This window comes from Elaeis guineensis, chromosome 3, assembly GCF_000442705.2.
Source record: "Elaeis guineensis isolate ETL-2024a chromosome 3, EG11, whole genome shotgun sequence".
NCBI classification, from domain to species: Eukaryota; Viridiplantae; Streptophyta; class Magnoliopsida; order Arecales; family Arecaceae; genus Elaeis; species Elaeis guineensis.
Genome location: NC_025995.2, coordinates 120,668,134 through 120,780,436, shown reverse-complemented (window position 1 = coordinate 120,780,436; position 112,303 = coordinate 120,668,134). Strand labels below are relative to the sequence as shown.

Genomic DNA, 112,303 nt, shown 5'->3' with positions numbered 1-112,303 from the left:
CTATTTATTTGTTACAAAATGAAATTTTAAAACTCTTATTTGAGAACATTCTTTAGTGAATAAAATCTTCTAGAGTTAAACAGACTGTACATATACATAATATCAAGAGTCTAAAAGTATCTATCTATAGAATTGAGCTACAAATCTTTTTAATAGGATTTGAGCCCAAATCCTTGTATCTAAACTACATGATGGGCCATCAACATTGAGAGTTCAAATTGTTTGTAAATATGATGGTTGTTTACAGACATAGAGTTTCGTGGTGTTGAACTTTTATACAATCCAGCACCTTTCCATCTCTTGCCAATTTATTGTTGACTTTTATTGAACAGGACATAAAAAATCTATGGATGGAAGAATTGGTTTGTTATCCATGCACACTAAGTGAAGATGATTTGCATAGCCATTTTTGTTGACATGATATGTTTTAGGGGAATTGTGATTAAACCGTTCACCCCTTTCTTTTGGGCAACTTATTGCTTGGTACACTAACAGATAAACTCCATGATCAGGTCCAACATTATATGGAATCTTCCCTTATTCTGGTCTTAAGTTCTACTTCTATGAGGAGATGAAGAACCATGTACCTGAACAGCACAAAAAGGACATCACTGTGAAGCTTGCATGTGGATCTGTTGCTGGTTTATTGGGTCAGACAATAACCTATCCTCTTGATGTTGTTAGGCGACAAATGCAGGTATCTTGCCCTTGCTATGTTGATTGCTAATTGCAGAAAAAAAAAATTGGAACAAGAAGGGTATAAAGAGAAGCACTTTCGTTAGGTACAAGCACTCTCAACATCTAACCATGGAATGGATAAGGGAACGCTTGAAAGCCTTGTTACAATCGTTCAAAATCAAGGCTGGAGGCAACTTTTTTCGGGACTAAGTATAAATTATTTGAAGGTGAGTCATCCTTAACTATTTCACTTAAATAAGGTATACATTCTCTATGACTGTCAGGTTTTTCAAATCGCTCGCTTTATTGTCGTTTTAAGACTTCCACTCTTAAACCATTAAGTTTTGACTCCATCATGGTCAGCACAAGTAATACAACATTTAGACCATCGCTATTGTCCCCTCTTGGTGCTCTTACTGTTGTCAAATCCCTCTTGGATGGGCAGAAGAATGACTACCCTGTCAATTTTAGTTATCCTAGTTATCCAATTTTTCGGCAGCTTATCAACAAGTTTGCCTTCACATAACTGTCATTGTAGTAGCATATGGCCTAGTATAGGATGGGCCCGGGCCTATCTAAACCATGCCCAATCCAACTTAGGGCCTGGTTGGATGGTTGGCCCAAAATCCTACGGGATTCGTGGCCCAAGCATAAAAAAAAAAATAAACTACAAGCAGGTCAGGCCATTTGTTTATAAGTATCCAAATCTACTTTTTGAATGGGCTAGCCCGAATCCTATAAGGAGAAAAAAATAGCCTTAGCAGGTCATTTTTTCCTTCCTATGGGATCTGGGCTAGCCCACTCAAAAATGATCCTAGATATTTATAAATATAGAGCCTAGCCTACTTATAATCTAATATTTTTTATGGTTGGGTCATAAATTTTATAGAATTTTGGGTCCAATTATCTAAACAGGCCCTCAGGGATTTTCTTTTTAGACTGAGCTGGGCACAAATTGGGCCAGCATTCATTTTCCCAGGCAGAGATTGTCTGCGATTGCTCAGATTGTACTTTTGGGCTGAAAATGCCACCCATTTTTCCAGTTGGGTCTGGGCCTCTTGGGTCCGGCTCATTCCATTAACTTCCCTAATGGTGAGAAAAGTCACTCAACTTCCCTAATGGAAAGTCACTAGATACTTTCTTCTACCGTTTGTCCTCAAGTGCTACCATATTTATTATAGGATCATCTAAAAATGTAGGGCCTATTTGGGAAATCCAATAGGATTGGGCTGATTTTCCATTGGATTCATGGAGTGGATAATCTATTTGAGTAGTCTCATATTAATTCCATACCTCTCCAGCCCAAATCTTGCGCGAGGAAAAAAAAAGACCCATAGATCTCTCTTCCTTTTTTAAAACAAAATTTACTATAGGCCAACAGGCCCACAGATAGGACTTAGGCTAAGATTAGGACAGGCCCTTAGAAGAATATAGGCTGGACATGCCAACAGATCAGATTTTCGTAGGAAATCCAATCCAATCCAATCTTACTGGATTTCCTGCTTGGATAATTCTGTGCAATCCAATAAGATTCACAAAAATACAAGCCAGGCAAGACCCATTTCATAGTATTCACAAGAATTTTTTCAGAGTGGGATGGCTTGAATCCCATAGGGAGAAAAAATTATCTCACTAGGTCTTTTTTTTCCATCCTATGGGAATAGAGTGAAGGAGGTCCGGTTGACATGGTTTGGACTAGACCTCATTCTATAATATTCATAATCTATGCAATAGTTTAGACGATATGTGGTGGATATGTCATGCCCGAATTTTCAGCTCAATTTTATAGGAATATCCAAACATGTCTTAAGGGCATGTTTGGACAATCCGGCAAAATTGGACTGAATTTCTTACTGGATTTGTAGATCAGGCCATTCATTTAAATGTGGGATTTGGATAGGCTCTTAAAAATACAGTTGGCATGGGCCAGCAGACCCAATTCATGCAGGAATATTCAAACATGCATGCCTTTATACGAACAGCGGGATTTTTTTATGATTATATGTATAGAATCCATTCTATCTTATGCCTTTTCTTCCGGTCTTTACGTTCGTTGTTCTAGCAGCATAAGGATACATATGTGTGTGTGTGTGTGTGTGTGTTATTTTTTATTTTTATTTTTTTTCTCCAGGTCGTCCCATCTGTGGCAATTGGGTTTACAGTTTATGATGTGATGAAGTCCTGGCTTAAAGTTCCATCCCGAGATGAAGCAGCCATTCCGGTGGTGACAGAAGAAAGCAGCCGCCATCCAGCGTCCCTTCGCTCTGGATGATCAATTTTTTGACGCATTTGTCCCCGACTCTTATCCAACTTCTGCTTTTAGGGCAGTTTACCATTCATTCTATATGTACAGATTGTTTTCGTATTCTGTCTCTAATATTTGTTGGGTGCTCTTTTTCAACCAGAGCATGCATCCTGTACTAATAGCTGATAATAATCCAATAATAAGCTCAACCAGCTGAAATGGTGGGCAGCGGCAATTTTCAGATGTTACTGGAAGAGTGACAGTTGATGCATTAGGGCTCCTGGTTCATATAATTGGCCAGGATAAGCTAATATCTCATCAATTAAAATTAAATTATACTGAATCACAGTCACATATGTATTCTTATCTTATCTTTTCTTTTCTTCTTTCAAGTAATTGATGGATGTACGGCAAGTAGATAAATGAGCAAGTGAAAAAAAAAAAAGTACAGGAAAAAAGAACAGGAAGTAGATAATGCAATCAGAACATTCAATTTTCAAATTAATTCAATTTGAACTCGATCTGACTATGAATTTCATCCGGCTGTCACGATGGAATTGTCATGTAATATCTCGTGTGTGGCAGAAGGGGATAATACTTATTATCACATGATAATTTCATCGTTGGCAATCGACAGAATTCATAGCTCGCATTCGGATTGAATCAGCCATTAATCTCCGTTGGGAGTACGAGGAGACGGAGATCTCCATCTTTAGCTCGAGCTCTTCACCTTCATCCTTGTGTGGGAGCAGAGCTCAGAAGAGCACCGCCCCAAGCGGCCTTGATTTTCTTGTTGGTGATCTTGGACACAAACTTAACCTTCACAACAGTAGGTAACGTCTCCTAGTTGAGCACTTTGAAGTACTCGGATTTGGTGTTGTCGATCATTGGGGTAGAGTTTATGCTGGCAACGATGGTGGCTTCTTTGACATCATCTGTGACGGGCGATCAAGGGCAGTTGATGCTGATGGTGGGACAATTGAACTTGTTGCGGAGGAAGGCAGTGAAAATAGCACATGCCAACCTTGCCGAGTGTACCCAGAATGGCATTTATGTGGAAGTTGATATATTGGATGTTGGTGCATTTTTCCCCAGCATTACTGTGGTGCTTTCGATGCATGCCAATCTAGGGGCTTCTCACACTGAAGCACCAGTTGATCCCTCCCCATAGCAGGTACTAAACCTTGGGAACACCTCCAGGAGGATGAGGGTCTTATGGGGGATGCAGTCAATCGAGAAAGGGGAGAGGGATGGAGAAAAGATGGCAATGACAAGAATTCTGGCAACGGTGGAGGGTTCCCGAGGAAAGCCGGTGGCGGGAGGATTTGCTCTTTGAGTTCTATCATGGAGTTGGACTAGATTTGAGGGGTAGAGTTGCTAGTGATCTCCACCACAGATTCTTAGAACATTCCTTACCTACACTTGTGGGAGACTAACTTCATGGTCACCTTGGCTTGGGATTTCAGTAGGATCCTGCTCCTATGGACTATTGCCTGGAGCGCGTTGGTGCCTCGAGGGGCACGTCGAGGCACGTGCGTCGGATCCCCAGCCATCTTCGTGGGCGGGATCGACCACTCGGGCTTGGGCCGCGTTATGTCCACCAAGCCGAGGAGCTGCTGGTCCCAAAGTCGGAAAAATTATTGCTTGGACCACGCCCTGGTAGACCAGTGCGCATCTCAGAGCATGTGCACGGTGGATAACGTGCAATCGAGACTTTGTGAAATACAAGAGTTAATATGGTGTGTTAACCATCATGGGATTTGGGTGGTCTACTTAGGCGTGGTCCAGATAATAATTTCTGTGAAGTCTGTAGGAGAAGAGGTAGGGCCAACTTCTAGCTCACGAAGATCGGTCACGTCAGCATTTTTGATCTTGTAATTGCAGGAGAGGCAGGAGGTGCCCATAACGGTAACCATCAGGAGCACAACGGTGGTGGGACAAACAACGATGATAAAGGTAATATCTTTCTTCTCATTGGATAAGAGAAGAGGGTGAGGGGGCCAAACTAGGAGAAGATTTTAGAATTTTAGGGATCTTAGAATTTCTTAGGGCCAATTAAGAGATTTTGGAGATTTTAGGCCCTTATGTGATGGTCACATTGGTTTTTTATTGAAGCTCGGTTGACATGTATTGATGGATGGACTAGTTCAAGAGAAAAATATAACTTGGAGGACAGGTCTAGTAAAGCGGAGGCTGTCCATGTATAACTTGGGCAAAATTTAGATGGAAACAATATTTTTTTCTCGAAACACGTGATAAGAAAATACAATATCATCCATAAATTGTAAAACTATGTATACCTTAATTGGCAAGGCCCTCTACGAGAATTTTGCTCCAAAATTCGAGATTAATTCTTGACCATGCATAGCATGTGTATTATATGTATTCTGCAATTTCCGTGCTCAATGGATTGCCGATTTTATTCTCATTGATCTTTCTTTTGCATTGTCATCTGAACTTCACAGCTCTAAAAGGCTGCATAAAGTCACCAATTTCATTATCATGTCCCATACAAAATGCCGATATCTTTCCCTACCAATATTCTTTTATTGTGTTTTCTCTCCCCTTCATTCTCTATTTGTCTCATCAACTGCATTAATATTCCTTGCATCCATGTCAGCTTCGGTGCTGGGGAGCACTGTTTGTATTTGTCTTTTAACTGTTGGAACTTGGCCTTGCGAGGAAGAGGAACCAATTAAGTAGTTATTGTCGCTAACAACAAATGGAGGTTTTCTTTTTTGTTTTTTCCCCTGATCAATTTGCAGGTATCGGTAAAGCTCTCTTCACTTATTCCTTGTGCTCTTATGCTTAATGACATGCTTTGCTCCAACGTCGAACATTACGCTGCATCAAAAAAGAAATAATTAATTTTACACTCGAACAAACAAAAGCAATGAATCTTGTAACCATAAATTCATATAAAAGGTGCACTTGCTTGTGCAATTCGTATAACACATTGTGAATCAATACTACTGAATATTTAGTCAACTCAGAAAATGTTCATCTTTAGGTGTTCGAGCATATGCAAGTCAGTAGTCATTTAAATTGTATTTTTATGTTTCGATCAACATTTGATCATCTTTGATTTTATGTTAATTTGCTGGTTACTTTCATTTGCTTGCGTCTGTCCCATGTTTCAACTTTTTATTTTGCAAGGGAAACACAGTCTATAATACGTAAAATTCTACGTTACACCTACAATTTCATTACATATATATCCGTGAGAAAAGTCTCTAATATGTGCATTGTTTTCATTGCTACAAGCGTTATTTGATCCTCATAGTTTGAGACAACCCAACCACTGATTATAGAATGTGTTGATATTTTTAATATTTTAAAATTTTCTCAAGATTTGCTTAAGCCAAAAAAAAATGTTAGTTCCATAGCAGCGTTACCTTCTCTCTCTCACACACACATCCAAACTCAAGCTATGTCATGTGCATGCGAGCCGCAGTTTTCCAAAGCATATGTGGTTTCTACTTCACTCACCTACCGCTTCTAAAAGTTCATGATCTTCTCAACAATTCTATTAGGTAGCACTGTAGCACTCACTGTATTGAGCATTGCCCAATTTTTTTCTTGAAAAAAAAAAAAAGAAAGAAATCAGGTAGCAGTTCACTAACGCGGGGTGTGATCCCCTGGAGCCTTACTTTTGGAAGGAGGCCTGGTGCAGGGAAGAGGTAACCTCTTGTGGAGATGCAGTGCATGTGATACCATGCAGTCGAGTACAGACCTGAGCGCTCTCAGATGGTAACTCAGGAAGGCAGGCCCAGCTTTTTCTTCCTTTTCCCAGAACTCTCCAGTTTTGGAGTATTGCCTTCAATGCAGTATTCCCTACTTCACTTTCCATTTGCATTTGTCTACTGTATTATAAACTCTATGGTGATGCATTAGTGGCTAAAGCATAGGAGAGAGACTATCTTATGGATACTTTGAGAGCTCCTAGGATCAAAGAAAGAGTCAGAAAAGAGCTCCAGTTTGGCTGAACTCTTTGGTCTGGAGTCTGAGCACCAGGCCTTCTCATGGACCCAAAGTCATTGAAGTCGAGCAGTGGTGTTGGATGGCCTTATGCATGTAAATAAGCAACTCCTTGTCTCCGACCGACCCCATTAAATCTGCCAGAGATCTCCCAACTAGATTTTGCTGACATCATCTTGTCCTCCCTTTCTTTCCCAATATTGCATTCCTTCCACTGTAGCCAAAAGAAAAAGCTTGGGAGCCTCTCTCTCTCTAGTAATTCTTTTCTTCTTTAAGGTAAAAGGGTAAGCTTAAAAGCAGGGTGCTCGTTGTGTGAGGTGTAGCTGAGAACAGCTGCCAAGAACAGGTGGCCTGCATAGAGATCTCAGCTGTTTTTGTTGCCACTATCATTGCAGAGAGTAGCAGATGGAGATCGGGAAGGCAAATGAGAGAGAGAGAGAGAGAGAGAGAGAGAGAGAGAGGATGGGGGGAAGATGGGCCCCCAAAAGCCTGTACAAAGGGGTAAGGCTTCCTCCTCCCCCAGCTCTTTTGTCCTTTTACCTTCATGTGGCTCTCCTTCTCCCATCTCTTCCCTCTCCCCTTCCTTTTCTTTTATTTCACCTTCCTCAATTGCATGGCCTCGATTGATGGGCCTTGTACGCCCTCTTTTTAAAGTGTTTTTGGATCCATCCCATTTTTTTTAATTTTTTTGGTACATTTGGATCCATCCATTGAAATGCTATGTTTTCCCCCTGTTTTCAGTTTCTACCACTGTTTAGAAATTCGGGGATCCAAAATCAACAGTTCAATCAAAAGTCCAACGATTCAACTAGTTTAACCAGGACAACTTTTGAACGGGTTGGTGATCCAACTCAATAAAATTTTTAAAATTATTCTTCGATTTATGTTACATGCATTAAATTTATATAATTATTATCTAATATTTTATATTCATATTCTTACTTACTTCTTCTTGATTTGACACTTACATTTAATAAGCATATATTAACATATATCTATCATTTACATGCACATATGTAGATTATTTAGATATTATATTATATGTTGTATTAATTATTTTGTATTAGCCCGCTAGTTAACTCGGATTTTTGGAAATCCAGGCGACTTACCGCGTTTCGACCACCGAAAACAGAGCTTATTTTGGTTGGATTTTGTGGGCTGGGGTGGAAAAAGGTGGAACAAGCTCATATAAGTCTGGCCTCGTCATCTTCTGAGTCAAAAGGAAGTCGGACAACCAATTTAATCCCTTCCCGTGGCTCCTGTTACCATGGTAAAGGAATGGGAGGAAGAATGATTGCCATTGTGTAGAGCTTTGAATCCCATCCTAGGGACAATTATGGGCAGACTGAGACCCCATGACTTCCGTTGATGGGCTGTGAGTCTACCGCTCTGGCTTCTGGTAAAACGCATTTTATTATATATACTATATATATATATATATATATACACACACATATATGAATCCTTTTGGCTTGTTTTCTCAGGTGTTGATCAATGGTAGGGAGGGGAAAATCCATGGGTATTTAGGTGGTTTTGTCCTTTGGGTTTGTAACATGAAGGCAGATAACCCCACTTCTCCGATCAGTCTGAGAGAATCCCACTCAGTTTAGCTGTAGCCTTTGGCATTATTCTCTTAGAACAGGGGAAGGGCATAATTCTCCTTTAGCTTTGGGGCCCATTCTTTTGGTTCTGGTGCTGAGTGAAAACCCAATTCCCTGATCACTCGCGAACAAACACATACTTCTAGTGTAAGTTTTGAAAATGATGGATGCCTGGCAAACTCTGTAGTCTGTACCCCATTTGTTTTCTTGCTTCCTCTTGGATGGTGAGAAATCCTTGTAGTCAGCTTGTAAGGAAATGAAACGCTTTCCTTTTTTGGATATAGAAGAGGAGATTTCTCTTTGCAATTTTGGAAAAGGTGGTGGGGAGATGTCAATCCTTCGTTCTGATTCTGAGATCCATTGTTCTGGTTTTGGTTCAGGTTCTGGAGAGGAGGCCGCATGGGGCTGCTTCTTTGGTGCCTGATGGTTTCAGTTCCATGCACTCTACCCCCCTAGGGAGGTTGGTTTCTGAGAAGCTCTGTCTGTTCGCTTGTAATTGCATTCTCATCCCTTCTTGTAGTATCTGTTAGTGTTCTTGAAATGGGTTGGAGTTTCTGAGAGTTTCTGAATTGCATGAAGGGAGAAGCTTTCGGTCTAGTTTGTGATAGTTTCTACTGTAAATGAAGTTTTTTCTTCTTCATTGTCACCCTATTAACATCTGCTATACATTCTGTTTATGTATCTAGTTGTTGTTTTCCCTTGTCCTTTCTTCTCCTTCACCCTCCTAGAAGTAAATTTGGAGTTGAATGATAAGGCTTTGGGATCAAATGCCAAGTACTGCCATGATTCTTCCACCGCCTTTTATTTCATCTTCGATACATAATTTGCTTGCGGACATTGTGCATTTTCATTCTTATTTCTTGTTATCTAAAAAATGTGAATGTTGATGCCTGGAACTGATCTAATAATCTTCTTTGTTTTCCTTCTTATCCTGTCTCCCATGCAGGGACAGTGGCTAGAAATTTGGTTGTATATATTTCATTGCGCTACCTTATGCAAATAACTTTGAGATTTAATTATGACAAACATTTTGACATGACACTTTTACAGCAAGTTCAAGCTGATTGACTACATTTTCGATGCATTTCAAAAGCTATGGATATGTTCTTCTTTTCTTTTTGTTTTCCTTCAACGTCACAATTCTCCTCTGTTGCTGAGGAAGATGGTATTTATGTTATTGTGTCTGAGCTCGTATAAGTGAAGCTCATGACACTTACAACATCACTGTCAATTTGAGGCTAACAAAGTCATGCCGCAAATGACTTCTAGTGGATGTATGCATTTGGAGAATGTATATTGCAAGATAGTTGACCTTGGTCCTGATGTAATTTATGGGCTTATTACATCAAAAAAAAAAAAAAAAAAAAGAAAGATGTACTTTATGGGCTTACTCCTTGCCAAACCACAAGTCCCTACATGAATGTGCAGGAAGGATTAGTGCAGTGATGTTCCGTGTAAGTGCAAGATTGACAAAACACGGTGAAGAATGATGTCTAAACCTGACTCCAAGCAATTGGTATTAGGTGTGATGGCCTTTATTATATTTTTTACTGATTTCCTTCCTTTTTGGCCTATCAATTTGGGCTAATTTTATTTTCCATGCAGTTTTTCGTCGAATAATACTATGTGAGTCTTGTTTTGGTTTAATCAATTTTGATCATGACCCTACTTTATATTCCAGATTTAAGCATCCATATCAGCTCAAATATTATGACTGAAGCACTAAGTTAACCTTAATTAACCTGCTCGGCCCCTGAAGATATGAAGTCAGCTTTATAGTCAATGTAAGAACATCCTCTGCCAAATGTGTCTGCAAAAAAGATGTCATGGAAGCCATCGCTTCTATTAGTTTCTTTGAGTTGACAAAATCAATATGTAGAGGAGGAAATCTTCTTACTTGCCAAACCACATTCGGGAAGCGAATTTAACAAATATTTTAACCATACAAAATAATAATCAAGGTTATCTCCATCTAGAGAATTACATTTATTTTCATTTTATTCTTGCTTTCATTAATTATGTTTTTTTTATATATATAGTTAATTTTTCCTGTTCTGTTATTTTTTTGTCCTGAATTCTTTTCATAATCAATTTTTTATTGATGATAACAGATATATTTATATTTCTTGTTATTCTATATCAGCTTATTTCTTCTTAGTTACTTTTGATTTCCATTCATTGGTCTGAACAGCTTGAGCTTTTGATATCTCAGCTCTGTCTACATGTTAATGGAATTTCAAAGGATACAAAGCTAGTCAGAATTTTCATATTGTTTGTGAATCCATATAATCTTCTAGTGAAGTCAATTATCTCCAAGTGCATTAAGGATGTGGATGGAGATTGTCCATGCGTCACATGACTTGCTTGAATTGTTTCCCATGAGAGAAGTTGGTGACTCCTACCAAGCCTTATGTAAGACGCAGATGCTATATCATGTTTCTTTTATTTGAAGTCAAGCTCCCTGTTTTGCTGCTTCTGGCTCTCCTTTTGGAAGACTGCAGGAAAGTAACCTTGCTCTGCTGCTAGTTTCCTTCAAAGACATCTAAAAATTTGGCAGTTATGTGAATAGGATACTAGTAGGAACTACTCAAAAATGATTGATAAGTGATACTGCTGAAGTTTATTTGGATATTGACAATGAACCAGTAAAATCGGTTGTTGATTAATTAAATCTTCCCCAGAGATGAAGAGGCGTTTGAACTGTCCTCTAGTAGTTGCATGACTTGCTTCAACTTTTGACAGCCTGCTGTGATGGAGCATGATCTATTTAATGCCTCTCTGTCATTACCAACTCATAATGAACTGGCCATTGAATCAGCTTCCCTGCATATGCTTTCAGATCCACTCACACAGTCAAGCTTACCAGGTAACAACAACCATAGACAAACAATGGCTGGTTATCCATTGCTTTCCACATTTCAAGAAGAAGCACTGAACAGTCTTTATGCAGCGAATAATGGTGATATGTTCAATGGCAATCTGTCATATTCCAGAAATATGCCTCACGTTGGAAATACTTCATATGATGGATCCAATGGAAACACTGACTTGAGGGAACATTTCATGGGAACTTGCTTGTCTGCCACTTCACTTGCCAACCTTTTGTCTGCCAGCACATGTTTACACGAAAATCTTATCAATATCAATACTGTGTCAGCTTCCTCATTGCCACCTGAAGAGACGCGAACTTCTGTTTCCTGTGATAGTTGCAATACTATAGATTCATCAGTTACAACTTCAGTAAATTGTGCAATTGTGCCACAAGGCGATGGAGGCCTTTTGACATCCAAAAAGGGTGCTTGTCTTAATGGGCAATTTAATTATTCATGGAATTATGAGGAAGTTCTAGGTTGTGAGATGCCTTCAGGTAAAACATTTACCTCAATTCATCCATCTTATCATGTATTAGGAAGCTCAGAGACTGGCTGGAGTTATGATAAGGCTAGTTTGAAATTTTCCCATCCATTCAATAACTATATGCCAAGTAATGAGCTTTCTCTGAGTCTTGGCGCCAGCCAGCCTTCCATTATCAGCATGCCTCATGTTCCAGACCAGGGCTCCGAAGCAAGCTGCTCTGGCATAACTCTAGTTACGTCGAATGATAGTGGATACCCTGTTCCTACCGAATTGCCAGCCTGCTCTCATGCTTTCCGAAATTCTCCCTGTGATGTCGTCGGTTGGGGAATGGGAGTAAGGTCGGGGCAGCCGCTTCCTAACAATGAGAAGTTTTCTCTGTACCATATGACTTCTAGTCTGTTTCGGCTTTCTCATGTGCTATCAGGATCAAGATATCTCCATGTGGCCCAACAAATACTTGCCGAAGTTATTTCCTATGCCGTTCCAGATTGGCATGAGATGAACAGTGACTCTGTTGCTGGGATTGAGGGTGAGGACAAGATGTCTTTTTCTTCAAGTTGGTCTAATATACAAGAACTTGCAATATCAGGCTCTGATGAGTATCCACTTTCTTCTGGAGAGATTAAATCTCAAGGCCTTGTTGATGGCCAAAGATGTCTGGAAGCTTTTACAAAGAAAACTGAGCTAGTAACAATGCTTCAGTTGGTAAGTGAAACTTCTTTGCCATGCTTTCCATGGTTATACACAATTTAGATATAGTACTGCTCAAAATTGTTCACTTTGCAATTTGCGCAAGTTTGTGACCCCTAATAATTTGTCAAGTGATAAAGAGCTTGAATTATCAGTAGATTCCCGTTCCTATTTTTCGTATCATATGCTGGATTTGTTAGCTCTATATCATAAGGTGCTATCATTTTCTTTCTTATGTAGGCGAAATTCTTGCCTCCAAACCAATATTGATTCATATCATTAAGTACATTTTGCTCTTTTTAATTCGAGTTCGGGGGGTTTTAATTTTGTAAAAATATTCTATATATGTGATTTATCACTAGCCAAGATCAGTGCTTGCTTAGACCATCTGGCAAACGTTAAAATAAGAAAAACTTATAACCAGCTGATTATTCAAGGAGTTTACAACTCAGTAGTTATATTTGCTTTTCTGGTGGTCATATTTGTCGAGAAAGATAGGCGAGAAGCACCAACATTCAGGTGATAAAAACAGACTGTCATGGCATTTGCCGTTTTCATTTACGGTAATTTATGACCAGTTGCTGTCTGATGTCAACCCTCTTAGTCGATGCTGCATTCTAATTCGAAGGCATCTTTAGGCCACAGGGGATCCTGCCATGTAAACCAGAAACAAATTGGCGGGTAGAGAGACCATCTTCTTTTTCTTTTTTCGGTTGTGCAGTTAAGTTGATGCAATTAGGAAGAAGCCTTCTTTGTTCTGTAGACCAGAAAAAAGAGTATATGAGGTGTGGTTTTATGCGAGTAATTGCTTCCATCTTTGGGTCATGAAAAGCCAAAGTAAAGCATAATCCTGGCTTTTTAACATAGCATGCGCAACTGAGAAATGAGAAGAAACAATGGAGGTCATAAAACATTCATTTGCTAGATAACACTGAAGCATTTTATTGTGTACCTATTCCTTATTATTTCAACCTAGGTAATCTTATTAAATTTTTCTTTCCCTTAATTAATTTTTTTCATGGTCTGCATCTTGGATTATAGGTTGACCAAAGATATAACCAGTGCATAGACCAGATCCATGATGTCATATCTGCATTCTGCAATGCAACTGGGTCAGGCACTGCTCACATGCATGCATGGTTTGCTCTTCGTACAATTTCTTCTCTTTATAAAAATTTGAGGAAGAGAATTACCAGTCGGCTTCTCTTGATGACCCAACGACCTAGCACCGAATGCATGAGAGAGAAGGAGAAAAGCCTTGAATCTTCATTAATCCAGAAACAATGGGCACTGCAGCAGCTTAGGAGGAGAGATCAGCATTCTTGGAGACCTCAAAGGGGCTTGCCTGAAAAATCTGTCTCAGTTCTACGGGCATGGATGTTCCAGAACTTTCTGCACCCGTGAGTTGCATGTCCCTTGGTAGTCTTGAACAAAAGGCTTTTCATGACAAAATACAATTTAGTTGATTTCTGAATCTCTTCTGATAATGATTTCAGGTACCCAAAAGACAATGAGAAGCATTTGCTTGCCATCAAAAGTGGTTTGACAAGGAGCCAGGTACGTGAAATATTTGTTCATATCATCATATTTTAGGTTGGTCATCTTGTTCCTCTCCTAATACTGCACACTGGATGATGTGATTTCATTTGTAGCAACTCTGATGGGAAATCCAGCGGTGCTGGGTGGATAAAAATGCAACTCTAATATATTCATGTCTACTAATTATATCATTCCATTTTGCAATATCAGGTATCCAATTGGTTTATAAATGCACGAGTTCGTCTGTGGAAACCGATGATAGAGGAAATGCACTCCGAACTTACTAAGAAGAACCAAACCGATGGATCAGGTGGTGAAAGTAGGAGCCATGGAAACATTCGTGGTCAAAGGTTGCAAACGACTTGAGGTGCAAGAAAAAAAAAAGGGTTGTGAAGGACTTAGGTGCCTAAATCTTGTCTTCATTTAGTAGTAATACACTAATCAGGCCAATGTTCTATGGCAACTCATGATCTGATCCCAAATTTAAGCATATCACTAATTTACTTTTATTTTTGTTTCATTAGAACAATGCAATCGCTTGAGATTGGTCTGCATTATGATCCTTAAAATTAGATAATTTGGTCGACCATCTGAATTTGGTCATGAAACAGTCTGCGACGATATGTATAATGAGCTAAAGGCCAGACAATTGGTCCTTGGTGCAACCTGAATGTTAGCATAGGCAGGCAACTTTAATTTGAAGAATCCCACTAGAAAATGAGGTATTGATGATTAACATATTCGCCATGTGATCCAATGTCCAATGTTTTCTCATAAACTGTTAAAAAAAGGTTTATTTGGCTATGCATGCACAAGCTTTCGGCCTTCGGCTTGGTATCCAAGTTGGCCTTTAACTTGGGTAACATTGCCCTTCCATGGTACGCGTATATGAGCTTCCATGTTGGAAAGGATGCTTGAAGGTTGCCGAGATGGTCTATTGTGACCCAATGTGAGAAAAGCCTTTTGTTTCACTCTCACCTGTTAAGCTAAGCCATGCAGAGCTGCGCCCATCTACGTTATATAAAATTGTACGTTATTATGGGGAAGCCTAGTCGATTTTCTTTGCCCTTACGTGAATGCAGAATGCATCATGTAAAGGAGATACTGCAGCTAATTGCTTGGCCAACAACATGGAGAGATCTCAGCAGCGTCATGTAGATTGGTTCTCTTCTTTTCCAGCAAATGCACTTCTATTGATATATAACGACAGCATGTGCGTAATGTGCAACCATTTTTCGTTAATAATAAAAACCAAGAAACATTTGAATATTTTGTAGATTGTATAAGGATCAGAGTGTAATTTTCTCTCGCAGCATAGATCGGATGAGATATAAAATAGATCAAAAATATATCAATTAATATCTCATTTATTTATTAAATTGATCAAAAATAAGATATGACAATGAGTTGGATGTGGGTCGGATTTATTGCTATCCATATCCTCTTTGCAATTAAAGATCCTATGTTTGTATCCACTCTATACTCGTTTTGGATCGGATCAAATAGAGGTATGGATTGAATCGAATCATATATATATATATATATATATATATATATATATATATATATATATATATATATATATAAACAAAAATGAATTGGATCGAAAAAAATATTTATTATATAAATATTATAAAATAATTATAATATTAAAAAAAATTAAATTAAAATTACATTAGATCGGATTTAGAACCACGCATACTAATACTTATATCTAATCCAAATTTATTTCAAATATTTTTATTTTAAAATTTATATCTATTTTGAGTTTTGATTTGATTGAGTGAGATCGAATATCGATGGATCAATTAAAATTATCATTCCTATCAAAAATCTATACATGGTAATTTTATTAAACAGATAATTTAAGTTGATTTATAATGGTTCGAGTGGGTTAAAGAGTTAAGTATTGCCACCTTTAAATTTATAGATTTGTTAGATTCCATACGGAAATGCAAAACGAGGAATGCGGGAGGGAGGGTCTTGGATATAATGTTCTTTCTTTGAAGTCTGTCCTGGTCCCGGCGATTCTTCCCAGTCCTCGCTTCCTCGTTCTTTTTCTTTCCATGGCGATCTCCACGGCTCTCTGGAAGGCACGGTTCTCCGTCCCTTTCCCGAAACCCTGACCATAAAGCCCTCATTTTTACCCTTCGAATCCTCGTCCGTGGGCCTTCCATCGTGACCCAGACCCGAACAACGGAGCGTCCGAGAGACGACGACCGGGCGGTCGTCGATTGCCGACCACCCACCATGCCGTCGATCTTGGTGCGGACTGCAAGGAAGGGAATGTCAGAGATTCTGTCAAGCTCATGAACCTAAGCACTCTCCGATTCCCGGGCCTTCTTCTCTTTGAGTGCTTGAGGAAATCCAAGTGCTTTGGACGCCTGCTCGATGGTTGATCAAATGGCTGAATGAAGGACGGGATCTTGGTTTGATTCCAACGGTCCCGGAGGTGTTTGAGCTGATGAGAGAGTTTTAGTTGTGATCCGGTGCCCTGAGAGAGCTGGAGCTGTCAGAGATTGGAATCCATGCTTAAAGACTGGATAATCAGATCAGGCGTGAAGGGTGATATTTGGAAGGTTGAAGCTTTTGGAAAATTTTGGGCATCTCGATAGATTGGTGGAGTTCATCAAGGAGACGCCATTTGAGCCAGTAGCAGCAATCTAGGAGTCAGTGGTTGACGCAATGCAATTAAGATCAAATCTATGATCAGCTGGAGGGATCTCACCAGGAGGAACAACCATTCTTCCCAGGATCCTTCCAAGGAAGGGTCCTGTCGATATAACTGGTGAAGATGTGGCATCTGCTATGGGTATGTGGTCTAAATTTCTTAATGTCTGAAATAACTATTTTCAAAGAGAGAGTTGGAATAACATTATTGCTAGAATAAGACCATCTTTTAATCATACGTGCTCTTTTAAGAAACAACAACATTCTCACCCTAGCTGTTATTCCAGAATTTTTAGCCAAACAGAAACAGAAATAACTTGTGTAATAATTGTTTCGAAATGATTAATTATTTCTATGCCAATTTTTGTTTTCCTGAACTGAAGGCAGCCAAAGCTCTCTTCATGATAATAAGATTTTATATTTAAACATGGTTAATCATCTTAATTTGTTTGCAAATATACTTTATGAGCGTAAAAACTTATTATTATTTTTTTCCCTCAAAAGATAACAGTGACAGAGCCACCTCATCGAGTCAAACTCTAAAGTTCTTCCTAATGTGAGGGAAGGTGCAAACCAATGGACCCAAATCATCAAGGCTATTTTGAGGTATCGTCCTATTCCAAAGACAAGCCCTATGTGATTTAGTTGTGATGGATATCAAATTTCTTATTATGTGCATGCATGAAATTAGACTGGAAATTCAGGTCAAAACTTTTTTTTTTTTTTTGATGAAAGTTGGAGGGCGTTAGGGCCACCAGAAAAATATATTAAAGGGAAACAGGGCAAAGGTTACAGACTCGGGTAAGTACAAACTCTCAACAGAGTGGAAGAGAAAACTACTGGGAGACAAAGAGGGTACAACAACAATAAGAACAGAGCAGGAGAGTGAGACAGTGGGAATTAGGTGTCGGGCAAGAAGAAGGCTACTCACTTTATCTTTGACCAGATTGCACCTAAGTCTTTGAGTTGGTTGGAGTTGCAGAGGACTGACCAATCTTTGAAGAGAGACAAAACATTGCCTGTAACCACCTGCATCGAGGAAGCTCTCTGTAAGAAGAGCCTGGAGTTACGTTCCCTGTAGCATCTCCAGACGAAGGCAGTGAAGAACATTAGTATTATAGGTTGGGCAGACTTAGGAAACTTTGTTGCATCCAATCCATGCACGTGTACCTGAAGGTCGACTGAGGGGGGAGGATGCCCAAAGCCACACAATGGATTTCCAAATCATGGAGAAGAGGAGGCAGTAGGAGAAGAGATGATCCACCATTTCTGGTGATGAGCCACATATAGCACAATCACCAAAGGATTTGCCAAGCTTCTTTCCTATAACATCCCTGGTATTCAATTTATGCTTCCAATATAGCTGCAGAAAACATCGAATTTTCAGAGGAATGGATAGACTCCGCAAGGTGGAAGCAAACCTACAAACAGTCCTAGAGGAGTTGAGGAATTGATAGAAGGTGGTGGAGAACTCGCCATTGCAAGTAGCCTTCCAAACAAACCGGTTCTCATTGCTGCAAAGCGTGATAGAGTTCAAAAGACTGGAGATGCAATCAAGTTGGGTGCGTACGTCAGAGAAAGGATTTGGAGGCAGTTTGAGATGCCAAGTTCTTGATCTATGGTTTAAGTAACTTGGTATTATGCCATTCTTGTTCCTGCAGAGCTTAATACATCAGGGAATAGAGTTTGGAGCAGGGCATCAGCGATCTAATTGTCCTTCCAGAAGAGGGTGCGAAGACTGTTGCGACAGTTGAAATGAGTGTGATTCCAAAAAGCAGGTAAGCTTTGGATTACGTCTTGCCATAAGGAGGAGCACCTCCTAGGTAGTCTCCAGATATTAGCAAACCTGACTTTCTTGTGGCATGCCCACTGGACTTGCTTCTTCCACAGACCAGAGTCATTTGAGAGCAGTCTCCACCCCCACTTGGCAAGAAGAGAGGTGTTGAGTTGGTGAATGTCCTTGACCTCGAGGCTACTCTCCTCTTTCTTCAAGCAAACGGTGCTCCAACTCAAGTCAAAACATATATGGATTTTGATGCCTTATAGTTTATAGATGAATTTTGAAAGCTAGTATTATAGATGTAAAGTGGTGCACTGAAGAATGGAAAAGGTAAACACCATGCTTAAAAGTTGTATAATGCTATAGTCTCTTTTTTTTTTTGAGAGAGAGAGATAGAGAGAGAGAGAGAGAGAATATACTTTAATAATTCTTGTTCCTGTATAATTATATGCCCATTTGAGTGAACCTTTATGATTTTTTTTTTTTTTGTTGACTAACTGTACATGTAATGACAACCAATATAATGATTATAATTTAATTTCTAATGATGGAATTAGTAAAATCTTCAGATTGACCTCTAAAGTTATCCCTTTTTATCTCTGTTCCCATGCTATGCTGCCTTTGTTGGGTCAAAGATTTAAATAGTGAGGAAATGATGAATGAACTGGTGAACCAATCACAGCTGCGAAGTTACTTCAACGGATAGTGATTGATAGGTGCCACATGCCATGATTGAGTGGAGCACTTGCAAGCAAGTGGCCAATTGATAACTCTAGAATATTTGGACGAATTAGAACAATTGATCTTGGATTTTTCTAATATCCTATGATGAATGGTGTAAGGTACACCCATCATTTCCAAGAGAATCCTCAAGCTGGCTTTGTGCTGCAAAATATTTGTATTTATTAATGTTGGTATCTGAGAGCACCCAATTGCAGTAACTCGTCCTGTTTAAATATCTTAAGTTCATAGGTCAACCATTACTGAAAAATTTTTTAAAAATCATATGTCAATCTAAGAATGTGATATCATCGGTGTCTACTTAGATTATTGAGTTCAATTATTAGGTCTGTCAAGTGGGTAATTAGTTGTTATACACTGTAATCTTATGATTCATATCATTGTCTGCATTTGTGGCAATCAGATCTTCCTATAATTTTCTAATTGTTGTTATATACATTAAGGTTGAAAGAACATGCAAATAACAGTCATTATATTATTTATAGATGGTTATTAAGGCTGACATTCATTCATTGGGGCCAACACCTTCCTCGACCTTTATCACAGAACCTTAAGATTTGGAGCCACTGATCCGAGTGCCACTTCCAAAAGTATCAATTGGGCTGTTAAGCTAGCCGTTTTGGCATTTTGTGACAAGTACACTTTCTGCACTTAAAATAGAAAAAACTGCCCTGGCTGCAATGTCAAGCAGTTAGTCTTTAAACAGTACAAGTATGACCTTTTGAATATAATACCCTGCCATAAATAAGATCAACATCTCACAAAATTCTTTCATGATCCATGATTTTTTTTATTACTAGCATTCACTTATTTTGTAGAGAGAATGAATGATGAAGCATGGAGACTTCTCTGGATCAAACTATACTCTTCAGTTGGCGAATTTTCAAAGGTTGGACCACCATATCATAATGGGACCTGTTTGTTTTATTCCCCTCTTAGGTCTCCGAAGATGGATGTGAGGGTATTGCTGGAGTTTCGCTTACAGTTGGACCAGTACTCTGCCACAAGCTTAGAAAAGGCTGAATTTTGGGTTTCCATTAGTTTAGAAGGCTTGTCATATTCTACAAGCTTTCCTGCAAACAGTAAAGGCATTAGTGGTGTAAGGATTGTGATCATCAAATGGAGCATTTCACCATACATAACATTCAAAATAATTTCATCTCCTATCTTGTCTTCAGATATATACTCTTGCAAGGCTAATGCATACCAACAACTTTACTTTTAATCTTTCTGAGAGAAATTTACTTTTTGTTCATCCATACTGATTACAAAGTAATTGTTGTTGACCCATCTTATATAATGTGTGAATAACAAATTCTTGTTGTTCACCTGCCTTAAGAAATTGTGCTTACAAAATGATAACTGCTTAAAGTTTTGTTTATAATTCAAGTATGGTGATTACTAGTAATGTGTCTCTTAATCTTAAGGTTTCAAATATATTTATGATGATTTGCAAGGGAGCCTGCTGATCGACTTGTCGCGGCTTGATGTGATGTATTATTTGAAAACTTCTCTTTATTTAATACAAAGCCAAGTCCATCTGTCAATGTTCTGTTTCTCTTTCCTAATTTTAGTATGTATGCATGAAACTCTTGATTATTTTTATCCCTAAAATATTTCATACATTTCATGTGGTTTGTCTTTTTGAGGAAACTTTTTTTTTTGAGGAAAGATTTTATGGTTTGTCATATCTTCCATTTGCAACCACTTTGTTTTGCTTCCAAATTCTTATATCTATCAATGTGGTCTATATCACCTCAGCTGCATTTTCTGATCGTGAATGGTTATCTTTACTTTGACTGTATGCAGCAGTATGGCATTTTGAGGCAGATTTCCAGTTTGTTCATTAGCAGTTAAATTTTGTTGGTGAACAACTTCATAGCAAATTGGCTGAGATAGACTTTTGGTTCTCAAATATAGCCAGTTAATTCTTCATGAACAACTATAGCATTTTTTACTGGGATTTGCAGAACTGCTAAATCAGCATTATTATTAATGGCCTACATATTTAGACAAGAGATTAATATTCTGTTTGAATTGGACTAGCTGGCGTGATATGTCCATGCCATGACATTTTGCAAATTTTGACCATAAAATAATGACCCTACAATTATCTGACAAATATTTGTTGACATTTGCACAAGGCTTTCTGAAAAAAATGTAGACAAAGGTGCTCAGACATACCATAAGAGAGGACCATGACCATGTCACTGTCCATAACAGTTGGGACTCTGTGCGCTACTGTAATCACTGTGCAGCTTGAAAATTCCTGCCTGATGACTCTCTGAAGTATCGCATCAGTTGCAGAATCAATGGAGGCAGTGGCTTCATCTAGAACAAGAACTCTGTTCTTACGAAGGAGCACGCGACCAAGACAGAAGAGTTGGCGCTGTCCAGTGCTCCAGTTTTCACCATCATCACTCACTGCCCAATTAGAAGACCATATGAACATTGGAGTGCCGCTTAAAAGAATAAAGAGCTTAGTATCTATGGATGAATTAATTCACCTGATGAATCAAGAAGAGCAGGTAGACTGCTAATAGTAGCCTTTAGTTGGCACTTCTCTAATGCCTGTGATAAACAAGTCGCATCAGATGATTGATATGACATTGGGAGTTCTCAAAAAAGACATCACAGTGAAAAGCAGAATTCAGCTTTAGACTGGAAAGAGTATAGCAATTATATGAGTTGGCATTTTTAGCATGTTACAGAAATTTACTGACCAATAAGATCTAGAAAATTATAGTATTTATGTGACCTAGTAGCAGTAGTTGTGATTATATTGACCTAAACTTTTGAGAAAGAAATTAAAGCACATACAAAATTTAGTAAAATTGCTGGTATACAACATTTCTTGAAAATAAATATTGGCAGCAATGGAACATGAATGTTTTCTGTGGTAAAATCTTATGTTCCTTGGTCATGATTCACCCTCTTATTTTAATCATAACATTGTGGAAGTATGTTAGCTACCCCTAACTAATTTGACAATATCATTTAAGTTGCTAACCTCCCATATTTCATGATCATTATGCAGACGAGGGGATCCATGTTACTCCGGACACTACCCCTGAAAAGAGTTGGCTCTTGAGGAATAATACTAAGTTTCATTCTCAGGTCTTTCAGGCCAATGGAACATATGTCAAGATCATCGATAAGAATTCTGCCACCTGCTGGATCTACAAGGCGAAATAGTGCACTTATTAGAGTTGTTTTCCCACTTCCAGTCCTTCCAACAACCCCAACCTTGTTTCCAGCCGCAAAAGTGCAATTGATTCCTTTTAGTACCAAAGGAGCAGTCGGGCGATATTTTATCTGTCCATAAAGATGGTATTGTGAGTATATATCAGTTGGAATTGCTTTCTGACAGTACCTAAATCCAAATATTATTTCAGGCCCTCACTTTCAGTTCTTGCAAATCTATCCTTCCTTCATGGGGCCATGAAAGTGGAGGCCTTCTTTCACTGATTACTGCAGGAGGTTCAGATGGAATGTGCATATATTGCTTGATTCGTTCCACAGAGATGATGTAGTTTTCTAAGTAGGAGTAGAACCGTGTTAAAAACGCTTGGGTAGAAGAAAGTGTCAAAGCGTAGGAAAGACAGAGACCCGAGAATCCTGAAACACATTCAAGTAAATTTGGTGATCGACTTTAAAGGATTATGTTTCAACTCACGACTTGAAGAAACATAGAAGTTGAAGGAACGCTACCAAACAAAAAAGGGTAAAGGAACAGCACTTGAAACCCAGAACTCATTATCACAGTACCTGGAGCGATAACTCCTCGAGGAATGAAAACAAGGAGAAGGGTTGAAGTAAACACAGTCAAGTTTTGGAGTGCTTCGACTCGTAGAAGCACCCATTCGAGTGCAGCAATGGTATGAAAGAACAGTGTTGCATCAGTGTCGATGAGCTGTAGATTTGTATGGATGAACTTCTCTGTCATTGCGAATGCCCGTATTGTTACCACACCGAGAGATGATTCTGATGCGTAATTCATAACTGGTGCTTTTGTTGTTCCGTTGATTCTTACCAGCTCCCTTGCTGAGGCTAGATAGTACCTCTTTGACATTTAAATATGTTTAAAGCCATATTAAATGATATATGAAATCCATGTATCCCAGTTTTCTGGATACTAGAGATAAATATAAACTTATATTACCTGTACATATATTGTTGCTATGATTACTGGAATTGCTACAATTAATACTTGCCATGTCACGGCAACCATAATTGTTATGGTTGATGCAATCTCAATCACAGCAGCCACTTCAAAAGCAAAGGAGAAAGGTATATCGAAGTCCAGAATACTCATATCCGAGGATGCCTGCATACCACAAACTTCAAAATGACTCCTCAACTAAACCAGAAGCTAAAATTTTTTGAGCAAATGAACCAGAAGTAAAACTTAAAAGATGTGTTCATGCACATTCTTAAAGTTTATTACCATGCCAAATACAAAGGTGATCCAATCAGAGAAAAGGATAGAAAATTTTTTTAACTTGCTGAACTTGATTTTCTGAATAAAATAGTAGAAAACAAGGCTATAAGCTTTGTATTTTCATTAATTTTCTGCTATTCATAGATTATGATATATATTATGGATAAAAAGTGGAGTCTATGCTCTTTGCTTTTACTCCTATGTCTCTCTCCAAGACTATAATGTACGTCATCCATTTATGCTAGTGATGTCCTCTTTATTTTAGTCAGATTCTTCTTATGCTAAAAAAGAAGCAGCAAGTTTTCTATTATTCTTTAGAAATCCACTTTTTTATTTGAATCTGATTTTCTTTCTGGTTAGAAGATGACGAAAACTTTCCACTTTTATGCGAGTGAAATCCAGTCTAAATCAAAATGGATTTCCCTCCAAATGATCAAAAATAATAAAATTATTTTATTTAAATTTGGACAGAAATTGGTTCTTCACTTCTATATCAATTTTATTCTCGGTCACATCATTGAAACTTTTTTCAGATTATTAGTTATAGCTTCACAAAATTTCAGTACTTGACTGAGTTCTAGATATAATGGATTTTTTCTTGAAACTTATTCAGATCTATCTCCAGTGATCATGTTAGTTCACTACAAATCGGATGATCCTCCTAGACCAAAAGATGTGTTTATATTATTTCTGGATGTTATGCAATGTTGTATTGAGATCTAGGTAATGTAATGCCTATAAAACTTAGCTCTCTAATAGCTGCAGAATTCAGATAGTTATATTACATATGAAAGAATGTTAGCCTCTGCTCTTCCTAGTACGCATACGAAAAAATGAAATATCTACTATTATGATATAGTGCACTCATATAACATGCAAGGGCCAGATAAAATCTTATAAAATTTTCCAGAATAAACTGTTCTGCATTAACAGTGTATTTCTAAAGGTTAGCAGGAAATGTATCATAGGGTATTACACTGGTGATGAGACATGAAGAATCTTACCCGTGTTAAAATTCTACCAACAGGCGTTGAATCAAAGAACAACATGGGTGCCTTAACCACTGAATCAAGGAAACCAGAGAAGAATGCCTTTGATGCCCTCAGTCCAAGATGGGCTGCTACCCAAGTCCTTACATATGCAAAGAGACAGCTGATGATTGAAATTGCTGCATAAACTCCAACTAAAATTCCACTGCCTATGTTGTGTATTTGAACAGCTACCGCCAACCAATAGGTTGAGAGGCTTTGAAGCACTACAAAAGTAGTCTGAGCAAAAATAACTGAAGCAAGAAGTAAATGACCCTTTGAAACATGAAAATAATCTATGTATGGCTTCCATCCAAGATCTCCCACTTCTTTCTCTTCATCTTCTGTTAGCTGAACTGCCGAAGGGCCGTTGGCCGATATTTCTACCTCACTGCTCTGCTTTATAAGCTGCGATCCTCTAGACTCCAAATGATCTCGAGATGTTCTGTGCGTATGAACTTGCTTTTCATGATTCACAGAATCTATTGTTGTCATTGAGGACCGATGAGCATTAACAAGCTGTTCAAATGCTGTTCCTGACTTCAGAAGTTCCTCGTAAGTTCCCATCTGTGTAATTTGTCCATTTTCCATGACCTAGAAGAGCAAGTATCCGATATTATTCCTTGTCAAATACTTAGGAACAAAGTATGTAAGACAAGTTTTATCCAAAAAAGAAAAAGAAAAGAAAAAACTATGTAGGAGAAAGCTTCCTCACCAAAATTCTATCAGTTTCAGCAAGAAACTCGACTTGATGAGTCACAAGAATGACGGTCTTTTTCGCTAGAGCAGTCATAACACAATCCTGCAAGTATTTTCTGGTACAATCAAACTCATAGCAAGAAATGTCTAGTTGAACACATAAACTGAGCCTGCACACAGGTACAAATGAAATAGTGCTCTAAACTTTGGACCGGCATGCACAAAATGGTGCTTTCTTACATGGAACAAGATTGCAGCTGTATGTGCATCAACTGCACTGAAGGGGTCATCTAGGAGGTAGGTATCTGCATCATTGTAGACAGCTCTCGCAAGCTGAATCCTTTGCTTCTGTCCTCCACTCATGTTTAATCCTCTCTGTCCTATTTCTGTAAGGTCTCCATGATCAAAGTTCTCGATGTCCTTGTCCAGCGCACAGGCTTTGATGGCCTTCTCATAGCGTTCCTTGTTCATTGGCTTCCCATAGAGTATGTTGTCGCGAATCGTCCCACTTTGGATCCAGGATGTTTGGGAAACATACGCAGTGGAACCAAAGACCTCAACCTGTGATGCAACAAGAATGTCAGAATAATGTAGTTATAGTTCAAATATTAAGCACTTCTTCATTGTTTAACAGCTCACCAAACCCGAGAGTTTAGGTATTTCCCCAAGTATGGCACTTAGCAGGGATGATTTTCCAGCACCAACAGGTCCACAAACTGCTACTTTCTCTCCTCTTCTTATGCTAAAACTAACACTCTTCAGTGTAGGAATTGCTGCACTTGGCTCCCAGCTAAAAACCCCGCCATGTACTTTAACACTTTGATCTGAATTCTGTGCAGGGCTTCGTTTCACATCCTCCTCATTGATCTCTTCTTCTAGTAGGAATATGCTGATGCGGTCTAATGATACCTTAACTTGGATCATCACTGAAAGAACTTCGGGCAGCATTCTCACAGGCTCTGCCATAACTCGCAAAGTCGCCATAACTGTGAAAATGGTACTAGCATTTAAAGGAGCAGTTCTCATAGCTGCTGTTCCACCAAAGATCACCGCTGTAACAATTGTGGGGCACATCCAATATAAAGCAGTTCCATAGGACTTCTTAATCTGGGTTTCTCTCAACCAATGGAACTCCACATCTCTTAGAGACTCGATCGTTTTCCTGAACTTCTCCTCCCATGATTGTAATTTGATGATCTTCATATTGTTCAAGACTTCAGATGTGGCTCTCAGTCTCTCATCCTGGGCCACCATGAACTTTGCTTGGTAGTCCTGCAACGTCTTTGCCAATGGAATATTAATGATAGCACAGATGGTTAGAGGAATTAGACCCGGAAGAGCCCCTAAACCGACTGTTCCAAAGACAGTGGCTACAGAAAGCAGCAGTTGGAGTGGCATGCTCCATGCCATGTGAAACCACCAAGGAAAATCACCAAGTCTATATGCATCAACCGCAATGTAGTTAACAATTTCCCCAGTAGCATGCCTTCTTCTTGCCTGGCTCGAAAGCTTCAGCTGCTTTTGAAAGATCGCCGCCATAAGAGCTGATCGCATCTTCATCCCAAACCTCCTCGAACCGAAAAACCAATGCCTTTGAGACAAAGATTCTACAAGCTTTGTAACTACCAAGCAACCTACTAACAAGATGGCCATGTAGGTATCTCTCTCCCCGCGATAAGAGTACCACACAAATGCGTAAAGTAGTAGTGGTGCAGAGGCTGTGGCGACTGTCTTTAGCAATGCATAGACACCTGTCAAGAAAATTTCCTTCGAGTAGCACTTAGCTAATGCCAAGGAAACCAAGTTGCTAGTCTTTGATTTGCTCTGACTCTGAAGATCCCAGACTGTTTTAAATGTTTGATAAGCTTGTTGTGCCCCATCTTCTGAATCTAAAGGTGGGATGTCATTATGATTTAATGGTTTGGAGTAGCCTACATGCAGTAGAGGATTCAACCAAGAGAACGTCAAGCGACTAAACAGACCAGCTTTGCCCAAGTTGTTAAACTTCCCACTTTCTTGATTCAACAAGGGCTGGAACAAATCATCTTTTGAGGGGTTTTGATGAACAATGTTTTGAAGAATGAGTCTGAAGGCACAGATGAGGAGTAACAAGTTTACAGGCCATGATATCATATCAAGGATCATGAGGCTGGAATGGTCTCTAACCAGAATTTCCAAGTTATATGCAGAGATGAGAATTGAGGATGATGCCCACCAGACTAGACTTACAGCTCTAACATAATTGGTTGGTCGAATGTTCAAGGAAACTGTTAAAGCCAACCAGTTTATCCCCCTAACAAAGTAGAGCGCCAATTCCCCATTCATAACTCTATATTCTCCCCAGGATAAAACCAATACACCAGCACAGAAATATGCAATGCCAGTCACTGCACAACATACTGAAACCGTGATGAAATCCCAGGGCCTAATCCGGTTTCCATGAGAATATTGTCTTCTCAAACAAGCCATTAGTAATCCCAGACAATAGATAAGGAGGAAAGAAAGATTTAGAAAATCTATTAAACTTCTCTGAGTGCAGGAAGATCCCAAATCGAATTCTCCATTGCAAATTGGAAGGAACCATCCTGCAATCCAAGGAAAAACAATAAAAAAGAGAAAAAAATGGAACAGATGAGTATTCTTTAAAAAGAGAGCGAGAGAGGGAAAAAAGTAGGACGAACAGAGAAAGACCAAAGACCACAGTCCATACCAACTCTAGCAAGCATGAAGGAAACTATGATTAATCGTTAGAGAAAGAAAAAGAACTTCAAGTTTAAAGGAAATAAAATACTCCAAAAAGAGTTTTTTTTCTTTCTTTCTTTCTTTCTTTCTTTCTTTCTTTTTTGATAATAAGGGTGGCCAAAAAAAACCAGCCAACTTTATTAAAAGAGAAGAACGGTACAGACATAATTAAAGTACTTGGAGACACAGCTCAAGTGCAACAGCTGTAAGAGTCTATGTCTACACTTGCAACAACACCAATGGAAAGGAAAACAAACCAAACAATGGAGACAAAGAAAGCCAACCTTGAAGCTGTGGTGCCGAAGTCAGTCCCTGGGAGATGGTTTCTGGAGCAGAAACTGAAACAGAAGCAGCAAACTCAGACATAGAAGACTGAACAGGAAAAAATTAAGCAAAATGTTGAAAAGAAATTTGATGAAAAACCCATACAAAAGATTGCTCCAATATATATATACACACACACACAAACATAAGGCTATGGAAAAGGAAACCTTGCAAAGTGCTCAGAGAAACCATCTCGAGGAGATCTCTTCTGCCTTGCGCTTCTGTTCCTCTTGCCCCTTGACCCAAGTGCGGAAATAATAGGAGAGGAGGCGGGATCTTCTGGGCTGCTAACAAGCGGAAATATAGCATGCTAGGCCAGCCGTTGCCCAAAAGGGCCAAAGGGCGCCATTGCCACATGTCATATGGTGATTGGTGTCTCACACTACAACCCCATAGAGAAATTATTGGCTTAGGACCATCCGAAGAAAAGTATCATCCATTATCAGAAAAAGATTCGCTGGTATCCAAGTTTGGTTGAACAATTTGAATAGAAAAAAATTCACTGCTGGCATGATAATTCTTGCTGTTTTAAATGGAAATTGATTCGTTCTTTTTTTGAATAATATGATAATTTTTTATTGGATGGTCCAAAATCTAGGTGGTAAAATGGTCAAACCAATAATTTCTCCATCACATACCGTATCAACTCGTCAATTACACCAATAATCTTATGTAGAGTGACTCATTGCATTTAATGAAAAGATTGATTTATCTGCTCTGTTTTTCTCGTTGTCACGTAGTAGCGAAGAAATTATTCCCTACGCTATATGCACCGTATCATCCATCCATGCAACCAATTACAAGAAGTCATTACTGTAGACCCTACTCATTAAGCTCTTATCTTGGTGCACCGCTGCAGGAACCAGCAGCTGTACATGATACATGGGTGCACGGCCATGCCGTATGATGTAGGGAATATTTTCTCCGAACAGCGCCGCTTCATCCCATATGGTCAGTGTTTTGGCTCGATGAACGTCGCATGAATCCAATAGCTAGTGGACAACGTTATGGACCACTGCATACGCATATATATACATCCAAACTGTCACATTTGTTCAAATTATACTACTCAGTGGCATATATATAACAATAAAAATTATGAAACTATGATGCTACGATAGCGACTGTAAAATTGTATTGTAGGAAGGTGCAGACAGATAGATCCAATCATTTGAAGAGATGTTTGATTGAGAGAAGTGAAGGTCTGGAATCAGAATCGGAATGGATGACTTCCATTCCAACTATTTGGTTGGGAGGAATCCCATTCCAGTTCTGATTCCATTCCAGTTCTGATTCCGATTTCGATGTGGAATCAGAATGAATCAATCTATATAGAACTCAATCCTAATTTCGATTCCGATTCTGATCATGAACCAAACGCTTTAAGGGATTTGACCATTTCGATTCTAATTTTAAGTCATTTTGATTCTTATTTTCATTCTGATTTTGGTTATGAACCAAATGCCCTCTTGCTACCATACGGGTTGGTCACGCATGTGAAGTACTCCCCTTTTTTTTTTTTTTTCTAATACATGTAAGTACGTACTCTTGTTCGCCAGAAATATTCTCTGGCGCCTTTCATTTGAAAATTACTTGGGTTCAAGCCATGGACCATTGAAACCAGCTAGTAGTCGCAACTCTTTGATTTTGAACAACTCAAAATCTACGTAGTCGGCGACTTTTGTATGTACTTCCGTTGGTGGGACCATTGAAACTGCACCATAATAGTATCAATTGTTCAAATCTGTAAAGTTTATAGAAACTTTTGATTGTTACCATAATAGTATCAATTGTTCAAATCTGTAAAGTTTACAGGAACTTTTGATTGTTTCTCTTTCAGGCTCAAATTCCAGCCATTCATTTAGGCTAGTTCGGTTGACTTGACAAATTAATGGTTGGTCTCAAAAAATGAAGAAAATAGATAGGACTGCATAGACACGGAAGGAAGAACTTTTCCCCTCTTTATTCTTTTTTTCCTGCGATTTTGTTATTCTGTCATGCAGTTCGAGTCCAACAATGCCACACCATCAAACAGTACCATCAATAATTTGCAGCAATAATAACTACGATCACATGCCAAACTGATGCACACAGGGCTCTAGACTCGCGGTAGAGACGGGGAATAGGTTAAAAATTCGGATTGGATCCCTTCCGTAAGCCACGGATCGGGATTCCTTTCCTCACTTCCTACTTTTTTGGAAGTACTGTAGAGCTACCAATACACTATCGTCAAGGTGGTTGAACGTATGGGAGGGAAAGATTTACAAAAAAAAAAAAAACATCTGTTGGTGGACCAAGTGTTGCACTGGTATATGTTCGACTTGATGTGCTTGAAGCATAATGCTTTAAAAAATGGACAGCAAATAATACACCATCCACGGTTGCACCAGACCAAATCATCTCCTCTCCCATAAAGATAAGTATGGGTCAAGTGTGACACCGGTACATGTTTGACTTGATGAGCTCGGAGCATAACGCTTTCAGTGGGCTTGATTTTATGATTACGTGGTTATATACTGGATAACTGTGTATCCCAAATTTAATTTCATCCCCTGGTCCGAGGCGAGGTCCTTTGAATAGTCTCCTACCATACACAAGATACTATGGGTTAGTTCTCTTAACAATAACGAAAATCCTTCCTAAAAGAGCAGACATGAACCCTATAATAATTTTACGAAATTACTTATAATCTATCATGCATGTTACATATATGATGCTGTTGATATGATAATGTGAATGTCGTGATGATTTCTTAATATATACAGGATATTGTCGCTTGATGATTTGAAAGACCTTCAGCTATATATCGCAATGATTCCTTCTCTACCACTTGAGGATGATCCCTATAGAAAACGAATGCTACTAGAAGTTATTAATTATGCGGGTATGCATCATGTGACAGGATGTGCACAAGTTTTTTTTTTCTTTTTTTGTTGAAACCAGCTAGGACATTGTCGCCTGATGATTTGAAAAACCTTCACCTATATCTCAATGATTCCTTCTCTACTACTTAAAGATGATGTCTCTATAGACAATGAATGCTACTGGAAGTTATTATAATTATGTGAGTATACACCGTGCGACAGGATGTGTACAAGTTTTTTTTTTTTTTTTCTTCTTCTTTTGTTGAAACAGCTACATTATGAAGTACAAGATACAGCCAAAAGTATCTGACAGCATCAGATTGTTAAGCGGACACATCCAAACGTGTCCAAATGACATATAGCTTTAAAGTACCCCAGATAACCTAACATCAGCCAATTTAATTTGATGGGAATCATAGGTAATAATATTGAAATAGGAATTCGAGGCAAGTATTTGCACCCGACGTGGCAAGTGTGTTGAACCATTCTAGAGGACAGGAACCAACAAATTAAACTGTCCTTGAGGCTCTTTCTGACTAGCGGACCCAAATGAACCACTGTTGTTTCAGAACTACCCTGATAATACATCCTATATCATCCTGGAACTAACATTATTTCCTGTGACGTTGTATCAATGGCACGGCAAAAAGTAACGAGTTTCAGATTTCTTTCTTTAAAAACAAGTATCAAAATGTTCACAAGAGTAGGGATATGAATCCTGAAAGATAAAAACTCCAAAAGAAATTGAGTGGGAAATATATGCTTTAGGTCAACATAAGATACGATGGCTTGCATTTTAGTGGTGATCACTCCATTTTAATGGTGCAAGTTGGGGACCTATAGATCATATAGCCATAAAAGAACTGGCTGGAAAACATGCAAAACTCTTCCCATGCAATAAGATTCTAAAGCCGTAAGCTGCTATCTCAGCAGACAGGTTGGGAAACAAATGTAAAAAAGATTTGGTTGAAATTTTCTCAGAAGCAAAAGAAAGTTTGAGAGAAGGGACCGTCACAAACTCTCAATAGACTTGAGAAATTATCATGAGGAGCAGCCACTAAAAGAAAAATTGATGTCTCAAATGGAGTGGATGGCTTGTTGTAGTAGTTTTCTTGCTGACCAAGGTTAGTTTCTGCAAGAAAACAGGAAATTAAAAAAATCCTGGGCAACTATTCTTTATTCTAATCTGCTTTCATTAATCGTTTTTAGCAGTCAATCTGCTTTCATTAACCAGTCATTTTCCCAGATTGCCAGTTTTCCGGACATCTCCATGGAAAAAAACAATGTATGATAGGAACCAAAAACATTAGATAAAATCTGTGCCATTCTTTCCTCGAAACAATATCAGTGCCTTTCGTGGACAGATTCGCCGTCACCTTGGATTTCTTACAAATAGCAACATCAGCTTGCTTGGATTCATGCGAAAAAGTATGGCAAAGTTAAGGAAGGGTTCGATGCAGTGGAGGTCGGGTTCCTCACGTCTCCGACGACGGCCATAGTTTTATATAGAATAACAGCCACTGGCTAAATTTGTGGTCAGCGATCACTGCTTTTTTTCTTATTTTTATTTTTAAAGTACGACATAGGTCACTGGATAGGAGCCCCATTGCCGTAAGCAAACAAAATCTTGGATGGCTAGTTATGAAATTTTATAAATTATGCAAAAATCAAAGGGGTGTTTGATTTGCAATCAAAATTAAAATAGGAATAGAAATCGAAATGATTTGAAATCGGAATCGAAATGGCAAATCTCTCGAAGCGTTTGGTTCGTGATCGAAATCGAGATCGGAATCGGAATTAGAATGAAAAATTGAATCTATATAGGAGAATAGGGATTGAGTTCTATATAGATTAAGCCATTCCCATTCCACTCCGGAATCAAATTGGAATGGGACTCCTCCCAACCAAACGATTGGAATGAAAATCATCCATTCCGATTTCGATTCCGGAACCCCACTCTCCTCACCAAACACCTCTTAAATATCAGAGAAATGATTGAGAGGAAACTAAAAAAAAAAAAAGATTGAGAGTAAACTCCATGAGAATTCAGATGGATGCATCTGATTGCATGCAATAAGCAGTCGACCCCAAAGATGGTATACTACATTTTTCTCTTACTTCCACTTCGAATCCAATGCATCTGATTGCATGCAATAAGCAAGTCGACATCTACCTTTTTCTCTTACTTCCACTTTTCTTTGATTTTGGGGATGTTAGATGGTGAAGTCACGTCCTATTAAAATACTGAAAGAAGCAGTAAAAATAAACACAAACAAATGAAAAGTGAGATAAAGATAGAATATAAATAGTTTAAACCAACAAAAATAATAAATATAGTTCTTATCAAACTGAACAAAAATTACTTATATATGCCCCTTGCCTTTTATTTTTAAATGAAAAAATATCTAAGGGATAGTTCTAACTCTCTGTTAGTTTTTTTCTGTTATATTGTTAGGATTTAGGTTTTATAATTTTATTCTTATTATAGAGATAGAAGGATGAGATATTAGAAGTTTTTTTTTATAATTAATTGTTTCCTATCGTGATTAATAAAAGACACGTATGGAGATTTTATCCAAGGGCATATGGAGATTTTAGCATAGGAGATTTTAATTCTCGGTCCGTATGATGCTTCATTCTTATTTTTTTTTGGATTTATGTATCTTCTTCTAAAGTTTGAGAACTTTTTAGAAAAAATTATGCTAGTTGTTCTTATGCCACTCGCAACTATTGAGTTGATATATATTGGAGAGAACAAAAAGTTCAGATTTTTTTAAACAAACATTTGTTTATTGTGATTGTGGTCTTGAAAGACTTTTTGATGACAGGTCTTTCTTATATAAATATAGTCTTTTATCAAAATTTGGAAGAGTTTAGTTGAAGGTTAGAAACATCCTAAATAATTTATTTGAAGGTTGATTCTTTGAGCACTCCTATAAATAGATATTTCTACAAGTTGTCTACATCCTCTCGCCAACTTTCTATGAGCTAAGTTTGTTTTCTTCTTTTTATTTTCTTCTGCTTTGTTTCATCTATAAGACTGTAATATAATATTTGAAGAACTTTCTCTTCTCCACTTTAATTTTTTATACCTTTAATAAGATTCGGCTGACTATCTCCATCTCCCTTTCATTCAAATAAAGAAAACTAAAAGATGAATTGAATCCTTCCTTCAGCTTGATACTATAAAATGAGATTTTAATGGATACTAAAACCTTTTGGAATCGTTCGCTAGTTTGGAACTAATTATAGTATTTATAGAAATATATATTGAGTACCAATTTATTAAATAAATAAATAAATAAATAAAACAAGATCAAAATTTTATCAGATTTTTGGCACTCCTACACTTTTTGAAGTGCCAATTTTGTTAACACTCTAGTTCATCAGATAGCTAATGACAGGCTTTTTTTTATATTTCTATTTTTTTATTTTTAATATTAAAAATTTATAATTTTAATATTCAAAATTGTATTATAAAGACAATAATAAGTTAGAATTATTTTTAAATGACCGATCATTAGTATTAGCTCAGCGAGTTGATATTCTTGTTCTTAAAAAATTTGCCAAACTTGACATGACCGGAACACCATGATGATAAGATCTAGTAATAATTGGTAGGACTACTACAAATATAACTTCACATCTAACCATCCAGCACGTCCCATCCATAATGTCATTCTAGGACGCAAATGCCAACTAGTCTCAAAATTTCTTGTTGAAAAGGGCTGTCATTGTTTGGTCTGCCATCCTCCACTGTCTATCATGGAGTGACCGCTTAACCAAAGGCTGGTACTAGCACGGAAACCAACAAAAGGGCTAGTGATGTGAATAGATTATTTTATGACCTTTTGAAATTCGTATGGGTCATCAGGCTAACCGGGGAGCTTACGAAAATACCCCACACATGCTTCTCAAACTTCACCTCAGAACGTTCATAGGCTAACCCTAACCCTCAGAATTCCAGAGCAAACACGGTTTAAGTTGGGTTTGGTTGGCTCTAGCCTCTAGTCTTTTAGATTTGAGTTATCTTATAGATTGCTTTAATGAGTTGGCTAGAAACCTGATCAAAGAAATGGGGGTTATGCAGTGGCTGGAGGCTTCTCATGTAGATTGGGTTGGAGGATTATGATTGCATCCTTTGTGCCAAAGAAGAATTCATCCTCCTTCTCATCTATCCACGGGTGGATCATTCTCTATATAAATCTCAAAACACTCCAAACTCTTTTATATGCTTGCATATATCTGAAGTAGTGGATGATCCAATGGTTAGTAGGCATGAAGAAAAATGACTCCCTCCATGCGAAGGATACAACTATGAGGCATCACTCATATGCTTCAGTTGGATCAAGCTGAGCCTTCATTTTTTTTTTTCTTTTCTTTTTGTTTTTTGGTTGCTACCTTTTTTTAAACCTTCAAGCAGTATTTGAACTCCATGCCCCTGGTAAAACAAGTAAATATTCTACCAGAAATAGGTAATTTAGCACTTTGCGTTGCATGTGTCAGGCAAGGTTTAGCTTGATGAAGCCAAGTTATGGTCCTAAAACACTTAGGTTAAAGGTGCCCTTGGGCCAAGATAGAATGGAAGTCCTGTTGAAAAAGCCCATGATTGTCGCTCCTACAGGCTACAATGCATGCTCTAAATTATCCAAGTCACATGGTTGGCTCTTTTCTTTCTTTTGCTGTGATATCGAGTCAATTTTCATTTCTAGAATCTAATGATCCTTTGTTTTTATTGGTCGATGTAGAATGCTAAAACCCAATCCATAGAGGATATATCTGTCGACAGAGATCTTGAGCTATCTTGCTACATTTGTAAACGAACGGCCTTTTCCATATTTTGCTACTTTTTTCATTATTGTTCACTTATATCAATATCCTGTACAACACAAATTAAATTTAACCTGTAGTCTTGTGACCACTTTTAATTTCAATAGAAAAGAATGTTCGCGCAACGTTCACATCGATATCTTTACATGAACTAGATTATTCAATATTGGAGCAGTGAATCTTTTGAAAGGGCAAGTCAGCTATTTCTTTTTTTATTTTAAAAAATAAACAAGAATATATCAATCCTTCAAAATCCAATTTCGAATCTTCTCTAATTTTTAAATTTTATTTTATTTTCGATTTCAATTTTAGTTTCAAATCAAACATCTAAAAAATATGATCATTTCTTTCCCATCCTAATTTTGATTCCAAATATATCATCAGTATTGTTCCGTTGCAGCCTAACTCTGCCACAAGCTTGGTGAAGAAAGAGTTATTTTTTTTAAAAAAATCAAATAGATCTTCACTTTTAGCCATTAGTTGACGTACACCACTTTGTAATTTCGCACATGCAAATGCCTTAATAAATTGATTCTGCACCGTAAAAAGCATGCAAATAATTAAAATTTTATGATATAAAATAATTAAAATTTAAAAAATACTTATATATATAGAGAGAGAGAGAGGAATAATTGACTAGCAAGAAGGAATTAGGATCTTTTTGTTAATAGTTTGGCCTTCAACCTATTAAACAGGGAAAAAGATCCAAAATATACTAAGTTTTATACAATATGTCGGAGATATTCTTGATGAGAAGATTTTTTCTCATATCTGGCTTGTGGTACTTGGGGTTCAAAATTTAAACAGTTGTTCAATTAACAGTTCGAAGACAACTTATCATTTCAAGACGTCGACAATTCTTCGACCTCAATTCTATAAGATAATAAAAAATGTTGCTTCTATTTTTCAAGAAGCCACAAAACATCCAAATCATTTATCCTTTTCAAAACCCAAATCCTGTAATTCTCAAAATCCAAATCTGGTTGCCAAAGTGTTTTGTATTTCAAATCCTGAACTCTTCAATACATATCACATGATGATGCAATACATGCTGGCTTTTCATAGCAATGTTTGACAGTAAATCAGATTAACATAAGCTCATACATTGTTCTTCTACATTTAAAATATTATAAACCAATATACTGATATAAAAAATTTAAAATGGCTTAATATGATCTATTTTAGTATTTGTCCATCCATTCGGAAACTCTCGAATTCCGATTTTTTTAATTAAAAGAAAAAACCACGAATTTGGATCCCGGGTCCGGCTACGTTTCCATCAAACCGCGCCGTTGCAATCGCCGTTCTCGAGACGTTGGGGTTGGGTCGGACACCGTCAGGAACACACCGTCCTGACGGTATCAGCCCGGCTCAGACGGCAGCAGTCCTTCGCGAGGCCCGGTCCGGTGGTCCACCCGACCACACCGAGGACAGCAAAAGAATGACCGCGGCTGGGGGGGGGGACCGTCACGTCCGGACCGGTCCGGTCCGTTCCATTTGCTGGCCCACCATGCTCTTTCCTGTCCCCACCAACCAGAATCCCAGTTTAAAACGCTCTCTTCATTAGAACCCCATTCATCACCTATTTACATTCATAGCCACCAAAGGCAGGCCGTTTTCAAAGTCCCACATCGGACGGTTGGCATTTTAAATTTTTATAACTCACGGTGTGAGATGGGGCATTCCGCGTTGCACCGACGCCGCGCGATGTCGTACGAGGAGAAGGGTTAGTTGCGGGGAATGGAGGAAAAGAGGGGTATTTTGGAGCAATAGCTGCCGGATGGCGGTGCGGAGAGGGAACATGAAGCTGGGGAAGAAGGGAAGCGAATATACCCTCTCTCTCTTCGCTTTCTTCGTGTCGATCGCCTTTTCCTCTTCCCCTTTTTCTTTTCTAGGGCTAGGGTTTACTTCTTGTTTTCCTAGCGATCTCAATTTCGATTTGATAGATCTGGCTCCTTTTTCCGTGCTGCATTTTGATTCTTCTGGCTTCGGAGAAACGAAGATTTGCTGAAAGGTCGTCATGCAATGCTGTTGAACCAAGTTGTCTTTTGTTCTATTCTTTGCTACAGAATTAGGTTTAGGTCTTTAAATTTCTTCAAGGATTCAAGAGGTTATTCGGATAAAACGTCAAAAGATTTCTTTCTATGGACCGAGTCGTCCCGGATTCGAGTGCATTTGAGCAACAGTTTTAGGCTTTCTTGAGCTTTATTTGAGGGTGGGGTTGTCGATGAGATTGTGTTAAAAGGGATTGACCAAAGATTCTTTTGATCTTATTTTCTCGCACTTTCTTGTCATTTTCGGTGATTTGATCAATCGATCGATCGATCGATTCCTTGCTATCTATTCTGTTTTCTTCCCCACAGGCGATCATTGTTCTCCCCTGTACTGGAGATGTTCGTCTGGCGGTTTCTAGGATTTTGGGCCATCTGGTCTGAAGGGGATCAGGAGTTTGTTACTGTGGAAAGGTCACCGATTCCCCTTTTCCCTGTCGTTTTCTGGCAAAAGTAATGGTACGCTCATCAGAACAATGTTTCATTCTCTCTAGCTTTTGTTGTTTTCCTAACTATAGACGGAAAAAGAACCTTTCTTTGAAAGAAGAAGAAGAGAAGCACATCTTTGTATGCTTGGAATGTCAGGATTATCGGAAGGAAAAAAAAGGGTGTTGAGGGATAGCCTTCTAATGGTTCCCGAAGGCATCGAGAAGGGATAGGGAAGGAAAAGAAACTTAAAGGGAGAGAGATTATGGGGTCGGGTGGGTTAAAAACCTTGGGCATTTCATATGATCGGGTTGACAAGTCTTTATCTTTTTTGTGATTCCCTGCAAATAGTGATAAGGACCGTGAATTCTTGTCTCTTTTATCTGTATCTAACTTGATCTATCGGTGTCCTAGTGATCGTAAGTTTTATTTTTCTAAAGCCTCTGTTTATTCTTTTTCTTCTTCTGGGTTCACTGCCTCTGTTATTAACGGTGGGAGGCCTAGTTCTGTGAGGTGGGTATGAAGGTGAGGGTTTAGTTGAAGTTTTGGGCTTGGCATTGGATGGGTGAGATGAATGCTAATCTGCACCGGAATCTCGGAAAGACTGATAAGGGTCACGATGAGAGGATTGTGGTAGCAGTGAAGGCTTCAAAGGAAATCCCAAGAACTGCTATTATCTGGGCTTTAACCCATGTTGTTCAACCTGGTAGTTGTATCACTCTATTGGTTGTGCTTCCACCACGCGGCTCAGGTACCATTTCTCTGAACTTTCTGTTATGTTTCATCCGGAGAAATTCCATGCGATCCTTTGTTTGGCTTCCTTTAGTTTATTTTCTTCGTTGCTGGTTGATAACTGCTTGCGTTCTATTAAACTAACCACTGCAGTTGCTTTCATAGTGTGCTGGTGTACTTACTGCTTGTTCAGAGAAAGATCACTTGCATGATCATTAGCTTATACTTCAATATTTTTGACTGAGCCTCAGTTAGTATTTATTGATATTTTTGATGTTGAAAGCTTGTTATTATGTAGCAAGAAAGCCACTTTTTTGGTTGGTGGGGTTATGATCGGTACCAAGAAACAATATCCTATATTGGAGGAATGATTATTTTCAGCCTCCCTTATCACAGCTAAGGACTTGCAGTAGTCTTCAATCAGGTATGGGCCGTGAATTGGTTTACAAGGACTATTTCAAGCTTGGTATCATGGCATGCTTATGCATCCAAGTTGATACCACAATTCCTTAATTTTTAAGCAGATTGTATACCTCTCTGACGCTTTAGAGACCACAGGTAGCCTAGGAGTTCATGTACTAGATACTGGGATAACCAGATTTCAAAAAATCAGTTTCTTATGACTGACATGTTCAATGTCATTTACCAGAAAATTAGTATTTTAGAAGTGCTCTTTTGGTTTAAGATTCTTGTCCGATTATGTGTCTTTTCCCTGATTTGAGAATATCTATGTAAGCATAATAGTTTATCTGGTAAAGCATTCATGAAGGAGAAAGAATTACTTACTTTCTGGGGCTCTACTGTGTGGTATCTGACCCATTTTCTGCGGGGGAATACTAAGTTTGCTGAACCTACACTTCAGGTAGAAAAATATGGGGTTTTCCAAGATTTGCGGCTGACTGTGCCAGTGGTCACAGGAGGTCATCTTTTAGGACCGCTTTGGAGCGGAATTCAGATATCACAGACTTATGTTCCCAAATGATGCTTCAACTTCATGATTTTTATGATCCAAATAAGGTTAATCCATCAACTTTTATGTTAACTGTCTTTTCACTTCTCTTTGCTAACTAACATACATCTTTTTGTCTACAGATAAGTGTCAAGATAAAGATTGTTTCTGGATCACCTTGTGGTGTAGTTGCTGCTGAATCCAAGCGAGCTCAAGCAAACTGGGTTGTCTTGGACAAGTAATGATTAATTTGTAGAATATTTTCTTCTTGATTTTCATGGCAAGCAGTCTATATTCACCTAAATGATTATAAATTGGATTTTATTTTTGCAAGGTTTGATTATTATTATTCTTATTATTATTATTATTATTATTATTTTAAGTGTTACTCTTCATGCTAGATGAGCCATGTATATTTTCGATTCTGTTATCCTTCTTATTTCTGACCCCAAAAGGTCTCCAACTCACCTTCACATGCAGACAGCTGAAGCATGAGAAAAAGAAGTGCATGGAAGAACTTCAATGTAACATTGTTGTTGTGAAGCACTATCAACCTAAGGTTCTACGATTAAATCTGATAGGATCACCTGATTCAGAGCCCCAAGCGTGCTATCCACCACCTCCTGAGGAAGGCGAATCACCTGGAAAAGACTCAAAGCAAACCAGGGTTCCTCCTAAGTCCATCCGAGGGCCAGCTGTAACTCCTACAAGTAGTCCTGAAATTGGGACACCATCTCCTGCTACTGAAGCTGGAACATCATCAGTATCAAGCTCAGATCCTGGGACCTCACAATTATTTGCTTCTGAAGCAAACAGTGGTGTTAAGAATGAACTAGTAACCACAAAAGCAACTCTTGAAGTGGATATAACTAGCGCAGGGTCTGACAGTGAAAGCTCAAGTCCAACAACCTTAGGTTCTCTGTATGGAATGTCTGAGATATTCAGCACGGCTCGATCACGTTCCAACCAAGTTGAGGAAATTTGTCAAAAATTCAAAGATAAAGCTCATATTTTCACAGCCAAAGTCTTACTGGAGGATTTTTGTGAACTTGATGACAAAGCAAGAACCAATATCCTGAACTATAAATCAGATAACAATTTCAGTGGAAATATTAGGGAAGCAATTTCACTACCTAGAAATGCACCTCCAAGACCACCTCCTTTATGTTCGATATGTCAACACAGGGCACCTGTGTTTGGAAAACCTCCTAGAAGATTCAGTTATGCTGAGCTGGAACTTGCCACAGGTGGATTTGCCCGAGCAAACTTCTTGGCTGAGGGTGGTTTTGGATTTGTTTATAGAGGGATGTTGCCTGATGGTCAGGCCATTGCTGTAAAGCAGAACAAACTGGCTAGCTCTCAAGGAGATCTTGAATTCTGCTCCGAGGTGGAGGTTTTAAGCTGTGCACAACATCGCAATGTTGTGATGCTAATTGGTTTATGTGTTGAAGACAGGAGAAGGTTGCTGGTCTATGAATATATCTGCAATGGTTCACTGGATTTGCATCTTTATGGTATTTAGCTACCAATTAGAGTTCAAGCTATTGATTTACTCTGATTTTTATGGTTGTTTAATATGGAAACTTTTAGTTCTTTCAATTCATTTGGATGTCTTAGGCCTTCCCTCTTAAAATGTAGCAATTATATCTTGATTAGGTCATCAAACTTTTATTCACAAAAATGAGTCTTTTCAATATTAAAATTCATCAGGTTCAAACCATGTCATTGGACCATTTTAGATTTTTTTTTTTAACCTGAAGAACAAAACTTTGACACTTAATCTGATGTCTTCAAATATGGGGCTTTGTCTGGTATTTATAGGCAAGGTCCACCAGGCACTTTTTGTCATCTGGTTATCCTACAGTGGAATTAGTTAGCTTCATCTGGGGTAGCAGCATTGGCTGCTCCTGAACATGCAGCACCTGTATGAGATAGTTATTATGTGTACCTGTTTTCAGGCTTAGATACACCAGCTGGCTGCCGGCTAGTCTGTGTACACATTTTAAACATCTGAGCCATCTGCACAGGCGTTCTGCATCATGTGGGGCTACATACCTAATCTGTTTCCATCTTACCAATATAACCTAGACAGTGGGCTTTAAAGTAGCATTCCACTGGAAAATGGAAATCAGAAGGCACCATGTGGCATCTGCGAATGCAGAATGTCTAGCACCACTGTGGTTTGACACCTTGTGTAGGTGCTCACTAATTGTGTTTTGCAGAACTCAAAACCACAGCCTGCCATCAAGGAAGGGCCATTCAAGGAACTGAATAGCATTAAGTGGAAATAATTCTTAACTGTTTAAATCTTTGTAGGTTGTAATCAAAAGCCTTTGGAATGGTCTGCTAGACAAACAATTGCAGTCGGAGCAGCTCGAGGTTTGAGATACCTTCATGAAGAGTGCAGGGTGGGCTGCATTGTCCACCACGACATGAGGTCAAACAACATTCTAGTCACCCATGATTTTGAACCAATGGTATAGCCTTTCATCATCTTTTTTACATTCTTTTGTTTTAGTTACTTTGACAATGTCTTATGAGTCAAACTTTTTTTTTTTTTGAAGAGCTTTATTTTTTCTATTTAAATATTAACATCTTTTATGAAAATTCTCCATATTTTGTCAAGTCCAAAAATTGTATTCTTCATCTTGCACCTTTGTATGGCCTCTAGATATGTCTTTGACTACATGGACAAGTACTTGTCCTGCTCAAGTTTTCTTTTCATGTCTAAAAAACTTAACATGCTCTTATTTGTATTTATCCTGACTTGTTAAGGTTTACTTTGCATAGAATGGAAAATAAGATCCTATACTTCTCTTAATGTAATTCTGCTACATTTTATGCCTTCATAACCACAAATATAACCATGACTAGCCTGCTTTATTCCCTTAATTGGTGCTATTAAACAAACTAACCATTACTTTAATTTTTACTTCCCAGTTTCCTCTATTTAGATTAGAGCCTAAGCTGAAATGTTTCACATTTCTTACCTGGCTTATTTGTTTTGTAAAATCAGACACATAATATGAGAGCAGTTTAGGGTGGACATCGCAAATTGACTTAGTTGCCTTCAGTTTTTTATTTGTGTTTGTCTTTAAATAAGTTTGATGGCTTGGAGTTCTTTTTACAACAGCAAATCTCATCATTTCCGTGCATCTGCTTGTTTTGGGGCCTATGGTTTTTGAATACAAAATGCATTTCACCATTGTAGTATCTCTTGCTTCCTCCCACAATCTCTCCACCTCCGCTACCTGCACGATTTCCATTATCACAATCCTTTTGAATAGTATCTCTTTTCATATAACATTTTAATCATTAACTTTTGTCTAATCATTCTTTTGCTTTTGAAATTTTCATGAGAAACTAAATTATACAATTGTTATTTATGTCTTGACTTCTTTACTCACTCCCCCACTTAAATTCTCTTCATTTATTCTATGAAGATCTTATAGGTATATTTTGCCAATACTATCTATTAGATCTTTCTTTATCTCTATTTGCAAATCGACCTAGATAGCAATATCAAGATAGCCCTTGGGTTAACTCTAGAGAAGCTATCATTGTTGGCATCAGTGGGGACTTTCTTTTTTGTGATCAAAACCACCCCCATAGATCTGTTCCTTTGTTTTCTTCTCCATGCATGAGTTCCTTTCTCTTCTTCTCTGCTTGCGGCAAGCAGAGATGAGTGCCTTCGATAGGAGGGTGCCCTGGGGCACCATGTCTTCTCCAAGGCCATCAGTGAGCCCATAGCCACTGTGGCATTGCCTGCCTCCTTTTCTACACCCAGGTCCTCTTCTATGCTTGCTCAATCTTTGTCCCTGTTCACACTTTCCTTCCCCACCGTCCATGGTCATCGGAGATAAAGAAGAAATGGTTTATTGGGAGCTCCAATATGTTGCCAAAGTAAATGGGAGAGGACATAAACAAGATCCTCCATTTCCCTCCAGCCATAGCCCAAGGTCACCCTGTATCTAGGGCATCGATTCAAGGTCCCCAATTTGACCAAGCTTGCCTCCAGAAGTCCCAAACTCAAGCTCCTCCCTCCAAATCTCTGTCAAAGGAGAGGTGGAGCCTTCCAATCTTTGCCTCTTTTGGTTGAACTCCTTGTCTAGCCCCATCACCTTCACCCTAGTGATGGACTTGAACCATCGGATCTTCATCCTCTGTTGCCTCACTGTGCAAGGGCTAGGCTTGTAGGAGGCTGCGGCATGCAACAGCAACCCAGTCAACTCTGACACGTCCCTACTCCCTTTTGCTACCTGTTTCGGATGTTGTGGTACTGGTTTTGATAATTTGGAAGTAGCTGTGGCCTTGCAACCATGCCCTCTTCATTGAGCACAATGATGATTAAGAGGACGCACCGATGCGGCGGTGGAGGCGAAGAGGTGTAATGGGCTGCTGTTTCAGCAGGCGATGTTCAACCTCATGTTCTCCACTGTGCTGGACAGGATCTGGGTGCTAGCAAGGGTGTTGCAGAGATAGAGCGGATGCTGAGGCTAGGGTCGGTTGGGGCAATGGCTGTGGGTCCAGTTTGGCATAAGGGTGGTGAGGGCGGCAGCACCGATGTCAATGCTGCTGAAGGTGTTGGAAGGAGAAAGAAATATACCCTATTTTCTTTACTTTAGAGTGGATCCCGATTTAGAATAACCAGGGTAAGATAGTCATTTTATTACCTCTGTTTAACTTAACTAGAGATCATGGTTAATATGGGAGGTGGAGGCTTAACAGAAGGGTCATCTTGCAAATATAAGTAACTTTATCTGGGTCAATTTGTAAATAGAGATAAAGAAAGGTTTAATACACAATATTGGAAAAACTCTGGGTGCAATATATGATAAAAATTTAAGAAACCACGTGGCATCAAGCATGAGAAGTTGCTTGAGTTCAAAATGAGCATGAGATTTTCAAACATGGACCTGTATTATATGTTTATGCAAGACCATCTGCATGTGCCAATTCAAATTATGTATATGCATTCAGTTGCAGGAGGATTTGTCACCATGACTTGAAGCATAAGGAACCAACTTACTGAGGCTATAACATTGAACGCTGTTCAATCAGGTCTTTTGTTGTTCCATGTGTTATTAGGGTAACCCACCAAATCTTATTTACAAGCATCAAGTGACAGTGATGATTGGGAATTGGTATTTATTTGAGCCAGTATATACACACATACATACATGCATATATATGCATATATGTGCATACATACATATACATATATACATAAATATGTACGTACATACATACATATGTACATACACACGTATACTTACATTGTACATACGTACCTACATACGTAGCTGCCACCCTCTCCCTATCATTGACCTCCTCTATATCCTCTTCACGGATGATAACTGCAAGGGTGCATCCTTGCTGACGTCCGTCCTCATCCATACCATTGGTCTCAAGTTGTTGGGCTGTGAACAGGAAGAGAAGGGAGGGAGGATGATGTGGTGAGAAACAGAAAGGGAAGGGAGGGACATATCAATTTATTATTTACTTTTCAGCTAGAAAGAAGGATAACATTGCAGGTGTATGCGGGCCCAACTCTCTTTCCTCTTCTCCCATCTTCTCTCTTGGTTTGCAACTTTACTTTTTTATTTTTTTTCCATTTATGTGTTCCCTTCAATTTCCTCTGGTAAATTTGGTAGGAGATTATTTTAAGTTACTATTGAAAATCTCTCTCAATGGGATTATAATCATGCAATATTCATGATTTTATACATATGTATGACTTTTTGTTAAAAAGATTTCATACATATCGTGATTTTAAAGATATCTGATGCAGCTGTGTAAAATGCTTTTCAAAATGTAAGGAAAATAAGATCAAAATTAAAAAAGAAGAATATATAAGAATTAACCATATATAGTATATAGTTAACATAATCAATTCTCTTTTTTTTTTTGCAAAGGAATGAAAGCAATTAATGTGGGAGGCAACAACCTGATCAATCAAGAATGGGTAGATCCCAGTTTGTTTTCAGCTGGGTTACCTATTGATTTTATTCAAAAAATAATCAATAATAAAAGGTGCATTATATAAAGTAAAATATAATGCATTTAAAGACATCTAAAGAAGGGCCTTTCCTTAAGTGATGCCCTAGACTTGCCATTGCTTTTAAGAAAGGGCTCACACCAAGTCGGTGAAGAGGGATGAGGCCATGCACCCATGAGTTTCTTTGATGTTTATCCTATCTCGATGATGTTCTATACCAATAAAATGATTAGCTTTGATGTTTTTTAATCTTGTTTTGATTTGATCAGGTGATCTTTGGTAATTTGTATAACATAAAAATTTGAGTAGTGATTATGAAAATCTATTAGGATATGAGGGAAAGAATTTTTTTTTTTTTGCTGGTGGTGATGAGATGAAGGTTGATGGCCATGGAATTTTAGATGTGTGTTAATCATTCACATCTCTTTTGAATTGCTAAGTTCTTGATGCTATTTTTGGTAGAGTTTCTTTGCTCTACAACTAAAAAAATTATGAGCAGATTTTTCAGGACAAAGTATGGTAGGATATTGAGTCAAAAAATGCTAACTTGCATTGTAGTTCCATAATCTATGCTTGTTTTGCTTTTCAACTACTCACGTGATACACTGATGATGTGTGATTTGAACTGGACCTCTTCAATTCAAAGATGAGCCGGAAAAGATCCCCATTTTATTCTGCTGATATGATTTCAGCTGGATCATTATAATTTAGAGACAAGCTAGAGAAGATCCAGCCTCTTCATATCTAGAGACCAACCAACTTGCTCTACCTTTGCCCAGTATTTGAAGTTGTTTGTTCTTTGGCCATTCATGAGTTTACTTAAAAGTTTCCAGTATTTGAAGCTGTTCGTGTAACGTAACTACTGGATTGTTTACTTCTGTCTTTTTTTTACAAAGAAGATGGTATATGTTTCTTTGCATATTTCATAATGCATTAAATTATACAAAATCAAACCATGTTTTATTAAATTTAAGTAATTTTTGTTATCTTTTCTCAGACAAAATCAAGTAATGTCTATTGTCTGCTCATTTTTGCTTATGGTCATTCCCATATTCTACGTGCATCGCGCATGCTTCAACTAGTAAAAATATCTAGTAGTGCGTCCAACCTTGGAAGCAGATAGTGAGGTTTTTAACCCAGCGATGTTCTTGAAGTTGCAATGAGTTTGGGGCACAATTAGTTTTAAGAAGTGCAATTACTTCCTGCAAGGAGCTGCCCCATTGCTTCATGGGATCTCGTCCTGCTTAATGGCCTATATGAAACAATGAGTCCTTGCTTTTGCATCTCAGGTTGCACCATAAAATCTATCAAGTGGCAATGGAGGGATGATGGCCTGAGTTGTGGCCATGATGGTGCTAGCGCTCATAGACCGGTGGGGACAATGGTGTTGGATGGCCTGTTGGTGGCAGCAGCTGTCATGGTAGTGTTGGTGGGAGTGACTGTTGAAGGGTTGTGATGGTGACAGATTATGATGGCGGCTACCAGCAATGGCTGATGGGTTGTGGTGGTGGGTATAGACGGCAGTTGTGGCTTGGTGGTGGCATGGATATTGATGGGGGAGGTAGAGGTGGGGTGGTAATTGATTGTTATATCATTTTTTTTTTCCAAATAATTTGAAAACGACTTTTCCATTATTTTTGCATTCAAAAATTTTAAAAAAACCAATTTTTAAAAGCAAAAAAAAAAAAAAAAGCAAGTATGTTTTCTGCATAGGGTTTGATTTTGTTTGTTTGTATAAACAGAGTGCAAGAAGTAGTGGCAATGCTATAGAGCGCCTTAATCTTAACAAGGCACATAAGTATATAATTGAGGACCACTCTGTCCTATTATAACTCTTGTCACTCCAATGTTAGAATGAAGCTGTGCATGCATTTTTGTGTTTGTATATGGAATAGTACAACCATAAGTAAATGACTGGACATTTTTCCTCTAACAAACTTACCTTCGAGAGATAGATGCTTTTTTCTTTTATCATGTTAATATGCATGAGAAATCTGAGGCATTAGTTTGTATAAGGATAATCTGCCTATCATTCTCTATTTACTTTGCATTTATATTTTGAGTATTAGAGTATATGGTAGACTCACTTTTTCATTCATCAATTCAACATATTGACGATAGCTGAATGCTTGTTGAAACTGATCTGCATAAGTTCCCAGAACTTTCAGTTAAAAGGGGAGAAAAATAGAAAAAAAATGAAACTTGTATAAAGTCTGCCTCCCGAATCTCCACCATTTTGAACTTCAGACCGTAAAATTATGTGCATTAGAAATTAAAGGAGAACCTAAACCATCTGGATCAGGGCATTTAAGTTTGGTACTTCACTACAAGATTATGTTTCACTATTTTTTCCCTATCTAATGCCAATATGCCATTCTCCCTATAAATATTTGATGAACTTTAATCTTTCAAAAATTTCTATATAATGAATGAACTTATATACATGCTTCTCAGATTAGAAGGTCACACAATTATTGTCACTACTGAACCTCTCATCAAACCTCTTCTTCATTTTTGTCTTCGCTTGGCTTCAGTTTTTTTATTCTTTCTTCCATTTGCCTCATTATTTTATGCTCTTCTACTGACCAGCAGTATTTTTCTTCTCAGAAGCCCTGCACTGTTTTCATAGAGAAAAAAACCATAACAATAAACATCTAGGTGGCTTTCTCCTTTCTTTCTTTTATTTTGGTCTTCCATCTTATTGGGCCCTCGCATGTACATCTCTATTCATAATCACTTATTTTTCCTAAAATGATGATACAAGCCAGCAGGTTTCTCATCAAGAAGCCATTGCTACCATCCTTGAAGCAGGAAAACATTCTTTTCGAAACTCAAGCTTAAATAGATTGGACATTTGATATAATGCAAACCTAGCTAAAGCACGTCATAAGTGAAGCCTGACCACTTTAGTGGTATGAGGGACCAATCTCATATGCATTAGGTTAGACCATCTCTGAAATTTTAACATATGCTTTTATTAGACGGCATTATAAAAACCAAATGCTTATGATAGAAACATATACACCAGAACTTGCAAATGCAGTTTATATTAGGCAACCATAACGGCTTTGAAGTAAGACAGGACAAGTGAAACAAGTAAAAGAGGCTGCCCATAATCACGGTCTATCCTTCTATTTGCGCCAATGTCTCAGTTTATGTACTGGGGAAATGGTATCCTACGGCCTACCCCTTATTATGAATGTTTTATCAGAATCTGTGATTGGCAAGAGATTTTCACATGAGAAGATGAATATCTGCCTTATGTATCACATATATGGTTATGTATTTGTTATTCTATTTTCAATTTATTTTTCTTGACAAATGTAAAAAGTTGCCGATTTTCTTGTTCAAACTCTTCTTTGCATCATTAATCTATTGCTCAGGATCTTATGGCAGTTCATTCGAGGTTAAGCTAATTTAAAAAGATCCATGTACTGCTGCATGCCTTTAAATTCAGTGTGCAGTGTTTGGACGGAATGATCAATAAGGCATCTGACATTGGTCATCTATTTTTGAAGGTTGGAGATTTTGGCTTGGCGAGATGGCAGCCTGATGTAGACCAGGGTGTGGAAACACGAGCGATTGGCACCTTTGGGTACAACTAGAATGAGAATCATATTCTATTCGTATTATAATTGGTAGGAAGCTAAATAATTCTTTATTTCATAGGTACCTGGCTCCAGAATATGCGCAGAGCGGACAAATCACAGAAAAGGCAGACGTGTATTCCTTTGGTGTAGTACTGATGGAGCTTGTTTCTGGACGGAAAGCTGTGGATATTAGCCGTCCAAGGGATCAGCAGTGTCTCACTGAATGGGTAGGCTGTATGCTGCATTTATATCTTCGTAGAAGGACAATAAAAGTTAAATCATATGCCCTGAATTAGACCTTATGATGCTGATTAGGTACTTAAATTGGGGGTTAATCGCTTACCTTAAACTGGCCCCACAGTAGCACTTGCCAAGCTATCAGCATAGAAATCTACTCTGTATTCTTATTGCTCATACTTTGTTTGAGCAGGCTCGCCCTTTATTGGATAAATGTGCGATAGATGAGCTTGTAGACCCACGATTGGGAAATTGCTACTCTCAACATGAGGCTTGTTGCATGTTGTATGCAGCATCATTGTGCATCAGACATGAACCTCATGCAAGGCCTCGAATGTCCCAGGTAATCCTGCGTTAATGTTAACAAAAACTTGCAGCCTGGTACTATGCTAACAAGAACGGTGTGCATTTTCCTAATCTTCCAAATTCGTGTATAATTGCTTGGAAAGGTGCTCCATATACTCGAGGGAAACGGTGTGCTGGAACAGATTAAATTTCAACATCTTGATATGACACTGTAAACAAAAAGCTGAGAAAAGTGATCTGATGAGATTGCGCGTCATTATAATGGTGCAGTCCTGCCCGAGGCTCCAGAGGGCTTGAGCCAAAAGCTCTGAAGAACAGCATATTGGGAGAGAAGGCTCATCTCCTGTTATGTGTAAGACAATGACGGTAGATCAGATGTAATGTATAACCCACCCCTATGGGCTCTTTTTAAATGATCTGTTGTCCATATTTTCTGTGGTGGTCCGGTATTTAATTTACATAAAAAAAAAAGTCCAGTATTTATTTATGGTAAGATGCTAATGAGTGATTCATGGAGGTACGGTGACGCAGGTTGTCCGCTAGATCCAGCTGCGTTGCAAATGAGAGGGCTCATGCCTCTTTGAAATTTTGCCTGGGTGAAACTGAAAGGTAGGGTCATGATGCAACCATATTGGTCTGCTTTTCAGTGTGTTTATGGACAAGGAAGCATAACAATCAAATGATGACGTCAGCACGCGTGATTCTGTTATCGATAATGGAAACCTTTTGCATGTATTTCAGCCGCCCCTATCCAACAAAAGCATGGAGACTGGTAATCCTATCGAACCGAGGCCATTCATCAAGTTTAGATGTAACGGACCATCTGAAAGAACTTCTAAAGATGGTCCACCAAGTCATGTCTAAAAGAAACTGCCAATCTTGAGCACCAAAGACGAACCAAATACGATAATTTAACGTCAGGGTTGAAACAACTAGATTTTGAGATGACCATAAGAAGCGTGATTGTGATACCATTAAGAGCAGCGCCTGCAATTATCCCTGGTCTAAAGCCCATGTACCACGACATCCACGTAATATTGAAAAATTTAGAAACAATCCGAGAGGAAATCAAGCACGGACTCACCTTGTACTGAAAATGGAAGATGCACACCATCCAAGCAAACCGAGTTTACAGCATTGCAACTGGCGCTCAAGTAGCCCATTGTTGCCCCACTGATATACAGATAAAAGCGTATACCAGAACCAACAGAATAAATGTAATAAGGCTAAAGTGTGCATCGCACAACCAAAGTTTAAATAAGTGCTCTTTTTGATACGTGATATATTATTTGACTAGATTCAGACATCAGCCCTCTAAGTTTGTAAGGGATTAAATTAAAACGGTGGCAGATAAAAATTGAGCACAAGTGTATCACAAGCACGTTATTGCCCACCAAGTGTGGGGAATTGTCCAGGATCCTCAATTGAAGGGGCAGTAGCGGTGAATGTGCCCCCACTTCCAAAACGATCTCCGAATGGCCTGCCATCACCTCTTCCCCTGCCACGGCCATGACCACGGCCACCAGGACTGTAACGTCTTTCGCCTTCAGCAGGCTTTAAAAACTCATTGATGCTGAAAGACTAACATAGATACAGAAACCCATCAATATAAAACTACTCCAAGCAAAAGAAGACATCTACAACAGTCAAATGTATTACCTTTTTGACTCGTTCTTCTCGATCAGCAATGTCCCTCTTTTTACCTGAATCCTTGTCTGTACCCTATTATAATCAATTTGCTTAATGTTAGGACAGCTATTTCTATAGATGGAATATGAAAAAGGCAACATGACTACGCAAGTTTTACCAATTTAATAAAGACGACATCATTTCCTTTCTTGAGAGAAAGCAGCTGCATGGACTCAAAGTCCTTGTCCAGTTCAGCCTTCCTCTCTTCAGGCTTCGATGCAAGCAGTGCTTTTCGTTTCTCCTCCTTTATCTTCTCATACTCCTCTAGGGTCATCTCCTACCCAAACCCAGTTCAGCAAGTGAATATAGAATGTTCTAACAAAACAAGGTTGGGAACAAATGAACAATAAAATGGCTCCTAAGAGAACTACATATCCAAAATGGTAAGATGTAAGCAAAATTGAATGAATCTAACGTGAACCCATAAAGAAGTTCAAAATGATTTTTTTTTTTTAAAAAAAGAAACAATTTGAATTCATTTGCTTCCCTTGGTTTTTGAAGGGCATTTCGACAGTCTGTTCTACTAATAAACATAAACACACTATTCTGTGGAGATTATAGTGTTGCACAAAAAATAGGGTGGAACCCGGTTTTAAAATAAACCATTTTTTCAGATTTCATTACCTATTAGTTTTTCCAATTTAAGTTTGAAATAATTTCTTTCCATAATCTTCTTTTTCTTTTAGGTCTTGACTAAACCTAGCCAGTAAACATGTCAAACTAACCATTTTTAACAGTCACAACTGCATTCTAGAATGTACACCATATGAAGTCCAAATATGTATATATTTATAAACATATGTATTCAATCTATGTCCCAACCAACTTTTCTATACAACATACAAAAATAACGGGTACCATGTTTCTTGACTATGGTCAAGAAAGCATTATGAATGAAGGGGTCAATACTAGAACCTTTGCCACTTTCCAGCAGCACAATGAAGCATCCAAATGTGTTAGTTTATGGGAGGGGAGAAGAGAAGCCAAGCCATGATAACAAATTGTCTAAAACAACTTAAATGGACATTAACATAATACCTGTCATAAAATCATAATTCCGCAACAGGGTCATACATATGAGCATGTGCCTGCATACACGTGAGATACAAGGAGGAACAAAATGGAATTGATATGCACCACCTAATTCAATTTCAATATAAGGATGGGTTGCACAAAAGAAATCTAAAATCTATCTGCGTGCATGCGTGTGTGTCGTGTGCGCATGCATGCACGCGCGTGCGCGTGTATATGTGTGTGTGTGCTTGAAGAAAAAACTAGCTCAAAGTCGTTGCTGCATGGGGGCAGGCAAACAAGTATTATAACAACCATGAAAAGAAATGAACAGAAAAAAATCAATGATAAGGGTACACCAGAGCTACCAATGCATTATCTGATCACCAGATCTGAAACGACATCATCAGCATAGTCTATACGTAATACACAACTGCACATGCTGCTGGCTAATGTCAGGCAAGGCCCTACAGATCGGCTGAAAGGTAATAGACAATAGGATATGCCCCAGGCTCAAAACCTGAGTTACATTCAGTAGAACCTGTTGACTTTTTCCCTTTAGGTGACTTCAGCATTTCCAGGGATTTGATTTGAGTTTTGGATACACCAGAGTTTCCAAAATGTCTTTGATCAAGAAATTTCAAGTACACATGATACATGACACTGATAGGTATGGCAGTTTTCTGAATTGTACGTGATATGAAGAGCATGTTAATTCTTTGATCTGCCACAACAAAAAGTATACGTAGGCCAGGTGAAATGGAGTGCCTGCAATTGCATTTGGCTCACACCATGCAAGACCCTTTGGATTGGCCATAAGAAAACAACTAAGTATAAACCAAAACATTAGAAAGGAGTTTTCATTTCAGCTGGGCACATCTGTTATTAGTTTATAGTCTTGGCAGTACTGGCAGTTTGCTTCGAGTTCTAAAGTCTTGAACAAAATATCAAACAATAGGACAAATAATAGAAAAATTTAAGCATGCCACAAAACAAGCACAATAAAACTTTTGAGTATGTTGTTTGGAATTACTGGATGTACCATTTCAGTATTTTTGCACCAAAAGGATGAAATTTTTTAAAAAATAAGTTATACTTAAAACTAACAAGCATGGTAAAGAATCATGTTACACATCAACTTTCAAGCCTACCACACTACCCATTATTTGGTAGCAAGCTATCCAACTGTTTGATAGTGAACTGATTACCTAAAACATTTGAAACTATTTGGGGCTTGTTTTGGGTAATCTAACAAGATTGGGCTGAATTTCCTGCTGGATTTGTGGATTGAGCAGCCCATTTGAGCATGCCCCTATCAACCCAACACCCCCCATGGATCTTTTTTTTCTTCCTGCAGACCAACCAGCCCACATGCTGAGATTTAGGCTGGGATTTCATGGGTCCTTAGAAGATGCAGGCTGGTGGGCCAATAGGTTCAATTCCTGCAAGACATTCCTCTAGAAATATTCAAACAGGCCCTTGGAATAAAAAGTTTTCTTCTTTACAAAAGCATAGGAATATGAACTTTTTATGATTACCCTCACATCAAGTACCAAAAATAAATTACATTGAATGAAATTCTCTCTCTCTCTCTCTCTCTCTCTCTCTCTCTCTCTCTCTCTCTCTATATATATATATATATATATATATATATATATATATATATAAATCTTGAATAGAAACAATTTATTTCTAAAACCACAATATACTGTATATTCTTTTCCTTCTAATTTTTGAAATTTAATTATTTTGCAATTGCAACATGCTACATATTAAAATAGCTTTCTTCCTCTAACTTGTATCTTTGTGAATTCAGGATAACATGTGTGCAATTTATTCAAATCACATATAAAATGGGTGAATTATTGCCAAGACTTGGTAAATCCAGAAATTTTACTTAGAATGTTTAGCTTGCATTGACAAGGAATGCCGCAACATGCATCAACATTCATAAAAAAACAATGACCCAAAATATACATTAACTATTTATGTGTTTTTTAAAAAATGATAAAATGATCTTAGAGCAATGCAAAAGCCATATATAGAATAACAATGCATATATGATCAGTTTCAGACAATTTCTGTCAAACCACTGAAACTGGATTAAAATGCCAATTATGATCCAATGACAACCACTAAGGGGTCAGCACTCAGCAGTTGCTCAATCATGGCCGAAGTCCATCCATATTGGATAAAAGAATACAATTTTTGACCAAGATTTTAAATATGGGTGGACAAGAGGACATCCCACCACCCTGGTCCTTGGGAGAAACAAGTCAGGAAATGGACCAGGATAGTCTGAACATCCACTGTCTTGAGCGTTGGGAGGTGGGAATCCATTTTAGGGGAAAAACCAAGGCAGGACCATCCCGCAATATTTTGAAAACCTTGGTTTTCTGGCCAATACTTAAAAATATTGGGTAGAATAAAAATCCTTTTTACTGCCACAAGCAAGTTGCCTTTAACTGTTTACAATCAATTGCTTGTATGCACCTCTAATTTCATACCACAAAAGGCTAGATGGCGATATATGGTATAGATAAAAGCCCAGCCCTTAAAATAATGAGAAGTTATTTGAAAAACAAAATGCTACCTGCAATATTCAAGCCCTTCCCATCAGCAATAATAAGTTGCTTAATCATAACTATACAAAGAGCCTTGGGAAGTTTTTAGTATATGCTTGCAATGAAACCAATGCACCATGTCCAAGCTAATAGATCAGCCAGCCATTTAATTTTCTAAAAGGCAAGATTGGAAAATTAGGTGAGACATTTACATCATACTAAAATAGCAAGCATGGTTATTGCTTATGGCAAAAGACAAAATAGCAAATATGGTTATCGCTCAACAAAAACCTAATCAAAGATAGCAGGCCAAATTCTCAAGGCGACACTCTTTTATCATGGTGCCTCATTCACTTCAAAAAATTCACTCTCAAACTCACTTCCCAGCCATTTCCTTACCCTAAAACTGTTACCAAGCATCAAATAGAGGGGAAAGAAAAGGCATAATGCTCTCTCTCCCAAAACATAACAAGAAGATATTACAAAAGAATAGTACAGTAACCAAGCCCTTCTAGCAAGCAACAATAGCATAAAGGGAAGTATTTTTGTTTGAGGTGGTCAAGACAATAGAGAGATCTTCTCATGTTTGGTACAACTAGTTTTTTAAGAACTAGAACTGGAGGAAGCCTGTACAAAATTGGGCTAAGGGCAAAACTCAACCACCGTTACTTGACATCTAGTGCCTTCATCAAGTAAACTAGTTGGCACCCTCACAACACAAAAAAGTAGATCTGTAAAAACCACCCCCCATCCCTAATAAACTACACATTCTAAACACCAGTTATGTACCTATTTGCTTATTTCAATAAGATTTTTTAGGCATAAAATGATATTAAAACAAGTTGAATGGATTCCTGCATTCTTGTTCTATATACACATGAATGGACAAGGAGAGGAGGATATGAAGAACATTTATTTTTAAAAAAGAATTGCATAGAATGCTTGAACCAGGGTATACCAAACCGCCAATTTGAGATGCACTGACAAACTAATGCGAACCGAGTCGGTTTGGCTACTCGGTTTAGAATAGATGCAGAATCAGTCCAAACAGAACAAAACCATCTAGTTCCACTCAGTTTGCCTTGGTTCTGACCAATAGGATGCTGATCAGGGGGACCTCACGTCCGTCAGCCAGTGGCCCCCTCCGCAGCCCGACTCTCGCATCTTCTCTGTCGCTCCACCAGACATTAGCCTGCTTTGCAACCTCCAGTCCAGCCTCCAATTAACAACCTCCAGCCCAATCCGCCTCCCCTTCTCCAATAGGTCCCTCCTCTTCCCTCCCTCAGCCTTCTTCTTCTTTCTCACTCCCTCACTCTCATCAACACATGATTGACACCCACATGCATACCATGTGTCGGTACAACACAACACCATACCGACCCAATGCCTGATCAGTCCAGTCACCTATCGGTTTTGCAAATCTTGCTTGGAACCTTGGAAAACTTGCCAAAAGAGTTGGGATACACTACACAAGTCCTAAAGAGAAATTTAAGATAATTTTAAAAAAAATTACCCTTAGAAAGAGCATCGCTTCAAGGCAAGCTTAAAAAGAATTGTTTTCAGGTTTAAACAATTTATTACACTGCCGAACACTAACATCTAGAGATACATGGAAGGAATTTTTTTTATGAAGTAATGAGTCTACATCAATGCACCACAAAATTCCATTCTCTATCAAACTTAACAACCATTAGCGAAATAAAGAGTATGGACTTAGTTCTAACGAACAATGGGTGTGTAACAAGTGAAAAGTTGATACAAAATCTTGCATAAGAAGCAGAAACATAAATAAGACAAAGGCAATCTCATAAGACAAGATGGAAAAAGGTACTTCACATAAAAACTATTCTCACATGAATAGTCAATTCATCAACTGGCTTGTTCCCAAATTTACTACAAGGAGGCCTTCCTCCATGTGAAAGAGGAAGAAGAATATTTCGAGAGGCATGGCATTATTATGATCATTGGAGAAAAAAAATGTAGTAGCTCAGATCCATAGTCCATTGGTATATCATGAGTTTTTCTTGATTGATCTGTTATATATACCAAACATGATGGCAAATCTGAAACCTCTCTATGATGGGCAAATTTGAAGAGTTTCTATTCTTTGGGGGACAGTTGTGGGATCTAGAGTACATTAGTCAGGTTTTTCCAAAGAAAATATGCTGTAACTGAAGCAGCTATGTATGAGGCACTAGAGTACAAGAAGAATTAAAATCAGATGATGCTTTTAACTAGGAATTATTTCAGAAATACAAAATTCAAATTTATACAAGAATTATCGGTTCCAATTGGTCTAGCGATCATGATGGCTAAAACCAAGGGAATAAATAGAGTAGAATAGTGTAGTGTCTCAGGTACAACAGGTATGCAATCCTAGAAAAGAAATATCATCCTATGTCTTGCAGGACCTAATGGACAAGAAAGTTTCAGCAGATATGAAATACGGATTGCCTTAAGTAACACTGATGTCAGAGATCATTCTTTTAAAAGTTGATTGAGGGGTAAGAGTAGAAGACAAAGCATCAAGAAAAAAGCAGGTAAAATATAAATGTGGAACAATCAAGAGGACTAAAAGCAGGTTTGCATGAAGCTGCATAACAGAAATTAATGGGATCTCCTGCCTGATCATAGATCCCGCCTGATCATTCATTATTGCAACAAAAGACTACTTATGTCATAAGAGTTTGGCTCTATGCCACAATAAATACTAATCCTCAAGCTTTTTTTTGTTGATGTTACAAGATTGGCATCTAACAAGGATCATGCTATTAGCTATGTATGAAATAATGGCAAATAACAAACAATATAATTTAACTTTTCTTCAAAACCTAGGACATAGAGTTGCTCTTGTATTTGATGCACCAGTGTTCTAATAAAGATATTAGCGGTGCATGGTAGGTATCTCACCCATCAAGTTGACAGAAACATGGACACAAATATGGCCACTTCTTACTCACACCTTCTTACTCACACTAACATAGTAACAATGAAATTGAAATCATAATTGTTGTTCCCATGTCTTTGAAGGACATATGGCTCATTCTTCAGTTAGATTCTTTCCCATCTTAATAATTGCATTTCCAATCACACTTGCTCTATGGAATCCGCTCCCACATAGCAAAGGTGATAACTGATCCAAAGTTTTGATATAACTCCTGACCATGTCCTATCATATCCCTAAGAAGAATAAGCTCAAAAAGTGAAAAAAGTCTTCTTTTATATATTTCAAAATGAAGGAGATAAAAACAGCTGAAGTCTGCAGTTATGCACTTAAACTTCATGCAGCTTGGGTAAAGGTACAAGTATCAATTATCCCAACAATTTAACATATAAATGATTCTTTAGATAACATCTTCCTTTTTAAAAAAGAAAAAAATTAATAGGCGATTTTCATATATCTTCCTCCTATTTTCCTCTTTCCTCACCTTCAATTTTAGCTTCAGTCTAGTTTTAGTTGGAAGGATGATCATAAATTATGCAGCAGGGCATGCTCAAATCCTACTTATGTTATGATGGGACCACTGCATGATTGTTGAAGCATGATTTCCAAATAATACATAACAATTGGATACCACCTAGACCATGAAAACAAGATCAATTCAATGCTACAAAATGCATTTCACTGAACAGCAGAAAAGACTGATTTTGTTCAATTTTTTCAATGTCTTTGAGATGACTCAGAGTTGATGTTGTAGCACATTTGCAGTTACGCACACAAGCAAGTAGGGCAGCAAATGGATTGGGTTAGACTGGGTTATGCTTGATCCCGACCCGACCCAATTTCATAGTTGGTTCCTGATTTTGGGCCCAAACCCAATCCATTAGCTGATCGGGTAAGTCAGGTTAGGTCCAAAGATTTTAGACCCAGCAAGTCGTTTGAGTTAGATCGGGGACAAGCATGACCCAAACCCAAGTCAAAATGCCCGAGTTCAGATCCAATACCGGTCGAGTCAAACATCTAGCTATTCTTTTATAGCTATATAACAATTTATAATAGTTAAATATAAAATCAATAAAAAATTAAATACAACTAAAAAAGTCAATTTAAAGTTGAACGTTCATTCAAAAACTTCTGAATTCATCTAAATGATTGATCAATCTTAAATTTACAAACTATGGTTTTTAAAATATATATTGATATACCTAGAAGCATTATAAATAACAAATAACCAAAACAAACATATGAATGTTTAAATATACTTTAAGTAAAAATAAATAAGAAGAGGCATAGTTGTTGAGATGAAAGAGGAAATAGTTTAAACAAGAGATCATTTAATGAATTGAAAAAGGTATTTATAATGAAGGAGAAGGAGATTAATATGATTCTGCCAGATTGGGTTTGTGTTGGATCGAGCCCATTTTTTGTTGATCTAACTAAAAACCTTGGACGATATACCGGCCAAATCGGGTTGAGATGGGTTGAAAAATACAAGACCCAGACGCAACATGGAATTAAGATCAAGTCCAATCTTCTGAACCTGACCCAACCCACAAGTTTCAAATACGGATTGGGTCGAGTCAAATCAGGTCAAACCAGGTCGCAGATCAAAACTGGGTCATAGGTCAACCCAATCCATGTGCAGCCCTACAAGCAAATCTGAAAAATATCATATAATCGATACATAAATAGACTAGTGATATTACTACACATGCCAATGCTTCCATAAGATTACATAAAGAACTGCTTCCTACATTGCCAAAGTCTGTCCCAATCATTGAACAAATAATCTAGTACTAAATAAATAAACAAATAACAAATTGATGAAAGGCATACCTTATCCTCCAGCTCTTTGTCTTCTGACTCATTTGCTTCACCCTCTTTGTTATCCTTATTCGCCTCAGACAATGGTCCATCCTCCTTCTGTGGCTGCTTCTCAGGACTTGCAAGCTTCTCATCAATGTTCCCGTTATCATCAGTTGCCCTACTCCATCAAACATTTCCAGAAGTGAGGGTAACGCAATAAAAAGGAAAGAAAGAAACATACCTAAATATAATCACATGAAAGATTAATCTTAACTGTGTAAGCATATCATCAGTTGGTGTTCCCCAATTCCCCCGGCCTGAACCCTCCCGTTTCATTTCATAACCGCGGCCAGTTCCGCTATGTCGCTCATAAACCCTCCGTGGAGGACGTTCAGAGTCACCACCAGCCTCTCCATTGCTATATCCACCGCGCCGACCACCACGGTATGGCTGCCTTTGCGAGGCATGGCCTCCACGCTCCCTCTCAAAAGGCTTACCAGCATCCCCCTCATCACCAATGCTACCGCCACCATAACCCCCAGTAAATCCATTGGCATCCCCATTGCCAAAACCTCTATTCGGGCCGGTCCAACCTCCACGCCTACCCCTACCACGCCCGGCACCACCTCGGCCTGTTGCCGCATTGCTCCTCGTATCCCTCACTGTAAATCCAAATACACCAAGAAGGAAACAGAAAATAACGGTAAATCCGATACGAATATGAAACCCGGGCAAAGTTTAACCCAAAATAAAATAAAATAATAAAGCTCCCGGCGATATAAATTAGAAGGGGGATCTGATGTCCCAAAAGAACCCATCCACAGAGAATAGTAAAGGAAATTAAATATGAAGACCCAGATAACCCACCGGCTTGGGCAGGAGGGATCGGCTTGGACGGAAGCTTGGCGGCCGCCGGAGGGGCGGCAGCGGGGGCGGGCTTCTTGGCGGCGATCCTCTGCTGCTGGGTGGCGATCAGCTGAGAAGGATCGTCGTTGTCGTCGTCTCCGAGGAGATCGAAAGGATTCCCGGTGGCCATCTCCGTGGGAGGGGATGGAGGAGGGATCGAAGGGGGTCGCAGAAACCCTACCACGATATCAAAGGAGGAAGAAGAAGACCATGGAAGAATCGATCTCCATCGGACCCTAGGGTCGAGGACTCCTTTCGGCTTGGATTGGAGTGGAGAGAGCTAGGGTTTTAAGATGCGGCGGAGACAGGAGCGGATGGGAGAGATTGAGAGCACCGGAAGTACGCTAGCCACCCTCCCAAACAAGACCATACGCCGACCGACCCAAGCTGACCAACCTGCCTTGAAATTATTCATTCAAGGATTAAATTACAACTCCATCCCTCTAACTTTGCCTAATTTCAACGTAGTCCCCATCATGCCTAATTTTTGGTTGATCCAAATATCATCCTTTACCCTATCATTACAACATCATTTAAAATATGTAAACACTATTTTTATCTTAAACTTTTCACAGAGCCTTTCACCAAAATTGTTTCTTCTTTCCATTTTGATCTGCCCTCTCGCTTGCCACATCCATGACTAAAGCACCTGACAATTCAGAACTTTCATTCCCCCTTTATTTCTTTTAGCATTTTTGAGTTTTTTTTTCCCTCCTTTCATGGTTCTCCAGTGCAAAGGGTCTCTCCATTTTATTCGTCAAACGAAACATAAAGGAGATTCATAATCTTGGCCAGAGGGCTTCAATAATTTGCTTAATGGCTCTGTTTTACTAATAATGCGTATGATGCATGTTGGAGAGAACAAGAGAAGTGATATTAAGTTGCTAGGTTTTGGTTTTAGATCCAAAAGTTGTTATTGGTGATGATCGGATGAATTTGGGCTCGAATTATGCCCAACAAAGTATTTTAATTATCTTTCAAATTTTAAATTGACGATGATCAGATATATTTAGGCCTGAATTAGATCCAACAAAATATTTAAGTTATATCTGCCCATGGAGTAATATTTAATGGGTTTAATTAAGAATTTGATCAGCTTGGTTAATCGGGTTAGAGTCTCTCTAGGTCTAAAAATATCGTAATTATTGATTATATTACTTTTTTTCAAATTTTTGGGGATAAAATATCATAGATATAATCCTCTCCGTTGGAAAAAATAATTCTTATGCAAGATTTTTCCTAGGTCAAAATAAACAATAATTATTCAACATTTTCCAATTTAATGTTTTATTTGCTAGTTATGCACAACTTTTTCTAAGATAAACCCATCTTCATCGCAATGAAAACCCACTAATTAGTTTGTGTGCATAACATGTTTGCCAAAAAGTATTATGACTTAATTAATAGTTATATTTAAACATATAAAATCTACATCTTCATATTTTATTTTCTAATAACTCTTGTGCCAAACGATTCCTTGAATTTTATTGTGAGATCTGTCGTTCTTTCAAGCTCTTCTCATGAAACACAACATGACGAACAGAATTTAAACAATGGTGACCTCATTAGAAAATAAACAATTAAATCCAAGCAACCTCCTCGTGCCATCTGTTATGGCAATCAACTTCGTTAACACTCTAATGCCATTTACTCTTTTCAGAGTTATGTCCTTCTCAAATGCAACCTATTCCTATCTCAGTTTTCTTAGGTCCTCTCCCCTTCGGCACAGATCATATCCTTCCTCCTCCGTTCATTGTTTCGGAAGTCCATCTCTGCAAAAATTCTCTGGCATTTTATTGGTAACAGTGTCCAAACTTCCTCTAATTGAACAAATATTCTAGCTATATTGTCATAGTTCAATTGTACAAGGAACGCATATGATTAATCAAAACGTGCTTATTGCGTCATATTATGGACTTATGCTACTTTCTTGATGTTAGGATTTGACACCTCGAGATTCAGCCCACATTGAGCCTACAGCGAGGTTCGCGGCGAAAAACGGAGTCCAACGAGATCAAGATCACCCAAAACGAAATTTGGATGGAGGAGATACGAGCTTTTGAAGTCGGTACGAGATCTGAGGCGATGGAAGACGCGATGGCGGGCCGGCGGAGCGGCGGCACACAGCCCAAGCGGGCCAATGCGGGGGACGCATGATCCAGGCACGCAGCCCAAGCGGGTGGGCGGCCCAGCCGGGCGCGCGGCCCAGCGGGTGCGCGGCCCAGCCAGGAGCGCGCCCAGGCGGGTGCACGGCCCAGCCCATGCGCGGGCCTGCGCACAGGCGAGGCCCAGGCCCAGGCGCCTTGCCTGGGCCTGTACCCCGATCCACCATGGATCGAGCGGTCCATGGCGGACCGCGTGGGCATTTTCCATATATTTCTTGCGGTCCACGGTACTATTCCATGGATCGATCGTTATCGGACGGCCCAGGGAGTTTTCGATCTTGATCCGACGGTTCAGGAACTTGATTTAGCTTGTTTAGGAGACCTAAACCTAATCTAATTAGGTTTAAATCTTTGTTTAAGGCCTTTAAAAGGCCTGTGCCTCAACAAAATGGTGTGGTCTCCTGGTTTTGCTGCAAACCACCATACGGAGGAACCCGAGAGAAGAGAGAGAGGCAGAAGCGCTGAGAGAGAAGGAGCAGGAGGCACTTGGATAGCGGACGCCAGACACTTTAGGGGTTCAAGGGGTCTTCCAAGAGAGAGAGAGCTTTTGAGAGGAGAACTTCTAGTGAGAGAGAATTGGGTATACAAGAGTTGAGGGTGAGGTCTCCTTTTGTAAAATTTCTTTTTCATAGTGAAGTTTGCATGCCCCGTGGAGGCGAGCCCTTTTATGGCTGATCCACGTATTTTGATTGTTTTTTTTGTTTTGTTTCTTCTTTCTTCCTACTGCATCGCGTAGTACTAAAAGGTCTTGGGAGGTGGTGTCCTGGCCAGACATCTACCCAACAAGTGGTATCAGAGCAAGGCGGTACAAGGACGCAGATTGCAGCGGTGGTGAGCAAGATTGAAGATGGAGAAGACAGGAATAATCAAGATGGAGATCAACAAGTTTGATGGTAAGAGCAATTTCTCCTTGTGGCAAGCAAGGCTAAAGGACGTGCTCATCCAACAGGGGTTGATCGATGCTCTCTTGTGCGATGAGAAGCCGACCACCATAGAGGTGCGGGATTGGAAATGGCTACAGATGCAGGCGGTGAGCACCATCCGCATGTACCTGATGGATGAGGTGGTGATCCATGTGCTGAGCGAGACTTCCTCGATAGTGCTGTGGTCGAAGCTCGAGGAGTTGTACATGGCAAAATCTCTCACCAACACTCTTTTTCTCTGGAGGCAGTTCTACCAACTGCAGATGATTGAGGGACAGAGCGTGCAGGAGCATCTCAGCCACTTCCAGAAGGTCCTCACCGACCTCCTCAGCGTTGGTGAGAATATTGAGGAGAAGACCAGGGCGCTGGTATTACTGGCATCGCTTCTCCCTTCGTACGAGTCCTTGGTGACTGCTCTTCTAGTGAGGAAGAGCACTATCAAGATGGACGAGGTCACCGCGGCGATACTCCAGAATGAGGTTCTCAAAAGGGAGAACCCAGCTTCGAGTTCAGGTGGCGGTAGCTCAACTTTGGTGGCTTCTGGAGGAGCAGGAGGTGGTAGACAGAGCGACAGAAGATCGCAACGAGGGCGGTTCAAGTCCAGAAGGGACTTGAGCAAAACCAGGTGTTACCGATGTGAGGAGTTGGGGCATCTAGCCAGAGACTGCCCTCAACTCAAAAATCAGACGGTGGCTGCTGTAGCGACGGCCGATAGCGATTCAGATGGAGATGTCCTGAAGATATCTGATGAGGTATCTACTTCTTCCCGACAGTGGATATTAGATTCTGCATGATCCTATCATGTATATTGCAGAGAGGAGCAGTTTGACTCCCTGGAGAACAGTGAAGGTACTGTATATCTGCTGGATGGATCGAGCCGTGCGATCAGAGGCATTGGGACGGTCAGCTGGAGGACACATGACGGTGTAGTGAGGAGATTGAGGGAGGTCCGATACATACCCAATTTCAGGCAGAATCTTATCTCACTTAGCAGACTGGATTCGAAAGGCTACAAGACGGTAGCTGATGAAGGAATCCTGAGGGTGCTATGCGGCAATAGGATTGTGCTGGAGGGGAAGAAGGGGGCAAAAGATATTATTACCTGGTGGGGAGCCCAGTGTGAGGTGGAGCTTCGGGAGCCAAGTGGAGCCCAGAGCGAGGTGGAGCTCCTGGAGGTGGATCGGGCACGAGACAGGAGATTCGGGAGGACGAGAGGCAACGTTGCAAGGTAAGATTCCTATTGCCATAGGATGATGCCCCGAACAGATCTCAGATCAGGAGAAGCACAGCATACGATGGAGATGGGATCGAGCAACCTGGTTCGACTCCCATGTTTGTCCATCCATGATCAGCAGACGATTGCCCCAGGGCATAGTGGCGAGGAGATCCAGAAGCTCTCAGAGTTTGGAGGAGACCGAATATCGAGTCGAGATGAAGATTGTTAGGATTTGATGCCTCGAGATTCAGTCCACATTGAGCCCACAGTGAGGTTCACGATGAAAAATAGAATCCAACGAGACAAAGATCATCCAAAACGGAGCTCAGATGGAGGAGATACGAGCTTTTGAAGTCTGCACGAGATCCGAAGCGGCGAAGGACCGCCGGTGGCCGGTGGTGGGCCAGCAGAGCGGCGGCGGCACACGGCCCAGGAGGGACCAATGCATGGGACGCACGACCTAGGCGGCGTGCGGTCCAGGCAGGCGCACAGCCCAGCCCATGCGTGGGCCTGCGTGCGGGGCCGGCCCAGGCCCAAGCACCTTGCCTGGGCCTGTACCTCGATCCACCGTGGATCTGACGGTCCATGGCGGACCGCGTGGGCGTTTCCCATACGTTTCTTACGGTCTACGGTACTATTATATAGGCCGATCGTGATTGGACAATCTAAGGAGTTTCCGATCTTGATCCGACGGTTCAGGGGCTTGTTTGGCTTGTTTAGGGGACCTAAACCTAATCTAATTAGGTTTAAATCCTTGTTTAAGGCCTTTAAAAGGCCTATGCCTCAACAGAGTGGTGTGGTCTTCTGGTTTTGCCGCAAACCACCGTATAGAGGAATCCGAGAGAAGAGAGAGAGGCGGAAGCACTGAGAGAGAAGGAGCAGGAGGCTCCTGGACAGCGGACGCCAGGCACTTCAGGAGTTTAGGGGTCTTCCAAGAGAGAGAGCTTTTGAGAGGAGAACTTCTAATGAGAGAGAATTGGGTGTACAAGGGTTGAAGATGAAGTCTCTTTTTGTAAAATTTTTTTTTCATAGTGAAGTTTGCATACCCCATGGAGGTAAGTCCTTTTGTGACTGATCTACGTATTTTGATTATTTTTTTTATTTTGTTTCTTCTTTTTTCCTGCTGCATTGCGTAGTACTGAAAAGATTTTGAAAGATGGTGTCCTAACCAGACATCCATCCAACACTTGACTATAATATTATTTAGTTAGAACTTTACTTTCACCGATATGCAAACTGATTGGCTAATCTCCACTTTGTCCACCTTCCTTAATAACTTTTGTATTGGTGACTGCTTTGTTTTTTCAGCTTTTTCTAAGATGGATTCTGGCTAGTGAAACTTATAAATTTGGGTATTTCGCCGTTGGTCTCGTTTGGGATTTGTTTGTTATTAATTTTTTCTTACTTCAATTGCATCACAAGAGCTCGTTTTTCTCAATTTTGTTGGCTAAACTTTTGTCTTCCAAGTCTTCCCTCGAATCTCAAGCCTAATTTTTTTTTATTATTTTTTTGATAAGAAGGATCAGTACGCATATGAATATAACTAAAAAATTAAAAAAATAATATCACGAGAGGACATCGACAAAACAAAAACATCATACCAACTATCCGCTCCAAATTGATCTGTCACATAGCTCGCCATCTAATTGGCCGTGCTATTGGCCTAGCTTGCGCCCTATATTCTTTTCTCATCAAATGTCACTACCTTGACAGACACTCGTTATCAGAATTTCTCCTAATGCAAATTCACACCGAACCTCCTAATTGGTAGGTGTAGATTAAGGGTCCAACAATAGTAATCCAAGTCTACCAAAAGAACTTGTTTCACTGCATTTACCCGCGCTTGCTATACTTAGTAATCATGTTTACATGGATCTCTTTATAATCCTTCGAGATGCCTTATCCCCCTTTGAGAACCCCTCTTCACTTCTTCCTATCACTTGCCAAAGTATGAAGAAACTGCTGTCCTCGTTGACCTTGTGAATAGACCATTCAGGTTCTCTACAGATAGCTATTATGTCTCAATTATTCACCTTTAGTTCTTGAAACTTCTTAGAATGAAGGCATATTAAATATTTCCTCTATTCACAACAAAGCTGGTGCAAACTCGATGCTAAGTGCATTCAGTTTACTCTCCGATACTGACCGACTGCAAGAGGGCACTTTGGAAAGAAGAGGGGGGGGGGGGGGATTCCTACACTTGGACTGTGCTCCCCTCTAGCATACTCAACTTCCGTCTGAACGCAGGAACCGACGCTAATACGTGGATCTCCCACTGATTTATGTCTATGAGGGCGGCTTATTCTGAAAACAAGGAAAAACGAAGATGGAATTATATGAAGGCAGCTGTTTTCTGTTAGGGATCTTCAGCAAAACAAGTTAGTCCCCAGGCGGATAGATTAGAGAGACAAGGATGGTAGAGCTTTTGAAGTGGGAGAAATTCTGATGAACCGGCCGGTCCATTTGGACCGGGTCGGTCCACCGCCGGGTAGCCACACCTCCTCCTCCTTTCTCTCTTCCCTCCTCTCTCTCGACCCACGTATTTCCCTCCTCCCCGTCGACCAAGACGCCGGCGTTCTTGCCGGACTAGCCGCTCAGCCGACCGCTAAGGCCGAGCTACCCCGGTTCCCTGTTCCACGGCTGCACCTCCTCTGCTCCCACCTTTTCCCTCCCCTGCATCACTTCCCCCATCGACCCCCTTCTCTCTCTCTCTATCTTGGTGGGTTGGACCCTGGCGTGGGTGATGTTCCCCATCCCCATCCCACTTCCTCTCTCCTTGTCCCTTCTTCGGCCTAATCCCTAGCCCTTGGGGAAAGAATGACCACTTGGATCACTCCTGCTCCTCTCATTCATGTTAAATTACCTGTCTAATTAAGGTTTGACTTAATCTTGTGTGGATGGACAAAAATCCTGACCGGAGAGGACTAGCCTAGGATCTCTTTTGGTTACTAATGTGTAGGTTAGGATCTCTCTTGGTTACTAATGTGTATGTGCATGTATATATTAGAACAACTAGTAATACATGTTGGCATTGATATCTGAAATATATATGCTATATATGTTCGCTAAATATTTAATTATCGAATGATTGGCATATGTATTTGATAATAGCTATATTCTTAGCAGTTATATATTTGCTAAAAACTGTTGTCTTATTCATGCTGGTATGTGTTTGTGGAATTCTTACTGAGCTGATAATTTGTATTATTACTTTCTCTCTTTCCAAAGCCATAGGATGCCTAGCTTCATGAAGTTGATCCAGGATTTTGGTAGAATAGTTAGTTAAACCATATACCAGATACCGGACGTATCTAAACCTATATTTCTGGCACTTATTATTTGTGAAATGCTTTGTTTATCTCGATTTGTAATCTACCATTATTGAGCAATTGGTTCAGATCTATAGGTCTTGTATAGCCTCTAGGGTTATGTCCTAGGGAATATGCATCCATATCAGGTGCAGGCTTGAATGGCAGGTTTTGGGGTGTAGCACAAATATCAAGCATAAAGAATGTATCTCATCAAGTTTCCCCAAAGGTTTAGAATTGTAAAAAAAAAAAAAAAAAAAAATTGTGAAAATATGCAATGTTGTTGTGTTTGGACTTTGATATATTGTACAGATCACACATTCTACATCCCAAATATGCATGAGTCTTAATGGTTCGTGCCCAATAGCATATCTTTCCATTGAATTCACACATGATGCCATGTAAAAATAGGGAAGCAGATCATTTCTTTCGTCATAGTTGGTTGTCAAATTTTTCAAAGATCAACTTGTATGCCTTTCCTAAAAGGTGTGAAATGCACACTTCAGATAGATCTCTGTGTGATAGCCTTTATGTGACAAAGTTGAGAAGCATCAATATGGTTTCTATCAAGCAATCAGGTGTGTAATCTCCTGCTCGCAGTTTTGTCAATCCACACAATGCTTTTTTTTTTTTTTTCAATTCACAACTCTGAGTGAGTTTCTTGAAACTAAATTTCAGAAACCTTCATTCTTTGACTGAAATAATTCTTGCTTTAGTGAAGCCGCCTAGTGATTTTTTAAAGGAAAAAATTGTAAGCAATTGATGGGACTGTTTTTTGCCAGCAAAATGCCAAAAAATTCATGAACACAGACTTATCTTTATTATGACCCATAATCATAACTGACAGCTATTCTCCCAGCATCCCTCCTTGTGTGTGTTACATATTTCCTTCTCCAATGTCTGTTGTGCGTGTGGGCGTGCGTGCGTCTCTCTGTGTGTGTGTGCGCGTGGTGTGGAAATGCAGCTATCATGTTAGTTGGTGTTAATATCCTGCATATTATCTTTTTTCCTTCATATATAAAAAATGGGTAATTTTCTGACTCCATATCAGCTGACAACTTTGGTGGAGAGGACACAACAACAGAAGCAATTGCAACAATGAAGGATGCAAGGAAGATTTTGCAACTAAAAGTGTGGGTTTGGGAGATGTGGTATGAGCTTGTTATTGTGTTCCCTTGTTCCTCTGTATCTGAGCTTTTTTATTTCCATTTTCTCATCATCATACTCATCAAGTGATTAGGCCTTTGATTCAAATTCTATGGTTAAACGATCAAGCCTTTATGAATGTCTAAATAGCTTGCTGGCTTTTTGCACAAAATGTGCCCATCAATTCAACAGCTGATGCTGGCTTGGGTTGACTTAATGAAACATCCAGACCTCGACTTCAGAGTTAATTGCAGTTTTGTGATCTTAATACTGGAAATAGTTATCTGACTGTGCTTTGCTTGATTGTTTGAATTTTGAAGTTTTGCCGTCTCAAAGTGCTGCTGGGCTTGCGTGTGCATTAATAAAAGTTAGATAATGGTGTCTGACTCTCAAGACACTAATGAATGGTTAGCCAATTAGCAAACCACTTAATCCAACAGCTTATGGGATATAGAATATGTTATCTCATTTTCTCACTCTTGGGGCTTTGATAGGCCATAGGAACAGGCTGTAGTACCATCGTTGATTTGTTAGGCCACTGCACTCGGTACAATGGAAGAATCTGCCCGGAATATGATGCCTGCCTTTTACCTTCTCTTTTGACAGTTCCACCTCTCCAGATCTGTATTGTTCTTCACAGTGCAAAGCAAATGTAGAATGTTGTCTTGATTTGCCATATGGCCTTCAAAATTGTAGGGTTTTCTCCTCCTTTCAATCTATAGACAAACACAACATATATGTGCTTTGTTTCGTGTACAATTCCGGAAACTGCATGCTGTTTATGCGAAGTTCAACAGAGAAATATGCTTGTAGAGAGCATGTGTCATGCCGAACTAATCAAGCTTTTATGATTTAAGTAGCTAACAAGATATGCTCACAAATTCTAGGCCTAATTGGCAGGTAAAAACAAGACAAACACAAGGTCCTCTTTCATGGACAATTTCAGCCTCGCGAAGAAAGTTCAGCCCGAGAGTGCTCCAATTCACCACTGGTTGCCGAGATACAGAGCTTCATTCACTTAAAAGATGGGTTGAAATGATTATGTGGACCCATGCTTTTTCCTTCTCGAAACAACACTAAAGAGCAGATCATGACTCACTTCAGGATGACCAATCCACTCCTATCGAGTCATTCTAGAGGTAGGTAATTAGGCTGGTCCATGGCAATAAATTTTATTAGCATGGCCTTCCTTGATCACTGAGACTCATTGAATCGATTTGATGACCTATTCAATCGGGTTCGCTTTAAAAGGTTCCTATCTTGGCAGTGAACATGAAAGGCAGCCTATGGGTCTATTTTACAACAATTGTTCAATTTTCAGTGTAGAACGTACGAGAGATGTAACATGTCAAAGAAAGATAACATCAATTTTAGCCATACTGTTGTAAGAAGTAGGAAGCTTTACAATCTAGAAGCAAGGAAATTGAGAGGACTGTGATCCAAACATTTTGCGCACACAATCTTATTGACTTATTACTGTTAACTATTTTTTGAGTTTAGACTCAGTGGCACGATTTCCCATTAGATCAATTTCTTGGCTCTTTTTTGTCTTCTGCCAGATAATCTAATATGATCTATCTACCCCTATCCAATCTTTCTATCTATTTCTTTGGTATGTAATTTCTTCTGCTCTTCTCTTTCTTTTTTTTCTTTTTTGGATATTACTTTCTCTCTCCTCATTCCCACTTGGTTGTCCACAAAAACTTACATCCAGACCAAGACAAAAGATATCGTGGGAGAGGAAAAATCCAATGTTTCCGTACAACCAACTTATGTGACATTTAAGTCTAAATAATTGCAAGAGTGTAGGTGTGTGTCTGATATGAGGACAACTTTTGTTTCAGTCCTCATCTCAATTGAATTGGGGGAAAAAGAAACATGAGGACGACCTGACAGTCCTGCAACTTTATGAGGATTTGGAGCTCTAGATTAGACCCATGTGGATCTCTCTGTCAAAAACCAATTAATGATCGCGATGTGTTCCCTTTCTTAACCGCAACTATTTGATGATGAATAGAAGTATTGACTTTAATCCTTTTTTAAGCAAGCTATTTCTAGAAACTATGCAAAGATTGGTCATTCATATATGCAGGAGAAATGTCCTTGTCATGAAGCAATGTATAACAATTAGTCCAAAACCAAATAAATTAGCATGCAAGTCTTCAGAATTAAATTAGGTACACATGATGTGACGTCCAATTGCTTTGTTGGATGGATTTAAATGATGGAGGCAAACATATATTTCAGTAGAATTCGTTGCATTTGCTTTCTTTGAACTAACATCATGTGGACCCAGAAGGTACATTAGATAAAACCATAATAATAATAATAATAATAATCATAAATATAATAGTACTAAGTTGTTTGTCACTTTATCTTTCTACTAAAAAACCATATCTTCGCTGTTGGATTATGTTAATCATGTTGTTCTAGTTTGACAGGATAAATTATCAAATGTTATCTGAATTGGTTCTCCACTAATTGTCATGATGATGATGTTATGTGATAGATTAAAATGATACACCAACCCAGCCCTCATGCCAGCATGCGAGTGCGTGCTGACATGCCTCTACATCTCATGGAATTATTCTTCCAATTTCTCACTAAAATGGAAATTGATGCCCCTAGGCCTGAACTTCCTTCCAACCATAGGCTACAGACTGTCAGATACTTAAGCTAGTTTAGTCATTGTTGTATGCTTGTTGTAAAAGGCGAAAAGCTACCACGAATAGATTACAGATTCTCCCCTTAATATGACCTTGGATTGTACAGAACCTTGGCAAATTGCAGACCTTTTCCCATTTTGTCTGCTGGTCCTGTTTGTCCATCAGAGCTGGAGAAATCCTGGTGATGGCCTACATGAGGCTAGCTAAAGAATAACAAATTTCTCTCTCTCTCTCTCTCTCTCTCTCTCTCTCTGGAAAAAGAGTGGGAATGCAACTTGTTTATATGAAAATGTCCATGTATTGGACCTTCACAGGAATCAGCATAGTGGAATTGCACTTTTCTGATGGGAATCAGTTTATAGCTCTCTAAAGAACCTGTTACTACGGAGAAACCTTTATTCGGGACCATTGCTCCAATGAACTGGCGATGGTCTTAAAAAAAAAAAAAAAAAAGCAATACTGATTTCAAGACTCCAAAGTTTGTCTACAGTGAAGGAATATATAAAAAGTTTTAACAACAGTTGCTCTCCTTCCTCAATGCTAATAAAGAAAAGGTTTGGAAAGTAGTTCTCTACTACAATATGCAGTTGGTGGCTTGGCCATCTCAACTTCCTGTGCAAGCATATAGATATTGGTCACTCTCAAGGGGTGATCAGCATAAGGTATGACTAAACTGTTTCATTATGTTGGAAAGTTAAAGAACCATTAAGGCTTATGAGTTGTTCCCTGGGAAAAGAAAATCCCAACCTATGCCAATACACTAATGAGGCACTTCAGATAAATTTATAGAGCAACCGAGTCAATCAGTGAAAAATCTTCTTCAGGAGTATTCTAACTTTTCAATCTTAGAAAAGATTCCCATCCATGATGAGGCCAAATGGGTACCAAAATGTCTGGGGATTTCTAGTACAACGAGCAACTGTTTAATTATACTCAACTTGGCATTAGCATATGCGAAACCGATAAATTAAAGGTGGTTCATTGGGCTATCTCATGAGTTGTAGTCCCAAAGAGACTAGGGAAGACAAATATCTTCTCACATATGTGTATTAATATCTAATTTCACAGTTGCCCATCAGCACATAATCTGCTAGGCTTTTTGGGAGAATACATCATCATCTATGGTTGCTTGTGTGAGAAGAAAATATCTTCCCCCCCCCCCCCCCCACCCACCCACCATGATTTGGCCAATGAGTTTGATCTTCATGTAACAAAATGAAACTTGGTCAGATAAACCACAAGTTTGTCAAACATTGCTTGGACATGTTCGATTTGGTGTGTGCGAATGTCTTCAAGTTCTCTGACGTTTTAAGAAGCCTCCTTACATATCGATATAATCGAGTTTGAATTGAATTGCCTCTTAGCCCTTTTATGAAGAAAAAAAATAGAAGTAAAAAACTGAATGCCTGAATTTTTCTGTGTCTAACATGTTTGCAGCGTTTTGAGTCACATCCCAAAATACTATAGATGCACTCAACAAATTCCTATAAATAGCGACTTACCAACATCCAAGTTTGAAATAATTTATCATCTTTGTTGCATCAGCTGAGTATTTCCAGCTACCCACCTTCATCTCATTGGTGGATCTTGTCTTCCTCTCTCTCTCTCTCTCTCTCTCTCTCTCTCTCTCGGCCCCCCCTCCTCCATGTGCATGTATGTAGGCACATCTGAATTGAAGAGTCCTAATGCACCACAATATAAATACACCAACTTAGCTTTTGCACCAATTAGAGACAATAATCCGTATCATGCTTACATGACAAAAGCGCAACGATTTCAACTTGAGCATTAATATACTGTTTGTATTAGAATTTTTTTTTTTTTTTTTTGATGGAAGAGTATTATCTGAGTAGCAATACCGAACCGAACTTATATATTCTTGGGTTCCTAATGCAATGAGTACAAGGCGTACATGCCATATACCTGTATGAGTATCTGGACAAACTCATACTAGTGGGTCTCCGTTAGCGACATAATCCAAATAAGAATTCTCCAACCAATCTCTCGTTCTCACCTACTCTTCATAACCCCACCCAAGACGGTAGTATCAAGCCTCTCTCTCCAAGTGAGTGTTGGCCTTGGAAGTTGGGATTCCGAGGGTTGATGATGGCAAGGAAATGCTCTTACTGCGGGAATAATGGGCACAACTCAAGAACTTGCAGCAGTCCAAGAAGTCTAGTGGGTGCTGGTGGACTGAGGCTCTTCGGCGTGCAGCTTCAAGTAGCTTCCCCCATAAAGAAGAGCTTCAGCATGGAATGCTTATCTTCTTCTTCTTATCCTGCATCTTCTTCCTCTTCTCCTTCATCATCTTCTTCTCTCGCTTCTATAGAGGAAAACACCGACAAAACTTCTAATGGCTATTTATCTGATGGCCTCGTGGACAGAGCACAAGAGAGGAAGAAGGGTGAGTTATTAGAACACCATCTTGAACTCCTCAGGTGTAAGTTATTGGAAATGCGTCAAAATTTTCCGCATAACCTATGAACCTGCATGGAAAATTTTTTTTATGCTGATCTTCTTTAAGTTTCTTATGTTCCATTTCTTTGATTCCTGTTGGCTGAACCTAATATGCATACTGCATCAATGATTTGCTTTGGTTATCTAATTCAGTTTGCCCCCCTTTCATCCGATATTGGATCACCTACGTTTTGTAACTGGCTATCTATATAATCTAAAGATCATCTCTGTTTCCTTTTATCTATGCATTCAAATTGGTTTTTGTTTCAATGCAAATTGAGTGGTACATGTTTTTTTTTTTTTTGGGGTTCTTTAGATTATCTATTCATGAAATGGTCCTGTTTCCTTTACTCCTTCCTTTGTTACTAGTTGCTATGCCTTTTGTTTTCTTAGTTTCCTGAATTTTTTCCTCTAGGCTTGTACAAGAATTAGTTGATTTTCTTTGCCAAGTTTCAACCACTGGTTCTCTTTTAATTTCCAGTAAAACTCAAGTTATTGTCCATGCTTTTGGATAATTAAAAGGCTTAAATGGTCCTTAGGAGTTCCATGGACTGAGGAAGAGCACAGGACATTTCTAGCTGGGCTTGAGAAACTGGGAAAGGGAGACTGGCGAGGAATCTCACGGCACTTTGTGACCACAAGGACGCCAACCCAAGTTGCGAGCCATGCGCAGAAATATTTTCTCAGACAGAACAGTCTTCACAAGAAGAAGCGTCGATCAAGTCTTTTTGATGTGGTACACATCAACCATTCTCAATTGCTAACTTCTTATAAAAGCTAATCCAGCATTAATTGTTCTCTCCAATCTATGTTTCAGGTTGCAAGATCGGTGCAATATAATGACTCTTCCAGGTCAAGGGACCAGTTCTCATCCGAGCTAGAAATTCCTACTCAGACAACATGCCACAAGGTTGGTGTCAACACCACAACCAGACTTCGTTCATCAGAACAAGAAACCCAATTGCCTTCCAGTCTTAATCTGATGTCCATCTGTCAGGTCTCAATGAGCACATCTCCTAGTATAATGTCACGGTCGTCCTCCTTGATGGCAAAGCCTCAAATTCAACTCCAAGAACCTGATTTAGAGCTCACTATTGCCCCTATGAGGCCTCTAAATCAAACTAAAGCATCCCCAAGCTCTGTTTTCATGGGGACCATCAGAGTTACCTGACTGGCTGGAGGCAAGATGGAAGATTCACCAGCTGAAGCATATGAAGTCATCAGGGATCATACCAAGGAGCAGGTTAGAAGACAACGCCATTTCAGCCTTATGTTATTGGTGTCATGTCAAATACGAATATATGGTCATATGTTACAAACATAGAGATCTTGCGGGTAGTCTAGTCATCTTCAGAATAAAGAGATGTTTGTGATGCTTTTGCAAGAAAGATTGATTACTGTTGCTTGTGGAGCTTGTTGAATATAGTAGAAGTAATGCAGGTAGGGTGTCGTCACTCTCAGTAGTTTGGGCCGTTGGTGGTGAAGGGTGAGCTCACAATATTCAGAGCATTTCCCATGAGAAGGACAAGCAATTGTTGATGCATGACTTCTACTTAACCTCGTCCCCACCACTTTCAACTTGAGATAAGGCGGACAAAAGTGCAATCCAACTTAATTTCATGAAGCATTGGCTGCAAAGGTTCCAATCAAGGACATCTTTAACAAATTCCATTTGGAGATTGCATCTTCTTTTCTGATTTGCGGCTTGAATGCATGAATAAACCTTATCCATACACCTCCAATTGTTTCTTTAAGTATCTTTTTGAGCATCCACTCAGGAAGAAGTTGGCAAAAAAAAAAAAATGACAGCTCTTGGGCCCTAAGTAAATGATTACTAAATGCCTCATCCTGCTATGTCAACTTTCTATAGGAGGCCATAAATGAGTCAGAGCTTCTCAAAACATGTTATATTAGATCTACACTCAAGCATGCAACATTGTGCTACAACTTTTTGTGTTTTTTTTTCTTCATGAGGGTCAAAGAAATCCACTATAATTTTAAGCTTGGGGTTATTTTATTTTATCTTATCAAGCAAAAAAAATTTGGATCAACATGGATCAGGGTTTTGGAATATGAAAAATATCCTTCTTTTCATGTTTGGGAGTGCCTCGAGGAGAGAAGAAAAAGGATCCCCAACCTATGTTCGGTATCCTATGAACCACATCTATAATCGCGTGCGGCCCAAAGCGCCGAGGGATGATAAGATCCCTGCCACGTATAGGGTCGTGCTTCAACGAGGAGGAAAGTTGGTAACAAGGAACAGGTGCGCTTGCCGCTTCCAGGATTGGGACCTGGAAACCACTGCCCGTTATGACAGGTACCTGTCGACATGAGGTGTCCATGTACGCATCTTGCTGTAATGGCCGATATCACCAGCCTGGTGGCATCCAAATCCGTATGTTCCAATATCTAGGAGGGCCCATCCTTAATTATACGGTGAAATCTGCGTATGGATATTGGCCTTGTCGTTTTCCAGAAAGACAGACATCTTCCTTTGGGGTCCTCCCACCGTCTTTTACTTTTCTTTCCGGGCATCATCTTCTAGGCTATAATCTACAGCGAGGTCTCCGGTTAGCATTTGTAACGTCCACACTCATATAGGCTTTGAGATCAAAAGTTACTGCGTGTGCACGACAAAAACAGTACCACGTTGGTTGTCTAATATTGTATAATTCTTCATTTTATGATCCTATACTGATTGATAGAAAAGATACCATACAGGTTTATCGGCCTAGGCTGGCCTTCCTCTGAACATTTTAAATTTTTAGACCTTAAATTTTTATAAGAGGTATCAAAGTCAAATTCATTATATATCACAAACTTTATTAGTCATATGGACCTTTATAAAAATTATTAAAATCGATAAAATTGATAGGATCGATAGGATCATGTGGTATCCTCATGACTAGTAACTAACTACAATAAGGATGCCATAAAATTGGATGGGAGAAATTGCCATAATCCTTCATTGACTAATAAAGAGGTGCATATCGGTTTATTAGCCTAGACCAATCATTATCCTAACAGCTTAAGCTTTTAGGTTATAAATCCATGACAGTTGGGATAACTTAAGCCCATGCTCCAAGCCAATCGGCCTAGGTCCTGAACCTAGGTGACCTAGCTCCCTGTGCCTCTGCTCCTTCCTCCTCGTGTACTCATCATCATCAGGATTTGTTATGGTCCCTACCATCACCTCTTCTTTCATTTTGCTTCTTTCTTCTCATCGAGCACCACCACCACCACATAGCCTCCCACCACACCTCCCATTCTATTGCTATTTAGCAACCAACTAATCGGCCTTCTCCTTCCTCCCCTTCGTCTCTCACACTCTAATCTTTTTCTCTTTTGCTCGTCCTTTTCTCTATCCTTGGCCTATCTCGTAAACTAAATCTCTATCCCTACTACCGTTTTGTCCTTTCTAATCTAACCTTGATGCAGGTTTTATGTATAAAGAGAAGGGACCACGACTTTGGACAAAAGGAAGCCAGTTTCAAAGCCTAGCTTCCAGCTAGAAACTTGATTGAGGTAAATCCCAACCTGTTACCCCTAAATTAAGAAATATTATTATTTAGTGGTATATTTAGGAAATAAATCCATGTCTAGGATTATATTGTTGATCACCTTAAGCAAGTTTCTATTAACAAAGCCTGTGCCTGTACAACGTACCGGCATTCTCAAAAAATCACAATAATAACATGATAACTTTTCATGGTAAATTTTATAATTATGGATCAATTTAACTCAACGTAAGCCTGGGGCTAAAATTGAAAGGGATCCATTTACTACTCCATTGGCCAAAAGTAACCGCAAAAAATTAGCTCTTCTTTTTATTTAAATATTTTTTACTAAGTTTTATAATTTTTGAATCTTTATTTTGTTAATTATGAATATTTGTGTCGTGAATGAAATTTTAGAGTTAATTGGACTAAGAGAATAATAAGGATTTTGATACGATACTTAGACCTATTAAAGGGCTCCAGGAGATATGCTGTGATATTAGAGAAGATTGTGTTTAAATAGAAGGCCCTCTTGTTGGACTTAGCTTGTTCTGTAAGTATTCTAAATCTAACTAAAGTATTTTTAAGCGCATATATCTAATATATTTATGATGATTATTGCATTATACTTCCAAGATTGTATAATCTACTTCGTAAAAAACTTCTCTAGAATAAATCATACGTTTCTCTATTAAATACTTCGGATTCAGGACTATACAAGTCCATTTCCAGGTGAGCTAATATAATGTCGGCATGGAGTATTGGTTGGCACGAAATGTATGCCATCACTGACAGACATCAATGTTGGCACTCATTGTTGACACATGTCATGCTCGATATTATACATCATGGTGGTGTTAGTCATCAACATGGCATCAAAACCAACATCTCAGCTTTTGTTCTTGTGTAATATACTATGTATGTATGCAAATTAGATCAAGTAACAAATTATCACCATTTTGAAATTCTTTGATGTCTTTGAAATTCAAGTATATTTGTGATTATGGACTACATGAGATATTAGAATCTTGGAACTTGGGTGCTTTTGCATGGCTTTGAATCTTATGTGAGCGGAAGTATTTAAAATATCTCATTAAAAAGTATGCATATGTGCCAAATATTTGAAACTCTTTGAATACTTATTTAAAACTATTTAAGTCCTTGGTAACAATGAGATGATATAGGGAAAATCAAGATTTTGTATATTTAATTTAGACTTTCAATTTGTCTTGCGGATGGTTTAATTGTTTCCGAACTTGATCACCTTTTTTTTGGTATATGTAGGTGAATACACCACTCTAGTGGGAGTATAACCCAAAAAGTCAGATAATAAAAAGTCCTTCAGGGCCTGCGGGCAGGTCTCACACCATCGTCAGATCTAGTCTCCGATGTACTCGGCAACATATAATGTAACCTAATTTGGTATACTATTTGTGTCCCGAAAAATATACCGAACAGACCACAATGGAATCACAAAGAAAACCTCAGATGTTACGGAGGAGCAAATGGGCCTCCAATTACTTCACCTCATCTTGGATTCAACCGATAACTATGGTAGAATCTCCTTTTATGAAAATCCTCTCTAGCTGCAGCTCCTTCCTAGCGTAGATGATATCTGTCCAAGCAGCATGAAGCTCAGCTTCCGAGACAGAAGACTCAAAAAGATGTGAGCCCACTACCGCCAGCCGTCTGGTGTCCGAACCCCGAATGATAAAGTTAGCACCACCTCTGCTATCCCTAACATTACCATGAAAGTTAATCTTGACAAACTCCAAAGGAGGGGACTCTCAGGAAATAAAAAGAACCCTTCGGATTATCGTAGAAGCAACATGAGAGTCTCAAGAATCTGGATCATCAAGAGATGAACCTATAATATCGAAATGGCTATATTCTATAGCTAAGCAAAAGGCTCTCTTCAGCACCCGATGTGTAGGCACAATCTCAACTTTGAAGATCAAACTATTTCTGAAAAGTCAGATTTAATAAGCAACATACGCCATCCTGCCTTCTTAGATGCAGATCGACACCTTGGCTATACTCCGATGAATTGCATCTAGAAAGGGGTCTAGCCAAGGGCCATTGCTCACCCTCCAAGGATGACCACTCACCATCCTCTAAATCAACCTCACCTTTGGACAATGTAAAAGAAGATGCTCCATCGACTCATCTTCCAACCCACAAATCAGGCAAGACATTAGAAGCTCCATGCCTCTATTCCTGAGTAACATGCACATCAAAAGCCGATCTCAAGCAACTTTCTAGAGAAAAAGTCTCACTCTACAATGAGCAGTTACTCTCCAGATCCAAGCATCCTCTATTGTCCTATCTAATGCAGGCCTGCACATCTTGATGAGATTCCTCGTAGAAACCTTAAGACACCTTAAGACAACACAATCAGCCCCACATTCTCAAATCATGACTTCGATGAATGAAAATCGAAGGAGAGAGAATCCGATCAACGAGCTAACCACCAAAGAGATGGATGAGGCACAATTGGCTTCAATCATTCGAAAAAATCCTAGTACATATTTTATAGAAAGTGGTACAAAAATTGATTGATCTGAAGTGCTCCATGTTATAATAATTTATTTATGAAAATTCTATTTTTGTTAAATAACATATTACTTTTATGCATCCATAAATTGTTCAAAGTTCATTTTTTTTATACTTAACTACATTGGTTATGGCTGTTAATTTCTCAAGCCTCTTTGGACAGTAGGACCCAAAATCCTATAAAATTCGTAGGTCAACCACTAAAAATATAGAATAGTAGGATATATTTGGCCTATTTATAACTATCCAGGATCATCTTTTGAGTGAACTGGCCCAAATCCCATAAGGAGAAAATGACCTATTGATTCTGTAAAATGGGCCAAATTCAGGCCATGATTTTATATTGTTGATGATTTCCACGAATTGTATAAGACTTTGAGCCCAATTATCCAAATAGGCCCATACTGATATCCATCTCACCCTTCTCTACTTTGACAAAGCCCAAGACATAAGAGGTGATAAGCAGAATTTCGAAATTAGGCTTAAAACAAGATTCTGGACTTAGTTGTTTGAAAGGAAGACCGTCTTCGTTTCTTGACCTTTGGATAAATTGGAGGAAGAAGAATAAAAGTTATTTGGACAATAAGGCAAGGAGTATGCTTATGACTGCTGTTTGTTGAGAGACATAGAGGAAGAGAAATGCACGTATCTTTTTAACTAAAAAAAATTTATTTATTCTGTTTTGCAAAATATCTTCCGATCTTTGAAAAATTGAAGTATATTTTCTGTCCGTCTAAGACTAATTCTAAGGTACTAAACCTTTAGAAGAAACTTGAAAGCTTGACATCACCTACCAAAATCTAATCCTTTCTTTTTTATCATTAATTTCTTGTATATATTATGTAATCTGTATCTGTTTCTTGTTATGAAATAAATTAGGGTGTAGCTCTTTGCTGCCTCCCTTTCCCTTCCAAAAAAGATTTTGAGCACAAGAAACACCACCTCCATTTAACTGCCGTCAGGTGAGAACCATCCCAGCAGAACACCAGGATGGATGACTGCTGGGATTATTTTGAACAGCGACTTGATCAAGAGCCAAGCTTCAAAGAAATCCATTTTTCTTTAGCTTCTAGTTCCCCCTTTCAGCAAGAAAAAAAGGAAGACAATGTAAATTTTTTTTCCTCTTTAAACGCGGTTTCCACTTTGGATGCTTGGACACACGTAAAAAGCTTGTAGCTGTTTTCGCTGTATTCTAATTTGCATCTGAAATTTTTATTCATGAATCATGAGATCTTTGGACCATCAAACTTATGCATTTATCAGTACCACCTGCACGAATGACATCACCTTTATATCCCATCTAGAAATATAACTTATTAATATACCGCAAACTGTCAACTTGCATAAACAAGCACAACGACGAGTGACTTTGAGCACATAAAAAAATGAATTGTTCTTCATTAACCCTTTCTATAAATTCCTCAATTATGATGGTCTGAAATATCCATTTATTAAAATACTTTAGAGGATCCGTGCCTGAAAAGGTCAAAGTCTTTTTATGATTAGCAATAAGGAATAAACTACGCATAGATGAGGTGCTCGCTAAGAAAAATTGGAATGTTAGCTATAGTTGTGTGTTATGTAACTCAAATATAAAAATATCTAATCATCTTTTCTCTAAATGCACATTCGTTCGAATTTTATGGATAATTTTTAAACTGTAGCTGAGATTGAAAGTAAGATTGTCTTCATTTTTTGACCTTAAGAAGGGTTGGAGAAAGAAGAATAAAAATTATTTGGACAATAAAGCAGAAAATATGCTTATGGCCACTGTTTATTAGGAGATATGGAGAAAGAAAAATACACGTATTTTCTTAACCAGGAAATAATCTATTTATTCTGTTTTGTAAAACATCCTCCAATCTTTGAGAAGCTAGAGTATCTTTTATCCATCTAAGACTAATTCTGAGGTACAGAGCTTTTGAAAGAGACTTAAAAGCTTGACATCACCTTCCAAAATCTATTTTTTTTTTTTTTATCATTAATCTGTTGTATATATTATGTAATCTACATCTATTTCTTGTTACAAAATAAATTAGGGGGTAGCTCTTAGCTACCCCCTTTTCCCTTCCAAAAAAGATTTTGAGCACAGGAAAGACAACCTCCATTTAACTGCCGTCAGGCGAGAACCATCCCAGCTGAACATCAAGATGGATGACTGCAGGGATTAATTTGAACAGCAATGGAGTACTCGCTTGCAAAATTATCTCATGCAACTTGAAAGCAAAAATGAAAAACAAGAGGTTTCCGGGATAAGAATAGTGAAAGAAAATATGTGCTCTACTTCAGACGTTCATCTCATACAAGATGACTGGTCCAAGCGGTGGTAACGAAGAACAGCCTCCACCAATATAAATGGCATCAAGCATCCTATTAGCAGCAGCCATTAACCTACTAAAGTTTAATCACTGGGTAAAAGTTTTAAAACAAAATGCAATAGGCAATACCAAACTTAGAGCAGTTGTCCCAGCAGTAGCAGGCATCGTTTACCCAGTAAAAAGCAATCAAATTTCCAGTTAGATGGTCCCGTCGAACAAGACATTAAGCAACGAGCATTAGCAGTTATTTTTTTGGTTTACCCTGTAAAAGTCAATCACTTTTATGGTTGTGCGGTCCAGTTGAACGACAAACTAGAATATGAGAACCAAATTTACCAGAAAAGAAGCAAAGTTCCACATAAGATGCAAGGGTATCATAAATACAAGATTCAACAGATAAACCATCACAGAATCCAAACAAGCTTATGAACTTGAATGAACTCAATTGACCGTTGCAACATACTGCAGCAACTTACTCGGTTATTCTAATTTGACACAATGGGTGAATGCTTGAAGCTTAATCAGCTTTAGGATAATTCTTAGAAATTAGGAGCCATAAGAGAAAAGCCCCGCGGCTAGAGGGGCTTTACCTGATGAAATGCAGGAATTTATTGATTCATTTATTCTGCATAGTAGGCTGTCAAATGAATGACCTGTTTGTGAGCAGCTTATGTTCAACTTGATATCCAGCTTGATTTCAGCTTTCTCAATTTATAAACAAGCCAAATACAAGCCATATTTTTTGTGCAAAATATAAACAAGCTGAACATGAACTATTCCCAGCTCACTTGTGTTCAGCTCGACACAGCTCGAAATGAAATAATAAATGTATAATAATACATATTTTTATTTCATTATTATTATTATCATCATCATCATTATTATTATTAAAAAATTAATTCGTATATTTATTTGCTAAAAATATCAATAGATTTCGTTTATGGTAGCATGTAAGCCGGCCAACAGATGCTAATCTAATGGCCAGAATGCTTATCATGAAGCGTCATAGCTGCTAGACCAAAACATATGGTTTAAAAAACAAAACGGCTAGGGTTTGCATCAATATAGGTTCCTTGTTCCACTGATAATTCCCTCTCTGTCCTTTTCTGTTCTCTCGCCACCATGTCCTTATCCTGTCCTTCACAGCAGCTATGGGGCCTCATGATTATGATGCGACTCCAGTCACTTCCCTAGTGATGCATCCGTTATAGGGCTCACCCTCCAATATGATTAAGCCATCGATCATCGGATCTCTAACTCTATTCCTTGGTCTTCTTCTTCGATTTTCTAGACACATTGTCATTAATCTTGGGCTTTTCTATAGCAATTCTCTTAATTCTTTCCTCAGGACTTGTGCTATCCCAAAGCTTGCTCTGGCCTCCGCTGCATATCCCCCTTTCTCAACCTTTAAAGAGCTGGAACAAGCAGAGCTCAAGTCCGATGACAGAAGACCTAAGGTTGAGATTGGCCTCTCTAGCTAGTGACGAGCTCAAGCCAAGACTGTGTTGACCATGCATAATTTCAAGCTGAGCTCCAGCATTAGTTACCTCACTCATGTCCAGCTTGTCTATACCTCCACCATCCAGGGAACACCGATTAATAGCCCTATGATAAGTGCCTGCATTGATCAATCACAGTGTAGTCTTTTCTACAGTAACATGGGTATCTATTCCAGTCTCTTCTACAGTAACACAGGCACCTATCCCAGATGCATTAGCTTTACTATGGAAGAAGTAAAAATAACAACAATAACCTGACCTCAACTAGATGAAGAATTAACGCGTAACTTAAAAGAACAAAAGCAAATTCACCTATCTGTGCCAGAGACATGGCAACCTGCAAAAACAACAGGGAGATAAGGTTCGAGTAAATAATTAAGAAATCCAAATATACAAATATAACAATCAGAAGCATGCAGTCTTACAAAAACTAATGTCTTGTTACTGTAGCCAAATCCCTTCACAACTACTGTAACCACTATTGTCTTTATAATAATCACCAAAATTACAGCTGCCAGGAAAATATCCACATGGTTCCAAAGGAAATGGACATGAATAAGCATTCCAATGCTAGCAAGAAAAAGAGCAGCAAAGAAGCTAATATTGGGTTCAACCTGCAGAAAGAACAAACCTGAAATAAGATAACATATAATGAATTATTATATAGGAAGATGTTTTGCTTCATTAATATAAACAAGAATTGTTAAGAAACAAGCATGAGGAAATGCAAATGAAAACATCATATAAAATGAGCTTCGATAACAAACTATTCCAAATAGCCTCAAAGTAGTCAAGTTACTGCACATCACTTTTTTAAATAATTTGCTCTACAACATCAAAGAGGTCGTTCTGTGTCTATTGAGCAGTAAACCCTGCCAGTCATGACACAGATAATAAACAACGAATGAAATTGATGGTCAGAAGAAAAATAAGGCTAGTGGTACATCAATTACTCAAGTTAAAGTTGACATAGTAGATTAGTGATCACCTCCTACCATCCCATCAATACATGCAGAGGTTCTTTTGCAGGAAACATTTCATCCTCGTGCTTTGTCAAGCTCAAGCACATACACAGCATCTACCTGTTTATTATTGTGAGGGACATAGTCATGGTATAACACCACCATGATAAATTCAGAATGTAGCAACCAGATCTCAGGGTGATGTGATCATTATTAGGTAGCACAGAACTGGCACACATCTGGCAGACAAACAGAAACTAAGGTTCAAACTAGTGTGCTGCAGCAAATGCATTCTGTTTTATATTTGTTAATCAACCCAATATCTGTGTACTTCTGTTTTTATCCCTTTCTAGTCTAACAGACCCCCCTCCTGGAAAAATAAAAGAAAAAAAAATCCTGCCTACCCAACCTTAAAACTTTCCCTTCCTTCAACATATAGTAGAGGTAAACATCAGCAAATCATCAAACCACCAAACCTGCAAGACCTGGATCTTCTTCCCTGGGATCCGATATTAATGTCCACCTCAAAAATGCTGCATGCCCTTCTCGTTGCCTCCCCAGCACCTCATTGTCTCAACAGTCAGTTCATGCTTTCAAGTGGAATTGATACTTCTTACTGACTCCAAATACATCCTAACTTCTATGTACACACAGACATGACATATCTATCATGGATTTCAATTATACGTTCTCATCTTTCTTCAGTCCCTCCCTTCATCCACATCTTCCTGCTCCCCAGCATTCACACAGACCTACCCGCATCCAATAACCCTCAGAAAGAAGACTTGCATTTTTTTTTTCCAGCCTATTTCTTGGCTTCCCAACACCCCCCCCCCCCCCACCCCACAACCACCACCACCACCCAAAAAAAAAAAAAACAAGAAGAAGAAAAATAGAAAAAAGACACAACAACAACAACCAGAACCAGTAAGACTCATTTGTATGGAATCTCTCTTCTTCCTACAGTCCAGTTGGAACATCTAACTCAGAAGTGCCACATGTCCTCCTGTTGCCTCAGACATCCCGATCATCTCAGCCAGCTACTCACCCACAACTTGTTCAAGGGCTTGCTCCCTAGGTTTCTTACTAGATCACCGCTGCAACCTAGACACTCTCATACCTATTATAAAAGGTTGTCACCCACTCCTCTCTTTAATTGTCATCACTTAACGAAACTCTTACCTCAACACCTGCCCACTCCCCCAACCCCCCACCCCACCCCAACAACACCAAAAAATAAAAGAGAACAAAACTTCATGTCACCCTACTCATATGCAAATTCACCTCCCATAACACTCCCCACCCCCCACCCCCCCAACCTCCCCATCACGTGGCACATGCAAATTTTTTGTTGAACATATGATTTTCATGTCTCTTCTCTGTTGCCTTCTTTCCCATCCTTTATTCCTCCCTCACAACACTTTTGCCAACAAACCTTACAGCCATCAATATCTCCATGTCCGCCACCTAAGCAACAATTGACAACAAGGTCCACACTCTTGCTTCCACCTCTTCTCCCCCCCACCCACTACCAAACAAAAAAGGAAAAGTGCCCTGCAAGAATCCCTCCTTTTCACAGAAGAGGTAAAACCTAATATTTTGTCCCTTTCTTTTAGCAGCACTGATTCAATATCCTGGTTTTCCTAGCAAAATCTTTCCAACATGCACCTATGTTGAGCCCTAAATAGAGGACAATCTTACATCCTAGATGCCCATGTAGAAGCTTTCTGCAGATGTAATATCTGCAATCAGCAATGCCCTTTGTTCTCATCCCAACTGTTCATGGTCATTGATCACTTTTCCTTGTGCACAATGCCAAGATATGTAGATAGGGTGGCCTCAAGAGGTCTGTGCTTATGATAAATCTTAAGCCCACAAATTTCTTATGCAAACATGAAGAAGGTATCATCTTATTTTCTTTCTTTTTGCTTGGATGCTATTTTGACATCTAATCCTCCTTTTCATTTGATTGTTTGTGATAATTATAGCTTACATTTCAAGTACTGATGCCACGTTGCATTGTTGCCTATTGTCCTTTCTTTTATTTTTCTTACCTTGAATGGCAAAAAGTATAGAAGACCCTTTGCTTTTCTGTTGCTAATTTGTTATTACGTCGCACAATATGTTGGATGTGATAATACTTTTTTTTTTTGGAGCAAAATTGTGAACATCCAACTCACATTTCATTGATGCATTGAAATAGATGAAAGCACAAAACTGATGCATTTTGGAAATACAAAAATGCACAAGCTCCAAGTTTGAAACGACACACTCTGGACAAGAACACATAGACATCAAAATAGTGTTTCTAGAAAGCAATCTTACCAAGTATCATGAATAGATATAATTTACAATAGCGTATAATATGCTTTAGATTTACAAATATAATCAGAAAAGCCAGATTATATCAATCACTAGAATGAGGTTTCAAAGTGATTTTAGTGAACAATTGAATTTCACGATGTCACTGATCTTTTCCCGGAAACTTATGTTTATTGGTTCATTTTTGAAACAGGCGTTCCACTCAAAAAAGAAGAAAGAAAGAAACAGGTGCTTCAACATTATAACATCTTCATATTGCTCAAGTAAAACTTATGGAGCCATTAATTCATCAGATCTAGGTTGGTTTTCCACCAGAAGAGAAAGATATCAACAGAGTTTGAGTCCAATCATCACAAACAGACTATAGGTATTAGATGATGTAAGAGATATTTGACCAATACAAGAAATGATAACACCGTGTCCAAGATCCTGCTGATGTTACAACAAATATTTGCATTGATCAATGTTGAGAAAACTATGGAAGAAAATCAAGATAAACTGAAAGTGCTAGCAGACGTGAACATTAATATCAAAGGTTTCAGCCAATGAGGCAGAAGTCAAAGTTCCTAAAGCAAAGACAACTGGCTTTAGAACATCATATGAAGGAGTCGCTCGATAGTAGATGTGTCATTTTCATTTTTTTTTATCTTCATATTAAGAGTTCTGGTAGAGTTCTTGAAACTTCAAAACTCAAACCCATTATATAAAATCCAAGACATAGGATCACACGAGCAATAGAATATGGCGCTCAGTGGACATACTAGCATTCATTTCACCATTGCCTATAAAGCATCCATCTAATGTTAAATGGTAGAAATATAATAGAATAGTTATTTTCAAGTGGATCCTAGTTCAGATATATCAAGAGAAAAACATGAGCAGTTAAATGTTTATGTTAATTAGTAGCAGTAACAAATTCTTTCTCAGAGATATAGCTAAGAGAAAAACTAAGTGTCAGTTAAAGCATACCAATACTTGATACCATCAAAGAGAAGATTGATCAAAAAGCAGAATCTTGTTTTTGCCTAGTAACTATGCTTATTAACAGGTGTTGTACACAAAATTAAAAAGAACTAATCCACAACAATGTATGAAAGTAAACCAGAATTTTCAACTTGAGCATCTACAACATTTATAATAGAAACAGTCTTACCTGTTCAAGGGTATGCTGTGAAAGATCAGTTGTTGATATCATCACACCAGCAGCAAAAGAACCCAATTCATGGCTCGGGCCCAACTTGTCACTACATCGAGAAGCAAAATTCCAGATAGGAGAGTTATTATGGTAAGAGCATTATGAATTTGTCTAACGAGACACTCTACAACAAGTTCACATTACACATTCCCAATATGTATAAATGGTGCCTAATCCAATTCAAACTACAAGAGTTTAAAGTTCTTATATAATTTGACACAAGAAAACAAATATCCTGATGAGAAAGGTAAGAAAGATAAAACCACAAATTCTAATCATAAAATTTGTTTACCACATATATTGATCTTTCTACCACCCTTGTTGATGGATAGAAACCTTTATACCCAATCAACATTTTCAGGTTCCGACTCAAGCGAGACTCTACAGTTATGGTCCATTTTGTTCTTACATGAGAGTCTTAAATCAGTTGGATGTTTTATGCATGACCCTCGAATATATTACTTCCCCACCATGTTAGAATAGCTAAAGCAGTTCTTTAAGTCCATAATGATATGACATGATAAGATTGAAATTTAACGTGGACTCCATGCATATAGATTCCATCAGCAGCTGAAGAGATCTTTCAGGACATTCAACATTTTCTATTTCAAGTACAGACAAAACTATTTGCTCAAATTAATGTTCCATTCTCAAGAATTACAAATATTAAGGACGATGAGAAAAATAAGAGAATATTAAGACCTCAGAGAAAAATGATGTGGCGTATCATCATTCTCTACGATGGAGTGTCAGTGCTTGAAGCTTTTGATTCTGTACACAAGATCCAAAAAATATCAGAAACAAGACAAGAGAGAGAGTAAATGCAAGCAATTTTGTTCTGAAGATTAACACAACAAAGAAAACAAGGCAAAATGGTATAGCAGAAAGATATGATGCAATACAGAGACTGGAATTGTTATAACTGAGTCTAGAAAGCAATCTCCAGTATCACATGCTGAAGTACATTAACTTTAAAGCAGAGCTGGGAGAAACCCAAAAAATAACACAACTGAATTCTAAATGACAAAACCTACAGCCAATTAATCAGGTTTTAGAAACTATGAAATGAATTAGGTGTTAGAAGAAAACCATAATTTTATGGAATAAAACATCTTAACTTCAAGTGCAAGGAAGCTTTATATAACACTGCTGAAGACATAATGTGAAGCATATACAAATTAAAATTAATCAAGGTACAAGCAAAAGTGGACAAGAAGCCAAATACTGGAAGTGACCAGATACAAACCCATGCTACGAGTAAACAGAAAGCAACAGATGCCAACTGATAGAGCTCATTGGTCTGCACAAAAGACATGCTAGTCAGAACATTAAATGCAATGTGGATATGTCACATGTTTAAAACATGACATATTCAACAAGATTATGCAAAGAAAAATTTAAAATAACATTGCTCAGCAGCCAATATACCTGGAAGGAAAGATTCATCATCAGCTTCAGAAACCAAGGCACACAAGCACAGGATAGCATGGATAGAATAGCCAGGAATGTACATAGCACAATCAACCTGGTAAAAGATTTTTCATTTGAGAATCTAGCGAAACATAGAGTAAAATATCTACTTAGCTCCATCAGAAGACACTCGGATGACTGGATCCTGTCATACATTTCTAACCTACAAAACTGATTATAAATATGTTTAAATGTAAAGATACCTAGATTACTGAAAAAAGAAAAAGTTCACCAGGCATGCCCAATGGACAATGACAACTTCCAGTTTGCTTAAATGAGCCTACCATTTTACAAGTACTTGATATGCAAAATTCCTGTCACATATGGAGACAAGAAAGCTTCTAACAGACCTATGTAAGTGCAGAAAATCATGCCATTTCTTGAATCCATTGTGGTTAAGAATATGTGCCTCTAGTATATACCACAACTATAGCACTGTTCGCACGAGGGCTCCAACAGTAAACAAAATGGTGGAGGGTTAGGGAGCAAAACTGAGTGAAGAATATGGCATGAGACCCCAAGAATAGTCTTTGAAGGCTGTAGAGACATTAGTACTAAAGTTCAGAACCAAGCTTCGTCATCACTCAAATGTGGAAAAATAGAAAAGAAGCAACTAGAACTACAGGCAGAAGAGTTTCAGATAGGGCTTTCTCTTCTCCGAGCCACTATCCACAGAACAGTTAAGCAATTGCAGATGATTTTTAGGAGGAAATCCATGAATATCCTTGCATCACTCACCATTCCGTGCCCAGATAAAAAGGGTGGAGGATAGACACTAGGTTGGCACTAGTTGTAAGAAAGCATGTCAAACTATGAAATGAATCTAAATTTAATATTTGTGAATGTTGCAACCATCCTTGAGACAACATCATAAGTAGCCTACATAGTAATTATTGAGGACTCATTAAATCGACTACAGTAAGGATAAGGCTTAATGGTTCTCAGTTAACGTTACCACCCCTCCAAACTTCTAAGCAGATGACACATGGAATACTCTTCCATGATATTTGTGCTTTACAGGCACAAGCTAATCACAGAATTCCAGCTAAAGACTAAGCAAGTTCAGAGAGGCCTACTAAGACAGCTAACAAAGCAACAGGTACATAAGTTCCTCTTAGTAGCTTTGCTAAATCAGCAAGGGCAAAATTGTTCCCTCATTCTGCACAGACTACATTCTTCTTCTTGGCATATCCCAACAGACCCTTTAAAGATTTATGAAATTACAATACAAAAAAGCCCATATTTCATGTGAGACACTTATTTCCAACTATGGTGGTAGGAGAGCATCTAAATAAAATTTAAAATTTATTATTGAAGCATCACTACATCCCCTTGTCCATACCTTCCTTCAAAAAATTTACCTTCAAAGTGAGCTAGAAGTCAAGGTTTTAGGTCCCCATGGGACACCAATATTAGTGTCAAAGTGAATTGACCCATGGCTCATGTGAGACATTGTGGCATGAACTCTTTTAGGGCTAACCACAGGCTAATTGTGGTGGTTGTGGTTATTGGAAGGCTGGCAATGATGTCAAGACTTATATGGAGGGATCCTTAGGCTATACAATTTAGTCCCATATTAATTTTTCATTGGAGAGATCTTGAGTACTCATACAAGACCAAGCAAAGTTCGGCCAAACATTCCAAACTGGGCAGTTTGGGCCCTATCGAACCGATCAAGAACCCAGATAGTTAAGAGGGTTGAGATGGTTCGATCCCTTAAAAACCCTCCGACCAACATCCCCACCACCCCCCCCCCGAAAAAAAAGCCCTAACCCTCCTCACTCCCTCCCTTCCACTATGATCAGAGCTTTAAAGCTTTGTCAATACTCGATGTCAAGGGCTCCACAAGTGATGGTGACTCCACTGCTCCCCTCAATCACCAATACCATACCAAGCAAGTTGTCCGTCGGTACGACCCCCAATTCAGTCCGGCAAATTTTGGGGCCAAGGAACTCAAATAATTCCTTTCAACTAGGCTTTTTGGATGAGATCCTAGGTTGTTACAATGGCATTGGTCTTTCCTTATCGATTAGAAATTGGAAATGCATAAGGGCCATTACCCGCTTATGGTGCCAACAATCTAGGGTCCTGAGAGGGGTAGATTGGGAGAACATGCCTAATCATTAGCCTTTTTTTTTCTTTTGTATAAGCGGCTGCCCAGACCTTGAACACACGCCATTGCACTTGTCAACCCAAGCCTTTTATTATTGCACCAAGCAACAGCCTCAAACAAGAAATGCATATGCATTATATATATATATATATATATATATATGGAAAATAATCGTGATGAATCATGCCACTGTTGTTATTAAACCTGCTGAACTTTTACTTCTGATGAAATCCATAAATTTTATGGCGTTAAAAATGTCTCACAAGAAAGAACAATCTTTGGGCAGAATCTCATTAGAGATTAATATACAAGCACATATTAGTATAAGCTTTCAACAACCACAAAGAGATGTCATAAAACTATTATTGATGTTTAAAATTATAATTAAGTTCTAAATTATCATCATGACAAGGACAAGGCAAAGTACAAATAATGACTAACTATAACGCACATTTTAATATGAATTAAGATAAATCACACACAACATTTTTTTTAATAAGAATCACACTCAACCATTCAAGCTTTAAAAATCAATATAATAAGAATAATCTATGTCAACTTCAGGATTCAGAAAATGAGTGTGCTAGTTAGATAACATGGTGTATTGCAGACAACAGTATCTTATTTCATCTTTCTAAAAGAATCACTTAAGCAAGAAAAATTATGTCGACAGGCATGCTTAACTTACGACTTGGTCATTGAAATCGCTCCGTGAAAAATACTGGAAGTGCCACCCAAAACTGGAAGTAGTGCAAAAAGCAGGCCAACAGCACAATCCTGTGCAGAAGAAGATGCAATCAAGGATCAACAGATAGTTCTAATGCATCCCCAATTTCAAAGAGATTTTGATCCCATGATATTTGGAATTTAATTAATGTAACTATGACTTAAATATCATGGGCTTTGCACCAAGTACAATTAAGCATGACGGACTTGGTTATCAAAAGCATGTTATTAATAGTACCTGGAATATAAGGGTGCCAACTATGACTTGACCATGAAGGGCATTAATACCATTTCTCTCCATTAAGAACTTCAAAACCTGTGTATCAATCACTCACATTCTATTAAAGACTAGCAATAAACAAACTTTTGGACTCCAAAAATTTTCTAAAATGATGGGTGGCACAGGACTGAGAGGTAGTCCCTCACAAATGACAAATCAAACAACAATTTCATAGATACAAAATAACTCTATAGATTCAATGCATGTATATCAAATTTGAGTAAAATATACGGATAAAGCACAATGTTAACCCTCTGAACTGGTGTGAAGTTTCTTGAAAAAGCATCTCTGACAAGAAAGAAGCCTACCATGAAGCCTAGAAGGTCAATCGACACAAAGGAGCCTACTACCCTAATGACATAGATTATGCTCATGAACTGGGAAGCATTCCTCAAAGATTCCCCCAGACATCAGAGAAAGTCCCCAGTCATGAGACAGCCCAACTGAAACAGAGTCACCTAGTTGAAATGGGCTGAGGTGTATATTGAACAAAGGTAAAGTCCAAGAAAAGAAATGATGCAAGAAATGAGGGATGCAGTCTCCAGGGTGCAATTTCCACATATATATTGTGAGATAAAATCCAGTTTTGCATTTTGGTTGTACCAACTGGATAAGCCTGCTATGAAATTTTAGGGAATTCCATTCTCATATTTTAGAAATTGAGAAGGGCTGCAATTGCTTTCCCTTTTTCAGTGTAGGGTGCCTCTACCATAAAACCAACTAAGAAAATTAGTTAACTCTTGTTGGCTATAATAATGGTTTCTTAAGGAATGTTTAACCATTATAATATGGGAGGAATCGTCATTATGTGTACATACATTTATAGCTTACATAAATATGCATATGCACAGCCATCATTTTATCCATCATCCAACTGGTTCGATTGGTAAAGTTGGGTTTACCAATGACCTCAGTCCTACCCTCACCCTGATTTCAGTTGGACTTCCTCTCATCCTAGTTCTTATTTTTTAAAAAAATCTATATTATTTCTTAAATACAAATGATGAAAAGAAATGCTCAATTCATTTTATATTTTGACTAAATAGCAGTGCATACACATGACCAAAATTCATTTCCTTGCTCACATATTGATTATGGTGACACATCAATCCAAAGAAATACTCAACACGTCTTACTTATTCATGAAATTCTAAGCAAATTTAGAAAAATACCAGAGCTGTTGAAGACATAGACAAGAGTGCGCCAACAAAGACCCCCTCAGAAATTTTGCCCCCACATAAGTGCAATAGAGAAAGGTATGCTCAAATTGTCAATAATACCACATTTTAAGTAACAGTTATGTATCAAGGATGGCAAAATATATTTGCAGTGCCTGTAGCATGTATATCAGGACAAATATGTTAACAAGTCTGAATGCTGCATATTTCAAAGATCCAAAAAGATGCATTAACGTCAACTTAAAAAACTTATAATACTAATTTTCATACCCTGGCATAAGATGTCAAAAATTCTAAGCAATAAAAGTGAAAAACTTCCCATTTTTATTGACAGTAATCTCTTTAAGTTTACGAGTAGAAGGATTCATATGGAACACGAAAACTGTACTTGATCAAATATGGTTAAAACAGTTCATTATGGACTGCTTCAAACACAATCTGGGGCATGTAATAACATAATAAACCAGTAGCAGATAACCAATACTTAATTTAAAGGGTCATTACATGATAAATATGGAATATCCATCTGTAGCGCACTATGAAGCAAGGTGCAAGGCTCGAGACCACAGATGAGACATATGCATGAAGCACTAGATATGTGCTCAAAAGCCAAAAAAGGCAGCCTAATGCATGAAGCTCCTGCCATCGGAGGGTCCAGGCAGGGTCAAATGTATGCAGCCTCATCCCCATGTGCAGAGAGATTGTTTCCCCTGTTTCAAACCCATGAACCCCAGGTCACAGTGGAGAGGCTCACCCATGGTAAATAAATCAAATCCGTACAAGATGAGGTGCAAATATTCATGCTAAAGTTCTGACTCCATTATAAACCAGTGACTAACAAAATAGTGGTCCAAGACAAGGTTCCAGAGATTGCAACATGGTCGCCCTTTTCTTTTTGTTTGTGTGTGCCTGCCTGTGCGGTTTTTCCATTTTTCTGGGAGGGGGGAGGAATTATCCAAAAATCTAGTAAATACTGAGTGTAAACATTCCAGATTTTAGGTTGCTTACTGTGTCAAACACTTGGTAGATATTATGACACTCTTTGACACCTCAACCATCAAATCAAGACCTCATCACCATCACATGTTCACTCTTCACCCCATGTAAAAGCTGTCAATGATATTTAGAAAAGGAATATCAATCTTATAAATTTACAGAGCAACCGTCCAATTAACTAATATGCAAATATCCACAAACATCGACGTGCACATCTGTTACATACAGATGTACCCATGTCTGAGTTCTTTAAAGTTCCTGTGCCATATGTTTCTGGACATCCAGATACTTAACATACAGAACATGCTGAAAAAAATGGATAAAGGGAGCTATAAACAGAAATAAGAGTTTATTCAAGTTCAATGCACATAAAGTTGAAGCGTTTAGGTTTATGAGGGGTAAGCATTGTCATTGCAAACTAGTTTAGTAACGAATTGGCAAAATCAAAGCCGGGCGCCACAATGAGCATGAATTCAATGCAGCAAAGAAATGAAAAAGGCAGCGACACTTCTATATATTGTTCAAGTAGTGCCCAGAGTTGCAAAGATAGTGAAAATAATAACCCACAACATTGAAATGGTTCAGGTAGTGGACAAGAAACAAGAAATCTAGATTCTAAACCCTACTGCTTTTCCTCCTGCATCACAATAAGACTTCAAGAAGTCGTAGAACGGAGAGCAGAAGACCAGAAGAAAGAAAAAGCAAGAGGGAGAAGTCTAGATCTACGAACCTCCAACGCTCTGCTCGCTCTCCGAGAATTCCTTCTGGAGAGCCCAATCGATGATGTCCGCGAAGCTGCCTTCCTTCCCCGATCCCGACGTCGAGGCATCCGTCGCATTGCTCGCCTCCGCGCCGCCGGCAAGGACAGGAGACCAGAGCACGGCAAAGACGAAGACGGACACCAAGAAGAAATGAGCGCCGGCGGGAGGAGAAGCGCTTCTCCCCATCGCTGGAGAGAGGCCGAAATCGGTGGTCGCGCAGACCGGGGGAGACCCACAGGAGAATCCCAAAGAGGAAGGTTGAGACAGAAGGATGGTGGGGGGAGAGCGAGAATTTACTGTGCCGGCGGATCGGAGTGACACGCGTAGTCTGCTAACCACGTGGGCGACTTGATGAGCATAGACGACATCCAGTGAACCGCCAGATGGGAGGGCATTGTAATTTTGGCAGAGCACCGGAACTGGATTTTGCTGTTATGCCCAAAATGACCTCGTTTTGTCCGCATGCGCGTGGGCGGTTGGTTTATGCGGCCGTCGTCAGACGAGGTTTGACGGAGGGTCCACGAGGCGCGAAAGGAGGGAAATAGCCAAACAGGCCGGTGGGAAGGATCGAACGGCCCGTATCTACTGATGCCTGAGATCGGACGGTTCGGGGACGTCCCGATCGACGAGGGGTGGACAGATGGGAACCTAGGACTTTGGAAGGGGACCGCATTGAGGTGTACTGAGGAAGTCTGACGGAGCCTCTTCGGCTTGTGATTGTTACAGCCGCTCGACCTGCTGATCATCAAATTTATTGATCGGGCCATCCATCAGAGCAGTACATCAAGCAATCGATTAGAGCCATCTGATTCAAAATTTATTTAAAATTATTGAGATATACCGATCGACGACCCCGACGGATGATCCCGATCGACGGCTACCGACAATATCCAATAAAAAGTGTATCAGCCGAACCGATCCATGCTGTTTCCGACCGACCGAACGGTCGAACCTATATTACCGACTCACTGTCGGGGGTGGCAGCCGACGTCCGACTTAAGAAAGATACCAGACCAGCCGACGGTCCCTGGATCTTCACCCGACATCCCACAACCAAATACCGACGTATGGTCGGTCGGCTCCTTCAAACACCGTACGACTGCTGAGGGCCGCCGTCCTGACAAAAGCATGCGGCATAGCTGCCCTGGGACATCGTCCCACCCAAGACATGGGTCAATCCTAGTGATTTGACAGCCTCACGGTGATTTAACAGTCCCACGGTAATTCTGACAGCCTCCGGTGATTTGACAATATTCTCATTGTCTGCGCCATTAATGACGGCGTTATGCCGCGCTCTACTATAAAATGGAGAAGGCAACAGTACTGGAAGAGATTATTTTGAAACCCCTGAACTCTCCTCCCTCTCTAGCTCTCTTTCTCGTTGAGCTCCTTGATTCTTTTCTACTGTTGTCTAGTCTTTTCTTTGATTTGATCGTCGAAGGATTTCTGCTGGAGTCATCTTCAGTCAGTGCGGATTTTTTTTGCAGATGCTCGTTTTCGACGGTCAGACGATGAGGAGATTGACTGCAATGAAATGATTAAAATTTATTAAAGAATGATTATGACTCGTGTATTACGAGATGGTTTACAGTCCGTCATCAGACCAAGGAAGGATAATTTGGTCCAGAAGTTAATAATTGAGGGGAACTGCGGTATGAAGTACAAGGCCATTGTTTCTGGATGCGAATGGGGAGACATATCGGCCTCGGAGAGCAGATTAGCTCCCGAATCTGGTCCGACATGAAAGCTGTTGCGGCCTGTCTTGGATGGATGGTCGATTTGGAGCCGAATCACTTTGTCTGACCACCGTATGATAAAAAATTAAAAAAAAAATATTCATCGAAGAGAGGCACCACAGAGATGATCGAAGATAAGAATGAGATTTATAATGTACGATGATCTCTATCTGACATTGAAGCGATCGAAATTTGATAGGACATCGGGCCGTTGGAGGTGTGAGATCAGTGAAAAAAGTTTCATCGAAGATTACTCCGACGAAAATTCTTCGATGTTCAAATTATAGATAGTACTCAATAAAAAAAAGAGCAGAATCTCAGCATTGAAACATGCATTGTATATCTGGAGGATCCCATTCTTATCTCTATTTATAGAAGAATCAATGTAAGAAAAAAAAAAGAAAGCTCGTTCTGAATTTTTTGACCGTACTAAATAGTACAGGTTGCCCATTGACTCTAACTGTAGGCGTGCCTTTTATTCGACATGCAGATAGCTACGACGGTGCGTCTTATCACATATGGGGCGTAATTAATGACCTCATGGGCATAATTAATTACTTCATAATTTCTTATCACGGCGCGCAGCTAACTGCGCAAGATATGACTCCTGAGTGACAAGATTTGATGTGATTCAATAGGATAGCATGACGGTCATGTTTGATGTTCAGCTGCTCGGCTGATGCTCATGCTCTTGGATTCGACAGTAGGTCGAATGAGTCCGTTGAGCGATGCTATCCAGTTCTTGATTAAATCAATATGGCACCAAACAGGTAGTTGGCTATGTGGCGAATATTATCAGTTGGCTCGTAGATTGTGCGTAGACTACATATCAAATAAAATTGGTAAAGTATCGACAAGGTTGAGTCCGTTGCTTTTGATCGGCCATATATCATCGATCTTGATTGATCGAAAGTCGATTGGAGCAAGATCCATTGATCAAAATTGAGTTGAACGATAATAGCTTAGTCGGTAAAGTGCAGCTGGTTGGTCAAGAGATGAGAAAGCAGACTAATTAGCCGGATAAACGATGAAAATTTACTCCAACACCGTAGCGATGATGCACGTCTTTTTCTTTTTCCTTAAGGGTTTGGAGCGAGTCGAGGCTTGTTCTCCGTCGCTCGTAGATTAGTCAGCAAAAGATTTCTTGTGATTTACTTCGGAAGAGACATTACGTGGGGGGCTAATGCTATGCAGCCCCTATTACGTGCACCCAAAAAAAAAAAAAGTTCTTAACCACGTGATTCGTGCGACTTTCAAATTAATGCCTTGCAATGTACATGAAACAGGCGCTCCAAATGCATTTTCTTACCTAAAGCTACTCTGCCAATGCATATTGATAAAGAAAAAGAAATTATGTTTCCACTAAAGATGGCAATGTGGTCGGAATGAATTGGATATGAATTAAATTAAAAATTCATCAATCCAAATTTAATATATTTATTAAATAAATAAATATTTTATATTTGAATCAATAATTTGATTCAATTTATATAATTTATTATTAAATAGATCAAATCAAATTAAATGATTTAAACATATTAAGTAGATTTTTATGAATTAAATAGATTTAAACAAATTAAATATATTTAATGCATCAAATTAAATATCAAAAAAATTATTTAATGATGTTTTAATCAGATTAAACATGTCTTGAACATATTAAATGGATATCAGGTTATACCCATCTTAATTATTAAATGGATCAGAGAGCTAAATTTGAATCCAACTAATGCAGCAAATAGATCTAAATGAGTTAATTTGTTTATAAATCAAATCTATTTATGTCTAATCTGAATTTATTTAAATTAACGGCCGTTGATGCATTAGGTTGACAAATCGGATCATAAATTACCATTTCTAGTTTCCACTCTTCGAGGAGAACAGTAGAAGACTAATCTAGGTTGCAGAAAACTTTTAAAACGCAGGGCCGGGACTCAGTTAAATGGCAAATAATGCTTTTTGCCACTAAATTTCAAGTTCATTCTTACGTGATCCACCCTTCCATGTCCCCTTTCTACCTTTAAAACTGTACGTTCCACTTTGTCATCGGGTGTTTCCTTCTAGCTTCGGTCAGCAGAAACTATATGCTTCTTTTCACTCTACAGGGTTTCATTGGAGCTCTTTTCTCAAATAATGCAAAAAAAAAATTTTTTTACCAAAATATATTAAAACGAAACTTATTTACCAAACTAATGCAAAAGGGAAAAACGCCATTTTGAATGGCATTTTTTCCCCTTCCACGTCAGCCCCCATTTCCACGGTGGCATCGTCCCAAAAAAAAAAAAAAAAAAAAACATGAATAAACGCCATTCCGAATGGCATCTTTAAAAACGCCATTTTGAATGGCGTTTTTAAAAACGCCATTCAAAATGGCGTTTATCAATTTTCCCACCCAAAAAAAAGAGGAAAAAATCGTGGAAAAATAGAAAATTTTATTTTTTAAAATTTGAAATTAGTTAATAAATTAAAATTTAAATTTGGATTGAAATTTAAAATATAAAGATTTTAATTTGTAATTCATTAAAAAAATTAATTTAGATTTTTTATTTCAAATTTTTTTTAAAAGATGTCAAAAAAAATCTTAAGAAAAAAAAAGAAATTATCATAGGAAATAAAAAAAGGAGAAAGAATTATGAAAGAAATAAAAAATTGAAATTTAATTGAAAAACATCATTCGAAATATTTGTCTTAAAAATTTTTTTTAAAAAAATTTGAAGTAATCAAAGAAAAAGAATTTTAATTGAAAATTAAAAAGAAATAAAATTTTAAAGATTAATTGAAATAAAAATATTATTTCAAATTACTTTCAAAAATTAAAAATAATTTATTTTAAAAAAATTTAAAAAAATTTTAAAAAAAGGGTTAAAAAATTTTATAAAAACAAAAAGAATTAAAAAAAATAGAAATTATAATTGTAATTGAAGAACAAAGTTTATAATTTTTAAATTTAAGAAATAAAAATTATAATTATAAATGAAATTAAAAATTATATTTTAAATAACTAAATTAATTTAAATATAAAACGCCATTTTGAATGGAAAATTGGAAAATTTAGTTTTTTAAAATTTAAAATTAGTAAATAAATTAAAATTTTAATTTTGATTGAAATTTAAAATATAAAGATTTGAAAAAATATATCATAAAAGAATAAAATTAAATTAAATTAATTATAATTTTTTTGTTAGGGTATTTTATCAATGTGACTTAAAAAAATTAAATTTGAATTAAATTTTGATAAAAAAAGAAATACATTAAAAAGTTAAAGAAATGAGGAAAAGTTAGAAAGTGAAAATTTTTAAGAAGTCACCAAAAATAAGAATTATAAATTAAAATGTTTTAAAAAAATTATAAAGTTTAATTGAAATAAAAAAAAATTTAAATATATTTTGTAAAATTAAAATTAAATTAATTGAAATATTTTTCAAATAAAATTTAAAAATAGCCTAAAAAAATTTCATAAAAAGATAAAGAATTGAAAAAAAAAATAGAAATTGTAATTGTAATTGAAGAACAAAGTTTATAATTTTTAATTTTAAGAAATAAGAATTAAAATTGTAATTAAAATTAAAAATAATATTTTAAATAATTAAATTAAATTAAACATTATTATTTAAAAAAATAATTTAAATGAAGAAAAAAAATGGGAGGAAAATTAAAATTTTAATTTGAATTAAATTTTGATAAAAAAAATACAGTGTAAAGTTAAAAAATGAGAAAAAATATGGAAAACAAAATTATAAACTGAACTTTAGAAAAAATAATATTTTTTTAATTAAAAGAAAAGAATACGTAATAGAATGCTAAAGAATAAAATTAAATTAAGTTAAATATAATTTTATTTTTAGGGTATTTTATAAATATGACTTAAAAAAATTAAATTTGAATTAAATTTTGATAAAAAAAAATACATTAATAAGTTAAGAAATGATGAAAAGTTAAAAAGTTAAGAAGTTAAAATTTGTAAAAAGTCAGAAAAAATAAGAATTATAAATTTAAAATTTTAAAAAAATAAAATTTTAAAGATTAAGTGAAATAGAAATATTTTTTAAAATTAATTTCTCAAATTAAAATTAATTTAATTAAAAAATTTTCTAAATAAAATATAAAAATCGTCTAAAAAAATTTCATAAAAAGATAAAGAATTGAAAAAAAATAGAAATTCTAATTGTAATTGAAGAACAAAGTTTGTAATTTTTAATTTTAAGAAATAAGAATTAAAATTATAATTGAAATTAAAAATAATATTTTAAATAACTAAATTAATTTAAACATTAATATTTAAAAATATTTTAAATAAAGAAAAAAAATACGTAATAGAATGTCAAAAAAATAAAAGTGGAAGAAAAATAAAAATAAAAATAAAAATTATAAAAGTTATAAAAAAAAATATTTCATAAAAGAATAAAATGTAATAATTAAATTAATTACAATTTATTTTTTCGGGTATTTTATAAATGTGACTTAAAAAATTTTAATTTGAATTAAATTTTGATCAAAAAATAAATACATTAAAAAGTTAAAAAATGAAGAAAAAAAATCATAATTTTATCAGATATGATTCTGAAGTCTCAAAAGCAAGAACAAAAGATGTGTAATCTATTAGAGGCAATTTCAATATTTTTGGAAGCGTATTTTCTAAGAAAAATAGATTTATATTTTTCTGTCGACCCCATGAATCGACTCATGGCTAAAAAAGTTTAACGGCACGCAAAATTTTTGGCTGTCACACTCTGTGAGTCGACCCGTTGACTTTCTTTTTGGTAATTTTTATTTTTAAAATTTTTTAAAAAGAGGGAGAGAGAGGAAGAGAGAGAGAGGAGGCAGCTCACCGCGGTGCTGTAGGAGAGACGCCGGAGAAGGGAGAAGAGGGAGAAAGGAGAAGAGGGAGAAGGAGAGAAGAAGGGAGGAAAGGAGAAAACGCCGTTCCCTTCGACATTTTTTTATTCTTTTTCTTTTCTTAAAATTTTTTTAAATTTTTTTCATAATTTGTTTAATTATTTTTTTTAATTTATTAAATTTTTTAATGAGGATAGTAATTTGAATGATAATTCTTAATTTAAATTAAAGTTAATTTTTTATTTTAAATTATAATTTCTATTTTATTACCATTTTTTCTCTTTTATTTACTATTTTTATGATATATTTATGTTGCTCCTAGATTGATTTTGATGATTACAAAGCAGATTGAAGGGATACAAATATTTTTTTATTTGAAAAAGTCTTTATGCTCTTCAGGGGCAAAAACGTAATTTTACCAAAATCCTGATTTGATAGTATCATTTGGTAGAACAAATGATTTGTGATCTATTGGTGAAAATTTCATTATTTTTGGACTTATATTTTTGAAGTTATGAATGTTTTAAGTGCATGAGTCGACTCATGAGTCAACTCATGGCACAATGAGCTGCTTGGCACGCTGAAATTCCTATTGGCACGCTGGTTTTCTGGCTTGGCACGACCTGTGAGTCGACTCATGAGTTTAATTTTTTAATGAGGATAGTAATTTGAATGATAATTTTTAATTTAAATTAAAGATAATTTTTTGTTTTAAATTATAATTTCTATTTTATTACCATTTTTTATCTTTTATTTACTTTTTTTATGATATATTTTTTAATTTAATTTATAATTTTTATAATTTAAAAATATAATATTAGTTTTCTTTCATTTTTATGATATATTATGTATTCTTTTCCTTTACTTAAATTTGTAAAGGAAGAAGGAGAAGATCGAGAAGGGAGAAGGGAGAAGGAGAAGGAGAAGGGAGAAGGAGGGGAAAAAGGGGTTTGAGGAGGGGAGAGAATGGCGTTTTCTCTTTTTTTTTATTTTTTATTTTTTTTAATATCTTTACTTATCTATTTATAATTTTTTAATAAATAAATTTAATTAAATAATAAAAATAATAATTTAAATGATATTTTTTAATTTAAATTAAAATTAATTTTTTTTAAAATTTATAATTATAATTTCTATTTTATTATTATTTTAATATTTTTTTTATGATATTTTGTTTAAAATTTATTTTAAAAATTTTATCATTTGAAATTATAACACAAATAACATGAAGTAATTTTCATAATCTTACCAAAAGACGTACAGTAGAACTCTCGCCCTCGTATCCAGAAACTGCATACTGAGACTGTCCAATGACTCGCACCGTAATGCTAAAAAATCAAGTCATGTAGTCATCAGTATATGAACGGCCTCTCAAAATAGGATCACCATGAATAATGTGATCTCGACGTGCATCCCAAATATCGATGTACTGTGCATGTCTGATACGCCAGTCGATACGAACTCTCCCTCGTCGACCAATACGATGAAGTCCCTGACTGGTATCAAACTGCTCTGGACCCACAACCAATCGAGACGGGGCCCACCGCCGGGAGAGACGGGGGCTGAGGACCACCGTCGGGACGCAGGGGCCCGCCGTGGCCATCGGAATGCAGGGCTCGGCCCCGAGAAGTACGACCCGCCGGCATAACATTTTCTCTCCTAATGTTCTGAAACACGTTCGAGTATGTGTATCCATATGCACAAATCATAATATCCAATAATTTAAAATTAAATAACATAAAATAAAATCAATATTTAATATTATTCAATAGAATCAAAATGTTAAATATATCAAAAAAATAGTACAACAAAAATGTAAAAATACTAAATACAAATACAACAAAGACTAAGTCCCACAAGGACGTCGCGGCGCCCGTGGTCGCTTGGACCTTCTCAGGAAGGTCCTCGCCGGCTGCTCCTGCTGTGATGGCTCCTCTCCTATATCAGTGGAGGAGATCTGCTGATCATGCTGCTCAGGAATAACTGATGCTGTCGGATCATCTACGGACTGAGAGACCCGTTCAACTCTCTCATCTGGATACACGGATGGACCTGAAAAAAAAGTATCATACTCATGTGGCCAACTGGTACCCGGTGATGGCATCTGGGGGATGTAGGACGAAGAAGACGCTGCCATCTGTGGATGAAAAGGCGGTGGCATCTGTGCAGCATCGAATGATGACATATGCGGAATATGCGGTGATGGCATATGTGAAGCATATGGTGACGGCGTATAACTCATATCTGGCGCCCGAACTGCTCCATACCAAGGCGCACAGGTATGTGGATCAACACCAATCGCCTCCAATGCTCCGGAACCTGTTCTCTCCATCTCCCGCAGTATCTGAATCCACTCGTCCTCATCAGTCGTAGATAAAGCACGACGAGTGTCCAACACAAGATCTGACACAGAATCAGTCTATAAAATAAAAATAGAACTGTTAGTATAAAACAATCAGTATAGTGTACAATATAAAACAAAAATATAACACAAATAACATTAAGTAATTTTCGTAATCTTACCAAAAGACGTACAGTAGAACTCTCGTCCTCGTATCCAGAAACTGCATACTGAGACTGTCCAATGACTCGCACCGTAATGCTAAAAAACCAAGCCATATAGTCATCAGTATATGAACGGCCTCTCAAAATAGGATCACCATGAACAATGTGATCTCGACGTGCATCCCAAATATCGATGTACTGTGCATGTCTGATACGCCAGTCGATACGAGCTCTCCCTCGTCGATCAATACGATGAAGTCCCTGGCTGGTATCAAACTGCTCTGGAATGCCCTGAGTCTGACCAAACTGCCGCAGGACACGATCGGGAAGATGCCACTCTACCACATCAAAACAAATAAGTGGCACCCTAGCAGTCCATATGTCGTGTCCAACTGTACACATCTGCGGCAGTATAGCCAATATCCCATCTGTATATGGCTTCCACAAAAACTGATATAATATAGTTAAAATAAAAAAAATTAATATAAAATTATAATAGATTAAGAATACTGTAAATTGATATTTGTAAAAAATTCAAAATTTACCCGTCTAGATGTATCAACTAATGTATCCAACTGGCATCTATAAACCCGTGCCACTCTTGTCGATACGTGATGAACGTTGAATGCAACGTTCCATCTGTTTCACAATGTACTAATATTAAATAAATTTAAAATAATAAAATTTAAATAAAAAAAAAATATTTCGATACCTGTATCCTAATGGTCCGTCTAGTCTGAATGGAACATCAGGATCCTGCTGCTCTGATGGCATCTCGAGCAACTGTCGTCGTAATGGACTGATAGTCGGCATACGCTCCCATACCCAAATCTGCAAAATTTAAAAATTAAATAAATAATATATCGAATGTAAAATATAATTAAATATTAAAAATTAAAAATTTTAATTCACGTACCTGTAATAATACAAGATAACCGCCAATCTCGCTCTGATCAGCATAGAAACCCCAACACATAGCTCGGTATAGACAAGCTAGTACTGCACTGCCCCAACTGAGTCGACGAGCGAAATCTAAATCCTCTAATAATGGCAAAAACATCAACTTCATCTTATTCGATGAAGTATCAGGTAACAAGACACCACCTAACAATCGCAGCACCTGACCCCTAACATACTGCTGCACCATCTCCTCTGGTGCATCATCCGCAATATGAAAATGACGATAACGATCATCCAAACACTCAATCCTGAGTCGTGAATGATCAAAAAAATGTGCGTCGGGCTCAAACCCTAACAACCGCAAGCACAAAGCCTGCCACTCCGGAATGGTAAGTGTGGGATCAACTCCGGTAACTGGATCTCCATCAACTGGTAGTCCAGTAAGGATGCTGACATCCTGTAAACTGATGGTCGCCTCACCAAATGGAAGATGAAATGTGTGTGTCTCTGGACACCATCTCTCAAGCATAGCAGTAATAAGACCAACGTCCATCTGTATACGACCGATCCGATATACTCCATAAAATCCCAGATATCGTAAATAATCTAACACTCTATCTGGGATGTCCTCTGTCCTCCAGAAATCTGCATCGGATCATCGTAGACGAAGATGTCTGGACTCCTGCAAGAAAATATACTAATTAGATAACGTACATGATTTTTAAAATAAAAATTTAAAAAGTAAATAAGATTGTAATGCTTACGCCGCCATCTAAAATAGTCTGTGATCGATGGTGCTCCTGCAATGTAAGAATGCTGCTGTCTCGGGGACCGGAATATCGTGGATCGTAAGCCATAATACGCTGTCTCAAGCAATATTATCACAGATGTATTAAAAAAAAAAAATAATATATTTTAATTTTTTTTTAAATACAATATTATCACACAATACAACTTAAACACAATACAACTTAAACACAATACCACCACCAGCCGAGGCTGGGGCCGGGCCCACCATCGGGATGCGGGGCTCGCCGCCGGGAAGAATGGCCCGCCGCCGACCGTCTGTGGCCGGCGGCCAAGGAGAAGGGAGAGAGAGAGAAAGAGAGAGAGGAGGGGGCCTCGGCCCGCCGCCGGCCGACTGTGGGCGGCGGCCAAGGAGAAGGGAGAGAGAGAGGAAGAGAGAGAGAGAAGGGGCCGGGGGCCACCGTCGGGACGCGGGACCCGTCGCCAGGATGTGGGACCCGCCGCCGGGACGAGCGGCCCGCCGCCGGGACGAGCGGCCCGCCGCCGGCCGTCTGTGGCCGACGGCCAAGGAGAAGGGAGAGAGAGAGAGGAAGAGAGAGAGAGGAGGGGGCCGGAGGCCACCGCCGGGACGCGGGACCCGCCCCCGGGACGCGGGGCCCGCCGCCGGGATGCGGGGCCCGCCGCCGGCCGTCTGTGGCCGGCGGCCAAGGAGAAGGGAGAGAGAGAGAGGAAGAGAGAGAGAAAGGAGGGGGCCGGGGGCCACCGCCGGGACGCGGGACCCGCCGCCGGGACGCGGGGCCCGCCGCCGGGACGCGGGGCCCGCCGCCGGGAGTCTGTGGCCGGCGGCCAAGAAGAAGGGAGAGAGAGAGAGGAAGAGAGAGGAGGGGGCCGGGGACCACCGCCGGGACGCGGGACCCGCCGCCGGGGCGCGCGGCCCGCCGCCGGCGGTCTGTGGCCGGCGGCCACGGAGAAGGGAGAGAGAGAGGAAGAGAGAGAGAGAGAGGAAGAGAGAGAGGAGGGAGCCGGGGCCACCGCCGGGACGCGCGGCCCAGACGGCCGGCGGCCAAGGAGAAGAGAGGGAGAGAGGAAGAGAGAGAGAGGAGGGGGCCGGGGGCCACCGCCGAGACGCGCGGCCCGCCGCCGGGACGCGCGGCCCGCCGCCGGCCGACTGTGGGCGGCGGCCAAGGAGAAGGGAGAGAGAGAGGAAGAGAGAGAGAGAGAGAGAAGGGGGCCGGGGGCCACCGCCGGGACGCGGGACCCGCCGCCGGGACGCGCGGCCCGCCGCCGGCAGTCTGTGGCCGGCGGCCAAGGAGAAGGGAGAGAGAGAGAGAGGAAGAGAGAGAGGAGGGGGCCGGGGGCCACCGTCGGGACGCGGGACCCGCCCCCGGGATGCGGGACCCGCCGCCGGGACGCGCGGCCCGACGCCGGCCGTCTGTGGCCGGCGGCCAAGGAGAAGGGAGAGAGAGAGGAAGAGAGAGAGAGAGAAAGGAGGGGGCCGGGGGCCACCGCCGGGACGCGGGACCCGCCGCCGGGGCGCGGGACCCGCCGCCGGGACGCGCGGCCCGCCGCCGGCAGTCTGTAGCCGGCGGCCAAGAAGAAGGGAGAGAGAGAGAGGAAGAGAGAGAGAGAGGAAGAGAGAGGAGGGGGCCGGGGACCACCGCCGGGACGCGGGACCCGCCGCCGGGGCGCGCGGCCCGCCGCCGGCGGTCTGTGGCCGGCGGCCACGGAGAAGGGAGAGAGAGAGGAAGAGAGAGAGAGAGAGAGGAAGAGAGAGAGGAGGGGGCCGGGGGCCACCGCCGGGACGCGCGGCCCGCCGCCGGGACGCGCGGCCCGCCGCCGGCATGAGAAAAAGAGAGAGAGGGGAAGAGGGAGAGAGAAAGAGGAAGATGGAGAGAGAGGCGGGAAGAACTCACCGCCGCCGAGACCTCGCCGCCGTGCCGCCGGAGAGACGTCGGAGAAGATCAAGAAGGGAGAAGGGAGAAGGGAGAAGGGAGAAGAGGAGAAGGAGAAGGGAGAAGGGAGAAGGAGAGGGGAAAAGGGATCTGGGAGGGGAAAACGCCATTCTCTATGGCGTTTTCCCCCCTTTTTTTTTATTTCTTTTAATTAAAAAAATATTTTTTTATGAATATATTATTCCATATTTTTTCTCAATTTTTAACTTTACACTGTATTTTTTTTATCAAATTTTAATTCAAATTAAAATTTAAATTTTCCACCCATTTTTTTTCCTTCATTTAAATTATTTTTTTAAATAATAATATTTAATTTAATTTATTAATGAAAATATTATTTTTAATTTCAATTACAATTTTAATTCTTATTTCTTATTTTTTTAAGTCACATTGATAAAATACCCTAACAAAGAAATTGTAATTAATTTAATTTTATTTTATTCTTTTATGATATATTTTTTCTAATCTAATTTATAATTTCTATATTTTTAAATTTTAATTTTAATTTTTTTTATTTTTATATTTTTTATATTCTACTAGTATTTTTTTTCTTTTATTTAAAATTTTTTTTAAAAACTTATATTTAAATTAATTTTGTTATTTAAAATATAATTTTTAATTTCATTTACAATTATAATTCTTATTTCTTAAAATTAAAAATTATAAACTTTGTTCTTCAATTACAATTATAATTTCTATTTTTTTTTCAATTCTTTATATTTTTATAAAATTATTTAACCCTATTTTTAAAAAATTTTTGAATCTTTTTAATAAATTTACTTTTTAATTTCAGAAAGTAATTTCAAATAATATATTTATTCCAATTAATATTTAAAATTTTATTTCTTTTAAATTTTGAATTATAATGCTTGTTCTTTGATTATTTAAAAATTTCTATTTTTTTCAATTCTTTATCTTTTTATGAAATTTTTTTAGGTCATTTTTAAATTTTATAAATAAATTTTTTTTAATTAAATCAATTTTATTCTTATAAAATATATTTAAAAAATATTTTTATTTCAACTAAACATTAAATTTTTTTTTTGGTTTTAAATTTATAATTGTTATTTTTGGTGACTTTTTAAAAATTTTCACTTTTCAACTTTTTAACTTCTCATAATTTTTTTACTTTTTAATGTATTTTTTTATCAAAATTTCTTTCAAATTTACTTTTTTTAAGTCACATTTATAAAATACCCTAACAAAAAATTGTAATTAATTCAATTTTATTTTATTATTTTATGATATATTTTTTCTAATCTACTTTATAATTTATATATTTTTAAATTTTAATTTTAATTTTTTTCCATTTTTATCTTTTTTATATTCTATTAGTATTTTTTTCTTTTATTTAAAAAATACTTTAAAAATTTATATTTAAATTTATTTAGTTATTTAAAATAAAATTTTTAATTTCATTTACAATTATAATTCTTATTCCTTAAAATTAAAAATTATAAACTTTGTTCTTCAATTTCAATTATAATTTCTATTTTTTCAATTCTTTATGTTTTTATAAAAATTTTTAACCCTCTTTTTAAAAATTTTTTGAATATTTTTAAAAAAAATTTATTTTAATTTCTGAAAGTAATTTGAAATAATATTTTCATTTCTTTCATATTTCTTTCTCTCCTTTTTTTTATTTTCTATGATAATTTTTTTTTATTTCTTAAGATTTTTTTTTACATCTTTTAAAAAAAATTTGAAATAAAAAATCTAAATTAATTTTTCTAATGAATTACAAATTCAAATCTTTATATTTTAAATTTCATTCAAAATTAAAATTTTAATTTATTTACTAATTTCAAATTTTAAAAAACAAAATTTTCTAATTTTCCATTCAAAATGGCGTTTTATATTTAAATTAATTTAGTTATTTAAAATATAATTTTTGATTTCATTTATAATTATAATTCTTATTTCTTAAAATTAAAAATATAAACTTTGTTCTTCAATTACAATTATAATTTCTATTTTTTTCAATTCTTTATGTTTTTATAAAATTTTTTAACCCTATTTTTACAAATTTTTTTAATTTTTTTTAAAAAAATTATTACTAATTTCGAAAAGTAATTTGAAATAATATTTTTATTTCAATTGATCTTTAAAATTTAATTTTTTTTTATTTTCAATTAAAATTCTTTTTCTTTGATTATTTCAAATTTTTTTAAAAAAATTTTTTAAGACAAATATTTCGAATGATGTTTTTCAATTAAATTTAAAATTTTTATTTCTTTCATATTTCTTTCTCTTTTTTTTATTTTCTATGATATTTTTTTTTTTCTTATGATTTTTTAAATTAATTACAAATTAAAATCTTTATATTTTAAATTTCAATCCAAATTAATTTTTTAATTTATTTATTAATTCCAAAGTTTAAAAAATAAAATTTTCCATTTTTCCACGATTTTTTTCGGTGGAAAATTTGAAAAACGCCTTTCCAAATGGCGTTTCTTGATGTTT

General features: G+C 38.2%; 7 protein-coding genes and 2 long non-coding RNA genes across 26 annotated transcripts; 5 read left to right on the top strand and 4 right to left on the bottom strand.

Annotated features, from left to right (window-relative positions):
- Positions 1–8,066: 8,066 nt before the first annotated feature.
- On the top strand, positions 8,067–14,672 carry LOC140850817 (uncharacterized). 13 transcript variants are annotated; one of them, XM_073254699.1, is made up of 6 exons: positions 8,067–8,276; positions 8,883–8,962; positions 10,715–12,564; positions 13,591–13,949; positions 14,046–14,106; positions 14,299–14,672. In XM_073254699.1, exons 3-6 carry the CDS (start codon positions 11,254–11,256, stop codon positions 14,452–14,454), a joined length of 1,887 nt encoding a protein of 628 aa, XP_073110800.1. In that variant the 5' UTR covers positions 8,067–8,276; positions 8,883–8,962; positions 10,715–11,253; the 3' UTR covers positions 14,455–14,672. The 13 variants fall into 13 exon arrangements, with proteins under 13 accessions (XP_073110800.1, XP_073110805.1, XP_073110796.1 ...); XM_073254704.1 differs by having other exon boundaries at positions 10,694–12,564; XM_073254695.1 differs by having other exon boundaries at positions 8,067–8,300.
- Positions 14,673–16,074: 1,402 nt separating this feature from the next.
- LOC140856654 (uncharacterized) lies at positions 16,075–19,711 on the top strand. 2 transcript variants are annotated; one of them, XR_012140217.1, is made up of 4 exons: positions 16,075–16,900; positions 17,263–17,364; positions 17,494–18,536; positions 18,649–19,711. It is a non-coding gene; the product is annotated as an uncharacterized lncRNA (long non-coding RNA). The 2 variants fall into 2 exon arrangements; XR_012140216.1 differs by having other exon boundaries at positions 17,494–19,711.
- Positions 19,712–19,861: 150 nt separating this feature from the next.
- Positions 19,862–28,885, bottom strand: LOC140856653 (ABC transporter C family member 8-like). Its single transcript, XM_073254693.1, is given in 14 exon segments — positions 19,862–20,352; positions 21,464–21,703; positions 21,787–21,850; positions 22,290–22,318; positions 22,321–22,594; positions 22,683–22,897; positions 23,048–23,342; positions 23,442–23,606; positions 24,725–25,342; positions 25,464–25,550; positions 25,688–26,008; positions 26,087–28,032; positions 28,474–28,527; positions 28,681–28,885. Coding segments are annotated over 14 exon segments (4,647 nt in total). The 5' UTR covers positions 28,871–28,885; the 3' UTR covers positions 19,862–20,203.
- Positions 28,886–38,040: 9,155 nt separating this feature from the next.
- Positions 38,041–50,925, top strand: LOC105040487 (inactive protein kinase SELMODRAFT_444075). 2 transcript variants are annotated; one of them, XM_010917037.4, is made up of 9 exons: positions 38,041–39,435; positions 40,279–40,433; positions 40,509–40,603; positions 40,846–41,879; positions 42,682–42,842; positions 49,882–49,958; positions 50,033–50,180; positions 50,384–50,533; positions 50,640–50,925. In XM_010917037.4, the coding sequence occupies exons 1-9, from the start codon at positions 39,246–39,248 to the stop codon at positions 50,709–50,711; spliced, it is 2,082 nt and encodes a 693-aa protein (XP_010915339.2). In that variant the 5' UTR covers positions 38,041–39,245; the 3' UTR covers positions 50,712–50,925. The 2 variants fall into 2 exon arrangements, with proteins under 2 accessions (XP_010915339.2, XP_029119028.2); XM_029263195.2 differs by lacking the exon at positions 38,041–39,435 and adding an exon at positions 39,444–39,840.
- Positions 50,926–51,748: 823 nt separating this feature from the next.
- LOC105040488 (RGG repeats nuclear RNA binding protein A-like) lies at positions 51,749–61,799 on the bottom strand. Its single transcript, XM_073254692.1, has 6 exons — positions 61,375–61,799; positions 60,782–61,169; positions 60,538–60,685; positions 52,304–52,462; positions 52,156–52,218; positions 51,749–52,077 (listed from the first exon to the last, which is right to left on the bottom strand). The coding sequence occupies exons 1-6, from the start codon at positions 61,541–61,543 to the stop codon at positions 51,880–51,882; spliced, it is 1,125 nt and encodes a 374-aa protein (XP_073110793.1). The 5' UTR covers positions 61,544–61,799; the 3' UTR covers positions 51,749–51,879.
- A 5,868-nt stretch (positions 61,800–67,667) lies between these two features.
- LOC140856652 (uncharacterized) lies at positions 67,668–72,265 on the top strand. 3 transcript variants are annotated; one of them, XR_012140215.1, is made up of 3 exons: positions 67,681–68,676; positions 70,077–70,176; positions 71,072–72,265. It is a non-coding gene; the product is annotated as an uncharacterized lncRNA (long non-coding RNA). The 3 variants fall into 3 exon arrangements; XR_012140213.1 differs by having other exon boundaries at positions 67,721–68,205; positions 71,072–72,261; XR_012140214.1 differs by lacking the exon at positions 71,072–72,265 and having other exon boundaries at positions 67,668–68,205; positions 70,077–70,179.
- A 2,603-nt stretch (positions 72,266–74,868) lies between these two features.
- On the top strand, positions 74,869–76,682 carry LOC105040489 (transcription factor MYBS3). Of its 2 annotated transcripts, XM_010917040.2 has the most exons (4): positions 74,870–75,241; positions 75,834–76,030; positions 76,112–76,204; positions 76,292–76,682. In XM_010917040.2, exons 1-4 carry the CDS (start codon positions 74,941–74,943, stop codon positions 76,463–76,465), a joined length of 765 nt encoding a protein of 254 aa, XP_010915342.2. In that variant the 5' UTR covers positions 74,870–74,940; the 3' UTR covers positions 76,466–76,682. The 2 variants fall into 2 exon arrangements, with proteins under 2 accessions (XP_010915341.2, XP_010915342.2); XM_010917039.2 differs by having other exon boundaries at positions 74,869–75,241; positions 76,112–76,682.
- Positions 76,683–84,560: 7,878 nt separating this feature from the next.
- Positions 84,561–97,458, bottom strand: LOC105040490 (K(+) efflux antiporter 4). The gene is made up of 10 exons (XM_073254691.1): positions 97,134–97,458; positions 95,402–95,470; positions 94,188–94,265; positions 93,912–94,000; positions 91,069–91,165; positions 90,887–90,940; positions 90,179–90,183; positions 89,599–89,689; positions 85,587–85,775; positions 84,561–85,498 (listed from the first exon to the last, which is right to left on the bottom strand). The coding sequence occupies exons 1-10, from the start codon at positions 97,239–97,241 to the stop codon at positions 85,385–85,387; spliced, it is 894 nt and encodes a 297-aa protein (XP_073110792.1). The 5' UTR covers positions 97,242–97,458; the 3' UTR covers positions 84,561–85,384.
- Positions 97,459–105,238: 7,780 nt separating this feature from the next.
- On the bottom strand, positions 105,239–107,069 carry LOC140856341 (serine/threonine-protein phosphatase 7 long form homolog). The gene is made up of 4 exons (XM_073253450.1): positions 106,954–107,069; positions 106,787–106,880; positions 106,260–106,691; positions 105,239–105,403 (listed from the first exon to the last, which is right to left on the bottom strand). Exons 1-4 carry the CDS (start codon positions 107,052–107,054, stop codon positions 105,239–105,241), a joined length of 792 nt encoding a protein of 263 aa, XP_073109551.1. The 5' UTR covers positions 107,055–107,069.
- Positions 107,070–112,303: the final 5,234 nt, after the last annotated feature.

What these genes read in the sequence shown, in the direction of transcription:
- LOC140850817 (XM_073254699.1), top strand. Translation starts at nt 11,254, where the DNA reads ATGGAGCATGATCTATTTAATGCCTCTCTGTCATTACCAACTCATAAT. An exon ending in TAGTAACAATGCTTCAGTTG is followed by an intron (nt 12,565 to 13,590) that starts GTAAGTGAAACT and finishes CTTGGATTATAG; the next exon opens with GTTGACCAAAGATATAACCA. An exon ending in TTCCAGAACTTTCTGCACCC is followed by an intron (nt 13,950 to 14,045) that starts GTGAGTTGCATG and finishes TAATGATTTCAG; the next exon opens with GTACCCAAAAGACAATGAGA.
- LOC105040487 (XM_010917037.4), top strand. Translation starts at nt 39,246, where the DNA reads ATGGGTGAGATGAATGCTAATCTGCACCGGAATCTCGGAAAGACTGAT. An exon ending in ATTTTTATGATCCAAATAAG is followed by an intron (nt 40,434 to 40,508) that starts GTTAATCCATCA and finishes TTTTGTCTACAG; the next exon opens with ATAAGTGTCAAGATAAAGAT. An exon ending in CCCATGATTTTGAACCAATG is followed by an intron (nt 42,843 to 49,881) that starts GTATAGCCTTTC and finishes CTATTTTTGAAG; the next exon opens with GTTGGAGATTTTGGCTTGGC.
- LOC105040488 (XM_073254692.1), bottom strand. Translation starts at nt 61,543, where the DNA reads ATGGCCACCGGGAATCCTTTCGATCTCCTCGGAGACGACGACAACGAC. An exon ending in ACAAAGAGCTGGAGGATAAG is followed by an intron (nt 52,463 to 60,537) that starts GTATGCCTTTCA and finishes GGGTTTGGGTAG; the next exon opens with GAGATGACCCTAGAGGAGTA. An exon ending in ATGTCGTCTTTATTAAATTG is followed by an intron (nt 52,219 to 52,303) that starts GTAAAACTTGCG and finishes TGATTATAATAG; the next exon opens with GGTACAGACAAGGATTCAGG.
- LOC105040489 (XM_010917039.2), top strand. Translation starts at nt 74,941, where the DNA reads ATGATGGCAAGGAAATGCTCTTACTGCGGGAATAATGGGCACAACTCA. An exon ending in AGCACAAGAGAGGAAGAAGG is followed by an intron (nt 75,242 to 75,833) that starts GTGAGTTATTAG and finishes AATGGTCCTTAG; the next exon opens with GAGTTCCATGGACTGAGGAA. An exon ending in GATCAAGTCTTTTTGATGTG is followed by an intron (nt 76,031 to 76,111) that starts GTACACATCAAC and finishes TCTATGTTTCAG; the next exon opens with GTTGCAAGATCGGTGCAATA.
- LOC105040490 (XM_073254691.1), bottom strand. Translation starts at nt 97,241, where the DNA reads ATGCGACGGATGCCTCGACGTCGGGATCGGGGAAGGAAGGCAGCTTCG. An exon ending in GCGATTTCAATGACCAAGTC is followed by an intron (nt 91,166 to 93,911) that starts GTAAGTTAAGCA and finishes ATCTTTTACCAG; the next exon opens with GTTGATTGTGCTATGTACAT. An exon ending in TGATGAATCTTTCCTTCCAG is followed by an intron (nt 90,941 to 91,068) that starts GTATATTGGCTG and finishes TCTTTTGTGCAG; the next exon opens with ACCAATGAGCTCTATCAGTT.
- LOC140856341 (XM_073253450.1), bottom strand. Translation starts at nt 107,054, where the DNA reads ATGCCGACTATCAGTCCATTACGACGACAGTTGCTCGAGATGCCATCA. An exon ending in GACGGACCATTAGGATACAG is followed by an intron (nt 106,881 to 106,953) that starts GTATCGAAATAT and finishes ATTGTGAAACAG; the next exon opens with ATGGAACGTTGCATTCAACG. An exon ending in GTTCTACTGTACGTCTTTTG is followed by an intron (nt 105,404 to 106,259) that starts GTAAGATTACGA and finishes AACGTGTTTCAG; the next exon opens with AACATTAGGAGAGAAAATGT.